General features: G+C 53.7%; 2 protein-coding genes across 9 annotated transcripts; both read right to left on the reverse strand.

Moving 5' to 3' along the window:
* Positions 1-17108: 17108 nt before the first annotated feature.
* On the reverse strand, positions 17109-37697 carry MDFI (MyoD family inhibitor). Its single transcript, XM_030965939.1, has 4 exons — positions 37239-37697; positions 25632-25826; positions 20427-20636; positions 17109-19818 (listed from the first exon to the last, which is right to left on the reverse strand). The coding sequence occupies exons 1-4, from the start codon at positions 37306-37308 to the stop codon at positions 19562-19564; spliced, it is 732 nt and encodes a 243-aa protein (XP_030821799.1). The 5' UTR covers positions 37309-37697; the 3' UTR covers positions 17109-19561.
* Positions 37698-46032: 8335 nt separating this feature from the next.
* FOXP4 (forkhead box P4) lies at positions 46033-104068 on the reverse strand. 8 transcript variants are annotated; one of them, XM_030965635.1, is made up of 17 exons: positions 103851-104068; positions 84617-84827; positions 75197-75286; positions 68064-68186; positions 66288-66374; positions 60987-61134; positions 59999-60203; positions 59636-59740; positions 56593-56680; positions 54529-54612; positions 53795-53996; positions 53627-53703; positions 53399-53500; positions 48925-49046; positions 48752-48818; positions 48244-48410; positions 46033-46907 (listed from the first exon to the last, which is right to left on the reverse strand). In XM_030965635.1, the coding sequence occupies exons 2-17, from the start codon at positions 84809-84811 to the stop codon at positions 46763-46765; spliced, it is 2007 nt and encodes a 668-aa protein (XP_030821495.1). In that variant the 5' UTR covers positions 84812-84827; positions 103851-104068; the 3' UTR covers positions 46033-46762. The 8 variants fall into 8 exon arrangements, with proteins under 8 accessions (XP_030821495.1, XP_030821493.1, XP_030821494.1 ...); XM_030965633.1 differs by having other exon boundaries at positions 54523-54612; XM_030965634.1 differs by having other exon boundaries at positions 60987-61137.
* Positions 104069-140802: the final 36734 nt, after the last annotated feature.

Below are 140802 nucleotides of genomic sequence, written 5' to 3' on the forward strand. Positions count from 1 at the left end.
CCCATCCTTGGATTTTCCTCCCATCTGGAAATGTGGAATTCCTCATCCCACTGCACCCCAAATCCTGGCAGTCAGCTCCCTCTGCCTGAATCCCAATCCTGGGATTTTCCTCCCAGTTCAGAACATGGAATTCCTCATTCCAGTGCCCCCAAAGTCTGGCAATCAGCTCCCACTGCCTGAATCCCAGCTCTGAGATTTTCCTGCCATTTGGGAATGTGGAATTCCTCATCCCGCTGTACTCCAAATCCTGGCAATCAGCTCCTGCTGACTGGGAGCCACCCTGAATCCCAGTTCTGGGATTTTCCTCCCATCTGGAAATGTGGAATTCCTCATCCCGCTGTACCCCAAATCCTGGCTATCAGCTCCCTCTGCCTGAATCCCCATCCTGGCATTTTCCTGCCATTTGGGAATGTGGAATTCCTACCCCAGCCCCTCCAGGGCCCTGCTCTGTTTGTCCATCTCCCACACCACCCTGGAGTTCTTTTCCCCTCTTCCCCCCAGCGCTCTGGAGCTGCTTTAATCAGCTCCCAGTTTTCATTTCGTGCCTTTCTCTCCTTTTTTTTTTTTGAGGGGGCAGTGAAATTTATACAATATTTAAGCAGCATAGTGGAGTCCTGGAAGATATTATTAATGTAAAAGGGACAGGCTGGAAATGCACTTGAACCTGGTTACAATTAGAGGGTGATTTTTCTAAAGGTCAATGAATTCAGATAATATCCACAGGGGGGAAAAGAAATTTAATACCTTTTTAGTGAATTAATTAATTATAATATTATATCAGCTTGGGGTTCTTTTCCAGAATGATTAAGGGAACGATCTGTCTTAGGAGAGGCTGGGGGGAAGTCAGGGAGAGAAGGAGAGACTGACAGAGGGAAGGGAGAGCGGGGGAGACTTTAATGGGAGAATAATGGAGCCTTTGCTTCCCTTCCAAAACTTACTGGATTTCCAGGCCACAAGATCCCAGCCTGCTGGGTACAGACCACTCCTTTCCAGCCTCTCCAAAGGCTCCTGGAGGGATTATTCTGAGTTTTCAGCTCCCTCCTGGAGGGATAATTCTGAGTTTGCACTTCCCTTCTGGAGGGATTAATCTGAGTTTTCAGCTCCCTCCTGGAGGGGTTATTTTGAGTTTTCACCTCCTTTCTGGAAGGATTAATATGAGTTTTCACCTCCTTTCCGGAGGGATTATTCTGAGTTCTCAGCTCCTTTCTGAAGGGATTATTCTGAGTTTCCACCTCCCTTCTGGACGGATTATTCTGAGTTTTCAACTCCCTCCTGGAGGGATTATTCTGAGTTCTCAGCTCCCTTCTGGAGGGATTATTCTGAGTTTTCACCTCCCCAAAACTCCTCTGGATGCTTCAGCATCTCCAAAGCTGGATGTGGTGCCAACCTCCAAGGCAATTCCACCCCTGGTGCCACCAGCACCATGCCCAGGGCTGGCACAGGGGGTTGTGGCCAGCTGGGAGGGCACAGAGCTTTTGGAGGGATTATTCTGAGTATTATTCTGAATTTTTACCTCCCTTCTGGAGGGATTATTCTGAGTTTGCACCTCCCTTCTAGATGGATTATTTTGAGTTTTCACCTCCCTTCTAGATGGATTATTTTGAGTTTTCACCTCCCTTCTGGAAGGATTAATCTGAGTTTTCACCTCCCTTCTGGAGGGATTATTCTGAGTTCTCAGCTCCCTTCTGGAGGGATTATTCTGAGTTTTCAGCTCCCCAAAACTCCCCTGGATGCTTCAGCACCTCCAAGGCTGGACGTGGTGCCAACCTCCAAGGCAATTCCACCCCTGGTGCCACCAGCACGGTGCCCAGAGGGGTTTGTGGCCATCTGGGAGGGCACAAAGTCCCCAGGAGCCCCCAGAATCCGTGGCTTGGCTTTGCTCCAGCCTGGGGAGCCCTGAGGCCCCAGCCCTGAGCACTGTTGGTTCATCTGCAGCCCAAGCTGAGGCTGGAATTTACACTCCCTGCTAATCCAGCCCGCCTCAGAAATTAATTACAGCCTTGTACATTAAAAATTAACATAACCTTTCTGGATCTGTGTTCTTATGGCACAGGAGTGGGCCAGAGTCCCCCCAGAGCTCCTGCAATCGGAGCTGCTTTGCTTCTCGCTCTTTCCCTGCCCCGGATTTCAGAGATGGGGACATTTGAACCCATTAATCACCAGCCTGGGAGCTGGCAGAGTTTCAGGGGTTTGGAGTTGCCTCTGCTGCTGGCAGAGCTTGCAGGGAAGGGGGAGATTGGGGGGGTCTCCTCTCGCCTTCCTTGGGGGGGTTAAAGCAGCACCCACGGGCTGGGCCCCCCAAACTCACCAGGGAGGTTTGGCTGGAGGAGAGATGGGCTGGAAAAAACTCTTGCAGGAGTTGTTCTGCCGTTCCAGGAGTTACTTTTACACTAAAATAAAAGCAACATTATTTTATTTTATTTTATTTTATTTTATTTTATTTTGTTTTATTTTATTTTATTTTATTTTATTTTATTTTATTTTATTTTATTTTATTTTATTTTATTTTATTTTATTGTTTTATTTTATTTTATTTTATTTTATTTTATTTTATTTTATTTTATTTTATTTTTTATTTTAATTGATTTAATTTAATTTAATTTAATTTTATTTTATTTAATTTTATTTTATTTTACCTCATTTTATTTTATTTTATTTTACTTTATTTTACATTATTTTACTTTATTTTATTTTATTTTACCTCATTTTATTTTATTTTACTTCATTTTATTTTATTTTACTTCATTTTATTTTATTTTATTTTACTTTACTTTATTTTATTTTTACTTTATTTTACCTTATTTTATTTTACTTTATTTTACTTTATTTTATTTTATTTTACTTTATTTTACATTTTACTTTTATTATTTATTTTATTTTATTTTATTTTATTTTATTTTATTTTATTTTATTTTATTTTATTTTATTTTATTTTATTTTGTTTTGTTTTATTTTATTTTTTATTTTAATTGATTTAATTTAATTTAATTTAATTTAATTTAATTTTATTTTATTTTATTTTACCTCATTTTATTTTATTTTATTTTACTTTATTTTTTTATTTTACTTTATTTTATTTTATTTTACTTCATTTTATTTTATTTTACTTTATTTTATTTTATTTTACTTATTTTATTTTATTTTATTTTATTTTATTTTATTTTATTTTATTTTATTTTATTTTATTTTATTTTATTTTACTTTATTTTATTTTATTTTATTTTATTTTATTTTTATTTTATTTTATTTTATTTTATTTTATTTTATTTTATTTTATTTTATTTTATATTTTATTATGCAGGAATTACAGCCCGTTCTGCTGGGCTGCAGGGATCCCGGTGCAGAAAGGGGGATGGAGGGTTTGGGGTGCTGCTCCCCGTGAGGAGCGGGAACCCCCGAGCAGCGAGATGGGGTCGGGGCTGCCCAGGGATGGTTTGGGCCTCCTCAACCACAGCGTGTCAGGGGCATGAGGAGCCTCCTCCTCCCGCAGGGATTCGCTCTCTGCTGCTGCAGCCCCGCCACAGCCCTGCCCGGGCCCTCTGGGATCTTTCCTCACCTCCCTCTCAGGGATTTTGGGGATTTCCCCCAAAAAAATCCAGCCAGTGCCCAGCCTGGGTGATGCTGCTGGGTGGGGGGATCGTTGGATGATTTGGATTTTAAGGGATTCCATCCTGTCCCACCCCCTTTCCACAATCCCAGCGTGGATTTGGACACTCCCAGCGATGGAGCAGCCTCCGGGAAGGGATTTAGAAGGGGCAGGTTGTGCTGCTGTGCTGGTGGCTCAAAACCCTGTCCTGCTGCTCCCAGGGGATCTTCATCCCTCACTCTTCATCATCCCTGAGCCTTCATCCCTCACTCTTCATCCCTCACTCTTCATCCCTGAGCCTTCATCCCTCACTCTTCATCCCTCACTCTTCATCCCTGAGCCTTCATCCCTGAGCCTTCATCCCTCAATCTTCATCCCTCACTCTTCATCCCTGAGCCTTCATCCCTGAGCCTTCATCCCTCACCCTTCATCCCTGAGCCTTCATCCCTCACTCTTCATCCCTGAGCCTTCATCCCTCTGAGCTTTCATCCTTCATCCCTCACTCTTCATCCCTCTTCATCCCTCAGCCTTCATCCCTCCTCCTCCTCCAAGAGCACTGAGAACTTCCCAGCCCTTTGGGCTCACCTCCTCTCCCCTCCTTCCCCATTTCTCCTCAAACCCATTTCCACAAACCAACCCTCTTCATCCCCTCCCTTCATCCCTCAGCCTTCATCCCTGCCTCCTCCTCCAAGAGCCTTCACTGAGCCTTCATCACTTCCCCTCAGCCTTATCCCTCACTCTTCATGCCTCAGCCTTCATCCCTCCTCCCCTCCGCCGGGGGGCGGGGCTTCCCTCTGAATTTCTCCTCAAACCCCCCCATTTTCCACCAAACCAACCCTTTCATCCCCCTTCCCTCCCCCTCCATCCCCTCCACCTCCCTCAGACTGCCGGCAGAGCGCCAGCCCCGCTCCCATTGTGCTATCTTTGGGTCCTAAATTAAAATTTATGACATCTTGAAATGAGCAGTGAGGGTAATTTTGCTTCTGAGCGAAGATGCTAATGAGTCCCCTTAATGGCGTGAATAAGGAGTTGACGGGTCGTGTGTCACTCGTGCTGGTGGTGTAATGGCCGCGGTAAGTGGCTGTAATTACACCCTGTCTCGCTCTATTTTGGCAGCCGTGGTGGGAGAGCAGCGCCTCAGCCGCGGCCAAGGCAGGGGGGAGGGAAAAAGGGAAAACGGGGAAAAAAAACCCCGGTCCCTCCTGGGTGTTCTGTGTGCTCGTCTGACTCCTCATGCCCTCCCGTGGGGTTTTGGAGCGACGGCTTGGCCAGGTTTGGCAGGTGATGGTGGAGGCTGAGCTGCTCCACCCAGGGTAGGAGGGAAAAGGGAAAACGAGGAAAATGAGGGAAAAAAAATCCCAGTTCCTTCTGGGCATCCTCTGTGCTCCTCTGACTCCTCATCCCCTTCTGTGGGATTTTGGAGCGATGGCTTGGCCAGGTTTGGCAGGTGATGGTGGAGGCTGAGCTGCTCCACCCAGGGTAGGAGGGAAAAGGGAAAACGAGGAAAATGAGGGAAAAAAAATCCCAGTTCCTTCTGGGCATCCTCTGTGCTCCTCTGACTCCTCATCGCCTCCTGTGGGGTTTTGGAGCGATGGCTTGGCCAGGTTTGGCAGGTGATGGCTGACGATGAGCTGCTCCATCCAAGGCAGGAGGGGAAAAGGGAAAATGGAATAAAGCATCCCAGTTCCTCCTGAGCATCCTCTGTGCTCCCCAGACTCCTTGTCCCCCTGGCTGTGTGACTCTGGTTTTGCCAGGTTTGGCTCCAGGTGTGATGGCTGTGGCTGTTTGATGCTGAGCTGCTCCATCCAAGGCAGGAGGGAAAAGGGAAAAGGGAATAAAAATTCCCAGTCCCTCCTGGGTGTCCTCTGTGTCCCCCAGGCTCCTCATCCCCTTCTGTGTGATTTTGGAGCAGTGGCTTGGCCAGGTTTGGTTCCTGTAGGATGGGTGATGGTTGAGGATGAGCTGCTCCATCCAGGGCAGGAGGGAAAAGGGAATAAAAATTCCCAGTCCCTCCTGGGCATCCCCTGTGCCCCCTGGACTCCTCCTGTGCGACTTTGGAGCAGTGGCTTTGCCAGCTTTGCTCCAGCAGGATGCTGGATATATTGCCCTCACTACAAGGCAATATTTAAATTAACTTTCTGACCCGACAGGCTGATGCCACAGAGTTTATTTTGCTTTCCTGACCTGTCACCTTCACTTCTTTCCACTGCAACATGGATCCTTTTGCCCAGTAATGTCTGATCACATGTACACACGTCTGTCCCTATTATAACATCTAAACTCAGCTTATTCCACACAACCACATTACTGATAAATCCCTTTATCATCTTAACTAATGCAGTTTCTCACTCACTTAAGGCACATTCTTACTTACAACTATAAAAAAGATTATTTATGATTTCTCTGTCATGTCTGTGTGATTTCAGTGAAACCATTTCAATGATTTCTCTGTCATTGTGTGATTTCAGTGAAACCATTTCAATGATTTCTCTGTCATGTCTGTGATTTCAATGAAATCATTTCAATGATTTCTCTGTCATGTCTGTGTGATTTCAATGAAACAATTTCAATGATTTCTCTGTCATTGTCTGTGTGATTTCAGTGAAATAATTTCAATGATTTCTCTGTCATTGTGTGATTTCAGTGAAATCATTTCAATGATTTCTCTGTCATTGTCTGTGTGATTTCAATTCTCACTTACAGCTATAGAAACATAAATTTATGATTTCTCTGTCATGTCTGCGTGGTTTCAATGTCTGCTTTCACATCAATCCAGACTCCTTCCAGGGCTGCAAAACAAACTCTCTCAAAAAAAAAATCTTCACATGTGAAGGTTTCTGCCTCTCCCATTCCCACAGGATGCTCCACAACCCCTGGCACATCCCTTGATTTCCCCTTGATTTGCCCTTGACGTTCCCCTTGATTTCCCCTTGATTTCCCCTTGAATTTTCCCTCAATTTTCCCCTTGATATTCCCTTGATTTTCCCTTGATTTTTTCCTTGATCTTCCCCTCGATATCCCTTCATTTTTCCTACAATTTTCCTTCGATTTTCCCTCAATTTTCCCATCATTTTCCCCTCGATTTTCCCCTCGATTTCCCATTGATTTCCCCCTCGATTTCCCCTTGATTTTCCCTTGATTTTTTCCTTGATCTTCCCCTCGATATCCCTTCATTTTTCCTTCAACTTTCCTTCGATTTTCCCTCAATTTTCCCCTCGTTTCCCCCCTCGTTTTCCCCTCTATTTTTCCTCAATTTTTCCCTCGATTTTTTCCTTGATTTCCCCCTTGTTATTCCTTCAGTTTTCCCTCAATTTTCCCTTGATTTTCCCTTGATTTTCCCTCAATTTTTCCCCTCGATTTTCCCAAGGACCCTTCCATCACCTGGGGACGCTGAGATCCCCATCCCAGCTCTGCCACGTCCCCAGCTGCCTGCAGAGCCAGCCCAGGTGTGTGACAGGACACACGTGGCAGCTTTGAAGGGACAATATCAATAAAGTCAGGATTTCTGTTCCCGGGCCCGCCGGGATCGTGACCATTGAAATATTGAAGTACTCGCATATAAACGGCGCTTTCAAGTATTTTTGACAAGGGTACTAATTAAATCTTAATTGACACTGCACTAATTAGCTTCTTAATTACATGGAACCACATAATTAGCAGCACACTCTGTGCTAATTGTTAATTAGGAAAACCAGGCTTCCCCCCCACCATCCCTCCCCTCCTGTTGTCGTTTTTAACCAAAGAGGCTCTGGTGGGAGGATGAGGAGGAGGATGAGGAGGGGTTCGTGCTGCCAGCACGTGGCACGGGGATGGTTTTGGGCTCCAGGTGGGATTTGGGATGGGGATGGGGTGCAGGCACACCTGTGGGAGGGATGGGAGCTCTCCTTGGTGATGAAAAATCCTCCTCTGGAGCCATCCCCGTTCCAGCTCCTTCAGGATGAGCCCAAACCCCCTCGGGCTTTCATTTGGCCGCTTCTGTGCAGGCCTGAGGGTGGATCCCAGCCCAGAATGGGCGCGCTGGGGTGGCTGGGCGCTCTGCCCCGCCTGGCCATCCTGGCTTTGCTCCCAGGGTGATTTCACCCCTCCGTGGGCACCGCAGGATTCCGGGGTTGTGGATCAGCGTGGCTCTGTGCTGGCCCCGCGTTTAACCTCAAAACCTGGATTTTGGAACAGGAATTACCCAGCTGCAGCTGTGCCGCTGCCATGAGGGACTGGGGATGCTCCATCTCCAAAAAAACCCACTGGGAATGGCAGCTGGGGGGTGATGCTCTCTTCGTCCACCTTCTCCACGTCCCCCATCCCAAAATCCGCTGCAGCATCTCCCTCCCCACCCCACCGTATCCATCCTCACAGGGGAGCAAACCTGGGCTTTTCCAGCTCTCTCCCTCTCTGTTTCTTTTTAATGTATTTTTTTTTATCATTTCTTAATTGCGCAGTTTTCCAGGGAATTTAAAAAAATAAAAGTGGCCCAACACCTGCTGCATGCAGAGCCTGACTCTCCCAAGAGCCTGGAGGAACGGGATGCGCAGCTGGGATTGCAGCCCCGTGTTTATGGGGAAAAAGGTGGAGGGGGAAAGAAAATATCTGTATTTTCATCAGGGGGAAAAGAAGAGGAAAAGAAAAGGGGAGAGGAAAAAAAAAAAAGAGGTGAGAAAATTGTGCTCATTTGACAAATCTTTCTAATTAGGGGCCAATTATGTCCTCAGATTCCTAATTGGGATTCCGGCAGGTTTTCAGGCTTGTAGGGTAATTACAGGCTCGTAATTCTATTAAGATGGAAATTTGGGAGAAATACCTTATCATAACATTTAGATTTTGCCATCTGTGTTGACGGGGCTGCAGCTTGGGTGGGAAGGGGCTGCTTCACTCCCAGGGTGAGCCTGATCCTGATCCTCGTCCTGGTCCTGATCCTCGTCCTGGTCCTGATCCTTGTCCTGATCCTCATCATGATCTTCATCCTCATCCTGATCCTCATCCTGATCGAGATCCTTGTGCTGATCCTCATTCTGATCCTTATCCCGATCCTCATCCTGGTCCTGATCCTTGTCCTGATCCCCATCATGATCTTCATTCTGATCCTTGTCCTGGTCCTGATCCTCAGCCAGATCCTTGTCCTGATCCCGATCCTCATCCTGGTCCCAATCCTCATCCCAATCTTCATCCTGATCCTTGTCCTGATCCTCGTTCTGATCCTCATCCTGATCTTCATCCCAAACCCTATCCTGATCCTGATCCTGATCTTCATCCTCATCCTGGTCCTGATCCTGGTCCTGATCCTAGTCCCGATCTTTATCCTGATCCTTGTCCTGATCCTTATCCTCATCCTGGTCCTGCTCCTCATCCTGGTCCTGATCCTCATCCCAATCTTCATCCTGATCCTCATAGTGATCTTCATCTTCATCCTGATCCTGATTCTCATCCAGATCCTCATCCTGATCCTCATCCCATCATCCTCATCCCAATCCTGATCCTCATCCTCATCCCAATTCCTGGTCCTGATCCTCATCCCAGTCCTGATTTTCATCCCAATCCTCATCCCAATTCCTGATCCTGACCTTCATCCCAATCTCAGCCAGTGCCGTTGGCATCACCACGGGCGGGAGGGGAAAGTGGGGATGTGGGATCTGAGCCTGGTCCCAGATCTGTCGTGTCCCCAGCGTGCTGGGACCCTGGATCCAGGTGGAGATTCCCAGGATCCTGCAGGGTTGGATGCTCCCAGGTCCATCCCTGCCCCATCAATCCCAACTCCAGTCCCAATCCTGTGGTGTTTCCAGCCAGGAATATCCAACAGTGGATTTAAAAGGAAGGAAGAAACAGCTCCCTCATCTTCCTCACGTTTCCCTTGTCACCTGTGCTTGTCCCATCCCTGGGATGGGTTGGGACACTCCTGTCCCTATTCCCCCCACAAACAACTCTACAATCCGGGGTTCCCCAAATCCCTAATGCTCGTTTTTATTTTTATTCCCCAACTCTTGGCTAATGAAACCAGCTGTGGGTAATTATTTTAATCTGCATTCCTGGGCGGGAATGCAGCTTCTCCTTCTGGATCTGCAAATTTAGAATTAAAAAAAAAAAAAAAGGGGAAAGAATTAAATAAAATTTTAAAAAAGGAGCAAAACCCTCTTTCCACGAGAGTCTGGCTGCCTTTGATCTTTTGTGTGAGGCCTCTTATCAGGACCAGAGTAGGTTTACACGGGGAGATACAGGGATAATACTCCACAGAGATAAGCTGCAGCCCCAGCTCTCCTTTGTGTGGCAAATTCGATAGGACTGGCAAAATGTTTACTGGGAGAACCTGGCAGAGAAGGAGTCCCCAGCTCAGCTGAGAGGAAAATAATAATTGTTAATTTAACATTAAATTAATATTTATTATTAATATTTTTATTTAGTATTAATAATAATATTAAATGCTTTTTGCAGGGTAATTAAAGAGTGGCGGCTCAGCCCCATGATGGGGTGGGATTAAAGGGTTGGTTTGCTGGGAAACCCCTTGGATTTTTGGGGCTGGATGGGACTGCCAGGACCCCTCGTGGGGAAATTCCACGATCCAGATGCGTCAGATATTCAACCACTGGATTATTTTATTGGGGTGAGCCTGGAAATGGCAGCACTGGGGTTAAAGGAGTGACCCTGGGGTGCTTTTGTCATAAATTTCAGCTCTTGGGGTATCACAAACTTCAGCTCTTGGGGTGTCACAAATTTCAGTTCTTGGGGTGTCACAAATTTCAGCTTTGGGGTGGATCAGGAGCCAAAGCATCCCAGAGACTCAAGGGCATCGTTTGGAGGGGAAGGAGAAGATCTGGATGGGGAAAACTGCTGGGAAATCCCTTGGATTTTTGGTGCTGGATGGGACTGGCCACTGCCACATCCACACAGGAAATTCCACGATCCAGATGTGTCAGATATTCAACCACTGGATTATTTTATTGGGATGAGCGTGGAAATGGCAGCACTGGGGTTAAAGGAGTGACCCTGGGGTGCTTTTGTCATAAATTTCAGCTCTTGAGGTATCACAAATTTCAGCTTTGGGGTGGATCAGAAGCCAGAACATCCCAGAGACTCAAGAACATCATTTGGAGGGGAAGGAGAAGATCTGGATGGGGAAAACTGCTGGAAACCCCTTGGATTTTTGGGGATGGATGGGACTGGCCACTGCCATGGCCCCCAGGACCCCTCGTGGGGAAATTCCATGATCCAGATGTGTCAGATATTCAACCACTGGATTATTTTATTGGGATGAGCCTGGAAATGGCAGCACTGGGGTTAAAGGAGTGACCCTGGGGTGCTTCTGGGGTCACAAATTCCAACTTTGGGGCGGATCAGAAGCCAGAACATCCCAGAGGCTCAAGAGCATCATTTAGAGGGGAGGAAAGAGACCAGGATGGGGAAAACCGCTGGGAAAACCCTGCTGGATTTCTCCTTCGGAAGGAGTTCCCCAACTCTTACAGGTGCCAGGAGGAATTCCCCAACTTTTCCAGCACCCCAGACACCCCTTGGCCGCCGGGCAAGGACATTTCTCCCTCCCAGGGCCCATCCCTGGGGCCGCCCCAGGAGCAGCCCCCACCTCCTGCCTCTCTGTAATCTCTCTCCTATTAATCCAGCTTTTTATTATTATTATTATTGTTATTATTATTAAACATCTCTCTTCTCCCAAATCATCTCGGAGCCGCGGCGAGGTCCCCGGTAATAGCTCCATAAATTTCAGCCATAAAAAGTAATGGAGGGAGACAAATGAGATAATTAGGAATAAATCTTGGCGAGGTCTCTATTCATCAACATCCCCCAGAACTGGCCAATATTCCAAATCATTAGCAAAGCCCGTAATTAACAAAGAGCCGAGGCTTCCAGCGTTAATAAAGCTCGCTCAAGTCGAGATTATCAGGTAGCAGCTGACGAATCAGCCCTGGTAATATTATGGCCTTTGTTAAGGATCTTCTTGCTTTTTTTTTAAAGCTAAAAACCCCGTGTCTTTTTTTCTATTTCCCCCCCTCTCTTCTGCTAAATTTTAATTAGATTTTTTTTTTTTTTTTTTGCATCTGTAGAGGGCAAAGGACGGGACAAAGGGACAGGGATTTTTTTTTTCTTTTATACTTTTTATGATGGCAAAAGAAGAACCTGATAGGTATTTTTTTTTAATTTTATTCCCCCCATTTCTCACTACTTTTATTCATTCCTCCACATTCCACTGCAGGGAGTTCTCCAGGCTGGTGCCAATTAACAGCCAACTTTTATTGATTCTTTCCCTAAAAACCTCAGGGTTGCTGGAATATTTGAGGTGCCAGCTCAGCTCTATGGACCTGCCACCCCCAGCACCTCGTTTGGGCTAAAAGCAGAAGGAATCAGCCAAAATTCAAGTGCAGGGATTATTTTCCTGCTGTGGATTAGGAATTTTGGGGGGTTTGGGGAATTTCTGAGGAGTTTTTCTGTCCCCTGCCCACCTGGACAATGTGGGCACCACAAACTCACCCCCCCATGTCCTCCATCCTCCCCAGCTGGCACAGAGTGTCCAGATAATTAAAATTTAACTCATTAAATTAAAAATGAAGCGCTTAAAAATAACTTTTAAATGGTTTTAGAGCTGCAAGGCTGCTCAACCCACTTGAAACCCCAGGGAACCTCAGTTTGAGGGTCTCACTGCCCCCATTCCAGCCTCTTTAAACTCTCTTGAAATCATTTATTTGGCTTTTATTTTAAGCTAAGAACTGCTTTAAATCAAGATGGGTGAAATCCGCGCCAGGGGTGTCTCGAGGAGGTGCAGCCACTTGGCACTTCTGGAATGAGAACGTGACCCTCGCATCTTCATTTTCCTTGATGCTTTTCCATGATTTCCCCTCAATTTCCTCTTGATTTTCCCTTTGATTTCCCCTTGATTTCCCTTCAATTTTCCCCTCAGATTTTCCCCTCGGATTTCCCCTTGATTTCCCCTTGATTTTCCCCTCTATTTCACCTTTTTCCCTTCGATTTCCCTTCAATTTCCCTTCGATTTTCCCTCAATTTCCCCTCGATTCCCTCAAAATTTTTCCCTCTGTTTTCCCTCGATTTTCCCCTTGATTTCCCCTCGATTTTCCACTCGAATTTTCCCTCAAATTTTCCCTTGAGTCTCCCTTGATTTCCCCCTCTATTTTCCCTTGATAGTCTCTTGATTTTCCCTTGATTTTTTCCTTGATTTTCCACTCGATTTCCTTTTGATTTCCCCCTCAATTTCCCCTCGATTTTTCCTCGATTACCCCTTGACATTCCCCTTGATTTTCCTTCGATTTTCCCTTGATTTTTCCCTCGATTTTCCCTTGATTTCCCCCTCTGTTTCCCCTAGATTTTCTCTTGATTTCCCCTTGATTTTTCCCTCGATTTTTTTCGCCCTTGATTTTCCCGAGGACCCTTCCATCACCTGCCCCCAGTACGCGCGCTCTGGTGGCACTGGTGGCACTGGTCCCAGCTTCACTAGAGGGCAGCATCCAGCCTGGAATGAACCGGGAACGAACCTGGAATTCGGGAATTGTTCGGGAATTATTCGGGAATTATTCGGGAATTATTTAGGAATTATTCGGGAATTCGGGATTGGCACCGGGAGCATCCCCACGACTCCGCACCACCAGGGCTGTGACCCGCGGATCCACCGAGAGCATCGGGTTTGGGGCAAATTTGGGGAGATTTGGGTTCCTGCAGGAGCCGCTTGTTCCCAAAATCTGTGTGGGATTTGGGGAATTTGGGTTCCCAGAAATCTGGGTGGGTTTGGGGGAATTTGGGTTCCTGCAGGAATTTGGGTTCCCAAAAATCTGGGTGGGTTTTGGGGAATTTGGGTTCCCGCAGGAATTTGTGTTCCCAAAAATCTGGGTGGGTTTTGGGGAATTTGGGTTCCCGCAGGAATTTGTGTTCCCAAAAATCTGGGTGGGTTTTCGGAGAGATTTGGGGAATTTTGGGTTCCTGCAGAAATTTGGGTTCCTGCAGGAACCGTTCGATCCCGAAATCTGGGTGGGTTTTGGGAGAAATTTGGGGAATTTGGGTTCCTGCAGGAGCCTCTTGTTCCCAAAATCTGGGTGGGTTTTGGGGAATTTGGGTTCTCAAAATCTGGGTGAGTTTTGGGAGCGGCTCCTCTCCCCACCTGGCACAGGGCACCACCAGGGAGGTTTGGGAAGCTCCAAGAGGGATAAAAGTGGTTGGGAAAAGCACAAATATCGATTTTTCTATACTCACCTAGTGGTATCTTAAATATAAATATAAATATAAATATAAATATAAATATAAATATAAATATAAATATAAATATAAATACAGTCAATATAAAATAATATTAATATAAATATTATATATAATATATAATATCCATCTAATATATACCCATCTTATATGTATCATACATACAATATATATATATAATATATACACAAATATATAAATATATAAAATATGTATATATAGGTATGTGTATATATAGAATATATTTTAAATCTATACAAAATATGTATATATGTGTATAATATGTGTATATACAATACCACTGGGTGAACATAGAAAAATCTATGTTTGTGCAAAATATATATATCTGAGCCAATCTATATATAAAGGGAAATACATATTTAATTTTTAAAATATTATAGATGAAAATATTTAATGTAAGGATAATATATTTATAGGTCTTCATATTATATTTTGATATATTTATTTTTATATCTTTTTATATCACATATTTTAGAGAATATATTTCAGGATAATGTTTTATAGAATCTACTTTACCTTACAATTTTTATTTGAATTAAAATACATTAAAATATACTATGGATATAAATTATTAAAATATTAAATATAAATACATTAAAATAGATTTTGCTTTGAAATTTGTGATATTTCAATATCGTATTCTGGTATAATGTTTTAATATTATATTTAAATATGATATTTAAATATTTTATTTTTTAAAATGGAATATATATTTTTACCATATATTTTTTCACCCCATAACTCAGTTTAACCCATGCAGGGCTAAATTCAGCATCGAATTTTCCTCTCCCCAAAAAAATTCCCCTGAATTCCTTTCAAACATTGGCACCTCCAGCTCCCAGATATTCCTGAATTCCAGCCCCTCTCTGGTTTCCAAAAGAAAACAACCGGGCAGGAAATCATTATTTGGGTTTGGGAGGCTCCTCTTCCTGAAGGGCTGCCTGGAAAAAACCTCTGGAAAAGATGGAAAAGATGGAAAAGCCTCTGGAAAAGGTGGAAAATGTGGAAAAGGCTTTGGAAAAGGTGGGAAATGTGGAAAAGGCTTTGGAAAAGGTGGAAAGGCTCTGGAAAAGGTGGGAAAGGGTTTGGAAAAGCTGGAAAAGGTGGGAAACCTGTGGAAAAGGTGGGAAAGCCTCTGGAAAAGGTGGGAAAACATCTGGAATAGGTGGGAAAATCTCTGGAGAAGGTGGAAAGGCTCTGGAGAAGGAGGGAAACCGGAGGGAAACCTCTGGAAAAGGTGGGAAAACATCTGGAAAAGGTGGAAAAGGTGGAAAGGCTTTGGAAAAGGTGGAAAAGGCTCTGGAGAAGGCGGGAAACCTCTGGAGAAGGTGGGAAAACATCTGGAAAAGCTGGAAAAAGCTCTGGAGAAGCCAGAAAGGCTCTGGAAAAGGTGGAAAAGCTCTGGAATAGGTGGAAAAGGCTCTGGAGAAGGTGGGAAACCTCTGGAGAAGGTGGGAAAACATCTGGAAAAGGTGGGAAAAGCTCTGGAGAAGCCAGGAAGGCTCTGGAAAAGGTGGAAAAGGCTCTGGAAAAGCTGGGAAGGCCCTGGGAAAGCTGGAAAAGCCTCTGGAGAAGCTGGAAAAGCCTCTGGAAAAGGTGGGAAAGACTTTGGAAAAGGTGGAAAAGCTTTGGAAAAACCGGGAAAAGGCTCTGGAAAAGGCTTTAGAAAAGGTGGGAAGGCTCTGGAGAAGCTGGAAAAGGCTCTGGAAAAGCACTGGGCTTTCCACGCAGAGGATGCTCACGTTTCTGGCAGGTTCAGGAGGGGCTGTGGGACACAGGCAGCGGGAAAAGTGACGCTGCTGGGGCTGGGGAAGGCTGAGAGCAGCAGAGGAGCCGGTGGCCCCGAAATGTTAATTCCTTCCAGCTGCTGTCAGGCTGGCAGCTTCTCAAAGGAAGTTTAATAGACTGCAGTCGTCTCCCCTCGGCCCCGTCCCCCCATCCTGCCAGAATCTGGGATTACATGAGCTGCTCTGCCTTCCAAAAAAACAGGGTTATTTTGTTTTATTTTGTTTTATTTTATTTTATTTTATTTTATTTTATTTTATTTTATTTTATTTTATTTTATTTTATTTTATTTTTTATTTTTTTATTTTGTTTTATTTTTATTTTATTTTATTTTATTCTACTTTACTTTATTTTACTTTACTTTATTTTACTTTACTTTACTTTATTTTATTTTATTTTATTCTACTTTACTTTATTTTACTTTACTTTATTTTACTTTACTTTACTTTATTTTATTTTTTTATTTTATTTTACTTTACTTTATTTTACTTTACTTTACTTTATTTTATTTTATTTTATTTTATTTTATTTTACTTTACTTTATTTTACTTTTATTTTATTTTTATTTTATTTTATTTTATTTTATTTTATTTTATTTTATTTTATTTTATTTTATTTTTTTTTATTTTATTTTATTTTATTTTTTTTTTTTTTTATTTATTTTATTTTATTTTAATTTTATTTTTATTTTATTTTTAAAATTTATCTTATTTTGTTTTAATTTAATTTTTTTTTTCCCCTTTGGCTCTGGGGGTGTTTTCTTTTCCGTGTGCGTGTATGCGCACGCACGTGCGCTGTCTTCCAGCTGAACCTGCCCCTTGGATTGCAGGGATTTTGGGGAATTTTGGGGTGGCACAGTGCAGGAGTGGGGGTTGGAATGAGGAGGAGGAGGGTGAAGAGGAGGAAGAGGAGGAGGAAAAGGCTCCCTGGGCCTCCTTGCTGGAGCGCTCCCCAGCCCGCCGTGCGAACGGGGAGGAAACAGGACGGAGAAAGAATTTGGAGTGGAAAATAAAAATGCTCTCCTGCTTTATTGATCGTGATCGAGGACAGAAATAGCCCAGGCTGCCGCCGCCCTTCCCCGCCGAGGCAGCAGCCAAACGTGGGGCTCATCCCGAGCTGCTCCAGCCATGGAAAAACCAGGAGGGCTCTGCGGAGCTCGGGGCAGGGGGGTGAGGCTGGTCTGGATCTCAGGGGCTCCTGCAGGATTTCCAAACCTCCCCTTGTCCCTTTTGCTCTGCCTTGGCTGCACCCAGCCCCTGGAATCCGTCAGCAATTAAACAACGAGCTCCCATCATTAAGATTCCCATTCCCAATTCCTCCAATGTCCCAGGAATGATCAATCCCCAGCAGGGATTGTAGGAAAAGGAAACCCCCGTGCCCAGCTGGGATCAGGCACTGCCCACCCCAAGGGGCACCCCACACCAAAATACTGGTTTAGGTGACTTAAAAATCAGGAATTTTAATGGATTTTAGCCAATTTCATTGAATTGTTTCACTTAAAACATCAAATTCAGGGCCAGCCAGGCTGGGGAAGGCAGGCAGGGAAGCCCAGGGTGCCCAGGAAAACCCAGCAGGATCAACACAGCGTGGGCATGGTGCTCCAACTCTGAGAAAACCATAAAAACCAAGTGTTGGCAGGAGAGAAATTAGTTAAAACCAAGCACATCTGTTGTTAATTAATTCCCAGGCAGGAGGGTTTAACTCTTGCCCTGCCCAGTGTTTTGCAACCTGCCTGGCCAGTGCCAACTTGCATCCAGGGGAAGGGTTTAAATTTTTCAAGTTTGCTCTGGTTCGTCATTCCCTGCTCTGGGTCACCAATCCCTGCTCTGATCCATCATTCCCACATCCCAGAACCACCCCAGGGAATTCCAGGAGCTCCTGGGGTGTGAGCAGCACTGCCCAGGGCAGGGAATGCACCTCAGGTTTGGGGTGGGGGCTGAAATAAATCCGTCCTTGCCCCTTCCAACCTCCAGCCCTGAGGAGCTGCTGAGGAAGTCGGGAACAGCTCTCTGAGGGGGAAGTTTGCAGAGCGCAGAGATCTGGGCAGCCCTGTGCTGATTATTGCTCTTTTATTTGCATTTTCTCCAAGGCAGCCGTCACAGAAGCATGAACATCACACCCATGGAGGAAAACACACCAGGATCCCATCCCTGCTCTGGGTGGGGACCTGCTCCTTTGGGAGCAGCACTAAAGGGCTGGGGGGCTGAGGAGGAGCAGGAGGGATCTGGGGGTGTGTGTGTGACCCCCACCCCACCCAGGCAGCCCTCAGAACCCTCCTGCACTGGGGGAATCTGTTCCCCATTAAGCGGCTGCGCCTGGTGGGAGCAGCCCTGGCAGCTCCAGGCTCCCTAATTAGCGGCAGAAACGAGGCCAGGCTGGGGAAGGCCAGAACCTCCGTGCCAAGGATGCAAAAGGTTTGGAGCAGAGCCTGTGGAACAGCTCTGAGCGACCCTGCCAGTGCCACACGGGGCCCTGATCCCGTTTGTGCCAGGGTGGGCAGGGTGTGCATCCCACCCCTGACTGCTTAACCGAGGGGTCAAACCCCAAACGCAGCACCCCCAGCGCTCCCTGCGGGCTGTGGGGTGGAGGAAGGCTGCCCACACCATCCTCTGTGTCTCCTCTGTGCACTTGCACCACGCTGGGCTCTCGCTCACCACTAAAAATAGGATTCCCGGCCGAGCGGCAGCGCCGGAGGGCAGCGAGCCCAGATCCCCAGGCAGCCCCTGTCACTGTGACCAACTGACCCATTTGGCCTCGCTTTTTAAGTGCTTTTCCCTCCTCACTCAGCTTCAGCCCAGGCAGCAGCTGAGCTGGGCCAGCTGAGCCTTTCCAAGGGCAGTGAGACCCTGCAGTGGGGTTGTGGTCCCTGGCACGGGTGGGAGTCCCAGCCAGGGCAGGAGTGGCCAAAGCCACCTCAATTCCAAGGGCAGCAAACTCACCAGCCCCAGCCCTTCCATAGGAATTTGCAGAATTTATTTTCTCTGAGTAATTCATGCTCTGGGGCTGGTGAAGCAGGTGACATCCCAGGGTTGGTGGGACAAGAGCCAGGGTTTGTCCCACGGGAGCCCAGGGTTTGTCCCACGGGAGCCAGGGCACTCCAGGACCTCAACCTGTTCCCTGGAGCCAAGGACAGAAAGTCCTCTTGCATTTTCCTTCCCAGCACAAGGAGCAATCAGGAGCACCCTGGGGCTTTTGCTGACCTGTCCCATGTCCCCAAAGCCAGCTGTGAGCAGGATGGGCTGCAGGGACAGGGGACACGGAGCCTCTGTCTCCAGGGAGTGCCCTGCAGAGCACGTGCTGGGCCAGCTGCTAGTCAGAAATGAAGAAAGACCTTTATTTACAGTAAAAAGGAACCAAAAAAAAAAATTTATAAAATACCGTGACACTTCCCTTCCCGTCTCCCCAGCCCGTCAGGTCACCCAGCCTTGGTGGTGTCCCTGCTCTGTGCCACCCCCTGTAACCCACCCGGAGCGCTGTCCTGGGGCGGTGGCAGCAGGATGGGTTGTCCCCAAGGCTGGGAGCCGAGGTGGCTCTATGGGACAGGCTGTCCCCAAGGCCGGGCCCTGGGATGGCTGTGTGGGACGGGCTGTCCCCAATGCTGGGTGGCTCTGTGTGACAGGCTGTCCCCAGTGCTGGGTGGCTCTGCAGGGTGGCTGTCCCCAGAATGCCTGGGTGGCTCTGTGTGACAGGCGCTCCTGCTCTCGGCTCAGGTGGCAGGAGGCTCCCGTGGTCCCCCCAGTGCTGGCAGAGGTAGAGCAGGCCAGGACACCACCAGAGCCCCTGTGGTCCTGTGTCACCCTTCCTGGGGCAGGACACGCTCCAAGGACGGGGATTCCAGCGGGGGATTCGCTCTCCTCCTCCTCCTCCTCCTCCTCTTCCTCCGCGAGGCCTCCTGAGGGCCCGGCTGGAGCCTTGCCCGCTATGGGAGGGCTGGGGGGTCCTGGTGCAGCTCCCCCCGCCCAGAGGGACCCCTCAGGAGGAGAAGCAGAGCCCGCAGCACTCCATGCAGATCTCCAGGCAGTCGGCAGACTCGCAGCAGGCGTCGATGATGCCGCAGTCCATGTCGCAGGGCAGGTCGCAGTCGGCGCACTCGCCCGAGTTGCAGCAGCAGCAGCAGATGCAGGAGTCCTCCGAGGTGCAGGAGCCGCAGGTGGCACAGTCCAGCACGATGTTGCACAGGGTCAGGAACTCGCAGAAGAGGCAGGAGAGGATGCAGTGGACGCAGCAATCTGGGGAGGAACACAGGGTGGGACAAGGCCAGGCTCGGGGAGCACCGAGGGTGGAAATGCTCCCTCAGGAATTCATGGAAGGGAGGGGAAAAGGAGCGGAGAGGCAGCCACTGCCCCAGGGGTCTCCCTCAACATTCAGCCCTCAAGAAAGACCAATTCTGGAGGACAGGAGATGGCCCCACTCAGCACCTGCCCTGCAGAGGCTGCCAGGAGGGTCCAGGGGTCCCACTGGGCTTGGAGGGTGCCACCAAGAGATCCCAAGGGATGAGGGGCCCAGGGTTTGGAGAGTGCCACCCAAGAGATCCCAAGGGATGAGGGGCTTGGAGGGTGCCACCAAAAGATCCCAAGGGATGGGGAGCCCAGCGCCTTAGAGAATGCCACCCAAGAGATCCATAGGGATGAGGGGCCTAGGGCTTGGAAGGTGCCACCAAGAGATCCCAAAGGATGAGGGGCTTGGAGAATGCCACCCAAGAGATCCCAAGGTCTCTCTGCAAGAGATCCCAAGGGATGAGGAGCCCAAGGGCTTGGAAGGTGCCACCCAAGAGATCCCAAGGGATGAGGGGCCCGAGGAGAACATCTGGAAAGAGAGCCCCAGGGTTCAGCAGTACCTTCCTGCGCCTCAATGGGGATGTGGGAAGAGGGTGACTTGGAGCTGCCCTTGCTCTTCTTGCTGCCCTGGCTGTTGATGGAGTGGTGTGGCTGCAGCTTTCGGGGTGGTTTGGGCACGGCCCGGCAGATGCCGTTCCCTGCCTCCCCGTTGGGCAGCAGCTGCGTGCAGGGACCAGGGGGCTGCAGGGGTGACCCCACCTGGGGCTGGCCTGGAAGGGAAAAGCAGAGTATTACCCACCCTGCCCTCTCCACAGGGAGAAATGTGTGCCCAGACCCCGGGGGAAAATGGGAATCCGGTCCCCAGATGGACACGGGGTGAGCTGGAGGGTGGATGGTCCAAGGGGATGGTTGGCACAGACACGTTTTATGAAAAATCCTTTCCTTAGGATCTTTTCTCCTGAGAAGCTGAGAAGCCTCAGAAACAAAATGTAAACAATGGTTATCTGCTGCTGTGGGATATAACAGAGGCATCTGTGATTGGTCCATGTTGGTTGTTTCTAATTAATGGCCAATCACAGTCCGGCTGTATCAGACTCTCTGGTCAGTCACAAGATTTTATTATCATTCATTCCTTTCTATTCCTTGCTAGCCTTCTGATGAAATCCTTTCTTCTATTCTTTAGTGTAGTTTTAATATATAATTTTCTTTTAATATAATATATATAATAAAATAATAAATTCTTTTAATATAATATATATCATAAAATAATGAAATATAAACAAAAAATTAATATAATATATCTCATAAAATAATAAATCTGAAATATGGAGTCAAGATTCTCATCTCTTCCCTCATCCTGGGACCCCTGAGAACGCCACCACAGATGGTCTCAAGCTGCGTCAGGGAAGGTACGGGTTGGATATTAGGAAAAAGTTTTTCACGAAAAGAATAATAAAATATTGGAACGCTCTTCCTGGGGAGGTGGTGGAATCACCATCTCTGGATGTGTTTAAAAAAAGACTGGACATGGCACTTGGTGCTGTAGTTGAGGTGTTAGGGCATAGGTTGGACTCGATCTTAGAGGTCTCTTCCAACCTCGTTATTCTGTGATTCCGTGATTCTGTGAGGGAGATGGAACAGGAGATGTGGAAAAGGCGGCTGGAGGGAAGGAGGCAAAGGCTGCAGAGAGAGGAAGGGATGGAAAAACCCCAATCAATGAAGATTTGTCATGAAGGATGGGCTGAAACTCATCAGAGGACATGAGGGAGGAGATGCCCCTGCAGGGCCGGGAGGCACCGCTGCAGAGCCGGAGCTGAGGCACCACTGCAGAGCCAGAGCTGAGGCACCACTGCAGAGCCGGAGCTGAGGCACCACCGCAGAGCCAGAGCTGAGGCACCACCGCAGAGCCAGAGCTGAGGCACTACTGCAGAGCCGGAGCTGAGGCACCACTGTAGAGCCGGAGCTGAGGCACCACTGCAGAGCCAATGCTGAGGCACCACTGCAGAGCCAATGCTGAGGCACCACTGCAGAGCCAGAGCTGAGGCACCACTGCAGAGCCGGAGCTGAGGCACCACTGCAGAGCCAGAGCTGAGGCACCACTGCAGAGCCGGAGCTGAGGCACCACTGCAGAGCCGGAGCTGAGGCACCACTGCAGAGCCGGAGCTGAGGCACCACTGCAGGCCGAGCCTGAGCCCACTGCCCAGCCGAGCAGGAACGCAGCCACGGCCTTGAGGCCCACTGCAACCATGGCTGAGCACTCACTGCAGAGAGGAGGCACCGCTGCAGTTCGGGGCTGAGCCACCACTGCAGAGCCTTAGTGCTGAGGCACCACTGCAGAGCCGGAGCGAGAGGCTGCAGAGCCGGAGCTGAGGCACCACTGCAGAGCCAATGCTGAGGCACCACTGCAGGCAGCCTGCTCCTCTCCCCAGCCCTGCAGGAACCAGCCACTTCCTTGAGGTCTCTGCAACCTCTGGCTGAACTTCTGCAGGAGGAGGAAAATAACTCAGTTCTGTGGCTGTCCTCCCTCCAGCCTCTCGTGCTGCAGCCCTGTGTCCTGCCAGAGCCAGAGGGGTGGCTCAGCCCTTTCCTCCCCCCCGCCGCGCCCCCCCCCCCCCCCTCCCCCCCACCTAAAAAAATAAAATAAAAATAAGATAAAATAAACCAAAACAAAATAAAATAAAATAAAATAAAATAAAATAAAATAAAAATAAAATAAAATGAAATGAAATAAAATAAAATAAAATAAAATAAAAAAAAAATGAAATGAAATGAAATGAAATGAAATGAAATAAATGAAATAAAATAAAATAAAATAAAATAAAATAAAATAAAATAAAATAAAATAAAATAAAATATAAAAATAAAATAAAATAAAGTAAAGAAAAAAAAAAATAAACCCTGTCTGGTGGTGCTTCAGCCAAACTTTGCTTTTCCCCTCCCACGGCATTAAACAAGGGATGATTCAGGGCAGAGGCTCGAGGGCAAAGGCACCTCCTGGCACCAGGGAACAGGAGCTGCTTTCTGTGCAGGGCACAGGCGGCCCCTGTCCTGCAACCACCAAAATAAAACAGATGGAAGGTGAAAATAAAGTAGGTGGAAGGGGAAAGACACAAGTACATGGTCCCAGCGCCTGGTTTGACCAGGCTGAGCTGGGCTTGGGCCATAGAGGGAAGTTCAAGTGGGAGCTTGGTCCTTGACACCCGCTGGGAAGGGAACTTAAAATAACCAGAGGTGAGCGGGAAGAGTGGGCTGAGAGCAGGAGAGGGGGACTGGGGAGACACAAAACAGGTCTTGGGTAAAACTGGGATTGTCTCCCCTTCCTAAAAACCTCATGGTTACAGTGTTCACAGGGGTCTTATGTTGAGGGAAGAGATGAGGATCTGACTCCATGTTTCAGAAGGCTTGATTTATTGTTCTATTATATATATTACATTAAAACTATACTAAAAGAATGGAAGAAAAGGTTTCATCAGAAGGCTAGCTAAGAATAGAAAAGAACGATCACAAGGGTTTGTAGCTCGGGCTCTGTGTCTAAGCCAGCTGGGCTGTGATTGGCCATTAATTACAAACAACCAACATGGACCAATCACAGATCTACCTGTTGCATTCCACAGCAGCAGATAATCAATGTTTACATTTTGTTCTTGAAGCCTCTCAGCTTCTCAAGAGGAAAAATCCTAAAGAAAGGATTTTTCACAAAGAGATGTCTGTGACACTCACGGAGTGCTCATCCATTATGTGCCCTCACCCAGCGCCCTCTCCTGCCCCGTGTGTGCACTGAGGTGCCCAGAGCTGTGCCAGGAAGGGGCTGAGCCTGCAGGGAGCAGGGCAGGGGCTGAGCCAAGAGGGACCCAGCAGCAGCAGCAGCAGCTCAGCAGCCTGGGACAGCAGCTGGGTTGTCTGGGACTGCAGCAGGATGCACTTGGCGCTCCCCATTTCGCTGCATTCCTCAGATTAAACTGTTTGTAAATCAAAATCACGCTCTGGCTCCGGCCAGGGGCAGCCGAAGGCAGCCAGGAATCCCCCCCCCCCAAAGTTAGGGAAAACAGCTTCCATTTTTTTTGGGACAGCCTTTAAGAAACGAGGCTGAAGCTCTGCTAAAAGAGGCACCTTCAGATCCCCAGTAATGCAGGATTGGGGGGACCAGGCCTGGAAAAACAGGATTTTGGGGGGAAACTGCCTGTCTACAGCTCTTCAATGACCAAAAACCTCCCGGATGTTTGTAACCTGTAACCTGATCCCCAAAACTTTGGGTTTCCCAGCGAGGTGATGCTCCTGGATCCCCTCAGGCTGTCCCAGGGCAGCATCACCAGGGTGCCCCTGCTGGGACCCTCCCTGAGCCACTGCCAGGGCTTGGGATGCTGTGGCCACCTGGGTCTGCTGCTCCTGCCTGGAGCTCAACACACAGAACGCCAAAGCTGCAACCCCAGTGCTCCAAAATGCTGCAAAACTGGATCCGAGCACAGAGCTGAGCTCAGAGGGGCCAATCCTGGCATTGGTGGGCAAAGACGTCACCCTGCACCAACAGCCCCTTCTGCCCAGCCCCTCCTGAGCCTGCACGAGCCAGGCTGGCACAGGAACGCCCCCATCCCATGGGAGAGCCTAAATGTGCTCCTCAGGGCCCGCCAAAATGGGAATAACCCCCCAAAACCAATGGTGACCCCGCCAAGAGCAGCGCAGTGACGAGTGGGGACAGCAGAGGTGACGCTGCTCACCAGGAGGAGGGTGCCCCAATCCCTCCCAGCCTTGGGGGGCGGCTGGGGGGCTGGGCTGGGCTGGGGAGGGGCCGTGCAGGGCTGTGCTGTGACTCAGGCGTGCAGAATGTCTGTGGGCAGCCGGCCCAGCTCGCAGATGCTGCGCGAGGGCTCAGCCACGGGAATCGGGAGCGCTGCTCTCCCTCTGAGCTCTGCTCTCCTCACCGAGCTCTGCTCCCCTCACTGAGCTCTGCTCCCCTCACCGAGCTCTGCTCTCCTCACTGAGCTCTGCTCCCCTCACTGAGCGCTGCTCTCCTCACCGAGCTCTGCTCTCCCTGTGAGCTCTGCTCTCCCTGTGAGCTCTGCTCCCCTCACTGAGCTCTGCTCTCCCTGTGAGCTCTGCTCCCCTCACCGAGCTCTGCTCCCCTCACCGAGCTCTGCTCTCCTCACCGAGCTCTGCTCCCCTCACCGAGCTCTGCTCTCCTCACTGAGCTCTGCTCTCCTCACAGAGCTCTGCTCTCCTCACTGAGCTCTGCTCTCCTCACCGAGCTCTGCTCCCCTCACTGCAGTGCCTGCATTTTCCCACCCTCTCCCCTCCCCTGCCTGCTCCTTGGAGGGGCAGCCCCATTCCCAACCACCCTCATCCCACTGGGGAGCTTCCATCCACTTTGCACCCCTTGGAAGGGTACTGGGGAGCCTCCATCCACTTTTCACCCCTTAGAAGGGGAGCTTCCATCCACTCTACACCCCTTGGAAGGGGATTGGGGAGCTTCCATCCATTTTGCACCCCCTGGAAGGGGACTGGGGAGCTTCCATCCACTTGGGGTTTTGGGGGATGCTCCTTTCCCAGGCAGGTTGATCCCCTTTCCCACCACAGCACCACAGAGGATCCCAACCCTTCCCAAGCAGCGCTAGCTGCCCCGGGAGCCACCCCGGGAGCCGCCCTTCCCTTCCACCTCTCCAGGTGACTCAGGCTCGGTTCAGGCTTTGATGTGGGGAGGAACAAAGCGAGGAGGAGCCGGGTTCCCACCTCTGCCCTGCTTTGTGATGAGTCCCGAGGGCAACACTCACATGTCACAGCTTCGGGAGCTCCACAGAGCTCGGCCGGGGGACCTTTTGTCAGCACTGCCGGGGGTTTGTCACCTTCCAGGGCGTTCTCCTTCTTCGGGGGTTTGTCACCTTCCAGGGCTTTCTCCTTCTTCGGCACTGCGGGGCGGGCAGGGGACCGGGGACCCCTCGGGGCAGGGAGGGAGGGCTCAGGCACCTCTGCAAGAGAAACGGGGTAAGGGCTGAAAATGGGGTTAGAGCTGAGCCCTGCGTCAGCCAAACTCCCAGCCCAGCCCCAGACACTGCCCATGGCTCGGGGCAGGAGGTTTGGGCTCCCCTGTGTCACACAGCACGGAAGGATGTCACCCGAGGGATGCCACCAAGGGATGTCACCAAGGGACGAACCCAAGGAGTGAATCCAAGGATGCCACCCAAGGGATGAACCCAAAGGATGAACCCAAGGGATGAACCCAAGGGATGAACCCAAAGGATGAACCCAAGGGATGAACCCAAGGGATAAATCCAAGGGATGAACCCAAGGAATGCCACCCAAGGGATGCCACCAAGGAATGCCACCCAAGGATGGACCCAAGGGATGCACCTATGGATGCCGCCCAAGGGATGAACCAAGGGATGAACCCAAGGGACAAACCCAAAGGATGAACCCAGGGGATGAATCCAAGGGATGAACCAAGGGATGCACCAAAGGGATGAACCAAGGGATGAACCAAGGGAGGAACCCAAGGGATGCCACCCAAGGGATGAACCCAAGGGATGAACCGAAGGGATGCACCAAAAGGATGCCACCCAAGGGATGCCAGGATGTTACCCAAGGGAAGCACCACGCGGGGTTTGGGCAGCCCAGGACGGGCACTGGGGCTGCACCACCCCACAGCTGCTCCCCCCCGCTGCAGCACCATCCCAAAAATCCTCCCCGAGCTCTCACATTCCTTCTCCAAAAAGCCGAGGGATCTGGTTACACTCAGCAGCCAGAGCTGGGTTTTTCATCCCCCTTCCATGAAAGAGCCACTGTCTGCCCTGCAGGAGCTGGCTGCCACCTCCCTCATCCTCCTGCACCCTGGGGCAGCACCAACCCCTGCAGGAGCCCTCCATGGGGCAGGAAAATCCTGCGAGGAGCTGAGCGATTCCCCATGGGAGAACTCCTGGTGCCAAACACCCCCTGGCAGAAAGGCAGGAGGAGGCAGGACCACCTTCAGCGCTGCTGGATTCCCATGGGGAATTTGGGGTGCCAGGGGTGCCCAGGGGGGGCTCAGGGCCGTGCCACACTGCCCCAGCCCCCCCTGCCAGCCCAGCCCTCTGCCCAGCCCCCGGAATAGCAAAGTCTTGCACAACAGGGGCTGGAACACGCTTTATATAAAACTAAATTATAGGCTGGGCAGAGGGAGGGAGAGCACAGAGCCATAATTGCCCTGGCTGCAACAGGAGCCCTGCAAGCAGCCAGGGAGGGCAGGGGACGGGGGAAAAGAGGCCTGGGACGCCTCATTATCCTCCCTAAAACCAGAGTCCCACACACCAGAGCTGAAGAGGAAAGGAGGGAAATGACAGATAATTGAATATCAATGTTATTAAAAGGAGAAAACGAGGGAAGTTGGGGGGTTCCAGCTGCACCCCGCGATCAGCAGGAGCCTGGAAATGCTGGAGCTGGTCTGGGGTGATGCTGCTCAGCTCCACAACACCCTCCAAAGTCATCCACGTGCCTCAGTTTCCCCTCTCTGCCCTCCCCAGGGTGCAGATCCAGCCTGGGGTGCCGGAGCTCCTGAGGCAGGGGTTTTTTTTTTGGGGGAATTAAAACTCATCCCAGCACAGAGCCCTGCTCAGAACTCTCACAGGTGAGGAGATTTCGGGCTCAACCAAGGGAAACCCAGCAGCTCCAGCTGAACTTTGCACGACAGCATGGGCTCCAAATCCCAATGGAGCGTGAGCCCCAGATGGGAGAAAAGCCATCCCCATGGCTCTGCAAAGCCCAGAGCAAAATGGAGAGGCGAGGAGAGCAGGCTGTCCCCTCCCCAGGGCTGGGGGGGTGAGTGACATCCACACATTGCTGCCTCCGCAGCCTCTGGCACGGCCCAGCCCTGACCCACAGGCTGCCGTGTCCACTTCACACGTGTAATTACCCTGCACAAGGGCTCGCACACAACCGCAGGCAGGCAGGGAGGAAGGTGGCAATTAAATGAACTCCCCCGGGAACAAGCTGGCCAGGAGAGGGACAGAAATAGCCAGGAATGAAGTTTGGGTGAGCTGATCCTTCCCTGCCTCACACCCCACAGGCTGAATGTGGGGATGGGGCTGAGCCCCAGCTCCCCCTGCAATGGGGTGGGGAAGGACCCAGGGAGGGGCTGGGAGGAGGTGGGAATGTGTGGGGTCAGCACAGACCCCACAGCTCCCTGTCCATTGGGATCCACGGGGAAACGCAGGGGGAGTGTTCAGGGAAATGAAGAGGGAATGCCCAGGGAAGTGCAGAGGGAATGGGAAATGGAAAGGGAATGAATGCTCTGGGAAAAGGAGAGGGAATGGGAAATGCAGAAGAAACGCCCTGGGAAGTGCAGAGGGAATGGGAAATGCAGAGGAAATGCCCTGGGAAGTGCAGAGGGAATATTCAGGGAAATGGAGAGGGAATGCTTGGGGAAGGGCACAGGGAATGGGAAATGCAGGGGGAATGCCCTGAGCAACACAGAGAGAATGCCCAGGGAAAGGCAGAGGGAATGCCCAGGGAAATGCCCTGGGAAATGCAGAGACAATGCCTGGGAAATGCAGTGGGAATGCCCAGGGAAAAGGAGAGGGAATTCAGGAAAATGCAGAGGGAATGCCAAGGGAAATGCCCTGGGAAGGGCACAGGGAATGCCCAGGGAAATGCCCTGGGAAATGCAGAGAATGCCCTGGGAAATGCAGAGGGAATGCCCTGGGAATGCCCTGGGAAGTGCTGGAGCAGCAGCTCCCAAATGCCCCCGGGCAGAGGCAGCAGCTCTGCTGGCACAGGAGGAGCTGAGCAGACCCTTCCATCACTGGCACACAGGCTCATCCCACAGCTCCCTCTCCCCCTGTAAATTCCCCAATCCCTGCCCTGCTGATCCCCCCTGGACCCCTCCTCCCTGCAGCTCCCAGAACAGGACCAGGCTTGACCTGAATCCATCAGGTTTAAACCCAATTGTGAGCCTGGGCCAAACCCCGAGGCCAGCCAGCCCTTGGGATGGGACATCTCTCACTTCTCCCCAAAACTCCTGCACCTCAAACCCTTCCTGGGCAGGGCAAATCCTCCTCAGAGCCTGGGGTGAGTCCTGGAGGAGCACAAGGGAGACGTGGGAGAGCAGCTCAGATCTCTGGATTTTGGGAACAGAGGTAACGAGGCATTCCAAAAACAATAACTTCAATAAATCACAGCGCTGCCCCGAGGTACCAGAGATCAGCAAAAAGTGATAAATGTGGGGCTGCTTTCTCTTGCCAAGCCCAGGACACGCACATGGAGCCGATTTTCTGATTATTCTCCCCGATCCCAACGTCCAAATCCATCAGTCATGGAAGTCCTGAGACATCAGGGAGCTCCAAAATCCATCGGGGGGGTGGGAAAACAGAGCAGGAGAGAGGAGAGATGCAAAGAAACTGGAAGTTCATGGCTGGAAATGCAGAATTCCTGCAAATTCCAAAGTCCCAGCATCCCCCTGGGAGACGCAGGAGCTTCTGTGGAAAAGATCTTTGTGCTCCCAGTGGGAATTCCTGATTGCAGCATTCCCAAAAAGCTGGACAAACAAAAGGCAGGAGCAGCATCCTGGAGGGAGCACAAACAGGAGCCACAGCACAGCCAGAGCTCCCAAAAACCTGTGGGCTCCCTTCTCCCTTCCTGCGCTGCCCAGACCCCCAGAGGCAAAGCTGGAGCTGAGGTTTGGGGTCCAAACTCAAATTCAATCCCAGCCTGGGTCTTTTTCCTTGTTGTTTTCCCATTGTTTTCCCCATTCTCTGTCCCCACAGCGTGTTTGGGATGGTTTATGTTGGTTTATGTTGTTTTTGGGATGAGGATTCTTTCTGGGAGATGAGGAAAGGAACCTGCTCCTTCCCAGCTTTGGGAAGTTTTGTTGTCCCTGTTTTCCACTCCAGGCTTAAAAATTCCTCCTTCCCCTGCAGCTCCACACTGGAATGGTGCCTTAATACCTGCAAAATGTAAATATATTTACATTAAATCGATTTTTCCTGCGTAAGGAATAATTCCTCCCAAACTGCTGCAGCGTCAGAGGTGCTTCTTGCCGGGAATTGATGTTTTGTCTCTCCTGAAACCCCTTGCAGGAACATTTCCCTCATGGATTTGGTTTGGCAGGAGCTGGTTGGAGCCACAAGGGCCTCGCAGGGATGGGATTTGTGGGGACACCCACCTGGAATTGGGATTTTGTCACCCAGGTCAATCTCCCAGCAGGGATGAGCTGGATGGATGCTGGTCCTGGCCTGTCTGGCCCCAAAATCCCTCCCTCCCTTCCCACCCAAATTCTATAAATAACAAATAACAACAACTCCCAGCCTTGCTGAGCTATTTGGGGTTTTTGTGGGTATTTTTTTTTTTGTGCTTTGTTTTGCTTTTTGTGCATTTAGGATGTCACTTCTCATAGAAACCACTTTGTTTTTTCACTGCACTCCCCATTGTTGCTGTTTATCCAAAGCTTTGCCCAGGTGAGGCCAAAGGTTTTCCAGGTGGGAAGCAAAGCTGGGCTGGATCTTGGGAGGAAAAATCGATTTAATGTAAATATATTTACATTTTGCAGGTTTTAAGGCACCATTCCAGTGTGGAGCTGCAGGGGAAGGAGGAATTTTTAAGCCTGGAGTGGAAAACAGGGACAACAAAACTTCCAATAAAGCTGGGAAGGAGCAGGTTCCTTTCCTCATCTCCCAGAAAGAATCCTCATCCCAAAAACAACATAAACCAACATAAACCATCTCTAAACCAACATAATCCATCCCAATCACACTGTGGGGACAGAGAATGGGGAAAAACAATGGGAAAACAACAAGGAAAAGACCCAGACTGGGACTGAATTCGAATTTGGACCCCAAACCACAGCTCCAGCTTTGCCTCTTCCCACACTGCAGCAATTTGGGAGGAATTATTCCTTATGCAGCAAAAATCGATTTAATGTAAATATATTTACATTTTGCAGGTATTAAGGCACCATTCCAGTGTGGAGCTGCAGGGGAAGGAGGAATTTTTAAGCCTGGAGTGGAAAACAGGGACAAGAAAACTTCCAACAAAGCTGGGAAGGAGCAGGTTCCTTTCCTCATCCCAAAACCAACATAAACCATCCCAATCACGCTGTGGGGACAGAGAATGGGGAAAAACAATGGGAAAACAACAAGGAAAAAAACCCAGACTGGGCCTGAATTCGAGTTTGAGGAGCACCTGGGGCAGGATAACTCCTCCAAAAAAATTGGAAAATCTGGGAAATCAGGGGAGGAAATCCTGGGTGTCCTTAAGGAAAAGCAATTATCCCTGGAGCCTGGAGAGCAGCAGAGGGGAGGCCTGTGAGATCCAGGGAGATTCTGGGAATTACAGAGCAGGGAGAAATGATGGAGGGAGTAATTAAGGCCCAAGCCAGGCTGGTAATTGGGTAACCTTGGGGGTTAAACCAGCACAGGTCCTGCCAGGGGAAAAAAATTGTGTCTTCTCCACCTAAGTCCTTAAAAAAAAAAAAAGTTAATTGAGGAAGGGATCAAGGGGAGCTGCTCAATAATTTGCATTTCTCCAGCTCCTTTCATCCCAGCACAGATTGAAACCAGGGCCCATCACACCTTCCCTGAGCTCCAGGGATTTTCCTTAAAAAACTGCCTCAATTGGTGGGGAAACCGAGGCAAGAAAATGGGATTTTCCCCCAAAAATATCCTGTGGAGACAGAGCCCAGAACTCTCTGTAGAGTGGGGGTTGTCCCGTGCGCAGATCCCAAAAATTCCCCAATTTTTGGGGCACGAGAAGGGATTTGGGGGCCATCCTGGTGCCCGTCCCACACAGGGGGGAACTCCAGGCATGGAAAAATCTGGGAAAAATCACCAGAACTGCAGCAAATACCCCGAGGAGGGTTTGGGTTTCTGCAGCTCCCAGGCAGGAGCTTTCCAAGGAAATTCAATCAGGATTTGGAGCAGGAGCAGCGGCAGCACAGCCCCAAGGCCCAGCTCCGTTTTGCTCAAACCCAGAAACTTTGAAAAAAGCCAGAAATCTGCTTCTTTTTTTTTTTTTTTTTTTCCCTTTTTTTCTCCTCGTGTTTCTTTTCTTTTTCTTGGTAAGTTTTGCGTTGCTCAAAGAACAAACACCAGCGAAGCGTTTTCGGGAGCTGACAAGAAAAAAAAAGCTTGGAAAGAAAAACCAGAAACGTTGCAAAAACCTCTTTCTGTGGGGTAAAAAAAAAATAACACTTTTGTTTCTTTCAGGGCTTTGAGGGTGGCTGCGTGCAAATCTGCAATCCTGCATTTAAATCAGCGCCGAGACAAGAAAAAAAAAAACATTTATTTTGATTTTGGATGGGTTTTTTCTTTGTTCCTACCCCTCTCCCAGAACAGGACAGCCTCAGTAAAACATTCCTGAGTGAGGTGGCCTCGGTTTCTGCTGAGAATTCCCTGCTTGGGGCAGCCCAGGGCTAGTTTGGGGCTGAATATTTCATTTTATGGGGCTGAATGTGTTTGGGGCTGAATATTTGGTGTTTGGGGCTGAATATTTGGTGTTTGGGGTTGAGTGTTTCATTTTTGGGGCTGAATATTTCGTGTTTGGGGCTGAATATTTCGTGTTTGGGGTTGAATATTTCATGTTTGGGGCTGAATGTTTCATGTTTGGGGCTGAATATTTCGTGTTTGGGGTTGAATATTTCACGTTTGGGGCTGAGTATTTCGTGTTTGGGGCTGAATATTTCGTGTTTGGGGCTGAATATTTCATGTTTGGGGCTGAATGTTTCGTGTTTGGGGCTGAGTATTTCATGTTTGGGGCTGAATGTTTCGTGTTTGGGGTTGAATATTTCATTCTTGGGACTGAATGTGTTTGGGACTGAATATTTTGTGTTTGGGGCTGAATGTTTCATGTTTGGGGCTGAATATTTCGTGTTTGGGGCTGAATATTTCATGTTTTGGGCTGAATGTTTCATTTTGGGGCTGAATGTTTCATGTTTGGGGCTGAGTATTTCATGTTTGGGGCTGAATGTTTCGTGTTTGGGGTTGAATATTTCACGTTCTTGGGACTGAATGTTTCATTTTGGGGCTGAATATTTTGTGTTTGGGGCTGAATATTTCATGTTTAGGGCTGAATGTTTCATTTTTGGGGCTGAATGTTTCATTTTTGGGGCTGAATGTTTCATGTTTGGGGCTGAGTATTTCATGTTTCGGGCTGAATATTTCGTGTTTGGGGCTGAATATTTTGTGTTTGGGGTTGGGCACGTCTCCTCTTACACCTCGAGGCAGAATCCTTGGGAACAGACAGAAAAAATTACAGAAATTAAAGGAAATGTGTTTGCCAAAGCCCGAGCTGGGACAGCTGGGACACAGGCAGGGACTGGGGACATGGAGGGGGACACGGGGGTGGCAAATGTTCCCTCTGGGAAGGGAAAAGGGAGGTGGGAATGAGGAAATTGTGCTCATTTCAAACCCAGGTTTTGCTTCTGGAGATGGATTTGTCTCCATATTCACATGGAGGAGGAGGAGGAGGAGGAGGAGGAGGAGAAGGAGAAGGGAGGAGAGGAGAAGGAGAAGGAGAAGGAGAAGGAGAAGGAGAAGGAGAAGGAGAAGGAGAAGGGGAAGGAGGAGAAGGAGAAGGAGGAGAAGCCTCTTCCTGTCCCTGCTCCCCCTCTGTGAAGGAAGGATCATCTCACCAAGAAAAAAAAACAAAATCTTGTTTTTTCCTCCTGTTTTCTGCTAATTCCTCTAAAGAATAATCACCAGGACAGACAGACAGACCGACAGACAGACTCTTCTCTCCCAAACTACCTGTGGCTATTTCAGGCCTTGCTCTGCCATGTCCCCATCCCTGCTGGCTGGGAGGAGCTGTGGTGGCACCCAGCCCATCTCTGGAGACGCCAGGGAATGAAATTTGGGGGGAAAAAAAAGCTCCACGTCCAGCTGGGGACCTGAGCTGGGCCACACCCCCCCCCCTCTGTGCCTCAGTTTCCCCGTTCATTCCCCAGCCCAGGGGGATCCGAATGAGCCAGGCTGGTTTGTAAAACTTGGGAAAGGAGAACGGAGAGAGAATTCCCAGGCTCTGAGCTGCGTGACAGAGCTGCTGGCTCCAGCCCAAGGCAGCGGGGCCCTGCTCCTGAGTGTCACGGGGACAGACAGACAGACAGACAGACAGACAGACAGACACCCTGCGACACGCTCGTCCCCAAAACCACACAGAGAGAGGAGGGAGGGTTTGGGATGGTTTGGGATGGAGGTGAGGCCACTTCAACCTGGGAAATGGAACTGGGCACTGATGGATGCCCCTCCAATATGGGAAAACCAAAGTGGGCACTGATGGATGTGCCTGAAATTTGGGAACAACAAACTGGGCACTCATGGCTGCCCTTCCAACAGGGAACAGGGACAAGAGGTCCCCAACAGGGACAGACCGAACTGGGCACTCACTGATGCCCCTAAAATTTGGGAACACCGAACTGGGCACTCATGGATGTCCCTGAAATATGGGAAAACCAAATTGGGCACTCATGGATGCCCCTCCCAAGATGGGAAAACCAAATTGGGCACTCATGGATGCCCCTTAAATTTGGGAACAACAAACTGGGCACTCACAGATGCCTCTTAAATTTTGGAAGACTAAACTGGGCACTGATGGATGCCCCTTAAATTTGGAAAGATCAAATTGGGCACTCATGGATGTGCCTGAAACTTGGGAACACCAAATTGGGCATTCATGGATGTCCCTTCTAACAGGGAAACAGGGACAAGAGGTCCCCAACAGGGACAGACCAAACTGGGCACTCATGGATGCCCCTCCAAGATGGGAAAACCAAACTGGGCACTGATGGATGTCCCTTAAATTTGGGAACACCGAACTGGGCACTGATGGATGCCCCTGAAATATGGGAAAACTGAACTGGGCACTCACGGATGTCCCTTAATTTTTGGAAGACCAAACTGGGCACTCATAGATGGACCTCCACAATGGGAACACTGAACTGGGCACAGATGGGGATGCCCCTTAAATTTGGGAACACCGAACTGGGCACTCATGGATGTCCCTGAAATATGGGAAAAATGAACTGGGCACTCATGAATGCTCCTTAAATTTGGGAACACCGAACTGGGCACTCATGGATGTCCCTGAAATTTGGGAAAAATGAACTGGGCACTCATGAATGCTCCTTAAATTTGGAAACACCAAACTGATGTCCCCAGTCAGGTCCCAGCGCTCCTGCTCATGCCACCAGCACCCCCGGGAGCTGAACCACTCTCTACCCACCCTCAGCTCCCCGTGGCCACAGGAAAGGCACAAAAACTCCAAAACCATTTCCCCCAAAGCATTTAACAGATTTTGAAGGCACTTTTTAACCCCCCCCCCTCCCCAGCTGCTGGGACAGGAGCTCAGCAGAGCTGGGCTGGGGACGAGCCCCTTGCAAAAATCCCTTTGCGTTCCCAGCTCATCATTTCCCACCTGGAAAAGGAAGGAAAGGCAGGGAAATCAACCCCAGGGCTGCTCATCCAGGGAATGCAGCTGCTGCAGGGGCTCTTTGGGGCTGAGTTTGGAGCAGAGCTCGTCCAGCTGGAGGAGCAGGGCGAAGAGAACAGGAGGGTGAATTCTCCAGAGCCAGCAGGGGCCGGTCCAGCTGCGCCGACCCCGCTCTGCTCAGCCCGGCCACCCAATTTTGGGGATTTTGGGGATTTTGGGAGCTGCTCCCAGCCTGGATTCGGCCCCTTTTGTGTCTGGCCTGACAGAGCACGGTGTGCTCCTGCAGCCTCCGGCTCGGGTGGGTTTTAGTCCCTCCCTGGGGTTTTTAATGCAGTTTTTAATGCAGTTTTTAATGCACGTGAAGCTTGGCGGGGCCAGAGGGGCTCTGGAGGGTTCAGTTGTGAGGATTCCCCCAAATTTCCACCCATTTCTGGTCCCTGTAACCCACCCAGAGCTGCCCCCATCCCTCGGGGGGTTTAACCCACACCCCCCTCGCCGGGCTTGGCCCCGGGACAGAAACCGAGGCAGAGTTTGGGATTGAAATCCCGGCGGGTCCCGGCAGCTGCTGAGCTCACACACAAACACAGCGCAGGGAACACGGCCAGGGGCACAAACACACGCTCGCATGTTCACAATCACACACAAACACACGCTCACATGTTCACAATCACACACAAACACACCCAAACTCACACCCAAACACGGCCAGGGGCACAAACACACGCTCACATGTTCACAGTCCTGCAAAAACACACGCTCACATGTTCACAATCACACACAAACACACACTCGAATGTTCACAATCACACCCAAACACACAGCCAAACACAGCCAGGGCCACAAACGCACACTCAGATGCTCAGAATTCTGCACCAACACTCAGATGTTCACAACCCTGTACAAACACCCCCAAACACACCCCCAAACATGGCCAGGGGCACAAACACACGCTCAGATGTTCACAAACACCCCCAAACTCACACCCGAACGCTGCCAGGGGCACAAACACACGCTCAGATGTTCACAGTCCTGCACGCTCCCCGTGTCCAGCAGTGCATCCCCACAGCTCCAAACTGCAGCCAGTCCCCCATAAACGCACCCCGGGAGCCCTGCACGCACCCCCACTCGTGCACACACCCTGCACGGGATCCCCAAACCTTCCCTGGGGTCCCAAAAGCTTCCCTGTGGTCCCACAGCCTTGCATGGGATCCCAAAACTCTGCAAGGGATCCCAAAACCTTCCCTGGAATCCCAAAACTTTCCAAGGGATCCCAAAACCTTCTCCATGATCCCAAAATCTTCCCTGTGATCCCACAGCCTTGCATGGGATCCCAAAACTTTGCAAGCGATCCCAAAACCTTCCCCGTGATCCCAAAACCTTCCCACGAATCCCAAAATCTTCCACGGGATCCCCAAATCTTCTATGGGATCCCAAAACCTTGCATGGGATCCCAAAACCTTTCCTGTAATCCCCAAACCTTCCCTGCGATCCCAAAACCTTCCCTGCGGTCCCACAGCCTTGCACGGGATCCCAAAACTTTGCAAGCGATCCCAAAACCTTCTCCGTGACCCCAAAACCTTCCCACGAATCTCAAAATCTTCCACGGGATCCCAAAACCTTTCCCGTAATCCCCAAACCTTCCCTGCGATCCCAAAACCTTCCCTGCGATCCCACAGCCTTGCACGCGATCCCGAAACTTTGCAAGGGATCCCAAAACCTTTCTCCAGGATCCCAAAACCTTTCGCCGGATCCCAAAACTTTTGCATGGGATCCCAAAACCTTCTCTGTGATCCCAAAACCTTCTCCGGCATCCCAAAACCTCCCTTGCGAGCACACGGCACTCACCCCCCCTCCAGTGGCTCCCCCTCTTTGTCCCCCCCATATCCCCCCATATCAGCCCCCATATCCCCCTCTTTGTCCCCCCTTTATCCCCCCATATCCGCCCCCATATCCCCCCCTCTGTCCCCCCTTTATCCCCCCCGTGTCCCCCGTACCTGGCGGCGGTCCCGGTTCGGTTCGGGGCAGCTCGGGGCGCTCCGGCCGGGGGCTGCCGGGCCGGGACATGGGTGCGGGAGGATTCCCGGGGCTCGGAGCGGGGCCCGGTGCCGGTGCCGGTCCCGTCCCGGTCCCGCTCACCTGGGGGGGCCCCGGGGGCTCCGCGCCCGCCCCCCGCGCCCGCCCCGCATCCCCCGGCCCCGCCGCTGGGCCGGGCTCCGCTGCGGGGCTTTGTCCGCGCCAACCCCTTCCAAAAATAAAAGGGAAAAAAAGAAGAAAAAGAGAGAAAAAAAGAAATCGAATTAAATTTAAAAAAAAAAAAAAAACCAAAAAACCACGAGGTTGGGAGCGCAAAGCCGCGGCCCGGAGCTTCTGGCGGAGGCTGGAGCGGCGCCGGGAGAGGGGAGAGGCGCGGGGCAGGCGGAGGAGGCTCCCGGGCCGGCCTCGGCTTTGGGATTGCACGGCTGGGCTGAGCTCCCGGCTCGGGGCTGCGAACCCGTGAGGGAAACTGCGGGGGGAGAGCGGGGCTGAGCCGGGCTGGGGGCCCGGGTGGGGGCTTGGACCCCCGAGTGGGGATTGGAGCCCCTCGAGTGGGTGTCTGGACCCCTTGGGTGGGCGTTGGACACCTCAGATGGGTGTTGGAGCCCTGGGTGGGTGTTTGGATCCCTTGGGTGGGTGTTGGACCCCTTGGGTGGGTGTTGGCCCCCTTGGGTGGGTGTTGAAGCCCCTGAGGTGGCTGTTTTGACTCCTTGGGTGGGTGTTTTGACCCCTTGGGTGGGTGTTTGGATCCCTTAGGTGGGTGTTTTGACCCCTTGGGTGGGTGTTGAAGCCCTGAGTAGATGTTGGAGCCCCCCAGATGGGTGTTAAAGCCCCCCCGGGTGTGTGTCCAGCCTGCCCACCTTCCCCCAGGCACCAAAGCCAAGTGGGACCTTTATTCCCCGACTCCTTGGCGTGTCCAGGGAGCTCCTCTACCTCCCCCACCCCTCCCTGCCTCAGTTTCCCCAGCTGGAAAATGGAGTTTGGCTCCCTGGGGCGATGCTGGGATCAGAGGTGGCGGTGTCATGGTGTCACATTGTCACAGTGTCACTGGGAACACCGAGGAGCCCGCGCTGGGGCAGCAGCAGCAGCAGCAGCAGCAGATCCCAAACCAGCCTGGAATTCACTTTTCGCCGCGGGGCCGTGTCCCCGCAGGGCCCCACGAGGATTTGTCCCCGTGCCGAGCGTCACGAGGAGCCGGTGGGATGTTTGTGGAGTTGTTTTCCAATCCCACTGCTGCTTCTCCCTGTGTTTTCCTGTGTTTGAGAGCGCGGGGCTGCGAGGCACCGCGGGGAGAGGCCACAGCCCAGCGGCAGTGGGGACTGTCACCCTGTCACCCTGTCACCCTGTCACCCTGTCACCTTGTCACACTGTCACCTTGTCACACTGTCACCTTGTCACACTGTCACACTGTCACACTGTCACACTGTGCCAGACCAGGGGTCACATCCCAATCCAAATGGGCCAGCAATGGCCTCTCCCTTTATTCAAATAAAGCCAGAAAAGACTCCTCTGTCTGCTTTTTGGACATAAACCTCTGTGGATTAATTTTCCTAACACCCTGAACCAACAGCTTGGCCTGATAACCTAAAAAAAAAAATAAAGAGTAACGGGGAAGCTTAATCATGATTTTGGGGGTCCAGGATCTGTGCAGCCCCAGCTTTGGGGGGAACGGGGCTCCCCAGGCTGGCAGCCCCAGCTGTGCCATGCAAGGAAAGGTTTCACAGGGATTTTGGGGCTGCAGAGCAGCAGGGCTTCACCCACAGCAGCCTGGGGTGCCACCTGTGCCACGGGCAGTGGGACAGCCTGGAAAAATCCGTGCTGCTGCTTGGCATGGATGGTGATGGACCAGCAACCAGTGCCTCCCCTCTCTGGGGGCTGCAGGGCCCTGGGCAGGGTGGGCTGGGGGGAAATCTGGTCCCATCCTGGCGCTGGGAAGCTCCAGGGATGGAGCAAAACACTCGCTGTGTTCAGGGGGTCACACTCAGCACACTGAAGGGAGTGCGGCCCACAAAAACGAGGAATTTTTCCCCCAGAATAGCAGAGGATGATAGAAAGGAGCAGCCTGAGCAGTGAATCCCTCAGGGATCACACCCATCCTCATCCTGCACTCCCCCGGCTGGGCTCCGAGGAAGGCTCTGGCTCTGGGATCCGGCTGGCTTTGGGCAAACAAGGCCGTTCCTGTAGGTGTGTGACTGCACTGACCCACATTCACAAGCCCTGGCACCCCGCGCCGCTCCCGGCTCCGCCGCCGCCAAAATAAACCCAAAATAAACCCAGCCCAGCTCTCGCAGCTCCCGGCTGCTCCTCGGGGGGAGCAGGGGCTGGGCTCCACCTCCCCTGCAGCTGCACCCCAAAAACCCCAGGTCTGCTCCCCAAAAACCCCAGATCTGTTCCCAAAACCCCTCTGGATCTGTGCCCCAAAACTCCCAGATCTGCACCCCAAACCCCCAGATCTTCACTCTGTAATGCCTGGATCTACGCCCCAAAACCTCCGGATCTGCATCCCCAAACCCCTCTGGATCTGTGCCCCAAAAATCCCAGTCTGCACCCCCCAAATCCCCAAATCTGCACCCCAAAACTCCCAGATCTGCACTCCATAACCCCTGGATCTGTACCCCAAAATGCCCAGGGCCCAAACCCTCCAGATCTGCACCCCAAACCCTCCAGATCTACACCCTCAAAACCCCAAAATCTACACCCAAAAAACCTCAAGATATGTACCCCAAACCCTCCAGATCTACATCCTAACTCCCCCCAATCTACACCCCCAAACCCCCAAGATCTTCCCCCCCAAAACCCCAATATCTGCACCCCAAACCCTCCAGATCTGTGCCCTAACCCCCCCTGATCTACACCCCCAAAAACCCCAAGATCTACACCCCAAAAATCCCAAGATCTTCACCCCAAAACCTCCAGATCTACACCCTAAACCCTCCCCCGATCTACACCCCCAAAATCTCAGATCTGCACCTCAAACCCTCCAGATCTGCACCCTAAACCCCCCTGATCTACCCCCCCAAAATCCCAAGATCTGCACCCCAAACCCTCCAGATCTACACCTCCAAAACCCCAACATCTGCACCCCAAAACCTCAATATCTGCACCCCAAACCCCCCTGATCTACACCCTAAACCTCCCCAATCTACCTCCCAAAACCCCAACATCTGCACCCCAAATCCCCAAGATCTGCACCCCAAACCCTCCAGATCTGCATCCTAACCCCCCATGACTTACACTCCAAAACCTCCAAGATCTACACCCCAAAAATCCCAAGATCTTCTCCCCAAAGCCTCCAGATCTACACCCTCAAAACCCCAAGATCTACACCCCCAAAACCCCAACATCTGCACCCCAAATCCCCAAGATCTGCACCCCAAACTCTCCACATCTGTGCCCTAACCCCCCCTGATCTACACACCCCAAGAACCCCAAGATCTACACCCCAAAAACCCCCAGATCTTCACCCCAAACCCTGTGGGTTCCCCATGCCCCAGACTGGAGGCGTTGGGAGATTTAAACCTCCCTGACCTTCCCGTCTCCGGCGAGGATTTAGCACTAAAACCTCGACTTTTCAGTTCAAAGAGGGTTTTGCAACATTCCCGGCATCCATCCCTGGGCAGAGGCTTGGAAAATAAAATAAACAAACAAGGAGAAAACGCGTGTGATGCTGGAAAACAAGGAATGAAAGAGCGTGGTGGGACGGGGCTGGGCTGTGCAGCCCCAGCCGTGTTTTTTTGGGGTCTGAGCCATCACCCCCTGATCCGTGGAGCAGAATTTCCCCGTCCCTGTGCACACACAAAGTCTCTAAACAAAATAACCTCCTCAAGGCCCTTCTGCCTGGCTGGGTCTGCAGTGAATGACCCCACTGTTTTACATGTGCTGCTGAGAAGATTTTGATGAGTCACGAGCTATTTCTGTAAATAATTAAAAAAAAAAACCCAAAAAAAAAAGAGAAGGAAATGGACATTCAATATTAAAAAAAAAAATAATGGGGCCCCGTGAACATTCATCTGTAGAAGATGGAAAAATTAAAAACTTCCCCAAAACTTCGCTCTGTGCTCCTTCCCGGGTTTCTGCGCAGAGCGAAGTTTTGGGGAAGTTTTTAATTTTTCTACACCCCAAAATCTCCAAGATCCACAGCCCATCAGCCCCAGATCTGCACTCCATAATGCTCCATAATATGGGGGTTTTTCTTCTGGTTGGTGGTTTTTTTTTTGCTTTTGTTTTTGTTTTTGGGGTTTTTTTTTTGGTTTTTTTTTTGTTTTGTTTTGGTTTTTTTTTTTTTTTTTTTTTTTTTTTTTTTTTTTTTTTTTTTGTTGTTGTGTTTTTTGTTTTGTTTTGGGGTTTTTTTGGTGTTTTTTTTTTTTGTTTGTTTGTTTTTTTTAAATTTTTTTCCCCCCAACAATAACCTTAAGGAAACCAAGGCCAGCCGAGCACGATAGGTAATTTCTTTTATTGCATTTTATAATGCCATTGTCCATACAGATTACATGCAGCTAGACCTACTGTACAAGGGTTTACCGTCTGCCCACGCAGACGCACGGAGAGCTCGGAGTACAAATACACAGCCAGGATTTTCCTTTATACAGCGCACGGGAGGGCAGCGAGGGAGGCTCGGGGTCGCTTTTTACACATCCGCCCTCCCTTCTGCCCCCTCGGGCCTCACCCCACCTCCCCAGCATCACCTTCCCACCCAGCGCCGCGCAAACCGGGGGAAAAATGGGGAAAAAACAGGAAAAAACAGGAAAAAAACAGGAAAAAAGGTGGTGGCAATGCTGGCGCTTCCCGGAGGGGGATGGATGTCCCCAAGGGGGATGGATGTCCCCAGTCTCTCGTGGCTCCATCCCTCCCAGCCCAGCCCCTGGCTCTGGAATGTCCCGACCTTCCCCAACGCTTCCAGGACAAAATCCCAGACCCAGGGAGATGCTGCTGGGGGCAGTGAGGTTGGCCAGGGGTGTAAACAAAGCAAAGAAACCCTTTGGTTTGGTGCAGGTTCAGCTGCTGCTCCTCTCCAGCAGCTCCTCCTTCCCTCCCAGCACTGGGGTCTGACCCCCGCCTTGCCCAGGTGTGGGGAGAAGAAATCATTGAGGAATTAATAAAATAAAATAAAAAATAAAAACAAAGACAAAACCATGGAAAATTAATAATTCCTTCAGTGGGAGATACCAGAAAAATGCCTTTAGGTCCAGGGAGGTGCCCTCAGCTGCCCCCCAAGGGTGGAGAGAAACAGAAAATAAATCACAAAAATACAGAATAAACCCCCCCCCCCCCCTTAAAAAAAAAAAGAACAATTTGTGTTGGTAGGTTGACAGCCAGAATCTCTCTATCTCAATATATACAGACACACAATTCTGCCACGTGTTTGGTCCTTGATCCTCCCCCCGCCCGCCCCAGCAGCGTTTTGAGGTAAAACTCGCAGAATTCCGGAAAATTCCAACCAGAAATGAAGCAGAGGGGTGGGAAGGGAGGAGGCAGCGAGGCAGGAGGGGACACTCGGTACCTGGGCTCAGGTGGGACCTGCAGAGGTGGCCAGGCTGGGTGGGGGTAAGAGAAGGAATTAAATTCACCCCTGAGTATCAAACCAGGCACGTTTCCCTTTGGAATCGTGAAATTCCCGGGGGTAGGGGGGGAAAGGCATCACCTGGAGCCACTGGGCTTTTCCAAACCTGTGCATTGTGTTTCAAGGGAAAAAAAAAAGAATCCTCTTTTATATTGATATATTTATTTATATATATATATATAATGTATAGGGAGTGCTCTTGGATGGGGCCAAGGAGCGTTGGGAATTCTCGGAGCAGAGGGGAAGCAGCCCCTGGGTTTGGGGGGGATGGTGATTTGGGGGGATTTTGGCTGAATCCATGGGGATCTGCAGGCCTTGGGATGCATTTTGGGGGCGTTTGTACCTCTGGAAAAATAAAAAATAAAAATAATCACACCCCGAGGAGGTGAGGGAAAAAGTGAAGAAAAAGGGTGAGGAATGGGAAAAAAGAGGAGCAGCTACTGAATCCCCCAAAAATCAGCTGAACAGCTGGAAAAGAGGGATAATAATTCCCAAAATCCCGGATGGGAGCAGAGGTGCCCTGTGGAGGGTGAGGGGTGGCCCAGCATCCCAAAGTCTGGAAGGTCCGGCCCTTCCTGCTCCTTTTGGGGAATAAAGCAGCAAAAGGTGATAAAACCCCCATGGCAGCTGTAAACTTGTCCCAACAATGACTTAAATTAAAGAGTGGGGGAATAAAGCGGGGGAAATTAAGAAAAAAGGGAAAAAATGGAAAAAAAGGGGAAAAAAAAGGAAAGAGGGGAAAACAGAAAGAAAAATAGAGGAAAAATGGAAAAAATAGGGAGAAGAAAAAAAGAAGAAAAACGAAAAAAAAAAGAAAAAAGAGAAAATGAAATGGAAAAAGGAAAGATGGGGAAAGGGGAATAAAGAAAGATGAGGGCAAGAAGAAAAAAGGAAAGTAAGGGGAATAAAGAAAAATAGAAAAGGAAGAAATGACAAAGGGGGAATAAGGAGAATAAAGAAAAAGGAAGAAAAAAGAAGAGGAAAAGAGGGAAAAGGGAGAGAGAAAGAGAAAAAAATAAAAAAGAACAAACAAAAGAGAGAAAAAGAGGAAAAAATAAAGTAGATGGGGAAAATCCTTGGGCAGGAGTGGGGGGGGTGGGATGGACTGGGATGGACTGGGATGGACTGGGATGTGCGCAGCACAAGGGGGGCTTGGTTGGTGCCCCCCAGCCCGGGCAGAGTCTTTGGTGCCCGGCAGAGCTCGGGAAGGGCACGGGAGTGAGCCGGGGATGGGCTGGGAAGGAAGAGCCGGGAATGAGCCGGGAATGCTCCGGGAATGCTGGGGAAGGAAGAGCTGTCCCGGAGCCGGGGATGCTCCGGGGATGCTCCGGGAACGCTCCGGGAATGAGCCGGGAACGCTCCGGGAAGGAAGCGCTGTCCCGGCGCCGGGAATGAGCCAGGAATGCTCCGGGAATGAGCCGGGAATGCTCCAGGAATGCTCGGGAAGGAAGGGCTGCCCCGGCTCCCCGGGAATAAGCCGGGAATGCTCCGGGAATGAGCCGGGAACGCTCCGGGAAGGAAGGAAGGAAGGAAGGAAGGAAGGAAGGAAGGAAGGAAGCGCTGTCCCGGCGCTCGCACGGCCAGCCGCGGGCACGGGTGACACCTAGAGGGGCGCTGGAGGGGCGGCGAGGGGAGCAGGGAAACGCCGCGATCCGGGCACGGGAGAGACCCCCGGGCATCGCCCCACCGAGCCGGGACACCCCCGGGACACAGGGGGACACACAGGGACACCCCCAGTCCCTGCAGCCAGCGGGGCATGGAGGATGCGCCGGGCAAGGAAAAGGATGAGGGGAAAAGGAAAAGGATAAGGGAAAAGGATGAGGGGAAAGGAAAAGGATGAAGGGAAAAGGAAAAGGATGAGGGAAAAGGAAAAGGATGAGGGAAAAGGATGAGGGAAAAGGAAAAGGATGACGGAAAATGAAAAGGATGAGGGAAAAGGACAGGGGGAGTCCAGGCTCACCCCACAGCACCAGGAGCCCCTCGGGGGTGTCCTGGTTTGAGAAGGAAGTGAGGTTTTTTTTGGGATGCTGTAGTCACAGCATTTGGGTGCTGTTTGACCACAGCATCCCCAAAAAACCTCACTTCCTTCTCAAACCAGGACAGGGGGTGACAGAGGTGGCACACGGGGACAGGTGACACCTTGCCCTGACCCACGGCTCTGGGTGTGGCATTTCCAGCCCCAAACGCGGCTCCTGTGATGCCGACGGTGACACAACCCCCCGGGAATGTCACATCCCAGGAAAACGGGACACACAGGGACAGAGGAGGCCTCGGGGTCACTTTGGAGAAGCCCAGAGCTGGCCAAAGAAACCAGAGCAGCTCCAGGTCCATCACAGCAGATCCCTCACGACCCTGCTGGGTGCCAGGACAGCCAGAGCCAGCCTGGCTGTGCCAGGGATGGGGAGGATTCCAGGGAAGGGGAGGATTCCAGGGATGGGGAGGATTCCAGGGAAGGGGAGGATTCCCAGGAAAGGTGATGCCCCCCAAAGCCACCACGGGACACTGGGAATGCCACACTGCCTCCCAGGAGGAGCCCGGCACTGGCTACCCACATCACCACCCCAGAAAGAAAGAGCAGGGAGAAGAGGGGTGTTTGGTTGTGTTCTCGTTATTATTAATTATTTTGTGTGTGGTTTTTTTTGTTGGTTTTTTTGTTTTTTTGGACGAATACCATCTGTTCACCTGAACTACGGACCTTCTGTCTCTAAGAAATCTTTTGGTATCTTCCCATCTGGACGCAAACAAAAGGATGAGGAAAAGAAAAGATGAAAAGCAGAATTTCCTCTCTCCCCCCCCACCACCATCAGCAGCAGGATTTGGCCACCACAGGGATCCTCCAGGGCCAGCTTTGATGACCCCCAGGTCCCCTGCAGGTGCTCAGCCGTGGGGATGGTGCCCCTTTGCCCCACCAAGCCCCTGGCCCAGCTTTGGGGGTGGAATGGGAGGCACAGGGAGTGCCTGAAGTGACAGGGGAGCAGTGGCCACCCCTGCTGGCTGCGAGGTGGCACCTGTGGCCGATGTCCAGCAGGAAGGAGGGAGCTGTGACAGCTGTGACCTTGCTGCCAGCACTGCTGGGGTGGTCAGCACTGCTGGGATGGTCAGCACTGCTGGGGATGGTCAGCACTGATGGTCAGTACTGATGGTCAGCACTGCTGGGGATGGTCAGCACTGATGGTCAGCACTGCTGGGATGGTCAGCACTATTGGGGTGGTCAGCACTATTGGGGGTGCTCAGCACAGCTGGGGCCAGCAGCCCCCCACCAGCTGGGGCTCAGGGAGGGTGGCCAAGCCTGGAGGCTGCTCTGCTTGCCCCGCAGAGGTGACAAGGGGACACCGTCCCCCCCACCGCGCTGCTTTGTGTCCGTCCCAGCTCCGTGCCAAACCCCACGCCCTGCACAGGGTTCAGCCCCGTTTCTGCTGTTTCTTCCCCCAAAGCTGGGTGGAGGCAGCACGTGGGCAGGGTCCACGAGCCCTCCGTAGTGCAAAACCCACTGGGGGACACAGAGGTGACAGCAGGGCCCTGCCATGGCTCCCCAGAGCTCAGGGACAGGGCATGGAGGTGCCTTCCCTGCAGGAAGGAAGGAGGGACCATTTTGGACAGGAGCAACCGACCTACCATCCTCGTCCACCAGTCACTAACCAAGGGAGGAGGGCAGGAAAAGTCCAGCTCTCGGGGTTTTGCTTCCATGTCGTGGCGGGGCCAGTCCGTCCGCGGGCAGTGGCAGCGTGAGGGACACGCCAGCAGCAACAGGTTGGTGCCATTGTCATTGTCATCGTCCCAAGGAAAACCCTTTTGCTTTGTGGAAGTGCCTTGAAAGAACCAGGATAACGCCAAGGTCACCTTGGGGAGGTGGGAGCGTGGCTTGGTCTCCGTCCAGGAGGGTGGGAAGGGTTTGCCCCTGCGTGGGGGAGGAGGAAGGAGTCCTTAGGACAAGTCCTCCACCGGCAGCTCCTCCTCCAGGTCCCTGTCGTCGGGGATCGTCACATTCTGGTTGGTGGTGGCCATCAGTGACACGGGTCTGCTGTCGTCCTCTGCCTCAGCTGGCTCCTCCTTCACGTGCACGGGGTGGCTGTGGGGAAGGAGAGCCTTCAGCCTCGAGGAGCTGATCCCATCACCAAAAACTCCCCAGATTTTCTGGTCCAGAACCCCCCTCACCCTGGGAAAGGGAGCCAAACCCTTCAGCCTCAGTGAGCTGATCCCATCACCCAAAACTCCCTGAATTATTTGGTCCAGAGCCCCCTCACCCAGGAGATGGGAGCCAAAATTCCCTTTGCTCGGAGAGCTGCCCACAAGCAGCTCCTGGAAGCTGTGAGGAGGGGGAACCTTCAGCCTCAGGGAGCTGATCTCATCACCCAAAACTCCCCAGGTTTTTTGTTCCAGAACCCCCTCACCTGGGGATGAGAGCCCACAAGCAGCTCCTGGTGACTGTGGGGAGACTTCAGCATGGAAGAGTGGGTCCCACCACCCAAAACTCCCCAGATTTTATGGTCCAGAACCCCCCTCACCCTGGGAGCAGAAGCCAAAACCCCCTTTGCTCGGAGAGCTGCCCACGAGCAGCTTCCTGGTGGTTTTGGGGAGGGGGAGCCTTCAGCCTCAGAGAGCTGATCCCATCACCCAAAACTCCCTGAATTTTTTGCTCCAGAGCCCCCTAGCCTTGGGGACAGGAGCCAAAAGCCCCTTTGCCCTGCTGGGAATGAGAGCCCACAAGCAGCTCCTGGTGATTCTGGGGAGAGGGAACCTTCAGCCTCAGGGAGTTATATCACAACCCAAAACTCTCTGAGTTTTATGGTCCAGAACTGCCCTCACCCTGGGGATGAGAGCCCACAAGCAGCTCCTGATGACTGTGGGGATCTTCAGCCTTGGGGAGCTGATCCCATCACCCAAAACTCTCCGAGTTTTTTGGTCCAGAGCCCCCTCACCCTGGGGATGGGAGCCCAAACCCCCTTTGCTCTGAGAGCTGCCCACAAGCAGCTCCTGGTGGCTGTGGGGAGGGGGAGCCTTCAGCCTCAGAGAGCTGATCCCATCACCCAAAAATCTCAACACCCTGGGGATGGGAGCCCAAACCCCCTTTGCTCTGAGAGCTGCCCACAAGCAGCTCCTGGTGGTTTTGGGTGGGGGGCTTCAGCCTCAGAGAGCTGATCCCATCACCCAAAACTCCCCGAGTTTTTTGGTCCAGCACCCCCTCACCTGGGGATGAGAGCCCACAAGCAGCTCCTGATGACTGTGGGGAACCTTCAGCCTCAGGGAGCTATATCACAACCCAAAACTCTCAGAGTTTTTTGGTCCAGAGCCCCCTCACCCTGGGGACGGGAGCCCAAACCCCCTCACGCTGGTGACGGGAGCTGCCAGTGCCCCACGTGCCAGCCTCCCTGAGCGCCCCTGTGCCCTGGCAGGGCCAGGCTGACCTGTACTGCTGCGGGGACAGGCGGGGGCTGTTGCTGCCGTTGCTGTTGACCTGCTCCACGGTGCTGCTGACGTCGTCGTGGCCCACGTGCAGCATGGCACTGGCCGAGCTGGTGTTGATCATGGTGGGGCTGTTGAGCAGGGGGAAGCTGCTCTCTGCCAGTGCAGCCTGTGAAAGGGAGCACGAAGAGATGTGGAATTTAGGTTTAAATCACATCTCATCCCACCCCCTGTTGTGGGCAGGGACACCTTCCACTGTCCCAGGTTGTTCCAAGCCCTGTCCAGCCTGGCCTTGGGCACTGCCAGGGATGGAGTCTGTGCCAGGGCCTCCCCACCCTCACAGGGAATGATCTCTTCCATACATCAAACCTAAATTTCCCCTCTTTCAACTTGAACCCATCCCCCTTGCCCCTCATTTCCTGATGAGATGCAAGTCCCCAGTGGAGAACAGGACTGTGGAGGGTTGAGTGTGTCCCCATGTCCCTGTCAGTGCCAGGGCTGGGTCCTTACCTGGTAACTTGCATTAAGTGCTCCATAACCGAGTCCTGAAATCATATTTTTGACTAAGGTGGGACTCCTGCAGGAAGAGAGAAAGCAGAGGGATGCAGGGCTGAGCATTCCCAGCCTGGGGACCAGGCTGGTGGCAGCTCTGGGGCTGTGTCTCACGGGGAAGGAGCACCCACCCTGTCATCTTTGGTGGCCTTCTCTTTTGGTACTCGTGCTCGTCCACGGTCCACACGGCGCCCTTGACGTTCTCCACGCGCACGAAGCACTTGTGCAGGCTCAGGTTGTGGCGCACGGCGTTCTGCGGGCACACGGGCCGTGGCCTCAGTGCCACGGCCTTGCCAGCCTCCCCCCTGCCCAGCCCCACACCTCCTGGGCGTGTCCTGCCCCCCAAAACCTCCCTGGGTGCTCCCTGACCCCACTGGCACCGAGTGGTCACGACCTCGCTTGGAGCCGGATGCTGAGGGAGGTGGGGACAGGGTGGGACAAGGGACAGCAGCTCCACTGCAGCTCTGGTGATGCTGAGCAAAGCCAGCTCCTCTTTCCCTTCCTTTCTCTTTCCCCCCCAACCCCTCCCCTGTCTTTTTGGTCCTTTCCCTCCCTTTCTTCTTTACATCGACCATCTTTACATTTCTAAATGTAAAATAAAGAGACACACACGTAGGCAGACAGCGCAGCCCCGAGAGATACCAGCTCCCTTTTCCCCTTCCAACTCCCTGCCATTTGCTACTGCCCCTATTTCATTACCAATTTTAATTTGCCTCTAATTAAATCCTGTGTATTTTTCCGACTCACTTGCTAATCCATGAGGGAGGCAGGAGGCTGGAGTGGAATCTCTCCGAGCTATAATTACAAAGGGCCTAATCACGCCGGGGCTCTGCCTTTGAATAAATTTCCTTGCATTAAGGTTCTCAGATTCTCTGCCTTGCAAATGAGAATGACCCCAATTTCAGGAAGTTGGCCTCGGAGGGGTTTTTTTTTCTCTCCTTTTTTTTTTTTATTTCGAGTCCTGATTCGTGATGAGAGACTAATTCGTTACGCTAAAACATTAACAGCAATTTAAAAGGTCGAACGGGGGCTGTATAAACAAAGGAGCCTGGCCAGCACAACAAGGCAAAAGGAGACACAAGGACTGAGCACCCCCCGTGCCTTCGAGTGCCAGAGTGCCCAGAACTCAGCAAATGGCACCAGCATCGCCCCTCTGGACTGGAATTTGAGGCGGGAAACAAAGCTGGGTTCTTCCCTTGTCATCCATTTGTCCGGACATCCATCCATGGATCCATCCATCCATTCATCCATCCATCCATCCATGGATCCATAGATCTATCCATCCATCCATGGATCCATCCATCCCCCATCCATGGATCCATAGATCTATCCATCCATCCATAGATCCATGGATCTATCCCTCCATCCACGGATCCATCCATCCATCCATCCATCCATCCATCCATCCATCCATCCATCCATCCATCCATCCATCCATCCCTCCGTGCCATGGTGCCAGGGTGACACGGTGCCAAGCAGCAGGGACAGGCTCCTCAGACCCCTTGGGGACACTTTGTGAGCAGCTCCCAGGGTCCCTGGGGAGGGAGATCCAGGCCCAGCCAGTGCTGCCTGATGGGATTTTGGGGGCACCCCCTGGGTCCCAGCAGGACCCTGACGCAGCTCCTTGTGGGACACTTGGTGTGGCTGAAGCCAGGCCCTGTGTCCCAGCCTTGTGCCACTGCCACCCAGAGGGACGTGCTCCATGTGGGCCATGCCCTGGCACAGGGCCTGGGCACCCCTTGGCCCCAAACTCTGCTCTGGCATCACCCAGGGACACATCTCAGGGCCCTGGAATTGCAGGGAGCAGGACGATATCTTGTCCCGCACTCTGTCCTCACCCCAGAACTGTCCTGTCACTGTCCCTGAGAGCACACACAGGATGTCCCTCCCTGCCACACTCCCTCCTTCCGTTTGCCCAAACAGAGCCCTGGCTGCAGCCAGGAGTGCGGCAAAGCCAGAACCTCCCCTGCCCAGTGTCCCCTTTCTGCCCTGGTGACACCCCCTGCTCTGAGTCACAGCGAGGATGGGCCTGGGAAGGCTCAGGTGGGGATAAAATAAAATAAAAATAAAATGAAATAAAATAAAATAAAATAAAATAAAAATAAAAATAAAAATAAAATAAAATAAATAAAATATAAAATAAAATAAAATAAAAATAAAATAAAATATAAAAGAAAATTATAAAATAATTTTAAAAAATAAAATAAAATAAAATAAAAATAAAATAAAATATAAAAGAAAATTATAAAATAATATTAAAAAATAAAATAAAATAAAGTGAAATAAAGTAAAATGAAATAAAATAAATAAAATTTAAAAAATAAAATAAAATATAAATAAAAAATAAAATAAAATAAAATAAAATAAATAAAGTAAATAAAATGAAATAAAATAAAGATAAAAAAATGAAATGAAATGAAATAAATAAAATAAAATATAAAATAAAATAAAAATAGAATATAAAATAAAATAAAATAAACAAAGTAAATAAAATAAAATAAAGATTAAAAAATGAAACAAAATGAAATGAAATGAAATGAAATTAAATGAAATGAAAAGAAATGAAATAAAATAAAATAAAATGAAATGAAATAAAATAAAATAAAATAAAGCCTGGCAGTGGGCAGGGTGTGATCCTGCACCCCTGGAGCCTGGCATGCCCCATCCCTGTGCTGCTCCCAGGTCACAGGGGAGGTCCCAGGCCAGCCCCTGGTTTGGGGACGTGTCCCCTGCCTCAGCCTGAGGTGGTTTTGTGTTTCCAGGCAGTGTTTGCTCAGAGCCAGGCCCAGCTGCTCTGTTTGCTTCTCATCTCTCTCCTCTAATGATGTTTGCTCTGCACCCTCCACCCACTCCCTGGGCCCTGCTGGGGTCTCCCTGTGGCTTCCCCACCTTGGTCCCCCCAGCACTCCTGTCCCATCTCAGGGGGAGCTACAGGAAAGGAGGGAAAAACCCCAGAAAAGTGGTTTTCAAGGACAGGAAATATGGTATTTTTTCCTGTGTATCCCCCTCCAGAAGAAGCCTGGCCTTGGGCACTGCAAGTTGTGAAGGGAATTATCCTTCCCCCCCACTCAAGCTCTTTTTAATCCCCTGCCATCCCTTTTTGGTGGTAGAACAGGAAAAAATAAAGAATAGAAAAAAAGGGAAGCAGAAAACTGAGGGATGCCCTTCTCCCTGTGCCCTTGTTAACACGGGGTGTGTGGAAACTGCAAAAAAACCCAAATTATTTATTCCTTTCAGCAACAAAAAGGCAGGAAAAAGGCAATTTCACCTCATTGCAGAGGGGGAAACTGAGGCTCTGGGGGCAGTGATGCCACAGAGGGCTCTGCCCCATTGCTGCCACCCTGTCCCATTCCAGGGCTTGGCCAAAATGCCTGATATCCACCCAAAAGCCTCCCATGGAAGCAAAGCCTGGATCTGCAGCAGCGACACACGGGGGCCCTGAGCTCCTGGAGAATGGATTCCTCCTCCTCAAGCCTCTCCAAAAGCTCCATCTCACTTGCACCTGGCTGATTTGAATTATTTTGATTTAAACTAGCAGGTTTCCCTCTGCCACTTCACTCCTTGCTGCCCTGAGCTGGAGGGGAGCTGAGCTGCCTCGCAGTAAATATGGGCAGCAGGAAACAAGAAATAAATAAATCTTCCCTCTTGGTTGAGGCAAGAAGGGAATCACAGAATCACAGAACTGCTCCCTCCACACCCCCCTGCTCCTCTCAGATGGCTTTTCCCAGCTCTGATTTCTAAACAAAACAAAAGGGGAGCAGCCCCAGCACTCGTGTGCTGCTCCAAAATTCACTCCAGCAGCCCAGGCTGGTGACAAAACCTCCTAAGTGACAAAAACTTCTGTCTGTGAGAGGGGTGGGGGGAACCTGATGGGCACAGGCAGCTGTTTGGGGGGTGGCAGAGGGGTTTCCCTGCTGATCCCTCCCTGCATTCCCAGCCACCAGCAGTGTCACCTGCCCCCAGGTTATCATTAACCTCATTTGCTATTTCCAGTCTCTCTCTCTCCTGCCTCTGCCCTTGTTCTCTACAAAAAATCCCCGGATTTTACCACACAGCCCTTTGCTGTATCCCACTGTAAGGATGATGCATCCCCACAGCCTAGTGAGGTGTTCTGGGGGGGGGGGTTAAAAAGCGGGATTTGGTCCTAAAATAATTTCTTACACCATTTTAGGGCTGGGCAATGAACTGGTCCTTTAGCACAAGAGCATCTCCTGCAGCAGCCAGGCCTGGGTGGGCTGGGGGGAGCTCAGGGTGGGATGGGGTGAGGTTTAGGTGGGCTGGGGTGAGCCCAAGGTGGGTTGAGGTGAGCCTGGATAGGATGGGGTGAGTCTGAGCTGGGATGGGCTGAGCCCAGAGTGGGCTGGGGTGAGCCTGGGGTGGGTTGAGGTGAGGTCTAGGTGGGCTGGGGTGAGCCCAAGGTGGGTTGAGGTGAGCCTGGATAGGATGGGGTGAGCCTGAGTTGGGATGGGCTGAGCCCAGAGTGGGTTGGGGTGAGCCTGGGGTTAATGGGGTGAGCCTGGGGGAAATGGGGTGAGCCTGGGGGAAATGGGGTGAGCTCAGGCTGGGTCAGGGAGAGCCCAGGGCGCCAGGCAGAGCTGCTCTCACCTTCCAGGTGGCCGTGTTCCTCCGGAAGTAGGCGAACATCCGCGTGAACCAGTTGTAGATTTCATTCAACGTTAGCTGCCTGTCGGGGGTCTCCAGGATGGCCTGGGCAGCCAGATAGGGGACAAGGCTGTCACTTGTGGGGTTTGACACCATCCCAAGGGGTTCAGCAGGTGGGAGGGGGGCTGAGGGAGGGTTTTGGGGTGCAGAGCTGGTCCCTGTGGCTCTCACCTGCCGGATGAGCGAGGCGTACGTGAAGGGCGGCCGGACGTCGGCGTTTTTGTAAAACTCGTGATTCTGTGCAAGCTCTGCAGGGGGACAACAAACAGAGGGGAGGGCTGGAGTGAAGGGACCCACTGAGCCCCTCAGGAGGGCGCTGAGCCCCAGCCCAGAGCTCACCTGAAGAGATTGGCGTGCAGAACTTGTCCGAGTTCCTCCTGCGGATGGGCCCCACGTTGTGTAAAGTGGAAGAGCTGATGACGGAGGGGCCCTGCCGCAGGGGGGTGATGGGCGCCGTGGCCGAGGTGGGGGGATGAGGTAAACCGTCAGGAAACGTGTCAGAAGTGCTCTTGGAGAGGCTGGCACTGGAGACCAGGTTCAGCTGCACGGACAGGCACGGAGGGAAGGGGTTGGGAAGGCTGGGAGAGCGTCGGGAACGGCGGTGGTGGTGCCGAAAGAGGTGGGGAGGGGATGGCAGGGGGGGCTTGGTGGACTTGGGAAGGGTGGGATGCAGCCAGGGGGTGGGGGTGGACCCTTGGGATGGGAATTAACCCATGGGATGGGAATTAACCCATGGGATGGGGATGAATCTGTAGGATGGGAATTAACCCATGGGATGGGGATGAACCCATGGGATGGGAATTAACCCATGGGATGAGGGTGAATTTGTGGGATGGGGATGAATCCATGGGATGGGGATGAACCCGTGGCATGGGAATTAACCCACAGAATGGGAATTAACTCATGGGATGGGGATGCACCCACTCCATGTCAGAGCTGGTGAAGCAGCTGCATTTCCCAGAGGGTGGCCAGGGCACATCCATCCCCCAGAGCCCAGCCAGGTGCACAGGGCAGGGAGGGGACAGCAGCCATCAGGGAGGGGACATAGAGGGCAGGAAGGGACTCACGCTTACAGGCTGGCTGAAAGGCTTTGGCTCTGACGGTCTCATGTGGAGATGGGCCATCATTGCTTGGAGGCGCTCACTCTCCTTGGCCAGCTGGGGGAGGCAGGAAGCAGGACAGGGACGGTCACACAGTGCCAAAGTCACCATGGAAGTGCTCACAGCCTGGAGGAGCTGCCACGAACCCCCAAACCTGGTCTGGACAGGCAGCAATGCCCAGGGTGTCCCCGCATGTGCCACCTCCTGAGAGCCCCAGTGGGGGCTGCTGCAGCCACCATGGAGGGCACAGGGGCCACTCCAGCTCCGTGTGTGCACTGGGGAACATCCACAGAGCCATTCCCAGAGCCCCCAGGCTGCCACCCACCAGCAGGGCCACCCACAGCAGCCCTGGGTGCTCTTGTCCCCGTGCCTGTGTCACTGTCCTGTCCCCTTTGCCTCCCCAGCAGCTCCCTGTCCATCGGTCCGTCCATCCCCCAGCGTTCCCACATCGCTGTAATTGCTCCCTGCCTGTTTACTCCCTGCACTGAGCAGAGGCTGAAATATTCACTGTGGCACCAGGAGAGTTTTTGAGCCCGGCGCAGCCGATGGGATCTGACACCCCACTCCCCTCCCGTCACCTTCCCTTTCCACCGGGACCCCTCAAGCTCTGGGGGAGTCCCCGCGCTCCAGCCAAGCCCTGTGGCAGAGCCAGGCAAGGAAGGGGTTAAAAGCAGGAGTTTGCAGCAAGTTTGGAGCAGCTCGGTGCTTTCTCTGCCGCGGTGCTCATTAGAGCTGACAGCTCTCCCCTCGTGATGCAGCCGGCACAGCGGGAGCTCCGCGCTCCAAACTTTCTAATTGGTGGCTCTGTGGCAGGTTCCTCTGTGCACACACAGCTCTGCTCTCGCCCTTCAGCTTTTTTTTTTTTTTTTTTTTTATATTATTATGATTTTTTTCCCTCCTCCCCTTTTCCTTTCCCTCCCCTCTTTAAGCCCCAGTAATTGCTTTCAAGCTTTGGTGAGGCGTGGGGAGCGGGATGGATGGCAGGGATGGCCTGAGAGGATGCAGCCTCCACAGCCACCCGGGTCTGGCTGTGTCCCCCCCCCATCCCACAGCCCCTGTAAGGACCCTAATTCTGGGTAGGGAGTCCCAAGGGTGCTGCAGATCTTGTCCTGCTGTGTCCTGGGCCAGTGTCCCCTGTGGTGTCACACACAGCCATAGCACACACCACGCTGAGCCCCTGTTGTCCCACCATGGGGGTGACCCCCTGTCCCATCCCACAGCCCCTGTCAAGCCCCTAATTCTGGGTAGGGAGTCCCAAGGGTGCTGCAGATCTTGTCCTGATGTGTCCTGGGTCAGTGTGTCCCCTGTGGTGTCACACACACCACGCTGAGCCCAGCCAGCCCAAGCATTGTCCCACCATGGGGGTGACCCCCTGCCCCATCCTATTTTCCAATTCCTCCCATTTTTTCCCCCTTTTTCCCTGTCAGGCCCCTAATTCTGGGTGGGGTGGGGGGTCCCAAGAGTGCTGCAGATCTTCTCCTGCTGTGTCCTGGGTGTCCCCTGTGGTGTCACACACAGCCATAGTCCCACCATGGGGGTGACCCCCTGCCCCATCCCATTTTCCAACCCCCCCCCATTTTCTCCCCCTTTTTCCCCCTCTCCCTTCTCCATTAACAGAGTTATGCAGAGCATGCTGGGGGCTCGCAGAGGCTGGCAAAAGCACTATTTAAAGAACTGCCTGGCCAAAAATAGCAGCCCAAAGTTGGGCTCCAAAGACCACGCTCAGCCACCAAAATAAGTGGCCTGGTTTTCAAGCAGCCCCGTGGCTCCCAGGGAGGTGGCACAGCCCATGTGGGGACAAACCCTGGTGCCTTCCACATCTGTGGCATCTCCTGTTACCCACAGGGACGCTTTGGCATGAGAGGGGAATGAGTTTGAGGGCTTGAATTTCACCTGGATGCAGGATTCCTATTTGGGAAAGGTGTTTAAAACAAGTTACAGTCCCCAACCCTGTCAGCCTCTCCTGAGGGGAGCACAGGGTGACAAAGAGGTGGCTTTTTGTCCCTGTGTCCATGGGGGCTGGGCTGGGACACCCACCTGTATCTCCAGCTGCTGTACCACTTGCATCTGGACTCGACACTGGGCCGTGCTCCGGTCATCAAGTGCATGTTCTGTGTTGAGGTGTCTGTGAGGAGAACACGGAGCTTTGGTTAGGCCTGGGCATGCCCAACACTCAGCCCCTCTGCTGGGGCCACACCTGGGATCAGCCCTGACCTGCAAATTGCTCAGGGATGCTCCAGCACTGCTGCCCAAAGCAGGGCTGAGCACCAGGGAAACTGAGGCACGGAGGTGACTGAGCAGAACCAGGCTGTGGCAGCACGCCAAAGCCAGGCTGGAGGACACTCAGCCCTACCCCAGGCAGCCCCAGGGTGCTCAGGAGCAGCCTCTGGCACAGGGAAAGCCCCGTGGAGGTTCCTGGAGCAGGCAGCTGGCAGGAGGTGCCAGCAGGACCTGAGGAGCAGGTTCCCAGGACAAAGGCAGCGCCATGGGAGGGTGCCTTCCACGCTCTGAGCAAAGCCCTGAGGGCACAAGGTGCCATTTCCAGGCTGTTCCCCTTCCTGCCTCGTGTTTATGAGGTGCTTCGTTTAGGAAGCAGCAGCACCTTTGGTCCTCATTGCCCTCCCTCCTCCCTGAGGCTCCTGGTGACAGAGCCAGGGACATCCTGGCATCACCTGGCCCCCAAACCCAGCCAAGCACCAGCGTGGCATCACCTGGCCCCCAAACCCAGCCAAGCACCAGCCTGGCATCACCTGGCCCCCAAACCCAGCCAAGCACCAGCCTGGCATCACCTGGCCCCCAAACCCAGCCAAGCACCAGCCTGGCACCACCTGGCCCCCAAACCCAGCCAAGCACCAGCCTGGCATCACCAGGCCCCCAAACCCAGCAAAGCGCCAGCCTGGGGACACAGCCAGCCCTGAGGATGTCACAAGGCCAGGCCATGTCCTTGCTGGGGTGGGCACAAACCCGAGGGGGCCTCACTGGAGGAGTGGGATGGTTTGGAGAGGGATTCTGGGGAAATGCCACCCCGGGAATACCCCAAAAGGTGATGCTGGGGGGTCCCAGGGGCCGTGTGCCAGATGCTCCCCAGGACTAAGGCTCAGACACCCCAGAGAAGGCGCCTCATCCTCCCCAGGCTGGCTCTGGAGCAGAGCAGGAGTCTCACCCTGCTGCCTGGGAGAGCCTTCCAGCCCCAGCGTGCACAGACACGTCAGGGAGCCAGGCCCTGCTGCCAAACCCATCCCTGAGCAGAGCCCCCAGAGCCCCAGCCCTGCCCCTCTCCCTGCCTGGCACAGCCAGGGCACGGCTGCTTCTCCAGGGGAACAAAGCCAGGTGGGAATGGAGCCATCTCCCACTGACCCCCACCCTTACCCAGCACAGCTCCAAGGCCACGCTGCCCCTCCCAGCCCAGCACAGCCCACCCCAGCTGCCCATGGAGGGGATGCCCAGAGGATACGCAGGAGATGCCCAGAGGATGCCCAGAGGATACCCAGGAGATGCCCAGGTGATGCCCAGGGGATGCCCAGGGGATGCCCAGGGGATGCCCAGGTGATGCCCAGGTGATGCCCAGGGGATGCCCAGATTCAAGGCAGGCTCCAGATGGGCTTGGCCTTTGGGAGCTGCAAATTTTCTGTCTGTCTGTCCCACACCCCAGCCCACGGTGGCAAGGAGGGGACAGAACCCCTTCCCCAGTGCTGCTGGGGAGCTGCCCTTGTGCCCAAGATGACAAAGAAGGGACAGAACCCCTTCCCCAGTGCACAGCACAGCTCTGCCAGCCCCCTGACCCAGCTCTGGGCATTCCCTGCCAACTCCAGCTCCAGCTCCCAACCCGGAGCTTGCTCATCTGCCCCGTGCCACGGGAACATGCCCTGCCAGGCAGGAGGAGATGCCTTATCCGGGTTCACCCCGTGACTCAGAGGCAGAGGAAGGAGGACACAGGAGGCTGAATCATCCTTCACTCATCCCCGGGCTGCCTTCACACCTCCTCATCCTCCTGGGCAAGGCCTCTGATGGCTTGGCACAGTCCGAGGGATGTTCCCACCCAGAGCCAACGCTCAGAGGGTGGCAGAGGGCGGAGGATGAGTGTGGAAAACCCCAAAACCTGCGCGCTGCAGAGCGCGGTGCTCGCCGAGCAGACAGCCGGGGAGGCGGGGGAAGGAGCCCCGTCAGCTCCTTCTGATGTCTTTGCTAAAAATCCCGGCTACAAAGAGATCTAATTGCAAATGAACTAATTAAGTAAACCTCTGACGAAGCGTGAAAACAATTTGTTTGACCCTGACGCTAGCAGAGGGCTCTCAGACAGCAGAGTTAATCAGTCAGCGCCGGAGCCCACAAGCGGTGTCAGCGGTGCCATCTGCCATCTGCTGCCTCCCCCCCGTGTCCCCAGCAGGGCTGCCAGCCCCCCTCGCCTGCTGCCCGGGCTCTGGCCTCCTCCAGATCATTCACTCATCCCATGGCTTGGCTTGGAAGTGCTCATAAAGCTCATCCCATTCCACCCTTGCCACGGAGCAGGGTCACCTTCCACTCCAAGCCAGCCCAGGCTTGGACGTTTCCAAGGATGGGACAACACCAGCAGCCACTCCTGCTGGGTTTTCTCCTTCTCCATGAGGTCACCTAGCTCAGGGCACACACTTTGGGATGCCTGGATCAACTCCCAATATCTTCCCCTCCATCAGGTGCATTCTGTCCCTGATGGAATGCAGGGACAGAATCATCCTCTTTGGGATGCCTGGTGTCCTGTTTTCTCCTTCTCCATGTGGTCACCTAGCTCAGGGCACACACTTTGGGATGCATGGATCAACTCCCAGGATCTTCCTCTCCATCAATTCTGTCCCTGATGGAATGCAGGGACAGAATCATCCTCTTTGGGATGCCTGGTGTCCTGTTTTCTCCTCCATGTGGTCAGCTAGCTCAGGGTACACATTTAGGGATGCTTGGTCTCCTGTTTTCTCCTCCATGAGGTCACCTAGCTCAGGGTACACACTTTGGGATGCATGGATCAACTCCCAGGATCTTCCCCTCCACCAGATGCATTCTGTCCCAGCTGGGACAGAAAAACCTGCCCCAAAGAGGTGACACTTACTTGACAAACTGCCCCAGGTCCTCACAGAGGGTTTCGCAGCCAGGCCACTTGCACTCTCCGTGGCCGTAGAGCGGGTGGGAGCCGGGGGTCTCTTCGTGGGAAGAGCTGCACAAGAGGGGAAGGGGTTTTCAGATGGGGCAGCTGGGATGCTCCAGCATTCCCAGGCGTGGGGACAGCCCCGGGGCACCCATGGGACAGCCCACAGGGACAGCTCCCTGTGCGTGCAGCAAAACAGCGCCAGGCCTCTTTTATGGGGTGGGCAGAACCCCCCCATCCCTCCCAGCCCTGTGGGTGATGGATCCCAGCCCCTTCCACCTCTCCAGGAACAAAACCACAAAGTGCCAGGGCCCGACGCGGCTCTACCTGTCCCTTCTGGGCGTGTGCATGGTGCTCTGTCCATTGGGCAGAGGGTGGTGGGAAATGGGAGGCGAGACCTTGGCGGCCGAAAACGAGGTAGAGTTGGAGGTGTTGGTGGTGAGGTCAAGACCTTCCTGCTTAATGCTGTCCTCCACGGGCTGGGTGGCCGTGACCTCCTTCCAGAGCTGCTGGAGGTCTGAGGGACAAACAGCTGAGGCACAGGACAGAGTGAGCAGGGTCAGCAGGGACACGAGGCAGCAGCCAGGGCTTCCTCCCGGCTCCCTGACTGCCCACATCTCACCCAGCGCTGGGAGAGCATCACCTGGAGCTGGGCACAGCAGGGGGAGGCTGCAGGGCCCCATTGGGAAACACAGATCAAGGCACCTGCAGCACTCACAGAGCTGCTCCCAGAAGGGAGAAGAGCCTGATTTCCCAAATCCTGGCACCCTTCTGCCAGAGGAAGAGAGGTACCCCAAATCCTGACATTCCTCTGTCAGAGGAAGAGGCGTCCCAAATCCTGACACCCCCTTGCCAGGGTACCCCAAATCCTGACACTCCTCTGCTAGAGAAGAGTTGTCCCAAATCCTGGCACCCTTCTGCCAGAGGAAAAGGTGTCCCAGATCCTGACAGTCCTCTGCTAGAGGAAGAGGTACCTCAAATCCTGACACTCCTCTGTCAGAGGAATAGTTGTCCCAAATCCTGGCACCCCTCTGCCAGAGGAAGAGATACCCAAATCCTGTCCCAAACCCTGGCACACCCCTGCCAGAGGAAAAGGTGCCCCAAATCCTGTAGCCCCCTGCCAGAGGAAGAGGTGCCCCAACCCTGCACCCCTCTGGAACCCAGACCCCAACCCCTCACGTCTCCAACCGCTGACACCGCCATCCCCAAACTTTGGGGGCACCACAAAACCCAACACCAGAGCCCCTCCCCAGCCCCCCTCACCCAAATCTGGACAAGCTCCAGCCCAGAACCCCCTGCAGGCCGCGGTGCTTACCTTGGGGCAGGCTCTGCAGGGGCACCGTGCCCTGCCCCGGCGGGAGGCTCACCAGGCCCTGGCGCTGCAGGTTTAACAGGTGCTGCTGCTGGAGCTGCTGCATCTGCAGGAGCTGCTGCTGGAAGGCCAGCTGCTTGTTCCCCAACGGCTGCTGAGACAAAAGGAGGGACAAATCCGAGCTTTATTCCCGGCCTGGCAGGGCAGGAGGGGGTTGGAGGTGGCGGCGAGGGGCGCTGGCAGCGAGGGGTGGCAGCGCTGGGGACGCTGCGCCCGGCGGTGCCTCCATCCTGCTGCGGGGCCTGCTCGGCTCAGAGGCTTTGATCTATCGGAAGAGGAGGGGAAGGAAAGGGAAAAGGGGAAGGGAAAAATAAAGCGCTGGAAAGAAAAGGGAGAGAGAGGAGCTGGGGGTTTGCTCGGAGCTGTGCGGGGAGGGACACGCAAAGCTCCCATGGGGGAGGCTCAGCTGCGGTGTTGGTGTAAAAAAAGGGGGGTCCCAGCAGGCAACAGGCACAGAACCCTCCTGCAAGGCAGAAATTTAGCCCTGTTTGTCAAAAATGACTGTTATGAGCCCTTGCTGGGTGAGGGGCTGGAACTGGTGCAGGGAAGGGGGTGCCCAGTGCCAGTACTGGTGTCCCCAGCCTGGCCACAGCCACCCCCCAAGTAGGTGACCCTCCCTCACCCCCTGGAGCTGGCCAGGCTCTGACCAGCATCGCTGGCCCTAAACTAGTTAGGCAGGATGGGTCCCTGGGGAGGCGCCGAGAAATCCATGAGAATTAAGTGAAGGGGAGAGAATTCAATTAGGGCTGGGGACAGGCAGCTGCTAATCCGAGCTGGCCGGGAGAGGGGAGCTGCCCCGGGGCTGCCCGGCCTCATTAGTGGGGCAGGCGGCTCCGTGACCCCGTGAACCCCCCCAAACCCCCCTGCCTGGGCAGACGGTGCCGGCGGGGAGCCAGGCTGGGGCACATCCCCCCCTCGCTGCACTCTGCAGAGCCCCCAAAAGGAGAATTTCCATGTTCGTGCTCTGACTGAGCAGCACGAGAGCTCTGCAGGCAGGATTGTCCTTGTTTTGTGAGCACCGGGGGATTCAGGCCCCCCAGGCACTGGGAATTCCAGGGAACTGGGGATCCCTGAGGCTGCATCAACAGGGAGCAGCAGCCAGACTCTCTGTGGCAATCCCAGTCCCAGACTGAGTTTGGGGCCATCCCGGTCCCTGACTGAGTTTGGGGCCATCCCAGTCCCTGACTGAGTTTGGGGCCATCCCGGTCCCTGACTGAGTTTGGGGTCACACCCAGGGTCTCACTGGATGCAGGTGGATCCCTGTGGATGTTGTTGATGCTCAGCCTTGGCTTTGTGAACCACAGGGTGAGGATGGGCTCCAAACCCTTCTCTGCAACATCAGGCACCACCACCAGTCCTGTCCGGGGTCCAGATGGAGTTTAATTCCAGTTTCTCAGCCTCACAGAGATGTGTGGGCTCTCCCTGCCCTCTCCAGCTCTTGGCCACAGTGGAATTGCCTCCCCAGAGTCAGACCTGGATCCTCCCTGGCTCTGTCTCAGCCCTGCACCTCTGAGGCTTAAAGATCAAGGCACAAATCAAAGCAATTCCTGCTCAGTGAAGAGAAATCCCCGACTCCTGAGCCACGAGGGCTGCAGGCCATGGGATCAGCAGGATGGAGGGAAAAGGGCAGGACCAGGCTGCAGCCTGAGAGCTTCAACAGCAGCTTCTCTGTCCCCCCAGGGTGTCCCCTCCTGGCGAGGGAAGCTCTGCCACCGTGTGGGATGGACACACCGTCCTTGCCTTGCTTAGAAACAGCAGCTGGGATGGAAAAGGATGGGATGGGATGGGACAGGACAGGATTCTCCTCCTCTTCCCGGCTCCACCACCGCCCTCCCCGAGGGCCCTGGGGCAAGCCCGAGCTCTGCTCCAGCACAGCCTCATCCACGTCACTTCCAGGCTGAGCTGCTGCGAGTGGATGAGGTCAGGAGGATCCCTGGGCACGCTGCCTGCATCCCACAGCCCAGCCAGGCTCTCCTGACCTGGCCGGGCTGGATTCAGACCCCCTGAGCCCCCTGACCCCACTCGTGGCTCTGGCACAGAGCAGGAACAGGAGGAGCAGCCCCAGGAACACAAATCCAAGAGAAACCAAGGGCTGATCCTATGGGGAAGCCAATCTGCCACCCCTGAGAGATGGGTGAAGGGATGCAGAGCCATCCACCAGCCCACGGGTTCCAAGCCAAGCTTTCCCTGGAGAAACCAGGCTGGGGAGAGCCTGGATGACAGCCCCAGCATTCCCAAAACCACACACACCCTGCTGATCCTCATAACTCCCACTTCCCATTGGAAAAGCCACTCCCAGAGGAGCTGGGGCCGAATCCTGGGCTTGGTTCCCCCAGCTCATTCCCAGCCCATTCCTAACCCGTTCCCAGCCCATTCCCAGCCCTTTCCCAGCACGGGGCTGGGGGTCTGCAGCACCACCGAGGCTTGGCTCCTCCAGCTCATTCCCAGCTCATTCCCAACCAATTTCCAGCCCATTCCCAACACATTCCCGGCGTGAGGCTGGGGGCCTGCAGCACCACCGAGGCTTGGCTCCTCCAGCTCATTCCCAACCCATTCCCAGCCCATTCCCGGCGTGGGGCTGAGGGTCTGCAGCATCACCGAGGCTTGGCCCTCCCAGCTCATTCCCAGCCGCCTGTTCCCAGCTCATTCCCAGCCCATCATTCCCAGCCCATCATTCCCAGCCTGTTCCCAGCTCATTCCCAGCCCGTTCCCGGTGTGGGGCTGGGGCTCTGCAGCATCCCCGTGCATTAGATGCAGCTGAGCGGGTGCAGCCACCGGGGCAGGAGGCGCCGTCACTTTGATTTATGAGCACATCAGGAGGAGTTTGCGCCGTGACACGCGGGACTGACAGCAGCACTTCATTAAGCTGACACCGGGGTTAGGAGCCAGCAGCTCGCCCTCCCCACCCTGCCTGCCTCAGCACAGGGACAGCCCTTGCCCTCGGCAGCTCTGGGGACACACCGGGACCTTCCCAGGGGATTTTGGGGTCTCTGCACCCCGGGAGGAGCAGGATGGGAGACATGAGCACAGCTCCTTGTTTCCCCCACACCCAGGATGCTGCTGGAGCCTGGAGGTGGCCCTCACACCCCAGCACAGCAAAATACTCCAGGAAAGGCTGGGATGTGCCACAGCTCAGCCCCATCCTGGTGGGATGCATGGATCCATGGATCAGCTGCCTTGCTCTGGCCCTTCCTCACGGCCCCAGTGTGGCACAGCACCCATGGACACGGAGCATCCCCACATCCTTAGGGACAGGATGCTGCTGAAAGGCTCTTCCCACGCATTTCCATCCTCTTGTGTGTCCTTCCCTTCTCTGGGGCACTCCCCATACCGGGGATATCAGAGCTGCTCCTCCCAGAGATGCTGCCCCTGCTCCTGGGGATATCAGAGCTGCTCCTCCCAGAGATGCTGCCCCTGCTCCCAGCTCCTTCCTGATGTCCTTCCCACCTGCAGATCCCGCTCTGAGCTGCTGACTCACGGAGAGGAGCCCTTGGAATCAGGCAGAGGGGAAGCAGGAGGCGCTGGGTTTACAAATGCTGCAGCAGGGCCGGAATTAAATCCGGCCGTGGGTTTCCAGGCAAGATCCAAGGGCAGCTCTGTGGAGGCATCCCAGGACACTCCAGCTCTTCCCTGATGCCACAGCATCACCATTCCCAGCAATCAAACATCAACACAGACCTTAGGAACACCACCCACCCAAATTTTTGGGGTGAAACCAAAGCTTATCCAAGGATTTTGAGGAAGGGAAACACTGACATCCCCTTGCTGAGACCCCCTCAGTGCTTTTCCCAGCAGGAAAGCTGGACACACACCCCTCCAGCAGCATCCAACACCCCTTCCCCCCCTGCTACACCCTTTCTTGTTGGATAAATTTCCCATCTCCTCTGTACCATTTAATTAAAAGTTAACACGAGCTTTTTAAAGCGGAGCCCGCTAAGCAAGCGCTTTGTTAGAGCTTAATTATATCCCTGCTCGGTGCTGCAAGAGAACATCACCAGGGCCAGCAGGAAAGTCCTTGAGGAAGCCCACATTTACACCTCCCCCATTTCCCCGAGCACCAGCAGCTCCTGGAGATGGTTCTGATAACCCTGAGCCTGGAAATTCACCCACAGCCCACAGTGAGAGCCTGCCTGAGGCTGCAGCAGGTGACCCTGAGCCACTGCAGCCACCCTGGTCCCCTGATGCCAGCGGGGCTTTGCCAGTTGTGCCACCCCAACACACAGCTTGGGCTTAAAATCTTCCCTCCCTGCCAAAAAACTGAGTTTCAAGTGCTGGGTGTGCATCAGGCTGCTGGATTTTGGGAGGAGTGATGGCCACAAACAGCCCCAGCGTTGCAGGGACGTGGAGGGAGTGGCTCAGGAACAGGTCCCTTGTCACCTGGAGCCCATGGAAGGACACTCAGGGGAGGGGCAGCAACGCCAGACGTGAATTCTGCAAAACTGCACAGCAAAAATCCCCACGTGAAGCATTTTGGCAAGAGAGAGGGGCAAAAACAGCCAAGGGAAAGGAAGGGAGCAGTGCTGTCTGCTGGCTGGGCTCTGTCCCCAGCCTCTGTGCGACCAGCACGTCCCCAAAACACAGCCACAACCCCTTGGGGGGCGTCACTGTGCCCTTGGGGGCAACAGCTGCTGTGTGAAGGGGTTCTGCAAGATTCCTGCAATCACAGGGGCACAAAATGAGTCTCCAGCAGGCACTGCCAGCGTGATCCTGGGGGGCTGAGAGCCCTGCCCACCTCAGTCTCCTGCTGGAGAAGCCCTTTCCTGGAATCACTGCTGTTTGCCACATTCCCTGCGCTTTGGAGAGCCACCCTTTTCCTTCCTGGCAGGAAAAGCCCAGCTCTGGTGCCACCTGACCAGCCCTGCCCACTCACCAGGGCACCGCTGTGCCAGCTCAGCCAGGACTGGGCTGCCCAAGCTGAGCCTGGCAGGGCTGGGCTGGGCTGGGCCTTCTCTGATCCCACCATGGGGGATTTGGGGAGCCCTTGCTCTGTCCTGCGGGGATGGCACCTGTCCCTGTCACCAGGGAGGCTCCAGTGCCCCTCCAGTGCTGCCCCACATCCCCACATCCCCACCAGATCACAGAGAGGGAGGAAGAGGAGGAGGAAAAAGAGAAAGAACAACTCCCAGTGACAGGACAGGTCAGCCTGGCACCCCCAGAGCAGCACGTCCCATGTCCCACTGCCATGGGCTCCCTGGGGGTTGTCCCACACCTTGTGTTGTGCTGGTGCCCTCCAGGTGAGCTCACCTCTTTGGGTTGCTGCTTTCCGGCTTGCTGCTGGGTCAACAGCTGCAGGTGAAGCTGCTCCTGCTGCTTCTTGTAGTATTCCTGCAGCTGGAATGGGGAGAGAGCAACGGGATCAGCAGTGGAACCACCCCGTGCCCACCTCAGCACCCCGTGCCCACCTCACCACCCCGTGCCCACCTCACCACCCCGTGCCCACCTCAGCACCCCATGCCCAGTGCCAAGGCTTTGCCACAGCCACTCCAGCTCCTGGCACTGTCACCAGGGCTCCCTGTGTCACCCGGTGCAGGGCAGGAGGGAAAGCACCCACCAGGGGAGTCAGGGCAGCACAGGAACCCTGGGCATGCATTGCCAAGGGCTCTGGATGCCCATGGCCCTTGAAGCCCCCAAACACCCCCCAGTGCCCACCCTGATGTTTATTTTAATGCCAGCTTTGACAGAAAAGCAGGCTGGGGTGCTCTGGCACATCACAGGGCACTTCAGGGTGGGGAACCCCCAGTTTTGGCACGGTGGGACCCCAAAACACCCCTGACAAGTGCTGTGAGAGCCAGTGGGGAGGACCAGGAGAAGCCACAACCCCTGGCCTGTGAGAGCTGGGGGTTCAGCCCTGCAGTCAAACAGCCCCTTAAATCAAGGCAGAGCTGTTTAAAACAGGGATAAACCCCCTGGCTCCACAGGGGAGCCACCAGAGAGGGCCCCAGTGCCCACAGGCAGCGCTGGGACCTGCCCAGCATCGCCACCAGCTCTCACCCTAGCCCCTAAATAAACTGTGCTGCGTGCAGGGAGGGGGAGGAAGGCACGGGGAGGTCAGTGAGACCCCCCCCAGCCCCCTCGAAGAGGCTCAGGAATGTCCCTGGGGATGCTGGGAAGCCTTTATCAGCCCGGGGCTGCCAGCAGCCGGTGGCTGTTTGTGTCTGAGAACAGGTTTGGAGGGGCTGCGTGTTTACCCCCGAGCCAGGGAGCTGCAGAGTGGCCGGGCTGGGAGCAGGAACATTGGGTCAGGGGTGAGAGGTGTGATGTTTGGTTTGCTGCCGGTGGAGAATGTGAGCTATTCCGGCCTGGGTTGTTTAATTTGCAGTCAAACGTGTTTCTTTATCCGGCTCCAAAGAGGCTTGTGGAAGGACCCACCCAGGGTAGTGTTTACCCTTTGTTCTTTCCCTGGGGCCAACCTTGAATCCTTATCAGGCTGTTTGGAGTAAACAGGTACTGGAGGCAGGAGGAAGGGTGTGGAGGATGCTTGTGGGGTTTCTCCCTCTCTCCCTCCTTCCCGCTGCCGGCAGCTGTTTACCCAAGCAGACAGATTTTGTTTCAGAGTGGAAATCTGCTTTTTTTTTTTTTTTCCTTCTCCTCCTTTTTCTTCCCTCCCCATCTGACTAAAATCTCTGGAAAAGTCGAGCAGGGCCATGAGAAACAAACCTCAGCTCTGGAGCTGGACACAGGCACCTGCCCAAAGCCCAGCATTGGCCACGGGGGCTCTGCTTGGGGCACATTGAACCAAGATCATCCACCCTGACCCCGGCTTTTCCCAGGAGCTGGGCAGCCCCAAAGCAGCCCTTGAGCAGGAATTTTGCAGGTTTTGAGACCCCGGCTCAGGGTGGCAGCACCAGCACTGTCAGCACCTGCAGCTCTTTTCATCCCCGGACGTGCTGGGAATCCCGAAGGAGCTATGTGGAAAGCAGAAGGAGGGAAGGACCCGTTTTTGTGCCTCCAACAAACCCCAGCATTCCCAGAGCCCGGTGGGAATTGCCTGGCTGGATTCAGCCCTAGGTGCAGTGTTACCTGTTGCAGCATTATTGCCTGCTGCTGCTGCAGGAGGGCCTGGAGCTGGGGTGGGGACAGGATCTGCTGCATCTGCTGCGGCGTGATCATCTGCGGGGACATCATGGCCACGGACACGGGGACCTGTGACAGCAAGGACACGTCACCACTCCCAACCCCGACCTCCCCAAACACCAGCAGTGCCTCTCCCAGAGCATCCTCCATGTCCCCCACAACTCTGTCACCACTCTTTGTCCCCTGGGACATGGCAATGGCAAGGAGATGTCCCATGGTGCTGCTGGCACCAGGACGAAGCTTCCTGAACCATGAGAGCTCTGAAGAAGCTGAGAGCTCTTCTTTAAATGCAATTTAGCTGGGGGAGCTGGGCATCAAAGCACAGCTGCCTCCCCTGCTGGGAGCATGGGAAGGGTGGAGGGAAACGCCAGGGAAGTGGGAAGATACTGATCACCCAAATAACTCCGCAGAGCAGAGCGCTGAGGAAGAGGTTACGGGGTTCTCCAGACACATCAAAGCTTTACCTCCAGCTGACACCAGTAACTCCTGTAATTACTGTGCCAAGAGGAGGGAGGGCCGAGGGAACCTGCCAGCCCCTGCCTTTGGTTATCAAAACACGGGTCCACACCCCAGGCAAAGCTCCTGGGAAGGTGTCAGTGATGGATCCCAGCCCTGCTGGGTCCTGCCCAGGTGGAGCAATGCCCGGATGGAGCCATCAGGAGCTGCCTTGTCCTGGCCTCCCACCAATCCCACCAGCCCAAAGCCCTTCCCAAGGCTCTGCCTCATATTCCTGGGAAAGCAAACAAGAATTGCTGGTCAGGAGCCACCATGAGCTCTTCCAGGGGATCCCAGGAAGAGGCAGCAGCTCCCTGGCACGTGGGATGGGGCAGAGCACAAGCCAGGATCCAGCTGCACGCCAAGGACCTGGTTCTGATCCAAACTAAACAGCTCCTCAGCCCCTCAGCCCAGGATCTCAGGACCTCAAGGAGCAGAGAAACCCAGCAAAGCCCCATGGAGAACCTGGATCCTGCCAACCCTCCCAGTGATGCCAGCCTGGACCCCTTGCAGGGATGGGACCACAGGGTGGCCCCGTGCAGTCCCTCCCATCTGTGATGGGTGTCCAGCTGACCTTCAAGGGAGATTGCAAAGCCTTATCTATTTACTCAGGCATTCTGCTGCAGGGAGGCGCCGGGCACGGGGCGAGCTCTGTTTGTCACCAGCGTTTCCCCCTCCAGCCACCTCCGTGGCGGAGCTATCGATTAAACTCCTCCGACTTCCCACCCAAGGGCTGGAGCTCAGCACCCTGCAAGGCTCCACACCCACCAAAAGCCCCTGAGCACCAGCACCCAGTGCAGAGCTGCTGTTTGGGCACCCAGGTGCTCACAGCCAGCTGTGCCAAGCCCCGGGTGAACATCTGGGCAGGCGAGGAGAGCGAGGTGCGCGCCCAGGAGCGCCGCTAATTTCCCTCTGCCAATTCATCAGCCAGCAACGTGCTCGGAATGAGAGCCCCTAATTAATTGCTCCTCCACATCCCCCCCCAAGGCCGGGCGGGCTCCCCGCGCCCTCCCGCGGCCCCTCGAACACGTTTGCTGGCATTTTCAAATCGGAGGCATCCTAATTACCGGAGAGTTATAACACCTTCCATTTCTCGCCCAGCGGACTGACACCCTGTCAAGAGCAAAGAGAATTGCCAGAGGTTTTGACAACACTAATTGCCCCTATAATCTAAAAACACAAAGGAGAGGCGATTAGTCGAGAGGGCCCCAGCTCTCGATCCGACACGAGGTTTTCACAATGTTACAAGAAAACAAAAGTGACGCTTTTTAGAGTTTGATGGCTGCTAACAAAAGCAGAATTATATTTTCATACAACCTTTGTCTGCATTAAATGGCTTTTTTTTTTTCCTTCCCCCCCGCTCGGATGCGGAGCTGACACGGAGAAATGGTGGCGGATCCGTGTGGGGGTGAGGAGGGAGTGGGGTGAACTTGAGAGGGGCATCTGAGCTCTGCTGCTTCCTTGGTTCCTGTGAAGAATTTCCCCACAGCGTGGAAAACGCTCCTCTCCCAGTTAAGGTTTCCAGGGAAAGCAGCAACTTTCAGTAAAAGAGGAAATTCCCACTTACAGGCGGTTTTGCTCCCATTCATCCCACGCCCTTGTGCTGGGAATGCTCCAGCACTGCCTTGACCCCAATGTGGGCCAGCAAACCCCAGTGCTGGGGGGTTTCTGTCCCCAGCTCTGGTGACACTGCCAGCTGCCTCTGTTGGGGACAGGGAGAGCTGCTGCTCCGCTAAATGAGATGGGAATGGAAATGGGGATGGAAATGCCCATCCCAACCTGGCCAAACGCCCCACAGGGATGACACCCCTTCACCTGCAGCCATGGCCCTCAGCGACAAGACTCCCTATGGCAGGATATGAGGCCAGCCTGGCATCCCTGGATAACAGCGGGATCTGGGCAGCAACTGCCTCAAAATCTGGGATGCATGAGAGCTGAGGGGTGCCAGGCACAGCAGCACAGGGGCTGTGAGGGGTGAGTGCCACCCAGCTGAGGGGTGAGTGTCACCCAGCTGAGGGGTGAGTGCCACCCAGCTGCCCCCATCCCTGGACACCAGAGCAGCACAGAGGCTGTGAGGGGTGAGTGCCACCCAGCTGAGGGGTGAGTGTCACCCAGCTGCCCCCACCCCCAGGCATGGGAGCAGCCAGGAAGTGTTCCTGCAGCCAGCACATCCCTGGGGAAGCAGGTCCCGGCAGCAGCCCCGCGCAGCAGCAGCAGCAGCAGCGGCTGGGGACCAGCCCGACGCGTCACGAGCTGGCATCTGCCAGACACCGAGTCAGGAAGGGTTTGACTCACGCCTTGGCCGGCTGCCACCCCGCAGAAAGTGCTTACTAACAGCTCTGGCTGCTCCCAGAAACAGCCGGCGCTGCTCGGGCCGGCCAGCAGCATCTCCAGGGGCTGCTTTTCCAGGCGGGCCCGGCTGTAATCCCCGTGCCAGAGGCAGTGGGTGGAAAAGCAGGCAGGTATCCCAGGGAATATTCCCTCCCTGAGCCAAAGCCAGCTGAGGGAAGCAGGACTTGGCCGTGTGGAACGAGGCAGGATGGGGAGAGAGGCTCTTGAGCAATTTTTCCTGGATTTTTTTTTTGGGTTGTTTTTACGGGAAGCGGGTGGAACTCCCAGGCACAAGGCAGAGCGGGGGAAGCCACGGCCCGGCAGCCTTGGCTCGCAGCGCCACAGCGTTGTCATCAGAGGGACAGTGCCCTCCTGACCCTGGGGACAGCTGGCTTGGCACAGCCTGGGGACATCCTCCACCAGCATCCAAACATCCCTGCTCTGCTGTCACCCGGGCTGGGAGGTCACTGCAGGAGCCACCACGTCCCCAAGGGCTGCACGTCACTGCCAGGACGGGAAGGGGCAGCTCCTGCTCCACACCTCAACCACACAGCCCAGACCTCGTCCCCCCAATCCCTGCTGGCCCTGGGATCACACCCCTCTCTCTCTCCAGAGGGTGCTCCTGGTTTTCCACAGAGCTCAGGGATGCAGGTCCCTGCTCTGATCCAGTCTTGGGGTTTAACTCCCAGTTAGAAACAGCAGGAAACATGTTTGTGCTGTTTTTTTCTAATTTTAACCACTCTTTTCAAATCCAAACCAAACAGAAACAAACTGAGGAGACTGGGAACAGAAGGGAGGGAACAACCACCAAAAGCAGCTTCAAGTTGTGCTGTTTTAAGGGCAGGGGATGAGCAAACCCCACCCCAGAGCACCCAATTCTCACAGGACAAGAGCAACCCCAACCCTCCTGGCACATCCTGGCCTCCCTTCCTGCACTCAGCATCCCTGGGTGAGCTCCAAGATCCAGCTGGCTCAGACAGTCTGGGAGTGCTCCCAGTGCCCGGGGCCAGGCAGTGATGCCACTGACACCGAGGTGACCCCAGCCATGGCTTACAAACCCTGAGGGGTGGCACAGGGCCACCCAAACGCTGCTGTGCCACCTCTAGACCTCACCAGGCTGGGATGAGACAATGCCCAGGGTCAGAGGAGAAATGAAGCTCAGCCCCACGTGCCAGGCTGGGTTTTGAGGCTGTGGGTGTTTTAGGAACAATTTTAGGAACACTCTGAACAGCCCCAGCACCAAGTGAGTGCCCGGGGTGGGTTGGCAGCAGGGTGAGCAGGTGGGGGGAAACCAGCATGGAGGACACCAGGCCCTGATGTTCAGCTTCCTGTGAAGGAAAGGAGGAATCAATCCCCGGCATGTTCAGCCCAATGTGTATCCTCGTTAGAGCATCCTCATTAGCACATCCTCGTTAGCGCAGCCTTCCTGCTGGGGAGGCCCCAATCACACCTGGCTGGGCTCCAGTTGCTGCCTGGGGGACAGTGGCAGCAGAGGTGACAGCACTGAGCCCCCTCCTCAGCCAGCCCCTGTCCCCAGCACCACCAGGGCAGGGTCCCTACATCCCCTCCGTGAGCACGGGGTGCTGGCACAGCTCTGTCACCGGTGATTCTGCAGGGATTAAAGTGACTTTGCTCCTCTGTGAACCCAAAACACCAATCCCAGAGTGGGATGGTGGCAGTGGCACCGGGCTGGCAGAGCTGGGGGCTTTGGGATGGGGCAGGGACAGACAGGGATGCTGCAAGTTCAAATGGAAAAACCTCGGTGCGAGCCCAGACGGACGGACAGGCTGCTGCTGCTGCTGCTGGATTTTTTTTTCCCGGAGAGGGAACGCAGAAGGGCTGGTATTGATCTGTCTTCATTACCCATTTCACTCAAGTTTCAAATCAACAAAATACACTTTTCCGCTCTGCTGCCCTCCCCGCTGCAGCAGACAAAAGAAAAGCAATTTCCCGCAGTTTGCTCCAAACTCCTCTCTCCTCCCTTCCCCGGGTGCCCTCCAGCCCCTCTCCCCTTGCAGCCACTTGATCCCAGCAAAGGCAGCTCTGAGGGCACCCAAAGAGGGCACCCCATCATTCCAGGTGCCTCCAAGGCAGCACTGGGGTGCTGCTTTTCCAGCACCTCCTCCCCAGGGTTTTCCTGGATCCCAGGGGGATCTGCTGCTCCCACCATCCCAGGATGACAACACCCCGCAACACCAAAAGCCCCCAAAAGCAGCACTTTGTCAGTGCCCACCAAGTTTTCAAGAGTTTTAAAGTTGTAAAGAAATAAACTTATTTTTAAATGTTTTCGAACACCCACAGATGGGGTTTTGGGGTTTTTCCCCTTTCCTGCAGCTGTAACTGGAGTGACAACATGAGACTGTCCACACACACCTCCAGACATCTGTGGGAAGAGGGTCCCTACTCCAAAATAAACCCCAATCCAAGATGTTGCTGAGCCCAGCAGCTCCCTGGTTGTTTTTAAGCTCAGGCTGTTGGGAATGTCATTAATCCTGCTGGCTTGGTGCCCCAAAAATGTCCCATCCCCATCAACGGGGTGACAAGGACAGTACATAGTGTGGGCAAGCACGGGGGTCTCCCGGCCAGCACTGGGACCCTCCTGCTCATTCCCCCAGGACTGGGGGCCAGGAACCATCTGGCACAGAGCTGGGGGGAGACAAAATTCCCCGTGGATGTGGAAATCCATTCCCAAACCTGGGGGGGGCTGGCACCCCAAGGACACCCCAATTCCCAAACATTCCCACCCTGCTGCGCTTCCTGCTGCCTCCAAGCCAAGGAGGGCTGTGCTGGGACCCAGCCTTCCTCCTCCTCCTCCTCTTGCAGCCGTCCTGGCCAGTCTCATCCACACCACGGTGCCTTAGATAAACTTCCTTTCAAAGGAGTCTGCTTAATCCCCTATCTCCCCTCGGTCAGATCCCGCTCCAGCTGCCGCCGGGGCCGCGGGGGGAGGCTGCTGAGTTATGAGCTATTTCTGACTCACGTCTACAACTTTCACAAGTCCTTTTTGCAACACGGAGAGAGAGAAAAAAGGGAGGAGGGGAGGGAGGGAGAGGGAGAGAGGAAGGAGATCCAGTTTGCTCCGGCGAAAGCCGCTGGCCAGATGGGCAGGCAGGCAGGGGAGGCTGGGGAGCAGCACGGGATGTTCGGCTGCATCCAGCCGGGAATACCAGGGAGAGCAAGGAGGGATAAGGAGCAGCAGCAGCAGCAGCAGCAGGAGGAGGAGGAGGAGGAGGAGGAGTGCAGGGACACACACCCACGGAGGGGAGCGAGGCGCCGGTTACCGGAATCTGACTTCACCCTCGCCGCCTTTGTCCTCTGCAGACATTTTCCATGCAGTGACTGCATTTCCTTCCTGCCGGCACCGCTGGAAAAAGCCGCCTGTTTGTGCCGTAGGAGCCCTGACTAATTCCCACTGCTCCCACCCAGCTGCTGTTTCCCAGCCCGGGGGGTTCTGGGCTCTCCTGACCCCCCGGCAGCTCTGGGATTTGCTGCTGGATGGCTCAGCCATGCCCTGGCACTCCAAGCCAGGAGAGGATCCCGGGATTGCCCATCCCAGCCTGGCTCCTGCTGCCACCCGGCTCAGCCTGGCACAGGCAGGACCTCCAGCTCCGAGAGCGCTTGTGCTAATTACTTTCCTTTGTTAATTAAACCCACGTGGCTCTAATAAGGTAACCTGCTGTTCTCCGATAAATTTAATTAGCCTGAAGGGAGAGCCCCTCCGCACAGCTATTTAAATTGTCACTTCCCATCGCTTGGGCTTTGCTTCTCCCTGCTTCCCTGACTCTCCAGATTTCACCCCTCTCCTGCCCATTTTCTGCCCTTTTCCTTTGGCAGAGAAGGGGAGCAAAGGGAGGTTCCCCATCCCTACAGGAGCAGGATGTGCCAACCCAAAGCCCGTTTTCCTGCCAGTGCCACAAATCCCCATCCCAGCTGGGCCTCTGTCCCATCCTGGAGGACCTGCCTTGGCTCCAGCCCAAAAGATTGTTCCCTTTTCCAGCCCTGTGCCACCCTCACAGCACTCAGCATCAAACCTGGGATGCTCCAGCCCTGGGAAACTCTGTCTCCAAAACTCTGTCCCAAAAAGTGGTGACACACAGTGACCTTCCCTCCCCAACCATTCCCATACCCAAAAAACCTCCCAATAAACTTCTGGAGGTTTCCAGAGGATTTAACTCCTGGAGTGCTCCAGCCATGGTGGTGACAGGGGTTTGTGTTGTCCCCAGGAGGGGGTGACAGGGACACTTGGGGCTCACCTGCACTGCTGGCTGCTTGCCCTCGTTGCTGCTGGGGGAGCTGAGCCCCGTGGCCTGCTGCAGCAGGAACTGCCGAGCCACCTGCAGAGCCTGCAAGAGAGACACAGGGGTGGGCATGAGCAAGGCTCCCTCCTCCTCCTCCTCTTCCTCCAGCTCTGGCTCCTTCTCCATGGATTTCCCTCATGGGATGGGTTTGATGCACAGAGAGGGCAGCGCTCCCTGATGCTCCCTCCTGCCACACCAGTACATCCCATTAGAGACCAGCACTCTCCCAGTACCCATGGGGAATCTCTCCCAGAAATCCCCACCAGTACATCCCATTAGAGACCAAAACTCTCCCAGTACCCATGGGGACAAACAATCCTGTCCTCTCCCAAAAATCCCCACCAGTATATCCCATTAGAGACCAGCACTCTCCCAGTTCCCACGGGGACAGACAAGCCTGTCCTCTCCCAAAAATCCCCACCAGCTCCAGCATTCCCACCTCACAAGGATCACTCCCAAACCCCAGCCCTGCCACAGCCACGCAGAGATCTGTCCCTTGGCTGATTTATTTCAAAGCCATCACCAGCACCTTCCTGCAGCTGTCCCTTGTGCCCAAAGCCACCGTGGGTATTTGATTTTATTAACTGGATTGTGGCAGAAAGTTCCAGTCACCAGCCAGGTTTGGGTGAAGCCAAGTGCAGGATTCCAGCCTGAATCAATCCAGGAATGTGTCTGAGTGGATTGATGGTGAACCAGGAGGTGCTCAGCAACCCACACATGAAACCTGACTGTTTTTAGGGGGGTTTGCCTAGAAAAAGTGATGAGTTCTTCAAGTTTTTACAGGGAATCCCATAAAAATAGTGAAAAAACAACAGAAATGGATGAAACGCACTTGTGAAAAACACAGGTACAAGAGAGCCATGCCCAGCACTGCGGGCAGCTGGAGAAAAAGGGAAATTAAGGAAAATCCTGTGAAGAGATGAGGAGAGAGGAGCGAGCGTGAGCTGAGAAAAAGAGCTTGGGAGCCAGGAAAAGGAGTAAAGCTCTGAGGAAAACAACCCAGTGCTCCCAGAGCTGTTTGCTCCTTATTTCTGCTTTACAGAGATTCTTTTCCTTCCTTCTGGGGTTTTTAGGGCTCATTTCTGAAAAATCTCCACCCTTCTTCCCCCCCTCAAATCCACTCACAGCTCAGCACACGCCTCACCTGTTGATCCAAACCAAGGAGCACCCACAGAACCCTAACCCAGAGCCCCTCCTCAAATGGAGCACCCATGAAAAGTCATTCCCAGCATTTTAGGTCCCATTTCAGGCCCTCCCTGTGCTCCTCTTGGGAAGAGCACAGGATGCCCCAGCCGTGCCACATCTTTGGGTGGAAAATCCACCTGACCCACTCTGTGCAGCTGGACAGGCACTACAAGGGCACGTGGAAAATGAGAAGGAATTTCCACTTGGAGCCAGAGAGCAAAGGGTTATTTTATAAAAAAATTGTAATTTCATAGTAGGAGGCCCAAACCAAACACCCCAGACACGGCTGTGTTTGTCACCATCACATGAACCAGAGATCCCTAGGAAAATCAAAACCTGAGGAATTTTATAAGTAAATGGATCCTAATTTCCTATTCCTGTGGTGAATTACCAGAGCTGCATCCCAGGATTGTCCACCCAGAGCTGTCCCATGGCCACTGACCAATAACTCCCAAACCTTCTTTATCCGAACAACTCAAAACTCAGATCCTCGAGGACAAACACCACAATTCACCACTGGGAATCACTGATGGAAAAATCCCATGGTCCTGATCCCGAAGCTCCCTCAGCCCCAATGTTTTCTTTTCTCTTCAGGGCATTTTATTTTCCCTGCTATTACCAGGGATAGATGTGCATCGGTAATGCGAGCACAAAAACCCTGTGACAGTTATGACAGCTCAAGGTCTGATATTTTAATTACTTTTAGAAATGAAAACAGTAATTCCAGTTAAAAGCCAAGGTGGAGGAATCCACTTGATGGCAGCTCAGGCCCGAGGCTCCCATCAGGATGGGTGCTGGAGCTGCATCCCACATCCCCACAGCAAACCCCTGAGCTTTAGCTGCTTTTCCAAGTGTCTTTTAGCAGAGTTTTCCGTGGATTTGGCTTCTCCATGTGCAATTCCTGCCATTTTTGCAAGCACCACCTCACAGAGGAGACCCAGCGAGGGCAGGGCCTTGCCCCGGCCTGGCAAAAATCAGCGCAGCACGGGATGGAAAACACAGGGGGAAAAGCCTCAGGAACAGAATTCCAGCGCACAAAAAGTGCTGCACAAAACTTCTCCAGCACACAAAAAAGTGCTGCAAAGGATTTCTCCCGAAATTTGTCTTCCCAAAGTTCAAATTTCTCTTCCCAAGGCCTGGCTGGCCCGGGGTGGCGGCTCGGCCCCACCGCGCCGCCTCTCAGGGGGGAATTTAATTCACTCCCCGCTGGCTCCCTCACTTTGGTGTGCTCTGAAGCACGAAATTACAAAGATTTACAGGAAAAAAAAAAAAAACCAACCCCGACTTGGCCTCACAATTGCACACAGGGGCCTCTCTGGCAAGCGCCCGGAGCTGCCCCCTCCCTCCATTGCCTCTGTCCCCTCTCCATCCTGAGCTGGGCTCAGCTGCAGACAGGGATGGAACCTGCTGCAGGTCCCTCAGACAGGGATGGAACCTGCTGCAGATACCTCAGACAGGGATGGAACCTGCTACAGGTCCCTCAGACACGGATAGAACCTGCTGCAGGGTCCCTCAGGGATGGAACCTGCTGCAGATACCTCAGACAGGGATGGAACCTGCTACAGGTCCCTCAGGGATGGAACCTGCTGCAGGTCCCTCAGACAGGGATGGAACCGGCTGCAGGTCCCTCAGACAGGGATGGAACCTGCTGCAGATCCCTCAGACACGTATAGAACCTGCTGCAGGTCCCTCAGACACGTATAGAACCTGCTGCAGGTCCCTCAGGGATGGAACCTGCTGCAGGTCCCTCACACAGTGATGGAACCTGCTGCAGGTCCCTCACACAGTGATGGAACCTGCTGCAGGTCCCTCAGACAGGGATGGAACCTCCTGCAGGTCCCTCAAACAGGGATGGAACCTAGACAGAGCATGTGGAGCACCCAGGATGGAATTTCAGGATGCAAAGCCACCTGTCGGCTGCATTTGTTGCCCAAACAAAGCATGTGGAGCACCCAGTGGTGGGGGGATGAAGATTTCCATCAGTCAGAGCCTCTCCTTGGGGCTGAGGAGGTGGGAAGCAGAAGGAAGAGCTTCCCTGTGGGAGTAGATGGGATTTTACCTCTGTGAACCAGAGGGAAAATGATTTATAAATAAAAATTAACCCATATCCCAATGCCTGGTGTTACCCAGGAGTGTTATCCTGGTGTTATCCATCAGCACATCACCCAGAATGGGGAATGAATTCCTTGTGTCAAACTCCCTCTGATCACCAAACGATCCCAGAACAAGTCTGCAAATGACCCCAGAAAAAGTTTGCAAATAACCCCAGAAAAAATTTGCAAATAATCCCAGAAAAAGTTTGCAGATTATCCCAGAAAAAATTTGCAGATTATCCCAGAAAAAGTTTGCAGATGATCCCAGAAAAAGTTTGCAAATGACCCCAGAAAAAATCTGCAGATTATCCCAGAAAAAATTTGCAGATTATCCCAGAAAAAGTTTGCAGATGATCCCAGAGAGAGTTTGTCTCGGACACAGCCAGGGCTGCTGTGGTTTGGCTCTGCCATCCCCAAGAGCAGCACACTCCAGGATGAGGAAGAGGATGGGGACCTGAACATGGCTGGGGGAGGCCCAGAACTTCCTTGGGATGTGGAACACACCTGGGCTTGCAGCGAGAGGTGGGAGATGCTGGGAGCTGTGTGCTGGGATGGGCAAGGGATCAATGAACAGCCAAAATTTCCATCCCAGCCATGCTGGGATCAATCCCACCCTGCCAGGACCTGCTCCCACAGCACCGGAGGTTTTCCTGCACCCAGGATGCCCCCAGGGATGCTCATCCCTCCCCTCAGACCCCAAATCCCCAAATTCTACGAACCATCCCCAAATCCAGACATCCTCCAGCAGGGGAGCAGCCTCATTTTCCAATTTTCACCCAGCCTACCTGAGGATTATTCTGATTTTTGCCCCTCTATCCCTGGATGTGCTGGATGTTTCTCCAGACCCTAGCAAGGGCAGATTTTGGCCGATTTTTGCCTTTTCCATGGTAAATACCACAAATTCCCCTTTCTGCCATGGGGAAACACCAGAAAAAAACCAAACCAAAACAAAAACCAAAAACCAAAAAAAAAACCATAACCCACCCCCCCTCAAAAAAAAAAACAAACCAAAACAAAACGAAAACAACAACAACAACAAAAACCCAAAACCCAAAAAAACCCACCAAATCCAAAAAACCAAAAAAAAACCCAAACCTGGTTCCAGCCCTGGAATAGCCCAGGGAGAGCTGCCTCACACCACACCTTGGATTAATGTGGGATTAATCCTTATCCCTGCCTTTTTCTCCTCAAAACCTGCCCCAGCAGAGCCTCTCTGAGGTCTCCTGATTGGGAAGAAACGGGTCAAGAACTCAAAAAAAAAAAAAAAAGTTTGGAGAGCATGGAGACATCCATGGGTCATCTGAAAAGGAGGAGCCACAGTCTCACCCCCGCCCCCAAAAATCAACACAAAATAATCCCAGGACAAAGGAAAATCTTGCTTGGGGTATTTGAAAGTGCCTCATTTACCAGATATTTCACTTTATGAGGATGGGGTTTTTAATTCCAGCTGGGAAGAGCTGCCCAAAATCAGCTGAGGGATTTTCCACCTGGATCAGAGCTTTATATGGTGTTTTACCTCCCAAAAGAGAAAAAACACCATTAAAGCAAGAACTTTGCATGGAAAGAAGGAGGAAGGGAATTTTTATCTTCCCTTTTCCCTCCGATCCTTTTGGAGGGTGGAGAGAGGTTGGGAAGGGCTGAAAAAACGGTGAAAAAAAAAAAAAAAAAGGAAGATTTTTTACACTAACCTCATAAAAATGACATCGTCACATTCCAGAATTAGAGCCATTAAAACAACACACAGGGATATTTTTAGCTGGATATTAACAGTAAATGATGCCATATTGAGGAGCACTTCCACCAGCCCAGCCCTGGCCTCGCTTAACCAGAACCAAATGGCTCCAAGAGATCCAAATGAACAAAAAAAAAAAAAGACATAATTCCTCACAGGAAAATGAAAAAAAATCCCTTTTTACACCCAGCTCTGTGTCTGTGGCCCAGCCCCAGCTGTTCTGCCCTGCTCCAGCACTCCTGGATTTTATTCCTCTGCTCCTGACTCTTCAATCCTCACAGGGAAGGGGTCAAACCCAGCCCCACTAATTAAGAGGACAAGGAACACCCTCCTGACAATCCCAGCCCATGGAAAAAAAGGGGAATAAAAGGGGAAAAAGGGGGGAAAATGAGGGAACAGGGTGAGGGTAAGGAAAAGGGGAGGAAAGGGAAAAAAGAAGGGAAAAAAGGGGAGAAAAAAGGGGAGAAAAATGGGAAAAAGCAGGAAAAAAAGGGGGAAAAAAGGGGGAAAAGGAGGGAAAAAAGGGGGGAAATGGGGGAAAAAAGGAGGGGAAAAGGAAAAACTGCTCCTGCATTTGTCCTCAGTGAAATATTAAATATGAATCAGGGAAGTGAAGAGAGAGATGAGTTTCACTTAAGTGCTCCGGCCTCGTTTTTATCTTAAATACCCTAATAATAGAGGATTACACAATATATTTGAGATGTGATCACATGTTTTATGGAATGGTATCTCTCCCAGGGCAGCAAAGTGCCTCTCCTCCCCCTCCACACCCTTCCCCAACTCCCAAAAAAGTCCCATTTGCTCCTTCTCCAAAACAAGTCTTATTTTTGTTTATTCCTCCCCGTTTCTTTGACGTCTGTCTGCAGCAAGCTGAAATTTTTTTTTTTTTGGTATTTTTTGCACCATAAAACAACCCCAAACAACGCCAGAGCAGCTGGATTTTCCGGCTGGCTCCTTTTCCATGGATTTAGAGCTGGAGGGAGCTCCTGTGGGGTGCCAGACTCAGGGATTGTCCCCTTGCTCGTCCCAGGACATCCCTGCTCCACGAGGTTTGCACGGATTTGGGTTCTCCATGTGGAACTCTGCAAGGATTTTTTTCCATCCTTTCCCTCCATTCCCTGCACCCCAAACCTGCAGGGACTCCATCTCACTGCACCCCATGGATTCAAACACCAGCTGCTGGCTAAAAGCTGGAATTCTTTGCAGCAATTCAGCAAAAAAAACCAAAAAACAACCCACCCTGGAAAACCCCAAATCGTGGCTGAGCAGCGCTTTATTCCCACTCCTAAAAATCCAGAGGATCCCCCACCACAGGGATGTGCCATCCCCATCACCCCATGCCTCTTTTCCTTTCCTTTTTCCTTTCCTTTCCTCTTTCCTTTTTCCTTTTTCCTTTTCCTTTTCCTTTTCCTTTTCCTTTTTCCTTTTCTTTCCTTTCCTTTCCCTTTCCTTTTCCTTCTCTCTTCCTTCCCTTCCTTACCTTCCCCTTCCCTTACTCCCTTCCCTTCCTTCCCTTCCTTCCCTTCCTTCCTTCATTCCTTTCCTTTCCTTTCCTTTCCTTTCCTTTTCCTTTCCTTTCCTTTCCTTTCCTTTCCTTTCCTTTCCTTTCTTTCCTTTCCTTTCCTTTCCTTTCCTTTTTTTTCCTTTCCTTTTCCTTCTTCCCTTTCTCCTCCCCTGCCCTTCCAGGGCCCTCCCTTCCCTTTCCCCTTTCCCGCTTCTGGCAGGAGGGGCTGGCAGGTCCCTTTGGGAGGTCCCTCCACGTTCCCACAGCAACAGCGGGGACAGGGGAGGGGTCCCGGGCCGGGGGCTGCCCCCGGTGCCCCAGGGCGACCTCTCCCCTCCGCCAGCCCCTGCACAAAGCTGCTGCGAGCTATTGAGGCTTTTCAGCCCCGTCCCGAGCATTGAAATGCAGGGATTTAACCCCCCCGGGCTGGGGAGAGGGAGGGAGAGGAGGAGGAGGAGGGAGGAAGGGGAGGGGATGCCCTTTCCACCCTGCTCTCCCCTTCCAGGCTCTCTGGGAAGTGGCGTGGATTGGGATGGATGAGGATGGGGAGGGAATGTTCAGAGCTGGGTGACCCCGTCTCAGCAATCCTTGTTCCAGGGACGCCCCAGAACAAGGTCCCTGAGCACCCCATAGCACCCCCACGGCCTCAACATCCCACCCACCTCGAGGCAGCGCCCTTGGAGAGCAGCTTCAACCCAAAAATTCCCTGCCAAGACCTGTTTGGCTTCACACTTGTAAAACCAGCGAGGTGACAGGCGCTGGAAAAGGTCAAATCTGGGCACAAATGGAATCTGGGCACAGAAATCCCCACGGACACAGAGATTTGGGGTCACCAGGATGAAACGTGGGCTCCCAGCCCCAAGGTTTCTTGGGGGGATTTCATAAAGCTCAATGAGAATCAGGATGGAGTGCTGCCATTCCAGGGTGAGGGAGCGAGCACACAGAACAGCCCAGCCATCCAAAAACCTGGGCAGAACGCTGGGTGCTCCCGGGGATGGAGCAAAGCCTCCATCAAGCACCTAATTGTCCAAAACTCCCGCTGTGGGGACATTTATTCCTGACCCCAGCTGGTGCTCAGCCTGCTCCCTGAAGCAGGAAGATGGATAATCCTTGGGATAGGTTCTCCCCATTCCCCAGGTGCTGTCGCTGGAGGTGTCACTTGGTGTTTTTGAAAAAAAAACCTCAAGTGACACCAAACCCTCTGCTTTAATAATCCCACATGCCAGCCAGCTTCCCACCAGGAATCCACCAGGAGAAACACCACGGGGGTGAAATGAAACATCAGCATCCACCGGGAGCATCCACAAGGATGAAAAGCCCGATTTTCTGGAGGAGATCCCCCGTTTCACAGCCACGATTTGCGTTTTTTTTTTGGCTGGGGGGACACACGGATCTCCCGTTATCCGCTGGAATTCCAGGAGGGAGAGCAGGGAGCTCCTCAGAGGGGCACTGGCAGCAGCATTACACGCATGATTACCCTTTGGATGCGGGGAACAGGGGCTTAGCGGCGTGCGGAACGCCTGTTATCCAGGTAATGGATTTACAGCACTCCCTACTAAAGTATCAGACACAGCAATTTTTTACAGCTTTCACGCTGGAATTTATGGCTCAGGGAGGCGATCTCCGTACGAGGAGAGGGATCATTGCCTTATTTAGTAGCCGAGCAGGGAAATTGATGTTTTTTTGCCAAAGTTTGTTTGGAAAGGTAAGCTGCAGGCACGTTCCCAGGGATGAGAGGGGACACGTGTGGCAGGGGCTAACCCAGAGCTGCTGCACACACATGTCACTGTCACACGTGTCCTGTGGGTGAGGTTCAATCTCCAGGAGCGCTGGGAATGGGAAAGCAGATCCTGGAAAACCAAAATCCTCTTAGGGAGGACCTGCTCCTGTTACAGCAAAGGTTTTTGGTGTCTCAGCCCCTCGGATTGATGGGGGGCAGAGCAGGCAGGAAAAAACCAGCAGGTTTGGATGGATGGGCTCTGCTTCCCAAGGCATGTGGGGCAAGGACAAACCCTTGATTTTTGGGGCACCTCAACCACGAATGGTTGAAGGTTTTTGGAGTCTTAGCCCCACGGATTGATGGGGGGTAGAGCAGGCAGGAAAAATCCAGCAGGTTTGGATGGATGGGCTCTGCTTCCCAAGGAATGTGGGGCACCTCAACCACGAATGGCCAAACCTGGCGCAACCCAACCCCGAGCACAAATCACAGCAAAACCCAATGTTGTCCCCAAACCACATCCTTGCGGAACCCCGCTGCCTGTGCAAGCAGGGGCACCTCAACCACGAATGGGCAAACCTGATTTTTGGGGCACTCAACCACGAATGGCCAAACCTGGCGCAACCCAACCCCGAGCACAAATCATGGCAAAACCCGATGTCGTCCCCAAACCGCATCCTTGCAGGACCCCGCTGCCTGTGCAAGCCAGGCTTGAAGGAACAGGTTTGGATGGATGGGCTCTGCTTCCCAAGGCATGTGGGACAAGGACAAACCCCTGTTTTCTGGGGCACCTCAACCACGAATGGCCAAACCTGGCGCAACCCAACCCCAAGCGCAAATCACGGCAAAACCCAATGTCATCCCCAAACCGCATCCTTGCAGGACCCCGCTGCCTGTGCGAGGAGGGGCACCTCAACCACGAATGGCCAAACCTGATTTTTGGGGCACCACAACCACGAATTTCTGGGGCACCTCAACCACGAATTTTTGGGGCACCTCAACCACGAATGGCCAAACCTGGCGCAACCCAACCCAGAGCACAATTCACGGCAAAACCTGATGTCGTCCCCAAACCGCATCCTTGCAGGACCCCGCTGCCTGTGCAAGCCAGGCTTGAAGGAACAGGTTGAATTGCCTGAATTACCTGCTGCTGCTGGAAGTGCAGGAGCTCCACGGGGCTCATCTCTCCGTTGGCCTCGGCTCCGGCGGCTCCGTCGCGGCCGCCGCCCCCGGGGCCGCCCCCGCTGCCGCCGCCATCGGGCTGATTGCTCAGGCTGCTCACCCCGTTCTGCGCCGAGGGCGTGGAACGGATCGTCTCCGAGGCAGATTCAACCATCATGACTCGCTAGCAGGACCTAGAGAGGGGGGAGAAGAGCTTGAGAATGGGGGCTGAGATCGCTGATCCCGGTGGGGTGGGTGTCAAAGCGTGTTGGGTTTTAGTTGTGTTCGGTTCGCCCCAAAAAAATAAACGTGGAGTTGCTGCAAACACAGTGCACGTCCCTAGGCAAAGCAAGTGTAACCCAGTCCTTATGAAAACCCACAATTCCAGCTTTCCCTGAGCCTGGTGCAAGGCACAGAGCTCCAGGAATCCGTTTGTTTTCCCCACATCTCAACGTATTCATGGTGAGAGCACACCCGAAGCCCCAGCAAGACACAGAGTTCCAGGAATCCATTTGTTTTCCCCAAATCCCAAAGTATTTAATGGTGAGAGCACACCTGAAGCCCCAGCGAGACACAGAGATCCAGGAATCTGTTTTCCCCAAATCCAGGAATCCGTTTTCCCCAAATCCCAAAGTATTCATGGTGAGAGCACACCCGAGGCTCCAGCAAGACACAGAGCCCCAGTAATCCGTTTGTTTTTCCCCAAATACCAAAGTATTTAATGGTGAGAGCACACCCGAAGCCCCAGCAAGACACAGAGAACCTCGGATTCCACCCTGAAAAATCCTAACAAAGTCGAAACATCCCCTCCAAGTGCTTCACCTCCCAGCAAACCACCACTTCCCAGCTGGAAAAACCACCTGGCAGAAGGTGCCAGGCTGAGGAAACCCAAAGGAACGGCAGAGCTGGGATGTGGGAACGAGAGCCCGGCAGAACACGGGTTGGAAAATCCTTCCCTTCTCCCAGTTTTTGCTCATTGGGCTCGGATGAGTGGCAGGTTGGTGGTTGTGAGGCTGAGGGTGCCTTTTTCTTGGAAAAACTCCTGGATTTGGGCTGGCACTGCAGGAAACGGGACCAGCATACCCAGCACTGGTCTCTGCCACTTCCAGCCCTGACACACAAAAGTGGCAGCACAGAATTCACCCAGGAGTGAGGGTCTCTCCCTCCCCTTCCAACACACATTTTCCTCCATGGAAAAGCAGTTTTATTTCCACACCCCTCCATCCCACCAGCACGGGCTCAGCGCTCACCCGCCGCTGCTCGCGGAGTTTGTAACAAGACGGGAACAAAACCAGAGGGATGGGATGAAAAAACACCACCCCCCTTTCTCTTTCCACCCTCTTTTCTTCCCTATTTCCCCCCTCCACACCCCAAAAGGCAGCGAGACAAACCAGGAACAACATAATTGCTGAAATGTGGCGTGTAATAATCGCTATTCAGGGGCTGATCATTCATATTAAACAGGGAGCAGCGAGCTGCTCATTTGCATGTCGGAGATTATCTGCATTTCAAAAGTCATTTCCGCAGGGGATATGAGTGACATCCATTCCCAAGGGGAGCTCCTGGCTCCCTCCCACTGTCCCAGGGCTCAGAGGGTGACACACCGGTGGCTGTGGGACAGCTCAAGGTTAAGGGGATTATTGGGATTTGGGTTTGGTTGGAGCAGCTTCCCAACGATGGGATGCTTACAGGATGTTGCCTTAGCAGCAAAAATCTGGAATGAGCCCCTCACTTTTTCCTTAAAACTACATTATTTCCTTCCCCACTTTGAATTTCAAGGATTTCAAGTTCAGAAATGTGAAGTTATTGCCGTTCCTATTCCCGTTTTCCCTCTGAAATCCACAAGGCCCCACGGGGAACGCTTCGTGTCCGACACTCCAACGGCATCACCAGGGTCAGAAACTCATCAGGATTCCAGCAGGGATTTGACTTTTACATGGAGAACAGGAATATCCAGAGTTACAACAGGAAGTATTAAAAAAGGAAAAAAAAAAAAAAAAAAAAAGAAAAAAGACAGTTTTGGAAAGGATATAAAACTTTCCTGGCTTCGGGCACAAACTGGAGTTTAACTGTTGGGAATTAGGAGGAAATCTCTGCTGGTGGAGGAGCCGTGGGCTTGCTCTGGTGGTTCCAGCCCCTGCCAGAGGCGGGATGCTGGAGCAGATTCCTGCAGCCCGGGTGATTCCCGGAGCTGGGGACACCGGGCCAGCTGAGTTCCCTCTCCAAGTCCTGTAAAACTCCACTTCCCGTTCCCAAACCCCTCTGGGATGCTGGAGTGTCTGGGATCCCAACAACGCTGCGAGGGAAGCCATAAAAGAAAGTCATCATCATAATAATGGAAATATTTCCATTCCTATAAAAAGTTTTACAAAACCTTAAAGAAAAAGAAAAAATAAAAACGAAGCCGGTGTCTGCGAGGTTATAAAGTGGATTTAAATTAGGAACAAGCACTTTTCCAGCCAGTGCGGATCTGGGATGAGTGGGAAGAGCAGAGCTGGGCTGAGCGATGCCAGAGCACACGTGCAGCCCTGCACAGAGCCGGGAGGGATCCGCAGCATCTCAGCCCCTGCTGCTCATCCCTCGCAGCTCAAACACGAGCAGTGTTCCAGGGATTCTCCTCCACGGCATCCAGAGGGGCTCGGCAGGATCAGACCTTCCCCCAGGCAGAGAGGCAGGGACGGTGCCCAGACAGCCAGCGGGAAGATCCAACAACACCCACATCCAGAGGGAAAGGGTGGGTTTGGTTAAAAGGGGAGGGAGGAGCCCCCTCCAACGGCAACAGCAACAGAAGCTGCACAAATGGATCGTTAATTACCATTAATTACCATTTCAGACTCGCTGAACCACCGCTCTGCGTTTTTTGTTCCCCCTTTTTATCCAACCACGCACCTTCCGCAGGACAAAGGGAAGGAAATGGAGAATTACAAACGGAGCAACGAATCCCCCTGCCTTCGGCAGGACCATATGGCAACGAGGGTGTATTAATTACCGCGGCTTTTAATTAACAATTGCTTCATCTGAGCAGCAACATTTCCTTGACATCCCCCGACTCGCCGCTAACCTGCGCGGAGCACGCTCCATCCCAGTCATCAATCCCGCTTTATTGACATCCATCCCTCCCGCAAACAGGCACGATCCCAGGGTTTTCCAATTAACACCTCCACACTCTCTAATTAGCACAATTAACAGGCTGATGGATGCCCGGAGCTTCCCTGGGAGGGAGGGGCTGGGGATGCGGCTCCCACCGCGTGTGCCACAATTCCCGTGGGAACACCGTGCCAGGAGCCTGGCACTGCCGCCAAGCCTTCCAGAAGGGAAGGATGGACATGGAGGTGACCAAAACCATGGGCTCAAAGCAATGGATGTGGGATTTTAGGAGCAGCAAGAGCAGATGAAGCAGTGGTTTCCCCCCAAAAAACTCCCAAGGAAATTTGGGCCGTCCAGACCCGTCGGAAGCAATACCACTGCTCCACCTGATTCCAAGGACAGGAAAATTCAATGGCATTTCCCAGCCTCCAGGACCTGCTGGAACAGCCACAGCCACACCACGAGCTCCTCAGAAACCACTGTCCCAACACCAATTTCAGCAGATCTCCCTATTTTTCATTATCCTCGGCAGCTCCGTAATTTTGGGCTGCCCTTCGCGGGCCACGCACGGACCCAGCGTCACCTCCACCCTGTCCTCGAGTCCCCATCCCCAACCACTGTGGGTTACCCTGCCCTGAGTGTCCCCAGCCACAAACTCCAAGAGCTCCTAAACCATCAGCCAAGAGGGAGGGATGAGGAATAACAGTGGGAAACACCACTGGGAAAACTCTCCGCGAGCTGGGACAGCATGGGTGACACACAAACTGACACTGAGACCTTCCAGAGGCTGTTTCCACCCCTCCCACCATATCCCAGTCCCAAAGCTGCATTCCAGAGTCATCCCAGTCCCAAAGCAGTATTCCAGAGCCTTCCTCCCAGCTCCAGCCTGGCCAGGACACGGAAGGGAGCAGGCCCTGGGTACCGGCGGATCCCAAAGGAGCACAGACCCAGCAAACCCTCCCAAAGCCCTCAGAAATCTGCAGGATGCTCCTCTGCACAGCTGGAAGGAGAAGAGGACTCAGGAAAGCTGGATCCCAGGCACTGGATCTGCTCCCAGCTACAGAAAGTTGAGCAACCTGCCCGTCCTGCTCCGGCACCGCCAGGCTTTAGGAAGCGGCTGCTAATCCTAAAAGGCTTCGCTGGAAGAGAAGCAGCAGCCTAGGATTGCTCCAAGAGTGGCTTTTTACCCTTTAATTAACACATAAACACATGGAAATGTGGAGAGGGGATTAAAATAAAAGTCTGGGGGAGCTGAGACGAATCTGGAGCATTACTGTAAATTAGAAGATATTTAAGGAACCAGGGACCGGCTAAGCCCAGGCACTGCTTTAATGGGATCTCACCTCTGGGCACTTTCATCTCCCACTTTCATCTCGCTCCCAGCAACTTCTTTGGGAAGAGCCAACCTCGGGTGCTTCACCTTCACCCCCTGGCTCTCCTCACCTGCCTCGGTGCCGGCCCAGCCCAGCCGCACTCGTGGGCACCAGGGACTGGCAGGCAGTGAGGAAACCAGGCAGGAACGGCCACAGCGAGGTTCTCCTGCCCCCAAAATCAGGGATCCTTGGATCAGAGAGCTGGAGAGCACCTGGCAGTGTGAGGACTCCAACATGGGAAGCTCTGGGATGGTTCCTGTGCTCCTGGCAAGCCCCACCTGCCACCCCCAGAGCATCCTTTGCTCTCCAGAGCTGCCCCAAGTGCAGCCAACCCCACAGGTGATCCCACACCCACCCCACACATTCCCAGAGACACCAATGCCCGCCTGGCACCTCTCCCATTCCCTTCCAAGCTTCGAGGAACACAAAACCCCTCCCAGAGTGGGTGTGGGACTGGCTGGAGGTGGCCGGGCCGGTGTTGGGACCGTGGGGCTGCTGCTCCACCCCGGAGCACGTGCCCGGCTGCCCCATCCTGCTCCATCCCTGCTTCCCTCGCTGTGCTCTTGAAAAGATTAAAAAAAAAAAAGGAACCCCACTCCATCTCATTAAGAAAGTAAACACAAGAGCCGTCTAAGTGTCTAATTAAGCTTCTAATTAGTCCCTGCTTGTTACTAATGCAAATTAGATTACGCCGCTTAACTACAGCATGTCCACAACACCCTTGTTAATTGCGGCCTTTTGAAATTAAATTACTCCCTAATTAGCATATCAAAGCCATTGATTCGGAGCCAGGAAAGATGAGGGCAGGAGGAAGCCTAACGCCAAGTTTTGTTAATCAGGGACGTCTAATTAAATAGTGACGTGGAGCACGGGGCTCCCACCTCACTGCTCCGGAGCCACCACACGTGGGGACAGCCCCTCGGTGGGTGCTGGAGGTCCCTGCACCCACCATGGGTCACTGCTGGGGTGATGGAGCGTCCTGTGGGCCAGGATGCAGGTCCACCACCTGTGTCCCATCAGGTGGGGATGCAGGTTTGGTATCCATGTCCCAGTGGGTCAGGATGAAGGTTTGGTACCCATGTCCCATTAGACTGGGATGCAGGTCTGGTATCCATGTCCCAGTGGGTCAGGATGAAGGTTTGGTACCAGTGTCCCATCAGGCTGGCATGCAGGTCCAGTTCCTCTGCCCCATCAGGTGTGGTTGAAGGTCCAATACCCGTGTCCCATCAGGCTGGGATGCAGAACCAACACCTGTGTCCCATCAGGTTGGGATGCCGGTCTGGTATCCATGTCCTGGTGGGTTGGGATGCAGAACCAGAACCTGTGTCCCATCACGTCAGGATACAGGTCTGGCACCTCTGTCCCATCAATTTGGGATGCAGGCCCAGTGCCCAAATCCTGCAGGATTCCCACTGGGAGCAAAGCCAGGGGCACTGCCCAAAATCCAGGAAGTCCCCACGGAGCCACATCAGCCACCACAGCGCCAGGTCCAGCCCTGCATCCCCTCATTTCTCATCCCCCTGAAAACTTGCTCTCCTTCAGCCCAACACAATCCAAATGGGAATTCAAAGAACCCAAAACACTCCCTCTGTGCACATGGATCAGGGTCACCCTCTCCTCAGCCCCAAAACCCTTGGTGACCCCACAGAGGAGCAGCAGAGGCCCCTCAGTGAGGACAGGTAGGGCTGGGAGAGCCTCTCACCTGTCAGATCCCAGACCCAGCTGGGCATAAGAAGTGAGGGGACAGCGCAGGGCACAGGGGAGGTGACACCGGGGTCCTGACACCAAATCACCCCTTAGGGGACCGGGCTGGGGGGACACATCTCCTCACCACCCCTGAGGAGCTCTTGGATGGGACACCCCCACCAAATCCCCATCCCACATCCTTCCCTCGAAGAAACCCAAAACCACCTCTCTGCTCTCATCTGGGTGATCCCCCAACACCTCCAACCCCAAATTCCCAACCGGGCATCAATAACAGAGCCACCAGGGAGGAGACTGGATCCAAAGGCAGAACCACTCCAAGGAGAGTGAAAGTGAAGCCTAATTTTAAAGTTATTTCAATAACTTCCTGAATGACCCAGTTCTTCCCATTTTATAACTTTTCCTGGATTTTTTTTTTTGGTGGTTTTTTTTTTTTTTTTTTTTGTTTAAAGAGGTGGGAAGGGAAAAAAAATAAAGGGACGAAGATTGGAAAAGTTTAATAGAGGGAGAAAAAGTCTATTAAAAAAAAAAAAATAAGGCAGGCAGCCCGTCTCAAGGGAAGAGCTGAAATATTAAAGAAAGGAAAATCGCTTCTCCGGCTGCCGAGCCAGGGCAGGAGAATGGAGCAGCTGGAAGAGAAGGAACGGGGCACTTTTAATTGAAAAAAAGGAGATTCAAATGAAATATCCAATATCCCCCGTTAAAGAAAGGAAGAAAGACGGACCTTGGCCGCCGAGAAATTGCTGAAAGCCCCAACTTTTCTTTCTCTCCCCCTTTCTCCGAAGTTATAGGAAAGAGGGATGAGAGAAAGGAAGGGAAAAAAGGGTCTTTCATCCGAGAGGAACTCAGGGGGAATGGAGGATGAGGGCGGAGAGAGACAGAGAGAGCGAGAGCAAGTTTTATTCATTTATTTTATGAGATGAGTAAAAATAATATATTTAAAAAAAAAAAAAAAAAAAAAGAAAAGGCCGAGTTTTATAATGTCCCAGTGTTTGGAAGCAGCAGAAGGGAGCGGAGAGGGGGGAAAGCAACTAAGAACAGAAGGGCCGGCTCCAACCACCCGCCGCACGAGCCTCTCTCCCAACGAGATTCAATTAATTGATAACAAGAGGCATCAAATTAATTTTTCAAGGATGTTAGATTTTGATGAAGGAAAAAATCTCTCTGATTTTAATCGGGGCGGCGTTTAAAAGGCATAAATGAATATCCCTTTCTAATCATCTGAGGCGCCGAGGAAGCACCAAGCGGTTAACGTGGAAATTCAAATCGTTTAATTGGGGAGGGGGGGGAAGAGGGGAGGTGGCCGTGGTGGGGAAGGGGGCCCGGGGTTTTCTTTTTAAAGAGCTTTATGAAGAAATTATTTTTTTTTAAAAATTATATTTCTTTCAAGCTCTCCCCCTCCCCGTCCTTCTCCCAGCCCCGGAACGCGGCCGCACTTGGAAAAACCCATCTCAGAGCTTTTTTGCTTTTCAATAGAGACTGTTTCCCAGCACAATCTAATTAACAAAAATGATAATGAAGACGGTGGGGAAAAGATTTCAGAGGGAACAAAATTAAAAAAAAAAAACCAACCTCCAAACTCCCAGGGAAAAAAATAATCCCAAATCCACGGGACAAGGTGAGATTCCCACCACGCACAACTCCCATCCATCGCTCTGTGCTTCCACACGGGATGAGGGTTTTAGGATTTGGGATGAGGGTTTCAGCACAATCCCCCCAAAATCCCATTAAAATAATTGCCAGCAGCTCCCATTGCTGGTGTGGGATAGAGCTGTAACCAACACGGCATCACCCACACCCGTTTTCCAAAGGTTTTTCCAGCATCTCCCCATAAATCCCAGCTCGGTTCCAGCCTCTCCCACACACCCAGCGCCCAGCTCACACTTTTTTTGTAAAATTCACACACTGGGGACACATCCCCCTGCTGCAAATCCCACCTGGAACTCCTGCTGCAGACACCAGAGCCCTCATCCCACCGGGAGCACACGGAACGCCCCGGCCAAAATCTCCTCCGTGCCCCCCATTCCCAGCCAGGGTGGTCCCACACCTGCCTCCCAGAGCCTGGGACACCTGAGGAAGAGGAGGCATCTTCCTCATGGATGGAAGCTCAAGGACACTGCCCTGTGGCAGTGAGGAAGAGCAGGGACACGGGAAAATGTCCCAATTTGATCCCTGGAAAGGCGAAAGCTCCCACAAAAGGGGAGCGACGGGTGAAACTCTTACATCAAAATAAACCCCAAACTCCAGGAGCTCCCCACTCCCCATCCTATCAGAAGAGGCTGCAAAGGGCAAGGATGGAGCCAGGGAGGAAGAAATGCCCTGGAGCAGGTGAGGGACATTCTGGATGCCAGGGCTCAGGCTCGGCCTCTCACGTCCCACCCGGAGCAAAATTTGCCAGGTGAGTTAGTGGGGAGTCAGACTGGAAGTTGCTAAAAGTCTCTCCTGGCCTTCAAATAATCCAGAGGGGAAGAAAAAACAGGCATGGTACCTAAGGAGCAGGAGGGAGGAACTCAGATGCCACAAGTTTTCCCAGACTCTGTCGTGTCTGTGCAAAAATTCATCCGGAAAAGGCTCTGGTTAATGCACTCCCCGATGCTTTCCACAGCAAATCCCATTTCTATGCAGGAAGAGGCCTGGTTTCCATCCAGAAATTATGCTGCTCATGAGGAGGGAGAAGGAAAAAAGCAGTGGGGGCAAGAATTGTCCTTGGGCATTTTCAAAGTCCTGGTCTCAAGTCCGTTTTTCTTCACATCCCAATCGGAGGCAGCGTGACCCGAGGCCAGCTCCGTCTCTCAGCCCTGCCAGAGCCTGGTTCCACACCTCCAAACAGCTTCCCTGATCTTATTCCTGCACAGCCTGGCTTCTCCACGGCCAGCCTCAGCATCTCCTGGCTTCTCTGGGCACCACGGAGCAAACTCAGCCCCGCAGATGAACACGGCTCCCAACAGCTCGGCTGGGAATAACCCCGGAGATTTCTCCACTAAAACCTGGGAAGCAGCGTGTTCAGCAGGGCTGTGCTGGGAATCCTGCTCTGGGAATGCTGCTGGGTGCCCACGGAGGGGAGCGGGATGCTGCATTTCATATTTGAGGCGTTGGGAAGAGAGCAGAGGAAGCAGGAGCATCCCTTGGCTGCGGGAAGCGCTTCTCACCAGGACCCTGTGCTGAAATCACAAGGCCACCGGGGTCCCCTTCTTGGTGTCACCTGGATGAGCCATGTCCAGCCACCACGTCCTCTTCCCAGGAATGTCCTTTTCCTAAGAATGTCCTCTTCCCAGGAATGTCCTCTTCCCAGGAATGTCCTCTTCCCAGGAACAACTCCCTCTGTGCCTCTTCCATGGGGAATCCGGGAGGCGCCGCCCGGCCCGGCGTGGATGGATCCTGCAGGGACGATGGCAGCAAACCTCTGCCACAGCTCCAGCGTCCCTCTGGATGCCAGCCTGGCACACAGGGAAGGGCTCTGGTCCCACAGCATCGCTCCAGGGTCACACTCAGCATTCCCAGGTCGTGCTGATCCATCCAGGCTCCTGAGCATCCCCAGCTCAGCGACAGCGGCATCTTCCCAAACCCAGCACATCCTGCTGGACTGGGACAGAGCTGGGGAAGTGAATCCATGTCCTGAATCCCTGCTTGTCCTCCGGGCAATGGTGAGGTTCTGAAGCCCAATTTTAGGGTGTCCTGGCCCCCAGGTGGCTGCTGCTGCTCCAGCTCAGTGGCCAAGGAAGCTCCCAGTGCCTTCCCACTGCTGTGGGACACCGCAAATCCCAGGGATTTTTCACAGGAATTGGGCTCCCTCCACCCCTCCTAAAAATAACCCTCATGCTTTAAAAATATTAAATAATGATTCACCAACTGCTGTCACCATCCTGCAGTCCTGAGGCCCTGTGAGCACCTTGGGGTGCTGGGGCAAGGAGGGGTTCAAGGTCCCAGGTGCCCACCTGGCTCCCAACGTGTCCCCTGCCTGAGCAGGACTCACCACCCGACAACTGGAAGCTGCTTTTTTAGGGGAGATCCCAAAAAACCCCAGCTGAGAGCTCTGGCGTGGGGTCACAGGTGAGGGTGCCCACCCTCTGGGGGTCACCTTTGTCCCCTCTGGGTGTCACCTTTGTCCCCCGGCAGCCACAGCACAGCCCCCGTGTCCCCGCTCCTCCACAACGTCGTCACATCCTCTGCCCACATCTCCCGTGAGACAGGGGCACACAGAACTGTCCCCAAACTGCCCCTGGGTGGGCAGAGAGCACTGACATCACCCACGGCAGGACATGGTGTCACAGGGGCTGTCACAGGCAGGGGACCAAGCCAGGGGACGTCCCCAAACCAAAAATCATCACATCGTGGTGAGGGAAGGCGACAACACCGGGATACAGAATCAGACAGGCTGTGAGGAGGACACAGCTGGGGACACCAAATCCCTCAGGGACATGAGCCACATCTCTGTGTCCCCCATGTCCTCTCCAGCCCCAACACAGTCCTGCCCACTGCCAGGAGTCTTCAACTCCCCTATTATTGTTATTATAAACCCAGCAATTTACGCTCATTCCCACAGCGCTTGGGGAGGACCCAGGCTGCAGTGGAAGGAGCTGTTTGTCCCCTCTGAGAGGACATGAATCTGTCCCTCTGTCCTTTTCCCAGAGGGATGGGCACGGCCCTGTCTCCATCCCAAATTTACAGCTGGAAATTCAGCAGCAGCGACGCTCCCGACGCATCCCCTGCTCCGGCACGGCGGGGACACGAGGGAGCAGCCAGCACCGACCCTCCCAGAGCCAGCAGCAACCCCCAAACCACCCCCTCACCTGCCAAACCCCCTCCCACTGCATTCCCAAAGGGAGCAGACTCTTCCTCAGGGAGGATTTTAAACCCCCAGCCCCACAGAGCAGGGGGATCACCCCAGCATTCCTGATTCCAAGCAGTGCCAGAGTCAAGAGCTGCGGGAAAACCTGTGGATGAGGGATGAGGAGGGGTTTGATCCACGGGCTGCTCCCACAGCTCCAAAGTCTGACCCAGATTTGGAGCCACGGCTCCACTTCCCCGGGAAAAGGGAATTTGTTCAGTGGGAGCCCACCAGAATCAAGGGAAAGACTTCAAGGGATTTGGGACCAGCCCTGTCATGTATCCTTTTATGAATAAAACCTGGGTTAAAAGGAGAAGTGGGAATAACCCAGACAGGGCAGTGGGCTGCATCCAGAGGGTCCTGAGCATCCCTCAGGATGCAGAGCCCAGCCCTGAGACCCATCCCATGGGAAAGGGCTGAGCTGGACCCTGCAGCCCCCTGCACCTCTGGGTTTGATTTAGGGGAAGTCAAATCCCAGTTCCAGCCCAAGTCCCACTCCTGTCACTTTGGGAAAAGGGGATGGAGTGAAGGTTGTGCTGTGCCACGGGAGCAGAGCTCAGCCAGAATTCCCTTCCCAGGGTTTCTCTGACTCGCTCGTGCTCCCACCTCTCCCAGGATGGATTTTTGGACATTTCCCTTCACCTGTTTCTCTCAAGAGCACAGGGAGGGAATCTCCCTTCCCCAATATGCACAAAAAGCCAAAATTACAGAGATGTGCCCCAGTTCTTCCTCTCCTTCACCTCCATGGGGGAACAGGGGCTCTGCTGCCAAACCCAGACCCCTGCAAACCCCGAGGGCTTTGGGATCAGAGGGACAGGAATGGGTCGAGCCAGAGAGGCAGAATTGAGGATGAGAACCCCAAACCACGAGTTCCAAGAGGCTGCAACAAGCTGGGAGCAATGGGATGAGCAGGAGCATCACCCTCCTCCTCCTCCTCCTCCTCCTCACCCCCCAGCCCCAGCTTCACCCACCCAGCAGGTGACAAGGGCCCCTTTTGTTTTCCAGATGAGGAATTCCTGTTGATTTTGAGGGTTTGATTTATTAGTGGGGAACATCTGTGGCAGCCTGGCTCCCCAAGCCCTGCTGGGGCTGAGCACTGAGGGCAGGGCAGCAGGGGATGGGGATGGGGGACCCTGCCCTGCCCACAAACCCAACCCCATCCCAGCAGGACCCTGCTGCAGAAATGCAGGATAAAAATCCATCCAGGAAGCTGCAGGGAAAGCAGCTTGGGGCGTAAAGGAGAAATGTAAATTTTCGGGAAAAAACCCCAGAGAAAAGCAAAGCTGGAGACTTTATAATCCCACCTGAATCCACCTCGCTAAAATCCAGGGGTTTGCAGCTCTGCCCGGCCCAGCACATTTCCAAAATTAACATTTCCTGCCTCAAAACTTACAGGACACTTCTCCCCATGCCTTTATTTGCTCCTCTTCTGTTTTTCACAGGCCTGGTGATGCCGTGTTTCTCTCCCCCATCCAAGCTACCCCACGCTCCAGGGAATTTCCCTCCCACTGCAGCTCTGGCAGCATCCCGGAGGAAGGAGCAACCTGCTGGGTGCCAGAACCCCTCCTGGGGACACAGAGCTCCTCAGCACCTCCCTCCCTGGGGACAAGGGACACAGGAGAGCTCTTCTCCCTGTCCAGCACAAGGTCTCTGCCCAATATTCCTGCCCAGATCAGCACAAAACTCTGGATCCTCAACAAGGAATTTCAGCTCTGCCAGGTTATTTCCTGCCACAAGTTGTGCCCTCATCCTGGGTGGCTCCTCCAACCCTGCTGTGCCCACCCTGAGCCACAAAAGCTTTTCCTGAGGCTGCAGTGGGGCACTGTCCCCCATCCCGGGATGTCCCCTGCCATCCCTGCCAGGCATTCCCTTCTCCAGGAGCTGGAGGTGAAGAATCCAGGAGCTGAGGAAGCCCCAGGTCCCTGCAGGCTGTGGGGACACCCCTGCTCCAGGAGCACCCTCCCAGCAGCCCCAGGACCGTGTGGGCAAAGCAGGGGTGCCCTGTGCTGGAACCCCCATCCCAAGAGATGTGCCAGGATCCTGGCATGGGATGGGAGGCACCAGCGGAGCTGTGAGCCCGGTGCCAGCTCCAGGAGCACCAGCAGAAGGGCAAATCCTCACTCCCAGGCATGGCAGACACCCGGGAGAGGCAGGAATGTGAACCCAAGGGGCCTCCAGATGGAAGGAACTGCTGGGAACCCGGGATCCCAGCTCATCCCTGGCTCCACTGCACAATCCTGGCCTTGTACTCTGCATTAGGCATCCAACCTCCAGCCCTCCTCCACTGTTCCCTCCTTTCCAAGGCATCTCTTCCCAATCCATGACAGTTCCTCCAAGGTGGTCCCATCCACATGCAGCTCCCAGACCCAGCATAAACGGCAAAAAGAAAATCACTCACCTAAAATCTACAGGTTGTGGAATAAAGCGGGGCTCGGAGAAAGCAAGGGAAGGGTTTGGGATCAGAGCTGACAGATCCCGAGGGAAGCCGGCAGTGGGATGCTCAGCCAGGAACCTGGAATGGCACCGATTTTGTGCCTTTATCAGCCCTGGAGCAGGGAAATCCCGGTGGATAAGCCCAGCTCTGGCCAAGGGCTGTTCCAAGGAGTCGTTCCTGAGCCCCTGCTCCGGGCCAACGGCTCCTCCCGGCCACAGCTCCATGTGGGAACGGGAGCAGCATCCCCCCGAGCTGCCAAACACAGCCTGACAGCACCCCGAGCACAAACCCATCCCACTGGGGCTTCCTCCTCTTCCCTTTCCTCCTCCTGCTCCAGCCGGGCCATCCCGGCGCTCCCCAGCCCCATCTGCCCATTCCAGCTCCGGAGGAGTTTTCCCAATGAGGCAGAAAAAAACCACTTCCAAATCACCTCCAAACCATCCCCCCTCGAGGGATTTGTTTCTTCCTCCTCTATCCCCTTAAATTATTTTGTGCACTTTCCCACAGTTTTGAGAGGAATCTTCCATCAAACCATTTTATTACCCCGACTTCTCCCTCTGACAAACCCAGCGCGGAGCCCTGAGCAGAGCAAGGTGAGATTTCCTCCACATCCACCCTCTGCTCCTTTATTCTCCCAGGGGAAAAAGCCCTGGTTTTGCTGCCAACCTGGCTCTGCAATCCAGGAGGAGGGACAGCTTCCACAGGAACACGCTGCCAACAGCTGCTGCCAACCTGCCGGGGCACGGAGCCGCCGGGAAGTGTCACCGGGGCTGGCAACGCCAGAATGCTCCACCCCAGAGAGACCTGGGCACAACAGGCTGCAAACACAGCCTGGCTTCTCCTTAAAAATAAAATAAACCCCGGGAGAAAGGATCCAGACTCACGCCGGGCTCCTTTCCCTGCGCATCCCGGTGCCAACCCCGTGCCCGTGGCGCAGGAATCCCTTAATGACTTTCCCTGCAGCTCATCCCTGCAAAATAAATCGTGGCTTTGGATCTCTCCTTGCCTCCTCCTCTGCTTCTCCTGCCTCTCCTCTCTCCCTTTTCCCTGATGCCATTCCACTTCCAAGCACGTTTTTGTCACGGGCAGCCCGGATCACCACAACACATTTCGCGCTGAGCCGTGCCAAGAGCCGTTTAAATTAGGAAAAGTTTGTAAAAAACAAAAACAAACCCTCAAGCGGCGTCTTGGCTGGATTTCATCTCCCAAACACTTGGAGGGGGGGGGAGGAAAGAAAGAAAGAAAAAAAAAAAAAAAAGATTAGGAAGTTTTTCAAGCTGTGCCCGGCCCCATCTTGATCTACAAGTTCTGTTTGACTTGAAAAGGTGCAGCACAAGGAGGTTTTGTAAGAGATAAAATGGGTGCAAGTCCTTGCCCTGAGCTGGCCCAGGAGCCAGTGCTGCTGGTCACAGCCCCACGGGCACTCAGGGGGCTCTGGGGCCACCCCAAATGTCACCAGCTCCATGTAGGGCCATGTCCCAGCCCCTGGGGTTATTTCCGAGCCAGCTGCTCCCCCTGAGTTTCAATCAGGTGCATCCAGGAGCGGCTCACAGAGGATTTTTACACCTTCTGAGGCAAACACGTGGAAATTCCAGGCTCTGAGTGGTTTTATTTTCTCTCTTTTTGCTTCCCTCTCGTGCTACCAGAGCTCATCCCTGTGTGGGGAGATGCCCACGGAGCAGGAGCGAGCTCCCCACCCCACAGGATGCCCCTGTCCGTGCTGCGGGAGCTGCAAAGCAGAGAGGAAGGGACAGGAAATTTCAAGTTCCCACTTCCAGAAGTGGCAGGTGACGCCGAGGCGGCAGCGGGGTCATTTCGGAAGCAGAGCAAAAACCCAGGGTGGCCCTGGAGGAGGAGGTGAGATCCCTCCCTGCACCCAGCAATGGGGAACAACCTCTGGAGACCCCAAACCCACCTTGCCAGCCCCATCCCGGCGCTCTGCTGGGCTGCAAACCCACGGGGATGAAGGGGAAAAAAACCCATCACAGCCCTTCCTTCCCGAAATAAGAGCATTTCCCCAAATCCTTCATGCTCCCCAACCCCACAGAGAGGGGAAAGGCAAGGAGCCATAAATGTGTATGAGTTATAAACCCAGGGACCTCCAGGCTTCTCCTCCCGCCTTTCCCCGGTGGGAAGAATGAGCCTGTTCCCGTTGCCCCCCACCTTGCTGCCACAAAGGCAATCCCAACCCCACAACTCTCCCCCTCCGGCCCCGCTCCCCGCCGGACCGACAAGAAAAGAGAAAAAAGGATGGTGGGGAAAGAAGGGCGGGGGGGTGAAAAAAAAAAAGGAAAAAAATCAAAGGAGAGAAAACCCTGAAAGGCAGAGCCCCCCGGCCCCTCCCCAGCCCCACAGCGAGACACAAACATCAGCAGACTCAAAGCATCCCCCGAGCCAGCGGCGGAAAAGAAAAGCTCCCGGGCTCTCCGGGCAGCAACTTCACAACTGAGTGCACTCGCATTCCTGCCGGGTTATTAGGAGAGAAAGGCCGAGGGCTCGAGGAGATATTTTAGTGTCACTTGGTTTTATACATCGCACTGATTCTTGTTGTTGTTGTTGTTTTCCGAATGCTCCCTGCTCTTCCCTTTCCAAAGGGGATGTAAAACCTACGGCTGCCTGGTTTCCAGGCAGGACAGCGGGGCTGGATATGGATTTTACAGATATTTTGGATATTATCTGTTTCTCCAGCCCCTTCCCCACCTCCCCCAGCAGCAACTTTAATCCGTTTTATTCCACCTCGCTCCGTTTGCTCAGCCTTTCCCCCCTCACCTCCTCCTTCCCTGACCCCACATCCCGGGGTGCAGGGCTTGGGGAGGGGGATTTTCCACACTGATCCCGTTCTCCTGCACTTTTCCCCCCCCCCATCAAATCCAACTTTGGTGCCACTTTGGATTTTATATTTTACCTGCCAGCGATGCTCGATCCGGCCGGGAACGGACGCACCCCCATCCCCACACTGAGAATCCCGTTAAAAAGGGGCTTTGGGATGGGGGAGATCCACCACAAAAAAACCACCCCCAACAAATAATAAATTAAAATTCCACATGAAAATAAACGGGGAGCAGCTCAAAGCAGCAGCTCCCAGCGTTATTTCTGGGAGATCCTGGGAGCAGAGGGCTCCGGGATCTTCTCCACAGCCCCCAATCCCACACCACAAAGGGCAGGGGAAGCCGGAGCCTCCCAGGGCTCCACAGCCCTGACAAAGCTCCCTGGTTTGGCACAGGGAACTCTGCCCCTTCTCCCCCACATTTTCCCCTTTTCCACTTTTATTTAAGCAACCTGAAGGAGAAAAAAAATTAAATAAAAAGGGGGGAGAGCAGAGTAATTTTTCCAAACCTGATTATTTCCTCCACCCACCCGCTCCTGGAGCTTGTTAGATTTATTTTTGATGGACTTTAAGGTGGGGCGGCAATTAAAAAAAAAAATTAAAATCCTTAATTTTGAGTTAAGATTCTGGAAAACGCTGAGACTTTGCTGTGTTTTTATCGAGGATATGGGGAGGCATGAAAGGGAACACATCCCTGCTGACACCCGGGACCGGGTCACGCCGCCTGCCTGAGACACATGTTGGGTTGATTTAACATCAAATCCCTGCTCTCCACGGAACCCATTCCCCGTGTAAATTTTTAACACACCAGCAGAAATTTGTAAAAGTAAATCCTCCTTCTGGTTTGGGTTAAAAAGAACCCAACCTTTTAATACAGAAACTAATAACAGTTTTATTGTCTGCCCCACAGCTTTACGACGCTCGTGGAGAAGTGAGGTCTTAATCGGATGGAAGTTGGGGTGGAGGGTGGGAAAAGGAAAATCTTGGGGTATCAAGTGATGGGGTGGGAAGGGCTGCCTGAAGCTGAGGAGTGATCCTAGGCAGGAATTCGGACACGAATTCCTCCAGGACTACATTAAGAGCAGCAGAAAAAAGAAAATAATAATCTCAGCGCAAGTTTTCCAAGCCGGCACTTCCCAACCACGACTCCCGGCAAGGTGGGGTTGGTGAATTATTCCCACTTTCTCCTCCGCACATTCTTAATTTGTATTAAAAACTGCACAGGAGGGAGAGAGGGGCAGACACACGGCCCTTGGCTTGTTTGCGTTTTAAACGGGGAAAGAGAAACCAGCATCGCTCCCAAACGGAAAAAGAAAACCCAATTACGCTCCACTTGTTCTCTCCCATCCACACCTCCGAACGCGCCTGCCAACTCAAACCAGATTTCCTACACCCAAAGAAACATCCAGAGCCATCGGCGGCCACTTCCCGAAGTGCCCTTTCCTCCCGGAGAGGGGGAGAGGGCAGAGCAGACAGAGGCGCGTTTGTTTATCCCACGGAGGAGCGGGGAAGAATAGAAATCCCTGAACTTTGCCAGCGCCGGGAGAGCATCGCAACGACGGCGGACACCGCGGTGGGAAGGGGATGTTGCCGGAGGCTGATCCAGGGTTCCGGGTGAGCCAGCACACGCTGTCTGCCCGGGAATTTCGGAACTCCCAGAAGACGATGCTCCGTAATAAAAACTCTTCCCGAGCACGTTATCACTGCCGGTACCACCAGCAGCCGCTGCCGGCAGCGTCCCCGCAGCACCGGGCATCGTATCCTGGTTAGAGAGACTCCCCCAAAATCCTCGCAAAAGCCTCCCCAACCTCTTTCCCCGTCCAAACAAAGGCGCACGGAACCCCCGCAAACTTTACAACCGGGTGAAACCCAGGCGCGGGTGAGCCGCGGGGCAGGCGGCTGCCGTCAGCCCCTCCGGAATCCAAACCTGCGGGGCTTTCTCGGGAATATTCTCCAGCTCCATCCGAAGCCGTGCCTCGTCCTCCTCTCCCTCACCTTGCGGTCTGGGTTAGGGTTTGGACGTTGGATTTTCCCAGGGCGCTGCGGGAGCGACGGCCGGGCAGGCTGCAGGTTGTCGGGGACGGCGGCGGCTGCTGCTTCTCGCAGGAATTGCAAAACTTGGGGCAGACTTACGGATTTCTCTCCAAGGAGGGAATCACACCCCCCGGGCCCGAGCGGCGGCGGGTCGAGGCTGAGTTAAAATGTGATGGAGGAGGGGGGAAAAAAAAAGGGGGAGAAAACCCCACCCGAGCCCCTCCAGCAGCCGGAATTAAACCAAAACTGCCGGAGAGAAAGGAAAAGATGGGGAGGAAATGGGAAGCACCAACAAAGGGAGCGCTGGGGCGGCTGCAGGGCAGGGGCGGCCGAGCCCCCCCTACCCCGGTGCGCTGCCCCCTCGGGGGGTGCGGGACCCCCGAAGCGGAGGCGGGTCCGGATCCGGCACCGGCAGCGCGGCTGTGCCGGCGGCAGCGCAACTTTCCCGGGGCCCGACCCCTCCTTCGCCGAGGGGGCCGCGACCCCCCCGTCCCTTCCCGGTTACCGGCCGCCCAAAACGCCTCGGGGGCGGCGGCGACCCCCGCGCCCGCCCGGAGCGGGGCAGCCCGCACGCACCGGGACCCCCGCGCTGCTCGGGCGGGGCAGCCCGCACGCACCGGGACCCCCGCGCGGCTCGGAGCGCACCGGGACCCCGCCCCCCCGGGGAACGCTCGGTGCCCCCCGCGCCCCGCCGAGCCCCGGCTCCCCCAGCGCCGGCCCCGCTCCCTTTGTCCGGGCGCCGTAACAAAACTTCCGAGCGCGGCGCGGCCGAGCGCGGGGCACGGCCCGCCGGGGGGCAGCGAGGGGACACCGGGGCTGGGGGGGGACACGGTCCGAGCCCCCCGCACCTGCCGGGGGATCCCGCCCGGGGAGACACCCGCGGACGGGATGGGATGGGATGGGATGGGACCACGCGCCGCTCGCACCCACCTGGTCGCGCCGCTCGCCGGGCTCCGGGGCGGGCATGAGCCGCGCCGCTGCTTCCCCCGCCAGCCCAGCGCAGCCCTCCCCGCACCGGCACCTTCCCCAAACTTGGACGGGGCGGGCGCGGCGGGGCCGGAGCTCAGAGGCGGCGCGGCATGGCCGGGCCGGGGGCTCCGTGCCGCGGAGCTCCGTGCGGGGCTGGGCGCGGGCAGCCGGGGCCGGCCGGGCCGTGGCCGCGCTCTCAGGTCCGGCTCGGCGCGGCGGCGGCGCGGGCGCGGCGGCGGCGCGGGGCGGGCGCCGGCCGCCCTACCATAGTTCCTCTAAAGCAGGTGCAGCCGCTTTCCCCGCCCGAGCATCCCCCCCCGCGCCCCCCGCTCGCTCGCCGGAGTTGTGGTTTTGTTTTGGTTTTTTTTTTTGGGGGGGGTCCCCCCTCGCTGGTTGGAGCACCCCGCTGGATGGAGCCTCCTCCCTCCCCCCCCAGCCCGGTGTTCTTTGGGCCTCCCCGCGTTTTGCTCATTAATGCCTGCGCTAATTGGTTTCTGCCGCGTTCGGTCCCCGGCGCGCAGCGAAGCTGTGGGGCTGGGGAAAGGGGGGAGCGGGCGGGGAAACTGAGGCACGGGGGGGTTGGGGACACGCACAGGGGCGGCCAGGTGGGGGAAGAGCGCTCGGAACATCGAGTTCAACCCACGGGGCAGAGGCAGGACAGGGGCGCTGAGCCCCATTTACAGATGGGAACAGCGGGAGGCTGAGCTGGTGACCCCAACACCTCCAAATCCGCCCTGTGATCCCCCCTGTGACACCCCCGTGACACCCCGACATCCCGTCCCACAGCACGGACAGGGTCCCCAGAGCCCCTGGGTGGGCGAGCTGTGCCAGGGTGCTGCACCCAAACCAGCGCCCAGATATTGCACCCAAACCAGCACCCAGATATTGCACCCAAACCAGCGCCCAGATATTGCACCCAAACCAGCGCCCAGATATTGCACCCAAACCAGCACCCAGATATTGCACCCAAACATCTGCAGAGAGGCCCCAAAACTCCGACACCCAATCCAGCCCCCGGGTGCTGCTCCCAAACCGCCTCCCAGCGCTGGGGACACGGGTCAGGGTGACACAGCTGGAGCAGGGGAGGGAGCAGCAGCCCAGCCTTGCCGCTGCCTCAGTGTTTGGGGCTGAATTCCCACCTGCCTCAGGCACCTGCACTACTGGGGGTGGATGATCCCACTCCCACATGCAGAGGTTTTCCAAAGCCAGTTACATCTTGATGGCACCAAAGAGCGGCCACTCTGTTCCCTTTTTTAAAATTCAAAAGCGGCTTTTTTGAAATTTCTGTTTTAGGGACAGCTAAAGTAGCTTTAAGAGGCGAAATTGGAATGAAAAGTATTTCAACCCACCTGGATTTTTCTTCCCCCTATAATTTAATGTTTGTACAGGAAGACTGTTTAGAGTTGGTTTGGGTTTTTTTAAAATAATCTATTCTTGAATGAAATCCCATCCCATCCATCCCATCCATCCATCCATCCATCCATCCATCCATCCATCCATCCCATCCCATCCCATCCCATCCCATCCCATCCCATCCCATCCCATCCCATCCCATGGATCCCATCCCATGGATCCCATCCCATCCCATCCCATCCCATCCCATCCCATCCCATCCCATCCCATCCCATCCCATCCCATCCCATCCCATCCCATCCCATCCCATCCCATCCCATCCCAGGCTGCTCCAGCTCCATCCAGCCTGGCCTTGAGAGCTTCCAGGAATGGAGCAGCCACTCCTCTCACTCCAGGCCCTTGTCCAAATCCCTTTCCAGTCCTCCTGGAGCATCTTCAGGCATGAGGAACCTTCACTTGTCCAGGCTGAGCATTCCCAGCTCTCCCAGCATGGCAGGGGAGATGCAGCCCTTGGACCAAGCCTTGGTGGTTCAATCTACTCCGTGCCCAGGACTCGGAGTTATGGGACACCCCACCCCATTTTAGGGGGTCCCCACGTGGGAAATGCAACATCTTCAACCCCCAGATCCCCAGATTCCTCCTGACACACTCCAAACCCTGTGAGTGCTGGAAGCTCTGAGATCTTTGTGATTTCTCCTCCCATCCATGACAAACACAATATCCACTTTTATTCCGTCCCAAAGTGGCACTTTCCCGAGTGAAAAACCAGCTCTGAGCGACGAGCCTGCTCCAACCTGCGCTTGCCCCCTTCTCCCTGCATCAGAGGAGCCCCTTTGAACACATCAAACATCACCAGAGGGGGAAGGAGCTGCACGTGGGCAGCCGTCCACTGAGGGCAGCTTGTGAATCCGGCCTGGGCCCCGGATCCCTCTTTGTGCCAGCCTGGAAATGGGGCAGAGCAGGGAGGAGGGGTCTGGGTGAGGAGACACGGCTGGATGAGGGTCAGACAGGGCTGGTACAGCTCCTTCCCCGCTGGAGTTTGGGCTCTGAGGGACCAGCTCGCTCCTGGGAAAGCACTGGGGACGTCAGGGATGAGGAAATTCCCAGGAGGGAGACCACAAGTGCTCCTGCAGCAGTGCTGAGCGCCCAAAAGAGAGACCCAGGGAAAAAAGGGAAGGGAAAAACTTCCTTTTGTTCTGCGCCAGGTAAAGCCTCGGGCGTGGATCACCTCCAGAGGGTCCAGCAGAGGCAGGAGGATTTGGAGCTCTGGGGTAAATCATTTTGTGTGGATGTGAAGCCCTGAGCAGCAGAGTCAGAGCAGGGGGAGGGATCAGCCCCAAACCCAGAGTCCTTCTGCTCTTCCAGGAAAACTCCACCTTGCACCTCTTCCCAGCTCATCGTCACTCTCAGCATCTGCAATCCACTCGCAAACTCCCAGCTGGGGGAAGCTTTTCCTTACAAAGTTGGGCTTCTTCTCCTCCAGGACTTTGGAAATCTTTAAAACCTGAACATTTTTGGCCAAAGGACGGTGATCCCGTGTTTGCCTGGAATGGGAACCACCCCAGTTTGCTGTGAGGTTGACAGAAAGCTGAAATCTTCCATGGAAAAGGAGAATTTGGGTTTATCCTGAATCCCACCTAAGGAAAAGCAGCTCTGAATCACCTCACCTGAAGCATCCTCATCCCTCCAGGAAAGTTCTCTCCAAGATGAATCCCAAGCCCATTTGCCGCTGGGCTGGCATTTCTGGCAAACAGGGAGTGGAGAACATCTTTGGCTTCTCTTCTTTCTTCTGTGGGAAGAGCAACTTCAGAAACAAAATCTGAGTGTCCTGAATGTGCTCACTTGAAAAATCGGTGTTTGGTGATGGGAGCAAGTCCCCCTGAACTCCTCTGCTCCCTGCCTCGTCCTGGATTCTCTCTCTCTCTCCTGCTTCCAAGGCAAAATAAAGAAAAAAAGCACATGGAAATATGAAGAAAAAGAGAATTTGGGGATGGGAAAATGGAGAGAATGAGGGAAGAAAGTAATTTTTCCAGAGCAGTGTTTAGGGGAGGCTATTGTGCATTGACACAGCTAAACTCCAAATCCCCATCCCTTCCAAGGAGGAAATTTCAACTGATAAGCAGCAGAATCTGATTTTCCACACAAATTACACCATCAATTTTCATCCCAGCATCCCGTGATGCCCAGCAGTGCCCCCAGCCCTGCTCCTCTCCTCCCTGAGCATCCCAGGGGCTCATCAGGGGTTCATCCAGGGATTCATCCAGGGGTTCATTCCAGGTTCTCATCCCAGGGATTCATACCAGAGGTTCATCCCAGGGTTTATCCCAAGGGTTCATCCCAGGGGTTCATCCCAGGGGTTCATTCCAGGGATTCATACCAGGGGTTCATCTCAAGGGTTCATTCCAGGTTCTCATCCCAGCATCTCATCCCAAGGGCTCATTCCAGTGTCTCATCCCAGGGGTTCATCCCAGGGGTTCATCCCAGGGGTTCATCCCCGGGGTTCATTCCAGGTTCTCATCCCAAGTTCTCACCCCAGGGGTTCATCCAGCGTCTCATCCCAGGGCTCATCCAGGGGCACATCCCATCCCCTCCAGGGCATGGAGCAGGACCAGCCCCTCCCTGGGAACCCCACAGCTCTGGGGGCTGCATCCCCAGCCAGCCCAGGGCTGGAGAGGCTGGGGGGTCCCACAGAGCCCCCCCGAGGGTCAGTGCTGGCAGGGCCAGGCTCCAGGAGCCGAGCACACGGAGCAATCCGGCTCTGCGGCTCTTGGACCCCGCTCGGCTCTTGCGTAAGGCCAGGGGATGATGCACCGAGTTCCTGTAAGTGATGAGAGGCTCCTGGCTGCCCGGGAAAGCCACAGGCTGCTGCCTGTCCCAGGGCTGGCACTGCTCCCCTGCTCCAGCCAGCGGGATCCCAGCGCCCTTGGACAGAAATCCCCCAGGCAGGGGGATCCCAACAGTGCCGGAGCTGCACAGAAAGGGGACAGCAAGGAGATCATCAGCAGCTTGGGCTCAGCTCAGAGCTCAGGGTGAGTTTTGATGGAGCTTTCACCATCTCACATCCCTGGCTGGTGGCTGTGCCGTGCCTCAGTTTCCCCCATTGCACGCTGAGGGTTGGGCTCAGCCGGGTTTTCGGGAGCTGGAGGTGATGGGTGAGGGAGGGAAACCCCCAGTGCCTGGGAGTGCTGCTCCCACACAGGGACACGAGGATGTTTGGGGGTCCCCAGACCGTCCCCAACATCCCTGTGTGCCTGCAGAGCCCCATTCCAGGAGAGCAAGGAGCTGCCAGCAGCGATCACCCAGCCCGGATGGAATTCCCCAAGCCCTGCCAAGCCCAGATGCGCCACCAGCACCTGGGCACACAGGACAGGAGGCTCCCTGTCTCCACCTGCATGTGCTGTGCTTTCCCTGCGGGATTTCCCCTCCTCTCCTCTTTTTTATCATTTCCCTGCTTTTCCAAGAACGTTTCTCATCTGGAGCAGCACTCAGCTCCCTGGTTTGCTGTTCCCTGTATTTTCCTGAATTGTTCCCTCCTGGAGCAGCACTCAGCTCCTGTATTTGCCTCAGTTGTTCTGTCCTGGAGCAGGATTCAGCTCCCTGGTTTTTCTGTGTTATTCCCTCCAGGAGCAGCACTCAGCTCCTGTATTTTCCTGTGCTGTTCCCTTCTGGAGCAGGACTCATCTCCTGTATTTGCCTCAGTTGTTCCCTCCTGGAGCAGGATTCATCTCCCTGGTTTTTCTGTGCTGTTCCCTCCTGGAGCAACACTCAGCTCCTGAGTTTTTCCCTCCTGGAGCAGCACTCAGCTCCTGTATTTTCCTGTGCTGTTCCCTTCTGGAACAGGACTCATCTCCCTGGTTTGGTTCTGGTTTTCCCTCCTGGAGCAGCACCCAGCTCCCTGTTTTCCCCGTGTTTTCCCCTCCTGCTCCTTCAGGAGATGCTCACCCACACGTGGTGGCTGCTGCCACGGTGCCGGCCGGGAATTACTCACGGTGTAAGGTTGGAGGAAGGAGGGGGGGGGGAGGCCACATTCGCTGCTTTGTCTGCAGTTGTTCATTTCTCACCCTTTGATAGAATTTTTTTTTTCCTCTCCTCTCTTTCTTCTCCTGCCAATGTTCTCTGTCCTGGCTCCCTGAGCTCACTCCCGCTCGCTCTTATGTTGAGCTGGAGAATCTGCAGTCCTGTGGGGTGTGAAATGTTCTTTGCTGTCCCATGGTCCCCTCACACCTGGCTGGGAGTTCCTCCCCTTGGGAACACCCTCTTCCCACTCTGCCACTTCCACACTTGCCCATTTCTGCTCATTCTTGGCCCAGCTTTCCCCCATCTCTGTCACAATGTCCCCACATGTCACCAAGCCTACCCTGCATCCCCCCTCAGACCTGGTGTGTGGCACCTCAGATGGGTCAGAGGAGGGCCAAAAACACCCAGAAAACCCCAAATCTTCACACCCAGAAAACCCCAAATCTTCACCCTTGCCCATTTCTGCTCATTCTTGGCCCAGCTTTCCCCCATCTCTGTCACAATGTCCCCCATGGCACCGACCAAGCCCGCCCTGCATCCCCACTCAGACCTGGTGTGTGACACCTCAGGTGGGTTAGAAGAGGGGCAAAACCACCCAGAAAACCCCAAATCTTCACATCCAGAAAACCCCAAATCTTCACTTCACCCTTGCCCATTTCTGCTCATTCTTGGCCCAGCTTTCCCCCATCTCTGTCACAATGTCCCCACATGTCACCAAGCCTACCCTGCATTCCACCTCAGACCTGGTGTGTGGCACCTCAGGTGGGTCAGAGGAGGGCCAAAAACGCCCAGAAAACCCCAAATCCTCACTCCAGAGGGAAGGATGGCAGTGGGGATCCCTGTCCTGCTGTTCCTCAAGAGAAAAGCATTCGGGACACTCGCTCCTTCCCCTTCTCCACGCACTCCCCAGCAGATCAATGAATATTTTAACAAAGAAATATTTCATTAAAAGAGTTGATTGCTTAATGAACTGTCCCTGTGAGCCATCAAAATGCAATGGGTTATTTTTTTTTTTTCCCCTGCCTTTAACGAAGGCAAAGATTCATATCACGAAGAAGTGGCTTATCAAATTACCGTAATAGCCTGAGTAGAGCCAGCCTGGGCAGGGCGAGGGGAGCCCAGGGCTGCTCCCACCACAAATGGGACTCACCAAGCCAGGTGGGAGCAGGGTGTCCCTAAAACCAGTGCTTGGGATAGTGGGGAGAAGGTTTGCATCCCTTTGGGCTGCCAGGGTTTGAAGGGAGAAGAGAATTCTTCATTCCTTTTTATTCCCAACTCAAGAACGCTGTGATAAAGGGACACAAAAGGGGTTTCTGTCATCTGAGGCCATGGATTGCACCAGGGCTCCATCCTCCTCTGCCTGGCTCCTGGAATCACGAACCAAGGGATAGTTTGGCTTGGAAGGGGCCTCAAAGCTCCTCCAGTTCCAAGCCCCTTGGGTGATTAGAACAGAAAAGCATCCAAAAACGTGATCACTGTCTCTTATCAACCCTGGGTGCTGTGGTGCACCCTGAGGAGCCATCCCTGCTGCTGCTGCTGCTTCCCCAGAGCTGCCAGGCAGGACAGGGGCTCGCTCTGCCTTTGGAAGTTTAATGAAAACGTCCCTGCTCATCCCAGGTTTCCTGCAGGCTCCTCCTGCTCGGGGCTGGGCACGGCTGGAGGGACCTGGCCATTAACAGGCGGGAAATGAACAATAACCTGACAAGAAACGACCAATTTTCCATCAATTAGAGCGAAGCCTCTTTTTGTCTTTTAGTAAAATTAAGTTTTGCTGGCCGGTGATTACTTTGGCCTGATGACAATTCATTAACGTTTACATGGGGAGGATGCTAATGGCCAGCAGGGCAGGGAAGGAGCTGCTGCACTTGGGGCAGGAATGTGGGCTTGGAGAAGCTCTGGAGGTCAGGACAGGCCAGGCAAGGAGGGCAGCAGGAAGCCCCTCCCTGCAGGAACACAAAAAGGGCTTTGTCTGGGGCTGGAATTCTGCTCCTTGTGCTGCTTCCCCCCTCCGGGGCTCTGGGTTTGAGGGCACTGCAGCGTCCCTGGGGCCAGCACCAGGCCAGCGTCCCTCAGAGCCACTGCTGGCAGCGTGGGGACAACGGGGACAGCGCTGGCTGTGCCCTCGGTGGGGCTCCCAGATGGGGACAGGGTGGCAGCAAAGCCCTGAGCGCGGCATGAGAGGGAGCGGGGCTGGGCAGTGACAAAACCAGCCGGGGAAGTGACCACCAGCACCTCCAACCACCCAAAGCAGGCACAATCAGCCCGAATTTCTGCTAGGGAGTGAAGGGGGAGCTGGTGCTGGGTGTGAATATTTGCGTGTACGCAGACACGTGTGTGTGCGAGGCACGGGGGCCTTCAAAAATCAAACCATTGCCTGGATCAGGGCTGCCTCTGCTGCTGCATCAGGCCTCTGCCTATCCACGAATCCATCCCCAAAAGCAAGGGCAGAAGTTCCTCAGCTTTCTGCTCCTCTTGCACACTCCTGGGGGTTGGACACCTTCAGGTTTGGGGCAAGAAACAGAAATTCTCCTTCCCACAGGAGCCACCTCAACCCTCCTTTCTCCTTAAAAGGAAAAACTTCCTGGGGTGTTCCCACCCCCAAAACTTCCTCTTTTATCGATTTATTTGCACAAGGTCCCCAGTGGTTCCCAGTCTGGCAGGGAAGGAGCTGCCTCTGATCCCTTCCCCTGGAATGGGGCAGGGATTAGCTCATCCCAGGGCGATTGGGAAAGCTCAGGGAGCATTTACTGTAAGAGGCCTTTGATTCTGGCACTGGGATGGGGAATGTGTTGAATCAGAGGCACAGCAAGCTCCTGGGACATTTCCCCAAATCCCCATCCTGCATTTAGTAGGGGGAAAAATGGCCAGGTTCTCACCAGGTTTTTCTGTTTCTTCCCTCGAGTTCAGGAAAGGTGAAATTTGGATTTTTTACCAGGATGGGTAACACAGAGATTCAAGAAAGGTGAAATTTGGATTTTTTGCCAGGATGGGTAACACAGAGATTCAAGAAAGGTGAAATTTGGATTTTTTTACCAGGATGGGTAACACAGGGATTCAAGAAGGGTGAAATTTGGATTTTTTACACAGGGATGTTGGCTCCCTGAGCTGTTCTGTCACTCCATTTATAACTTTATTTGGGAGAGGATTTCCACAAAACCCCATAAAAAAACTGGGGTTTCCCATCAAAAAGCTTTTCAAGTTCTTTCATGACCTTTGTTCAACAATGACCTAATTTCACTCCAACTCTGGCACAGCCTATTCCTGAGCTGGGAGGAGAAGTGGCATCCAAAATTGGGTCAGTTTTCATTAAAAACGCTTCCGTTTACTGATAGTTTTTCGTGTGTCAGAAGGACTGGGATGGGCTCCAGACGCCGGCTGCCCTTCTTCACTGGAGAAATGGGTTAATCTTCCTGGGGAATCACTGCTCAAGGACTTTTGGGCTCTTTTTCTCCTCCCAAAAGTTGGGATGGTTGTGGTGTTTTGGTGGTGCCCCTTCCCGAGGCTCCTGGCTCGGTGTTGGGTGTGAGAACTGAGGTGGGATGGGGCTGATTGAGGCTGGGCCACGTTGGTCGTGCCCGTGTCACCTGTGTCACCTGTGTCACCTGCCCTGGGGGTGCAGCTCTGAGCTGGCCATGGAATCCCAGCTCCATCCAGGAGAGAGATGCAGGATGAAAAGAGGAGAGTGATGGGGAGGGTGGGAGATCCCACGCCCTGACCCAATTCAGAGCCTAATCCAAAGCCTGTCCTCATCGGGGGGAATCTGAACCTTCCAGTCTGATCCCCCCAGCCCAGGGAAGGGGATGGGAAATGGGCTGGGATCTGGGAGCAGCTGCGGGGCAGCCTCAGAGCCTCCCTGTGCCCTGATCCCAATGTCCCTGAGTCCCACGTTCCTGAGGGAGGAAAGGAAAGGAAAGGAAAGGAAAGGAAAGGAAAGGAAAGGAAAGGAAAGGAAAGGAAAGGAAAGGAAAGGAAAGGAAAGGAAAGGAAAGGAAAGGAAAGGAAAGGAAAGGAAAGGAAAGGAAAGGAAAGGAAAGGAAAGGAAAGGAAAGGAAAGGAAAGGAAAGGAAAGGAAAGGAAAGGAGCAGGGAGTGGGAAGGGATCACGGCCTCGGCTCTGCTCCCACAGCGCTGAGAGCTGCCAAAATCCCCCGTTGGGAGGATGGATCCACTCGGACCCTGCGATTGAACCCCCTGAGAGCCGCGGGACGGGCGAAAAGCGGCGGCAAAACCGGCAAAGAGCCGGGCGAGGCGGGGAGGGAGGCGAAGCCAAGAACCGGCGGCGCTCGCTCGGGCCGCTCCTGCTTCTCAAATGTGCAAATTATGCAGCCATTTCACGGGACACTTAGGAGTCAATTTGCAACGCGGCTCAGGGGGGAAATTGGGCACATAATTCCCCTGAACAATAACCGGAGCGGCCGCTTAATTTAACTCCGCGCCTGGACCTCGTTAACGCGTGCCGAGGGGAGGATGCTGCGGGCGCCGCGGCCACGTGCGCGCGTCCCTCCTCATCCTCCTCATCTTCCTCATCCTCCTCATCCTCCCGCATCCCTCCTCATCCTCCTCATCCTCCTCATCCTCCCGCATCCCTCCTCATCCTCCTCATCCTCCCGCATCCCTCCTCATCCTCCGCATCCTCCCGCATCCCTCCTCATCCTCCTCATCCTCCTCATCCTCCTCATCCTCCCGCATCCCTCCTCATCCTCCTCATCCTCCTCATCCTCCCGCATCCCTCCTCATCCTCCCGCATCCCTCCTCATCCTCCTCATCCTCCGCATCCTCCCGCATCCCTCCTCATCCTCCCGCATCCTCCCCATCCTCCTCATCCTCCTGCGTCCCTCCTCATCCTCCTCATCCTCCTGCGTCCCTCCTCATCCTCTTCATCCTCCTCATCCTCCCGCATCTCTCCTCATCCTCCCGCATCCCTCCTCATCCTCCCGCATCCCTCCTCATCTTCATCCTCCCGCGTCCCTCCTCATCCTCCCGCATCCCTCCTCATCCTCATCCTCATCCTCCCGCGTCCCTCCTCATCCTCCTCATCCTCCTCATCCTCCCGCGTCCCTCCTCATCCTCCCGCGTCCCTCCTCATCCTCCCGCATGCCCCGGGCCCGCCGCGATGCCCGAGGGTGCTCGGGGGCTCGGCAGGTCCCAGCCCGGCTCGCACACGCTCCGGCAGCCCCGGCACAGTGGCAGCAGGCTGTTCTCATTACAGCCCAATGAGGCTGTTTACTCACCCAGCTGGAGACAGTTAGAGAGTGATAAATAATGAAAGAGAAAACATGATTTTCCCCTCTGTGGTTTCTATTTGTGTAACCATATGTCACAGCTCAATACGGCCGCGTTTTTTTTTTTTCTGCTTTATTCAGGAAAGAGTTGATTTTTTTTCCACAGTGCTGCGATTTTTCCCTCCCGACTTCTCTTTTTTCTTTTCTTTTTTTTTTTTCTGCTTTTCTCTGCAGCGTCAGAAGCATTTCTGTTTGTTTTCTTGTGAAACTCGCTCGGACTCCGACTCCTTAAAGTCTGGCTTGTCCCAGGAACCGCGGAGGTTTGATAGGATTGTGCTCAGCTCCTTTTCAAATACCTGTCACGGGGCTGCGGGGAGAAGAACCAGCTGAGAGCAGCGTGGCCGAGCGAGCATCCCCCTGGCTGGAGGATGAAACCCTCTGGAGCTCTCCGTGGCACGGGAAGGGAGGGTTGGGTGAGGGGTAATGCGTTGGTTTTGTATCTTTGAGTGTTTTCTGAGGGTAACAGAGCACCGCTGTTTGCAGGTGGGGAAACTGAGGCACGGCGCGCTCCAGAGGGCTCATCCTGGCACCTGCGTGATCCACCCCAGAGCGGGGCTCTAAAAGGGGAGAGAAGGATCTGAGGCAGCGGAGAGGAGATATCTGAGCGTGGCTCCTTGCCCCAGGAGCGGCCCTGGCAGCGCCCAGCGCCGGATGGAGCCGGGAGAGCTCGGGGAGCGCATCCCGCCCGTGCCCTGGGGAGGGCAGGTCCCTGCACGGCCCCTCTCCCTCCCCGCAGGTACCGCACACCTTCCTGCCGCAATTATCCCCCGTTTGGCATCCCCGCTGCCGCCGTCTCTTCTCCTGCCATGCCCCCGCCGCTCCTGGCGCGCTCCGGGGATGAGTTTCCCCTCGCAGGTGGTTTATTTTTTCGCCCCGGCAAGTTCGCCGGCTTCACAACATCCTCTTCCCGCAAGATCCATCCTTCTGGGAGGGCAATTATCGCGGTGACCTCATCCGTGTCTGCGGCATGAGGTCACCAACGCTCGGGGAGCAGCGCCAGCCCCGTCCGAGCCCGGGTGTGCCCCAAGCTCGGCTCAGCCCCATCCGGCCCTGGGCTGCCTCCAGAGCCCCGGCCCAGCTCCCAGGAAACTCGCAATTAATGGTGGCAAAATGCCCAGGGTGGTGCCAAGCCCCAGCACCCTGACCCTGCTGTGGGTTTGAGCCACCCCAATGTGGAAATCAGCTCCCAACCATCCCACCTTGTCCTTGAGAACATTGGAAATCAGCTCCCAACCATCCCATGCTGTCCTTGAGAACATTGGAAATCAGCTCCCAACCATCCCATGCTGTCCTTGAGAACATTGGAAATCAGCTCCCAACCATCCCACCTTGTCCTTGAGAACGTTGGAAATCAGCTCCCAACCATCCCACCTTGTCCTTGAGAACATTGGAAATCAGCTCCCAACCATCCCATGCTGTCCTTGAGAACATTGGAAATCAGCTCCCAACCATCCCATCCTGTCCTTTAGAGAATTGGAAATCAGCTCCCAACCATCCCACCTTGTCCTTGAGAGCATTGGAAATCAGCTCCCAACCATCCCATGCTGTTGTTGAGAGCGTTGGAAATCATCTCCCAACCATCCCATCCTGTCCTTTAGAGAGTTGGAAATCAGCTCCCAACCATCCCACCTTGTCCTTTAGAGAGTTGGAAATCAGCTCCCAACCATCCCATGCTGTTCTTGAGAGAGTTGGAAATCAGCTCCCAACCATCCCATGCTGTTCTTGAGAGCGTTGGAAATCATCTCCCAACCATCCCACCCCATCCTTGAGAGAGTTGGAAATCAGCTCCCAACCATCCCACCCCGTCCTTGAGAGCATTTTCCAAACTCTCCCTGAGCTCTGGCAGCCTCAGGACCGTTCCCTGGGGAGCCTGGGCAGTGCTCAGCATCCTCTGGAGGAAGAACCTTTCCCTGATCTCCACCCTAAACCCTCCTGACACAGCTCCAGCCACTCCGTGGGCGCTGTCCCTGGTCACCTTTGTCCTGACACGGCACCGAGTGCCCCTCACACAGAGCTCCTTGGTGGCTCCAGGCCCCATCACACAGCAGTGTCTGATCCCTACAGCATCCCAAAGCCTTGGCTGTGTTTGAGTCACCTCAATTAAACTCAGCAAACACACCTCCTCCCGGGGCTGATCTCTTTTCCAAAGGTAGGGAAACCGTTTCTGGGAGGTTTTGTGTGCAACCTGCACAGGCAGAGCCGTTCCCACAGCTCCCTGGTGCCCACATCTGCTCTGTCACACCCTGCAGGGACAGCTCTGGGGGCAGAACAACCTTTCTGCACCCTCCAGGTCTCATTGACGCCCCACTAATGAGGCTGTCGTCCAAAATGTGCCCAAATTCACTGAAATGCTGGAAAAAGAGCTGTTCTCCACACTGCAGCCACCTCATCCTAGCAAAACCACCCCAGCTCGGAGTCTGAGCCGTGTGCTGAGTGCTGAACACTTCAGTGTTGATGGATTTGTCCTTTTTAAAAGCAATTAACTGAGGAAAATCGGGATCTTCTTGCTTCAGGTCACAAGGAGCTCTCACTGCAGGGCTTGAGCTGCAGATTGGGGCGAGATGGACCCTGCTGGTTCCCTGACCCCATTCCTGGCACTTCCACAGCCCAAACCCTCTCCTCTCCTCCTGCTCCTGCTCCTCTCTCCCTGCCAGCACCACCGAACGAGGGCTGGGAATTCCTCACAGGTTAATTGGGGTTATTTCATATTAAAACCCCTTTTTCCTCAGGAACCAAACCTGTTCAGCCCTGTCCCTTCCTGCACAGAGGGGTTTGGAGCTGGGGATGTCCCCCAGGTCACTGTCCTGTCCCTTCCTGCACAGAGGGGTTTGGAGCTGGGGATGTCCCCCAGGTCACTGTCCTGCTGTGGGACAGGGGGGTCCCAAACCCCAAACCCTCCTGCCATGGGGTGAGCCCCGGTGGAGGTGCCAGCCTGGAGAGGATGGCACCGGGGGAATCCAAACCCTCTGGAGGGGATGGATCCTTTGGGTTGGATTCAAAGCCCACTGGAAATGCCAGGGTGGCACTGCTGGCTGGGGGAAGGAGGGGGGACAGACCCTCCCTGGGACCTTTTTTCCCCAGCTTGAAGGTCCCAGTGATCCTCTGGGTTGAGATTGGGATGTTTTGGTGGGGGGGGGTCCCAGCTCCTTCCTGTGTCTGCAGCAGCTCATTAAGGCGCCCACCTTTCCTGCCATAAACCCACAGGCTCATACAATCCAAATTTTAGCTGAATTCTGACACAACTGCAGGGGATATCAAACCAGCTCCATCCTGGCAGCGCTTCTACCTGCACATCCCTTGTCCCCAGCCCTCCAGCCACGGCCGTGCCACAACCCATCCAGGTTTTCCATGGCTGTGCAAACACCCGGCCCCTGCTGCTCTCCAGCCCCTCCTGGCAGTGCCTGGGTTAACCGGAGGCACTTGGCTAGGAAAAAAAAACCCCAATTTTTGTTGTTGTTGTTGCAGCAGGAGATAGGGAGGAGAAAAAGTGTTGGGCTCATTTATCTGGCTCCCAGTGTCGCTAATGCCCTCGGCTTGAGGCCAGCGTGAGAGATTGGGAGGTAAATCGGCCAAGTCATGCTGTACAAACATTTCAAAAAAGAAAGATATTTGCAGGCTTCTCTCGCAGGAATCCAGCCCTCCTCCTGCTGGGGGACTGCAGGATCTGGAGCCCACTTTACCTCTGGCTGCGGGTGTTCAAAAAAAGCAGAAGTTCACCCAAAAGCAGTGCTGGAATTTGGCTGGGGATGCCCCAAAAAGTTCACCCAAAAGCAGCGCTGGAATTTGGCTGGGGATGCCCCAAAAAGTTCGCCCAAAAGCAGCGCTGGAATTTGCCTGGGGATGTCACAGAGCATCCCCTGGGATATTCTTGTCTGGGCACAGTTGGATTTTTAAATAATGATGGATTTAAACTTCCCAGGGACTATGTGTTTTCAACAATATACACAGAGATTTTTTTTTAAATGGTTTGCAACATTTTAATGGATGGATCCTTTGTTATTTGTTAAAGATCCATTGAAAATGTCTTCCCACTCTTGTTCCTGTTTCTGGAGCAGTTCATTAACATCCCCACCTTTCCTGCCATAAACCCGCGGACTCAGGCTCGTAAAATCCAAATATCTGCCAGGAAAGAACCTGCACAGGGAATAAAACCCCACTCAGTGCCCACATAAAGCGCGGGACAAAGTCTGTGCCACCTGTGACTGCAGCAAGGAGCCAGGGTGGCACTGCTGGGGTGTCCTGGCTGGGGGAAGGAGGGGGACAGACCCTCCCTGGGACCTTTTTTCCCCAGGGGGAAAAGGGGGAAAAAGGGAAAAAAAGGGGGAAAAAAGGGAAAAAAGGAAAAAAAAATAGGGAAAAAAGGGGAAAAAAGGGAAAAAAAAGGGGGAAAAAGGGGAAAAAAGGGGAAAAATCATTGGAGAATCATTGAAGGTCTCAGTGATTCTCTGGTATCTCAGGGATTGAGTTTGGGATGGTTTGGGGGGCACAACACCAGGAGCTGCCAGCTGGGACCTCACTCTGTCAGTGGGGAAGGGGCTGTGGAACCCAGGGTGGGAGTGAGGAGCTGCTGTCCCTGCCAGGGCGCAGGGAATGCTGCTGGAGAGCTGCAGCTGGGCTTGGCTGGGTTTTGTGGAGGTAAAACCTGCCCGGACAGGGAGCTGTGACTCGCAGCCTCGGTTTTCCATGCGCCTGGGGGCCTGGAATGGGGTTTGGATCCGGGCTTTGGGGCCACCCCGGCTCTGCAGGTGCCCAAACCCCGCAGCATTCCCGGCCCTGCGATGGGATGGCAGTGAGGAGAGTTCAGCCTTTGGGTTCCTCCCCTTCCCTTCCCCATCTCGGGGGTCAGAGCAGGGTGAGCTCAGCCGGGGTCTCTGCACGGGCAGGGGCAGGAGCTGCCCCTCGGTGTGTCACGGAGCGTCCCCAGGCTCCCACTGATCCCTGCTGCCTTGGCAAAAGGCTCCGGTGCCTCATGACAGCGAATCTGGCAACACAGAGCCCTGGGGGGACGGGTTTGCCCCCTGGGCACCAGCACCAGCACAAGCAGCAGCGCCCTTTCCCCCTTCCCCTTTTCCTTTCCCCTTTTCCCCTTTTCCCCTTTTCCCTTTCCTCTTTCCCCTTTCCCCTTTTCCCTTTCCCTTTCCCTTTCCTCTTTTCCCTTTCCCATTTTCCCTTTCCCCTTTCCCTTTTCCCCCTTTTTTCCCTTTTTCCTTCCTTTTCCCCTTTCCCCTTTTCCCTTTCCCCTTCCCCTTTCCCCTTCCTTTTTCCCCTTTTCTTTTTCCCCTTTTCTCTTTCCCTTTCCCTTTCCTTTTCCCCTTTCCCATTTCCCATTTCCTCTTTCCCCTTTCCCTTTCCCCTTTCCCTTTCCCTTTCCCCCCCTTTTTTCCCTTTTCCCTTTCCCCTCTCCCCTTCCCATTCCCTTTTCCCCTTTCCCTTTCCACATTCCCCATTTCCCTTTCCCATTTCCCCTCCCCATTCCCCTCTCCCTGCCCTCCCCATCCCTTTCCCTGCCCCCTGGGATGTCCGGACCCCTCATCCCCCACCTCCCACACCCCATCCCCGGCCACCCCCAGCCCCACAGCCCCGTTCCCTCTGCCCAATCCCCCCGGGACCCCTCTCATTGCTGGAGGGCACGGGCTGAATCACCGAGCAGGGCAGAAATCTCCGAGTCCTCTTTAGGTGTCCCAGGAGGAGGCAGATCTGAGGGAAGGCAGCGCCGGAGATGCCTGCAGCAATGTCAGCGCTAGAACAGCCGGGCTGACAGGATTCAGAGCAGGGATTAAGGTTGGGATCAGGGATGCAGGGGAAATGAAAAAAGGCTCTGGCTTTCAGGCGTGTCTCCGCTGTGTTTGTGCTCGTGTTTGCCGGGCACGGACGAGCTCTGGGCTTTCAAAGGCTCCCAAAGAGGCCACGGTTCACCTCGGAGCTCCCTTTCCTGTTTCCCCTTTCCTTTCCTCTTCCCCCTTCCCATTTCCCCATTTCCCTTTCCTGTTTCCCCTTTCCCTTCCTCTTCCCCATTCCCCATTTTCCTTTCCCCTTCCTCTTTCCCTTTCTCTTTTTCCCTTTCCTTTTTCCCCTTTTCCCCCTTCCCCCTTTCCCTTTCCCCTTCCCCTTCCCCTTCCCCTTCCCTTCCCCATTTCCCCTTCCCCTTTCCCATTTCCCCTTCCCCATTTCCCCTTTCCCATTTTCTCTTTCCCCATTTTCTCTTTCCTCTTTTTCCCTTTCCCTTTCCCTTTCCCTTTCCCTTTCTCTTTTCCCCTTCTCCCTTCTCCCTTCCCCCTTCCCCATTTCCCTTTCCCCTTTCCCCTTTCCCCTTTCCCCTTTCCCCTTTTTCCCTTTCCTTTTTCCCTTTCCCTTTCCCCCTTTCCCTTTCCCCTTCCCATTTCCCCTTTAAATTTGCTTTTTCAGGAGGAGGCACTGGGGATCCTGCTGTCCCTGGAGCAGACCCAGCCCTGCCCCGTGGGACCATCCCTGCTTCCTCCCTGAACACCTCTCTGCCTTTCCCCAGGAGTTTCCAAAACGTTGATGTTTCACTTCCTGACCAAACTATTCCCACTTTTGGGCCAGGACATCCCTGCCTCCCTCCCGGGCTGGGGTTCCAAGGTGGTGACTGCAAACCCCTTTGCTCCAGGGTGGTTTTAGTGCCCGAGGAAAAGCAGAGCAGCCAAGCTCCAGAGCCTGGAAAAAACCGGGATCATGGGAACCTCGAGGACAGTGAGAAGGGAGCAGGAAAAGCCAGGACACTGGGAGCTGTGGCAGGCAGGGAGCGCCTCAGTCCCTGTGGCTGCTTCCAGAGTGTCCCCAAGGCCACTTGTCACCCTGACACAGCTTTCCCCTGCTCCCCCTGTCCCCAGAACGGGGCTGCTGTGTTTGCACTGCAGCAATCCCCAATCCCCCTCCCCAAATCCTGCTCTGGGTGTTCCCCCCTCGGCTGCAGCCCCCCAAGGGTTGGTGCTGCCACATTTCTCCTGGGAGAGCTGGGCAGACAGGAGCAGCCCCAGTGGGATGCTGGGGATGGCCAAACCTACCTAAAACTGCTTTTCCAGGGAGAAAAGGTCCCACCCTCTTCAGAGCAGGCTGAGTCCTCAGCTGGGCTCGGGGCTGAGCCCCGCCAGGAGCTGGAGGGGTCCCTGTGCCCCAGCCCCCTCCTCACACTCAGATCTCTGCAGAGGGAAGGGGTTTGGGGTCTCTGTGGGGCAGAGGCGGTGCCTGGCCCCACACACTCTCCAGAGTGGGGCAGCTTCAATCCCCAGGCTCTGCAGCCTTCAGGCAACGCTTCAGCCAAAGCAAAGCTGCTCTTTTTTTCCCTCCAGCCCATCTCCCTGCCTTCCTGGCCTTTCCCCCCCTCTCTTATCTCCACACAGCCCATGAACTTTCTCCCCGTGCTGCCCACCCTGCTCGGGGCTCCTCTGCTCGCTCTGTTCCCTGGTTTCATCCCAAGCATCCCTTCCTCTTGAGTGAGCCCAAAAAAATCCCTGGAGCTGCTGGAGACATCCTGGTGGGTGCCACACTCCAGCCTCCTTCTCCTCTCCACCACTCCACCTCTCTCATCCCTCTTTCTCCTGGTGCAGATGCAAAGGCACCAAGTTCTCCTCCCCATCCCTCTTTCCCCTTCTCCCCTCCCCTCAATTCACCCAACCCTCTCTTTTCCATGTGAGGTTTTTTTTTTTCCCCTTCCTTCCTACCCCTGTCACCATTTATTATTTTATTTTTTTTTTATATATTTAAGTTTTTCTTTTAACTTTCAAGGTCACCACGGACAGACAATGCCACCAGTGCCTGTTTGATATGTGAGCGCTATTGGCGTCCATTGCCACGGTTTCCGTGGTAACACAGTAACCATTAATTTTCAATTAAAGTAGACAAAAAGCCCGATGACAGCTCCAGGTCTGCTGAAGATGTCAAGAATCCGTATTAATATACAGCAAGAGAGCATAATTGTGTGTCCATCTTCCCGAGCAACGAAAATGGAGGGATAATTACCAGCTAGAAAGCCACTCTGTAATTTTGTTCTTACTGTCACCACAACCCTACATATTAGCATAAATTAAAAGCAGGGTTTATTGTTACCAAAGTGCATTGATATTTCCAGCCTATTTTCTTCCTTTTAACTGTTTGTTGTTGATGGGTGACTCCTGGACACTGGGGGTGAGCCCACGGGAGCAGCCAGGGTGTCAGGAAGGAAGGGATGAAGCTCTGGTGGTGCCACCCAGGTGGAAGGATGGGAAGGGAGAAATCCCAGCTCCATGTGTGGCACTTTTCCATCCTCCTCATCCACCAGGAGCTCCGTGGATCCCAGCAGCCCCACGGTGGGGGCTCTGTCCCATCCCACATCACTGGGTTTCACCACAGAGCTGGAAGTGCTGCGAGTCCCCGACGGCTCCACGCTCGGTGACAGCCCAGCTGAATTCATGAATTTAAGTGAATGGGAAAAAAGTGGGTTCCTTGTATCATATCCAGGGAAAGCTGTCCTTCAACAGGAGAATTTAGTGTAATTAGCCTTGAGGGAGCGATCCTCAGGCAGTCAGTCACAACACTGACCTGCTGCTGGATCTGACAGGGAGATTGCAGCTCAACAAAGGGCCTGCTCCTTCCTTCCTTCCTTCCTTCCTTCCTTCCTTCCTTCCTTCCTTCCTTCCTTCCTTCCTTCCTTCCTTCCTTCCTTCCTTCCTTCCTTCCTTCCTTCCTTCCTTCCTTCCTTCCTTCCTTCCTTCCTTCCTTCCTTCCTTCCTTCCTTCCTTCCTTCCTTCCTTCCTTCCTTCCTTCCTTCCTTCCTTCCTTCCTTCCTTCCTTCCTTCCTTCCTTCCTTCCAGAATGTGGGGCTTGGGGACATTGGGATCAGGGACATTGGATTTTGGGGCTCAGAATTGTGGGGCTCAGGGACATTGGGATCAGTGACATTGGGATCAGGGACACAGGATTTGGGGCTCAGGAGCTCAGGAATGTGAGGCTCAGAATTGTGGGGCTCAGGGACATTGGGATCAGGGACATTGGATTTTGGGGGACAGAATTCTGGGGCTCAGGGACATTGGGATCAGGGACACTGGGATCAGGGTCATTGGGATCAGGGACACTGCGATCAGGTCCATTGGATTTTGGGGCTCAGAATTGTGGGGCTCAGGGACATTGGGATCAGGTACACAAGATTTGGGGGCTCAGGAACTCTGGAACGTGGGACTCAGAAGTGTGGATCTCAGGGATACTGGGATCCGCTGGGATCAGGGCCACTGGGATCAGGGCCTGGGATCAGGGCCTTGGGATCAAGGACATTGGGATCAGGGACACTGGGATCAGGGACACTGGGATCAGGGACATTGGGATCAGGGACACAGGATTTGGGGACTCAGGGATGTGGAGCTCAGGGACACTGGGATCAGGGACACTGGGATCAGGGACACTGGGATCAGGACACTGGGATCAGGGCATTGGGATCAGGGACATTGGGATCAGGTACACAGGATTTCAGGGCTCAGGGCCTTGGGGCTGTGGGGCTCAGGTGCTGCCTCTGGTGCCCAGGTAACCCCAGGCTGCTGCACGGCCAAGGGCACCCTGGGCTGAGCTTCCCCAGCTGTTCCTCCCTCCTTCCTCCCGTTCCCTGCAGGGCTGGTCCCAGCACGGCCTGCCCGAGGATCCCTCAGAGCCATTTATCTCCCATTTATCTCCCTTTCATCCCCCGTTTAGTGCCTGGCACCGCCATCCCTGCCGGGACTGCTCCCCCAACCCACCCCACAGCCCCGCTGGTTTTGTCCCCAGCGGTGACCCAGGGACCCTGTGACACCCAAACCCCTCCAGAACCACCCCAGCCCACGCAGGCAGAGCCAGCAAAGGGTCAAAAAAAGCTCGCAGCCCTCCTTTCCCCCTCCCTGGATATAAATACCAGCCTACCAGTCGACACAGAGTACATACATCTTAAACAAACACTTGGCCGGGCTGTTTATCTCCACAGCCTTTAAACAAACTCTTTCAAAGGTTTCTGCTGATATGAGAGATTTACTGAAAACCATTCGCCCTTCTTAAAAGCCTCTCAGTTTATGCTGCTCTGGGTGAAAGGAACGGTGTTTGAGCCTGGAGTTTTCTGTCTTCTGACCGCATGTTTATCCGAGGGGCCACTGCTGGCTTTGATAGGAGAGCAGCACGGACACAAATCTTTACGAGGGAAAATATAAAATAAACTCCCCAAAGTCGGGGTGTGCGTGTGGCACGGGTGGAGGGGAGCGGGCAGGGAGGAGGGGAGGAGGAGGAGGAGAAGTTTTGTCCTTGGCAGGGTCACAGAATCCTGGGATCACTGAGGCTAGAGAAGCTCTCCAGGATCACTGGGTCCAAGCTGTGCCTGATCCCCACCCAGAGCATTCCTTGGACACCTCCAGGGATGGCAACTCCAAACCTTCCTCTTCCAAAGCCTGAGCACCCTTTCCATGGAGAAATCCTTCCTGAAACTCCACATCTGTGCAGCACGTCTGTGGCTCCAGTATTCCGAGTTGCTGTCCCACCACGGACATTATTCCCGTGACATTTTTCATCCCAGTGATCGCTGCGGGGCCACCTGAAACTCTGTATTTTTTCCTCAGCCCTGCCTGACAGCCAGCTCAGCATTCCATGGACGTGTCACTGTCACTCCAGCTGGGTCACTGAGCAGGTGCCACGAAACACTGGGGAAAAAAGCTGAGGGACATTGGAGCCAGAGCAGCCAGGATGAGGGTGAGGATGAGATGAAGATAAGGATGAGATGAGGATGAGAATGAGGATGAAGATGAGATGAGGCTGAGGATGAGATGAGGATAAGGATGAGATGAAGGATGAGGATGAAGATGAGATGATGAGAATGAGATGAGGATGAGGATGAGGATGAGGATGAGGATGAGGATGAGGATGAGGATGAGGATGAGGATGAGGATGAGGATGAGGATGAGGATGAGGATGAGGGTGAGGATGAGATGAGGATATGATGAAGATAAGGATGAGATGAGGATGAGGATGAGACAAGGATGAGGATGAGACAAGGATAAGGATGAGATGAGGATGAGATGAAGATGAGGATAAGGATGAGAATGAGATGAGGATGAGATGAGGATGAGATGATGATGAGGATGAAATGAGGATGAGATGAAGATGAGGACACACATCCCAGGCACTTTTTCCCGTCTCGGTGCATTTTCAGCCCCATTCACAGGTTGGGAGCCTGAGGCAGAGGAAAATGATGAGCTCAGGGACATTTTGGGAGGAATTGGACCAGAGTTTAAGCGCAAGATGCTCCCACTTTGGGGAAGCTGTTTCTGACTCCAGTATCAGCTGGAAAAATGGGAGAACAGACTGAAAGAGCTCGTGGAGGAGCTGAGCCATGCAGTGGGGAGAACATTTGCCCTCAGTGCTTGGAAATCACCCCTGGCTCTGCCCGGGGCGCTTTGCCCCAGCCCAGGTTGTGCCCACACAGATCTCTCTTGGCAGCCCTGCCACAATTACCAGGAAAACTTGGAATAAAGACAGTCCCTGCCCCAAACACCCTGAACCTAGAGACAGGGTAAAATATCCCTTTTTCCAAGCGGTTTATGCCGCTTGTGCAGTGTTTTCCCAGGCAGTGACTGAGCCCTTGAGGTGCTCCCGTGCCGTGCCAAGCAGGAATCTGCTCCCTGCTGCCAGCAGCTCTGCAGCAGTACGTGTCATTCCTTGTTTACCGTCCTCCCTGGCTGATGACACACTCAGGCAGGGACCTGTTTGTTGTCACCGTGACACCCACGTCGGTAAACAAGGCGAGTTTACCCAGCCCTCAATCAGGGAGCTGTCGATGGCAGGGCCCTGCTTCCAACAGCACCACAGGATGCTGAGTTCTGGCTTCCAAATCCAATCCCCTCGAGCTCTGGCTTCCAAATCCAATCCCCTTGAGCTCTGACTCCCAATTCCAATCCTCTCGTTGTCCCTCACCCAGCCAGAGGACGAGGGGCTGCTCTTGCATCCCCAAAAATCAGCAAGCTCCGCATCGGGCTCTGCAGGAGGAGTTTGCAATCAGGCCTGGGCTGCTGGAAGGTTTTGTTTCCTTTTACTGCCATGTGAATATTTTTTTCTCCTCTGGGGCTCCCTGGCTGCCTGATCTCCCAGGGTTTCAGCAGGAACAAAGCCACGGGACAGGTTTCAGAGTAAACAGCAAGCCACCACGAGACTCGTGACACAATTGCAAAAGCCACCCTGCCACCCTGGGAGATGTGACCTTGCCGCCCTGCAAAGTGAGAGGCCGTAAAGGAAAACCCCAACAGATTCATCCTGGAGAGCCACTGCAGCACCGTGGCCTGGCTTCCCAGTGGTTTGGAAGGAGCTGGAGGCCCCACATGGGATTTGTGAATGCTGGCATTGATGGCACAGCTTTTCCATCCCCTCCCCGGCCCCTCCACGCTCCGGGCGGGAGAAGCGCAGAAGCTTCTGGGTCTCTGGTGAGCCCAAGCTCTGGGGTTGTGAGGAGGAGGATGGGGAGGATGAGGAAGAGAGTTCCCAGACGTGTCAGCACGTGGAAACGGGGCTGTTCAGGCTTCTCAGGGGTTTTGTGTGCTCTGCATTTAGGAGAAACCCGGCCGGAGAGCAAAGGTCGGGGCAGAAATGCCGGTATTTATTTATCCAGGAGAACTCCGAGAGCAACACGAGCAACACGTATTTGGGAGCCTTTCGAAACAACAGAGCTCAGAGCTGCTAAACCAGTTTGGTGGCGACGGCCCTGCACACAGGGGGCAGGAGCAGGGACACCTGGGGAGGCAGCTGGAACCCGAGCAGCCCATCCCACCGGGGCACAACACCCCAAATCCATCCCGGGGGCTCCGGGCATCCCCAGGAATCCCCCCCAGCACAGGGAGCAGCCCCACTCTGGGATCTGGGCTGAGCAAAGGTCTGACATTGGGGTGAGGGGCAGGATAAGCTCAGTTCCAGGTGTAAACCAAAGGGAAAAAAGCAAAATGTTGCTTTCTCAGAGGGAAAAGCTTGGAGTGTCGCCCCCAGGCTTTTCAGAGCTTGGATTTACGGTGTTTGTTTTAATGGGGTGGTTGGTGTTTCACCGTGGGATCCACGAGCGTGGGGTGCTTGGGATCTCTGTGCCAAACCCTGCCCCAAATCGGTGGCCGCTTCTGAGAGCTCATGGCCGTGATGTGCAGCAGCCTCTGTGAGGGTCCCCTGGGTCTGAGAGCCGAGCCCAGAGCGGCTCTGGGTGGCACCAGCCTGAAACTGTCCCTGGTTTTATCCCATCTCAGTGCTTTGCCCACGGTGCCAACGGCCACGGCAGGAGGGACAAAGCAGGAGCCAGGCGCACCTCGGGCTCCCAGGAGTTCCTGGCAGCTCGGGGGAAGCTGCTCATGACAAAAGGGCTTTCTCTGAAGCTCTGGGTCCTGCAGGAGGGTGGGATTTGCGCCCACCCCGATGCTCTCCTGGCAGTGCTTTGGTCAGCAGGGCTCACCCGGTGCATGTGGCTGCCTCGGTGGCACCTGGGTATCCTCCTGCATGCTCTTTCCCCTGGCACAGCAAAAATGCCCACAGTGGGCGATTTCTGGGCACTGAGTGAACCAGCTCAAGCTGGGCATGGCAGTGCGACCATGAGCTGCGCCTACAAAAGCTCAGACCGGCCCTCTCTGTCATTTTTGGGGGGAGATTTTGCCTAAGAAATGAATGACCAACCCTCTGAATGAATGACCAACACCTCAACACCTCAGCCTCGCCACGGCTCGGAAGAAAAAAAGAAATCCAAGCAAAATCTTTGACCCAAGCAAGGCACAACGCCGGGGGGGGCTCAGCAGCTCATTTTTTTGGCTGCCCCCACCCTCCCCTTTGGGCTGGAGCCACTCTGACACCCCCAGGGCTGCCGTGAGGGGCAGGCTGTCCCCTGTCCCCTGTCCCCAGGGGTGGTGGAACGGGGGCAGAGCCGCCGGGCCCCCGAGCACGGAGCGAAGAGAAGCCTTTTTGTTCACATGTGTTGGCTCAGCTCAAATAACTCATCGGGGACCCGGGCTGCAGGCTGGAACGGGAAGAAACTCTCTCCAGATGAAAGGATGTCAGAAAATTGTATTTAGTCAACTGCGTGTGTGTGTTAGAAAGGGGCGGAGGGAGGAAGGGGCCGCGGAGGCTGTTACTGTGACTGACTTTCTGACTTCTTAACTTGTCAGCATATCCTAAAGTTAAAAATGCACATGCACACAGGCCTGCAGCCAAAGAGGCTGTCTAGCCGCAAATCCAGATGTGGGGGCCACTGCTCTCCCGCCAGCCCCGCTCTCCCTGAACCGACTTTCAGACTAAACAATTGTGACTTGGCTGTGAGAGCAGCGCAATTCCAGATGCTGCTTTCCTTGCACGTTGTTTTAATTGGGCTGGCAGGCGCAGGGGCTCTTTCAGTGAGAGCAAAGCTTCCCCACGGGACCGCAGCGTTTTGGCAGAGCTCCCACGCTGCTACCTTAACAGAGAGAGAGAGAGAGGGGGGAGGAAGGAGAGGGAGAGGAGGGGAGGCAGGGAGGTGATGGTGGGGAGAAAAATTGCGAGCGGCTTTCCGAGGTGTTTACGGCCGGGAGCGGCCGCGGCTTTATCTGCTGGAATTCTCACCTGGATTTCTTCTGGATTGCTCCGGGGGTTTGTTTTGTGTCCCCGTGGAAAAAACAGAGTGCTCAGGGCACAGGGGCGTGCCAGGGTGGGGGTTTGCAGCCTGGGGTGAGCAGTGCCAGGACAGCCTGGTGGTAACGGGGGCACTGCTCCTCAACAAGGGGCAGCGTCCATGGGGGGTTTGCATGCTGGCCATTCCCACGGCATTTCCACAGGGATATTTCCCATCCATGCTGGCCATTCCCCTGGCATTTCCACAGGGATATTCCCCATCCATGCTGGCCATTCCCCTGGCATTTCCACATGGATATTCCCTTTCCATGCTGGCCATTCCCATGGCGTTTCCACATGGATATTTCCCATTCCTGCTGGCCATTCCCATGGTGTTTCCACAAGGATGTTCCCTTTCCATGCTGGCCATTCCCATGGCATTTCCACATGGACATTCCCCATTCCTGCTGGCCATTCCCCTGGCATTTCCACATGGATATTCCCCATCCATCTGGCCATTCCCATGGCATTTCCACATGGACATTCCCCATTCCTGCTGGCCATTCCCCTGGCATTTCCACATGGATATTCCCCATCCATGCTGGCCATTCCCCTGGCATTTCCACATGGACATTCCCCATTCCATGCTGGCCATTCCCCTGGTATTTCCATAGGGATATTCCCCATTTCCCCATCCATGCTGACCAATCCCATGGCATTTCCATAAGGATATTCCCCATCCTTTCCTCACCCAGCTGTGGGTGAGACCCCAAATATTCCTTTCCTCACCCAGCTGTGGGTGAGAACCCAAAATCTCCTCTCCCCACCCTACTGGTGGGTCAGACCCCAAATTCTCCCTTCCTCACTCTGCCATGGGATGAGACCCCAAACTCTCCTTTCCTCACCCAACCAGTGGGTCAGACCCCAAACCCCACTGGTGGGTCAGACCCCAAATTCTCCTCTCCCCACCCTGCAGGGGGGTGAGACCCCAAATTCTGCAGTCCCTGCCCTGCCAGGAGTGCCTGCCCTGGCCCTGCCGGCTCTTGGTGACTCAACAGAGCAATTTTAGCCTGGGCTGGGCTCCTCTCCCAGCGGCTCCCGAGCCAAGGGAGGCTCAGCCAGCAGCAGGATGGGATTTTAAGGTAGACTCTGGAAAAAAAACCAAAAAACCTACAGGGAGCATGGGAAGGATGAGGGAAGCACAGAGCTGGAGCACTGAACCCGCTGCTGGCAGCCCCTGGCCATTTCCAAAACATTTGGGATGTTAAAAAGAAGTTCTTCTATTTTTGGAGGGGGTGATAAAATCCTAAAATCCCAGGGAATGGTGCCTGGCTGTGGGGACGGGGTTGGGAACCTCACCTGGGATCTGTCCTGGCCACTGTCACCCCCAAAACCCCCAAAACCACCAAAACTGGGGGTCTGGATGCTGGGAAAATTCAGGAAAGGCCAATCCAGCACTTCCAGGAGTGACAGGTACTTCTGATCCATGGAAAACAAGGCCAAAAAAAATTTGTGCTTTTGGGGTCTGGGGCTCCAATAATACAAACAGAGCAAGGAACTGAAAGTGCTGCCCCAAGCCCAGCCTGGCTCCTGGGCTGAGTGCACTGGGAATGTTAAAAAATAATCAGGAAGGTTTTCTAGACAGAGAAAAAAAAAAGTCCCAAACACATCCTTGGCCTGTGCCCTTACAAATCCCTTAACTCTTTTTTCCCCCCCTAAATGGAGAGGGGAAATAGTGAGGTTTGGGGTGTTTCTTGCTTTTTAGGGGGTTGTTTGTTTGGTTTGTTTTCAAGCCTTGGCCTCATTAATTTCCAAGCAAAATTTCCCCCCAATAAAAGGCAAACATGGAAAGAAAAACAAACTATTAGAAAAGAGAGGAGGGAGGAAATGTTATTTAAAAGGTTACCAGACCACATCATTTTCCAATGATATTATATACTCCCTGCAGTATCCAAAATATATATGGGATTGGGGCCAAGAATGTAAAAAAAAAAAAAAATTTAAAAAAAAGGAGGAGAAGAAGGAAAAAAAAAGGAAGAAAAAACACCCAGCGTAGACACAACATCTGGACAGAGGCTGAACAAAACCTCCATTTATCACACTTAATCCTGCAATGAAGCAGTCAACAGTTTACTTCTGTTTTGCTAATTTAGCTGCTTTCATGCTTCCGAGGTGGAAAAGGCAAAGGAAAAGCCTGGAATTAAGTGTCACTTTGTGAAACTCCTTCTCCTTTTGCGCCATTTTAGGAAAGTTTCTTCTCCTTTATTTCTTTTATTTCTGTTTTGTTTTAATCCTGTTCTTTTATTTAATTTCACTTTCCCTCCCTCTCTGGATTTCCGCCCTAATTTTTTTTTTTCCTTTTGCATTTTCCTTTTGGAAAATTTGGCCCAGCACCCCTGGGCGCCCACAACCACATGGGGAACCCTCTGAATTCTTTCCCAATTTTCACCCGACCTGCCCCAAATTGAGAAGAGATCCAGTGCTGCTGGGATTTACACCCTTTCCCTTCCTCCCCACATATCCCCGTGCCTTTTTCTCCAGCAATAACTCAATTTTCCATGGAAAACCAAACTACACCAGGGCTGGGGATGCCCTTCGCTTCCAAAAAATGGGAAATCCAGGGATGATTCACTCATTTTGGAGGATCCCTGGGGGTGATCCCTCATTTTCCCTGGAGAAAAACTCCCACTTCCAGCAGAGAAACCCCCATTTCCTCCCTCATTGCGGTGCAAATGTGTTCTCCTGCAATTCCCACAGTGAATTTTTCACAGATTTCCCCGTCCTTGGGCAAGGCTCTTCCTTCCCACCAGCCCTGTTTGGGGGCTGGTGATGATAACCCCAACCACAGCTCATCCCATCCCCCGGCAGCTCCAGGATCCCGAGCATTCCCATGGATCCATCAGCCCAAACTGCAAAATTTTGGCCTCTGGAGCCGTTTCACCCAAAAAATTGAGGAATTTTGGGCTCCCATGAAAAGGGTGGGTTGTCCCAGCCTGATTTTATTTAAAATTAAGGCGCAAACCCCCATTTTTTTCTGTTGAAATTTCCACTGCTGCGATAGGAGAGGAGGGGAAAACCTCCCAGAAAACCCAGCTGGAGCAGGGAATTCGCCCATATTGAGCAAACACAATTCTCTGCTGCTCTTGGAGCTTCTTCAGCTTATTTTTGTTGTGTCAAGAGCAAAAGAGACAACAAAACATCCCTCCTCGGAGGTTTAATTAATATTTGTTAAGACCAGAATAAGCAACATCTCCGGAACTGCCTGGACGTGGAAGCAGCCCTGAGAATTGGGGTTATTTTTGGGGCTGTCTGGTTCCCTGCACTTGATGTGGTTTCTTGCGTGTGTGTGTGTGTGAAAGCCTTGTCTCAAGACTTAAAACTGGTTTTTAGAAGAGAATTAATTAAATAATGAGCTGAGAGCTTTGAGATCAGCAGAGGAAAAAAAAGCCCTTTGAGGTGGGAGATGCCCAAAGGATTCCTGGTTTCTCCTGGAACGCCACATTCCTTGTCTGGCACACTCATCCATCCCTGATTAGATAAGTAGCTGCTTATCTAATCTCATCTAATCTAATCCAGGCTGGTTGAGCAGAAAAAAGAATGGATGGAGCTTGGAAAAACGGGAGTGGGCAATTGGAAGGATGGGTGATTCCTCCATTCCCATTCCCATTCCCATTCCCGTTCCTGTTTCCGTTCCTGTTTCCATTCCCATTCCCATTCCCATCCCATCCCATCCCATTCCCATTCCCATTCCCGTTCTTATTCCCATTCCCATCCCTGTTCCCACTCCCATTCCCATCCCATCCTTATTCCCATTCCCATATCCATCCCTGTTCCCATGCCCATCCCCATTCCCATTTCCACTCCCATTCCTGTTCCCATTTCCATTTCCATTCCCATTCCCATTCCCATTCCCATTCCTGTTCCTGTTTCCATCCCCATCCCCATCCCATCCCATCCCATCCCATCCCATCCCATCCCATCCCATTCCCATTCCCATCCCCATTCCCTGTTCCCATTCCCTTCCCTGTTCCCATTCCCATCCCGGCCCATTCCCGCCTTCCCGGGTTTCTCCAGAGGGGAGCTTGACCCCAATCCTTTTACACTGCACCTTCAGGGGGTTGTGCCCCACAACTCCCTCCCCAAATAACCCATCAATCCCTCTCCTAGGGAGGTAAACTCTGGGAAGAAAGCACGGGAAGGATGAGGGAAGCCCAGAGCCGGAGCTCTTTCCCTCCTTTTCCCCTCAGTCCCTCCTGCCCCATCGTGGTTGATAAAGCCCCAAGAGCCCAGCGCTGCTGCCCAACCTCAGCTCCCCTTGCCCGGGGGTCCCCCTGAGGAAGTTTGGGAGCATCACTCCATGGGCTGGCACAGAAGGGAACCCCCAAATCCCAAATCCACCCCTTTTCCTGCACGGACAAGACGCATCAGAAACGGGATCTGTGGGTGTCCAGCAGAGCCAAGCGCTGTGCTGAGCTGGAAGCTCCTCTCTGGGTGCTGGGAAGGGAATTTGTGCCTCTGCTGCTCAGCCAGGACTGCTGCAGGCAGCGGGGCTCGCTGCTATTTACCGAGGCCGAGGGGCTGCTGGGGCGAGCGCTGAGCAAACAGCTCCGAGCATCCCCGCCCCGAGAGCTCCTGGAACAAAGGAAACCTTCCCAGACACACACAGGGCACAAAGAGCCGCCAAAGGGCTCTCCCCAGGGCCACCTGTGGCAGGGACAGAGCTGGGGGACGCTCAGAGACTCAGCCCAGGGGATGCACGGTGGGCTCGGGGCCACCTTGCCATGGCCAGGAGGTGACACAGCGGGGACTGGGCAGCCCTTGGTGACAGACAGGGGACAGGGAGTGAGAGCTGCCCTGGGCCAGCTTTGCCCTGCACCTCCTTCCCTCACTGGGCTGGGCTGTTCAGACTCTGCACTTGCCCAGAACGCCCGATTTTGTTGTTTTTTACTCAAAAGAGCCTCTGGCTCAGCCACTTTTGGCATCAAAGGGACACTCCGAGGCAGAGCAGGCTGGAGCATCCCTGAGGATCCCAGGCCTCCCCTCCTGGGCCTGGCCCAAGCTCTGGCAGTCCCTCCACCACCACTGCCTCAAAGCCGCCTCTTTGGGGTTGTTGTCTGGCGTGCAGTTTTCTTTTTTTTTTTTTCATATTTAATATTAATGGTAATGACTGTGGCAGGGAGATAATAAGCTCCCAGCCAGATTAGAAGGGGGTCGGCTCTTATCTGGGCCTGTTGAAGACTCATGTCTTTCACCTGCTCCTTTAATATCCCCCATCTTTCATTCCTACGGCCGAGCCCCCTCCCACTGTCCTAGAACAAAAGGGGTATTATTGTCCGGGGTCTTTTCAGGCTGGAGCCAGGAAGACCTCCTCCCTCCCCCCAGGCTCTCCCCGAGTGTGCAGCAGTTTGAAATGAGCCTTTTTCCTTCCCCGGCAGGAGATTAGCTCGGTTTGACAAGGCGGTGAACTTTAGGCAGGGTGAAATGGGGTCTCCTTGGGGAGCGCAGGCAGTTCAGCCCTGACTAATTCTGACAAAGAGAGGCACCGCAAAAAAAAAAAAAAAAAAAAAAAACTCCCTGCCAAAAAAAAAAAAAAAAAGGGGGGAAAAATTAAAATAAGAAAAACAAGCGGAGGAGGAGGCAGGAGAGGAGGGGAGGCTCGGGGGAAGGAGGGAGAGTGAGGCTGCGGGAGGAAGCAGGGATGGGAGGCCAGAGGGCATGTTCTGAGTGGGGCTGGGCTGAACTGCAGGGTTTGGAGGGAATCACCTCCCTGGGCACAGCCAGGATTCACAGGGATCCACTTTCTCCCCAGATCCCCTTTCTTTATCGTTTTAAAGCTGTCAGAGAACCCTTTAGCCCAAGCCCTGTGGCAGCAGCGCCTTCAGCAGCCTCGCTTTTAAAGCACAAACTAAAGCCTCGAGCTGGCGTGGCAGAGGGTTCAAAAAAAAACAAAAAACAACAACCCCAAACCCCACGAAGTGAAAAATCGGGATTTGGATGCGAAGAAAGCCAAGTGCTCCCATCTGAAAGTGCTGCTCGTGCGTCAGAGGCCGGAGTTTGTGCAGGGACTTGTGACGGTGACGTGCCCAGGGTGGAGGCTGCGGATGGAGCTGGGAGTGACGTAGGTGAGGGATTAGAGGAGAGATCGGCAGAGGGAAAGGCAGACTGTTTCCTGTGGCTCATCCAGGGGTGTCTTCCATCGCAAAAAGGCTTTGAAGTGATGCAGGGACGGCTCTGGAGGATGGGAATGTGACCTGCAGGGCTGGGAGGAGCGAGCTGCGTGTTCCCAGCGCTTGGGGCAGAGGAAAGGGAACCTTTCCCTGCCTTTCCCTCCACCTGGGCCCTCCCAAGCACAGCCCGTTGGGAATATCCTGTTTTTCTGGGTGAGGGCTCGCAGGGAGAGAAGGCAGCCTGTTCTCCTGCAGCTCAGAAACTTTTCTGTTTCATCAGAATTCGCAAATATTTGGTGAAAAGTTTGTCAGCCTGCCCACAGACGTGCATACATATCAGATACATTTGGGATTATTTTTATTTTATTGAAATTAATTTTATATGATTATAAATACGTATGTTTATAGAAATATTTGTGTTTATAGAAATATTTGTGTTTATATAAATATTATAATAAATATTAAATATTTAGGATTCTATTTGCCACACTTTGTAGGAATAGCAGGTGTCTGACACGGGCTTTGGCATCCCGAAATTCCTTATCCAAGGGGAGGAGGGGAAGAAAAGGCTGCACAGGAGAGGGCTGGCACAGGCCAGGACAGACCCTCAGTCTCTCAAAAACCCTTTGGTCCCCACGGAAAGGGACTGTCACACTTGTCCCCGAGCACGCCGGCGATCTGTCACTCAGGATGTTCCCATCAGAGCTCTGAGCCTGGCACAGGCTGCAGGCAGCACATGCTGACACCCATTCCTGCCAGAACCCCAGCCTGGCAGTGCACAGAGGTGTGCTCTGCTCACCCAGCACCAGCCCTGCCCTCTGCCACCCCCGGTGTCCCCAGGGTGAGGTGACACCAGCGCCGCGGGCACAGCTCTGAGTTCGGGGGGTCCCTGGCCCTGTCCTGCAGGACATTTCCTGCCAGTGGCTCAGCAAACCCCCTGAAATCTGCCTGTCCTGCCAGGAGATTCCTCCCTAATGCTCATTAAGCCTCTTGCAAATCCCTGGCTGAACGGGGCTGCGCAAGTTTAATAAAGCGAGAGACAGACGCCATCAATCATCTGGGCCCGCCGCACATCTGGGGGAAATCCAGGCCCTTTCCTCCCCTTTCTTCTCCCCACCTTTGTGTCCCACAAGGACACAGCCCAGGAATTACCAGGCAGCTCCTGCCCTGCTCCATCCCAGTGTCCTGTCGCTGTTCCCCATCTCCCAGCCTTTGGGGTTTAGCCGTTCTCAGGGCAGGGGCATTTCCATCGTGCTCTGCAATGTTTCACCCTTTGGAAGGACCAGGAATGTCCCACGAGGGGATCTCAGCACCCCATCCTGAGCAGGGAGAGGGATCAGGAGAGCAGGAGCTGGCACAGGAGGCAGGGAGGAGCAGGAGCTGGCGCTTCATCCCTGCCCCTTCCCCTTGCGCTCTGATTTTTGGCTTTGCCTCCTGCAGGGCCCAGAGCTCAGATTTTGGGTTCAATTCAGAGCAGGGCTCCCCATCTGGAACAAATCCACACCTTTCCCAGCGGGTTCCATCAAGTGGGAGACAACATTTATGGAGCAGATGTTCCCTCTGGAGGAGCCAGGATCTTTCTTTTAGGGAATGCAGCAGTCCCAGTCCTCTGCTCTGCCTCAGGGACAGGACAGCAGCTCCCATTTATTCGTTTTACAGCCTCCTGCTCTTCTAAAATCAAATTTAAAAGCAGAGGTTCATCAGCTCTTCATGGTGGGATGGAGCTCACCCATATTCTGCTCCTCCAATTCTTGTTTGGTTTTTTTTTTCATTTGCAGCCCTGATAGAAGGCGAGAGACAGGGGAGAAGATTGGGGGGTGACTGATGAGCCAGATTTGTTTTTTGGGCAGAGCTCAGCTCTGTTCTGGGGGTGACAGAGACGCGTGGATGTCACAAAATGCTGCCTGCACTTGGTGGATTTGGATTTTCCAGGAGGTGGAAGAGCCAGTGGATGTTAATTTTGGATGGGGACCCTCAGTGAGTTTATTTCTCTGGATCTCCAGGCTGGGCTGGTGTCACCAGGGGGATGTGGAGCGGGTTTTTTCTGCTGCCAGGTGTGGGTGGTGGCACGGGCTGGGCAAGGAGAAGCTGCCTGGGGCGGAAAAATGGGAAAAGTGGGAAAAGTGGCATCTGGAAACCCTCATCAGCCTAAAACCAGGCCAGGCCACGTGTCAGACAGATGTGACCCCCAGGGAGACCCGAGGCCACACTGAGGATGGCAAAGGGACGACGAGAATGTCCCGCTTGTGCCCCAAAGCCTCCCGAAAGCCACGAGCCCACCTCTCTCCCCGCTTCCCGAGCTCTGGCAGGAATTCCTGATGGGAATTCCTCTCTTTGAGACCACAGGGAAACCAGGAAAAATAGCCCAGCAGGAGCCAGTGCTTAGCTAAAGCCTCCTGCTAAATCAAGTGGTCTTTAAGGGTTTAGTGAGGCTCTTCCCCCTCCATCCCCAGGGCTGGGGCTCTCCTGTCCCCTGGGTGTCACTCTGGGTGACAGACACACGGCGCTGGCCCCAAACTCTGCTGGCTCTGGCAGAAAACTGGATGTGTATTTATTAAAAAAAAAAAAAAAAAAAAGAAAAAAAAGGAAATAAAACAACATTGAGATGGGAGGATTTGGTGCTCTGAGCTCTTTATGCGCAGCACAAGGATGGGTTGTGGATAATGCAGCGCTGTGGGATGGGAATAATGCACGGGGTTTACTCTGGGTTTGTCTCCAGCAGCCGCCCAGGGATCCAAAAACGTTGGATCTGAGCTGTTTGGTGCATCCAGCTGGGATGGGACAGCTCCTGGGTGCCTTTCCCAGCTCATGGAGGTTTTCCTGATGAGGAAAATGAGGTGGTGGCTTTGAACGTGGGGATGGGACAGTTGAATCCCATGGCAGTTGAATCCCTGCGCACCACAGATCCCGCAAAAAATTTTTAAAAATTAAAATAAAAAAAAAATTAAATTCTGCGATTAAAAAAAGAAAAAAAGGTTGATATTTTTTAATTTAAAAAATTTCTAAAACTTAAAATTCTGTGATTAAAAAAAAGCCTTTCCCAGCTTGTGGAGGTGAATCCCAGGTTTTCCTGCAGAGGAAAATGAGGTGGTGGCTTTGAGTGTCTGGATGGGACAGTTGAATCCCTGGGCAGTTGAATCTGCCAAATCTAAATTTTAAAATATTAAAAAAAAAAAAAAAAAATATATTAAAATAAAAATAAAATGTGATTAAAAAACCATGTGGAGGTAACCATTTTCCTGCAGAGAAAATGAGGTGGTTATGGACAGTAATCCCTGGGCAGTTGAATTCCTGCGCACCACAGATTCTGCAAAAAATTTTAAAAAATTAAAATTATAAAAAACTAAAATTCTGCGATTAAAAAAAGAAAAAAAGGTTGATATTTTTTAATTTTAAAAATTAAAAAAATTAAGATTCTGTGATTTAAAAAAAGCCTTTCCCAGCTCGTGGAGGCGAATCCCAGGTTTTCCTGCAGAGGAAAATGAGGTGGTGGCTTTGAGTGTCTGGATGGGACAGTTGAATCCCTGGGCAGTTGAATCCCTGCGCACCACAGATCCTGCAAAAAATTAAAAAAAATTAAAATTCTGTGATTTTAAAAAAGAAAAGAAGGTCGATATTTAGCTTTACATGTGGGATCCATTATCCACAGGGCTCTGAGGGGCTTCTCCTGCTGCCACTCACCCACCCCGCCCGTGGGGCAGCGGGCACAGCAGCCAGGTTTGCACAGCTGGAATAAATTGCAGGGAGGAGGAGGAGGAGGGGTTTGGGAGAGACAAAAAGCAACATTGAACTCAAGACAGTATTAGGGGAGGTAATGGGGAAAATGTGCGTGAGACGGGGTGGGGGGATTTTATTTACACGCTGTTTGCTTGGGGTTGCCCACACACGGTGAGAGCTGGGCAGTGGCTGGGCTCCAAAATCCCAGCAGGAGCTTGGGCTTGGCCAGGGAAGAGAAGCAGAAGGAGGGAAAAAGAAGATGGGAAATGGAAATGGGGAAGGCAGGAGGAAGAGGTGGGGTTAGGCAAGGGAGCAACGGTGCGGCACTTGTTTGGGAGGAGAAGGAGCTGAGGGGATGGAGATTTCTGGTGGGACTGGGAAGGAAATCCCTGGACATTTGCTGTCCCCCCTGGTGTCGGAACTCAGTGCACCCCTCCAGGGGGATCGGAGACCCTGGCACACAGCCCAGAACACCTGCAGGTTTGATTTTGACCTTTGCAGCAAGTTGCCAACTTTGTACGAGGACCTGAAAGTCACAGAAGTTTGAATAGCATAATAATAAAATTACCACAGGGTGAAAAGGTCGATTTAAGGACTTTTGGTATGGGGATTATGGGGACAAGATGGAGGAACTTGGGCATGTCCAGCCTTTCTCCTTCTTCTTGTTCTCCATTTTCTGCAGTGATGTTGGCACTTTGGGATTGGTTTAGAGTAGAAGTTCACTGTCTAACACAGGTGATAGGTATTGGGAATTAAATGTAAATATGTTATACGTAGTTTGTATTATAAAGAGTGAAAATGTAGATTTTAGGATTTTTGGTATGGGGGGTTATGGGGACAAGATGGAGGAACTTGAGTGTGTCCAGCCTTTCTTCTTCTTCTTCTCCATTTTCTGCTGTGATGTTGGCACTTTGGGATTGGTTTAGAGTAGAAGCTCACTGTCTAACACAGGTGATAGGTATTGGGGATTAAGTGTAAATATGTTATATGTAGTTTGTAGTATAAAAGGACAACAGAGTGCCTGTGGCTGCCCTGCTGAGCAGACCTCGGCTGGGCACAAAGAAAATTTTATAGATAAGAATTAATAAACAACCTCAAGACCGAAAAGTGAAGAGCTCTGACTCGTTCTTCAGCCGAAGCAGAGACATCCTGCACATCTCGGGGCAGCAATTATCAACCACCAACCTCTGGCAAACCACCGAGCTTGGCCAGGCCTCGTGCTGCCCCATCAGCCTCTGTGACCACTCTGAGCATCCCTGGCGAGGGATAACCCACCCCAGAGCTCCCCAGGGAAAGGTTTTATCCTTCCCCCCCTCTCCCCCCCTCCCCATGTCATGAAATATAGGAATTAATATAATAACACACCTTAATAATATTATCCCTGGTCGAGTCCATAAAAGTCCCCTCTTGCATTACGGCATTTGAGAGACTATTAAGTTTTAAGGCCACGAGACCTCCGTGAAGGAGAGGAGTCATTTCCATTTTCCCTCTCTTCTGAGGGCACTGGGGTTTATGGGGCACTCAGGAACTGGGATTGATGAGCCCCGTGGCCACCATGGCCACTGGGAGGGCAGGGCCCGGGACCCTGTCCTGGGGCCTCCAATAAAATCATCTTTTTTTTTACGGAATATAATTTTACAGAATAGAATTTGATGCAGATTTTACAGAATATAATTTTACAGAATAGAATTTGATGCAGAATTTGATATTGAATAGAATTTGATGCAGATTTTACAGAATATAATTTTACAGAATATAATTTGATGCAGAATTTGATATTGAATATAATTTGGGGCAGATTTTACAGAATATAATTTTACAGAATAGAATT

This window comes from Camarhynchus parvulus, chromosome 26 (assembly GCF_901933205.1).
Source record: "Camarhynchus parvulus chromosome 26, STF_HiC, whole genome shotgun sequence".
Classification (NCBI taxonomy): domain Eukaryota; kingdom Metazoa; phylum Chordata; class Aves; order Passeriformes; family Thraupidae; genus Camarhynchus; species Camarhynchus parvulus.

Excerpts from the sequence above, each read along its gene's own strand:
- FOXP4 (XM_030965630.1), bottom strand. The coding sequence starts at position 84,811 with ATGATGGTTGAATCTGCCTCGGAGACGATCCGTTCCACGCCCTCGGCG. Across the intron at positions 61,138-66,287 it reads GAAAGCAGCAACCCAAAGAG|CAGCCGTTGGGGAACAAGCA; the intron begins GTGAGCTCACCT and ends CTTTTGTCTCAG. Across the intron at positions 48,819-48,924 it reads AGGCCACCAAAGATGACAGG|GAGTCCCACCTTAGTCAAAA; the intron begins GTGGGTGCTCCT and ends CTCTTCCTGCAG.
- MDFI (XM_030965939.1), bottom strand. The coding sequence starts at position 37,308 with ATGTCCCGGCCCGGCAGCCCCCGGCCGGAGCGCCCCGAGCTGCCCCGA. Across the intron at positions 25,827-37,238 it reads CGAACCGGGACCGCCGCCAG|AGGTGCCTGAGCCCTCCCTC; the intron begins GTACGGGGGACA and ends TTTCTCTTGCAG. Across the intron at positions 19,819-20,426 it reads CCCCATTGAGGCGCAGGAAG|ATTGCTGCGTCCACTGCATC; the intron begins GTACTGCTGAAC and ends GTTCCTCCCCAG.